Here is a 144,179-nt window from a genome sequence, read left to right as displayed (position 1 = left end):
CATATCTGTTCCTATCTGAAAAGGCACAGTTGTAGATGGGATACCTCTATGTGTTTTAAACCTCACACAGATGTTCAGTGTCCAGCATATTGTCTCTAGCTGTTACCTTAGAGGAGTTAAACATGGCTGCCTATTATCATTCTTTACCAGCATCACAGAGATGGTGGCTTGAACAAAGGGTGAGGAACTCATCAGATCACAGCAAATGTCCGTGGCACAAGCGTTACGACACTCTCTTGATTATAGTTGTGCTTTCTTGTGTGCCTGGCTCCCATGGACAGGACAGAAAGAGAAAGAATTGAATTAGCTAACCGCTTTTTCCAAGGCAATAAGGCTTTGCGCAGCGGTGCTGGAGAGTAATGATGAAAGGAAGCACTTTCCCTCAGGAAAATCACAGTGAGATCTCTTTAAATTCTCAGTTGTTTCTTTTACACTGCAGTGAGACTTTATGTAGATGAAATTGAGAATTTAGCTATATGCCTGATTGCTTAAGGGTACACTCACAGGAGATTTCTAGGATTTCTCACATTGGGTCTCAGCAATGTCCCATAGGTAGTAATTTGCATAATGTCCGCTTAAACCATCTGTAAAGAAAGGCTTTTACACAACCTCACCTATTGTAATTTATTCCTGTGATGGCAAAGCAGACTGTTCAGCAGTCATTATTACAGTCTTCAGTCTCACATGATCCTTCAGAAATCATACTAATATGCTGATTTGGTACTCATTATTTTATTATAATTAGCATCAAATCAGCGTCAGATTATTATCAGTGTAGAACAGGGATTTTCAACCTTTTAGGACATGCGTCAACCCCCCCCCCCACCGATTAAAGACCCCTCTCGGTTAAAAAAATTAATAATTTTTTAGTCGAAACTATATAATAAAACATGATGATTATTATATAAGTAAATACATTTTACACCTTTATAGATCACGTTTCCCAGGGCTATGGGAATAATAGCATAATATAATAGCATAGTGTAATCTATTAAGTAGCCTATGCATAAAACCCATCTTTTAACTTGTAGTAGATATGGGTGTCAGAATCCAGTGTGATTGGTTATAATGCGCAGCACTGTTAAAACGCATCTGGCTCTGCGCAAATATTTGAATTTGGCAGCTGATGCTGTGAACGTTGTAATCGTATCAAATATATTATTCAGCCATTTTTGGTCTTTTAGAAGCTGCATACAAAATCCACTTTGGTTAAAATCCTGAGGGGGCACGGTTGAAATTGCATTCCTGGAGGAGCAGAATTTCAGCTGAGCCCCCTCTGGTCTAGTGGGGTTCTAGACATTCCCGGTAGGCCCGTGCATTAATCCGTCCCGGCCCTTTTGTGAGCCTAAAGTAATATAAATGTGCAAACATCATTCCATATTATTTGCTGTGTATTGAGTGTGTTTTTGAACGCATTTTCCATTTCTGCTCCACATGTTAATTTCTAAATCTTTGAGCAGATCTCTTTGTATTGTGTTGAATTCTATATAGCTCGTGATTATAGTCAGTTTATGGTCTGTTTATGTTGCATGGAAGGTCAGTGCGCAGGAATAGTGGATTAACAGCTCATTAAAAATTCTGCATTTAATTCTTCTTTTGCCATTAAAAGTAATTGTAGAGCTAATTTTGATCCTCACAGGCCTCAGTCTGGCAATAATATGAGCCCAAACGGGTTTTTTTTGTTGCAAATTATACCATATATAATCAGACAGGAAGCATTTGGCTGAATTGAATTGAATGGAAAAACTATTAGCTACAGTTTCATAGATTAATGCCACGTTTTCATTTATTCCCTCCTGGAGGCTTAAACAGTTGTTATTTGGAACGATTCTTCAAAATAAAGGTGCTTCACGATGCCATAGAAGAACCTTTTTGTCTAAATGGTTCCATAAAGAACCTTTAACATCTGAAAACCTTTCTGTTTGACAAAAGGTTCTTTATGGTGAAAGAAGGTTCTTCAGATTACAAAAGGTAAGAAAGAGATTGTTCTTTATTAGGGGTGTCCATGGTTAACCGGTTAACCGATTAACCGTTAAAAATTGCGTAACCGAGTGAAACATTTTGCTCGGTTAAGTGACGTCAATGGCGTGCATTGAATTTAGTTGTAATACATTTTTGCACCACCAGAGACCGCCAGAGCGCTCCCAGACATTTGTAATGTCCACAAGAAGAAGTCATTTTTCTAATGAAGCGGGCAAAAAAAAGTACAGCGTTGGAGCACTTTAAAATTGAGAGTGACGGGGCAAAATGCAAGTATTGCAATACAGTGCTTAGATATACTTCAAGTACAACCTCGTTGTTGTAATCTCAACAGCCAACACCCGGGCATGGCGTGTCTGTTTTTAATTCGGCTCCCATGTTAACAGGTTAGAGCTTGCCGACTGCCTGCGTGAGACGCGCGGCTCGACGCGTGCATGCTAGAAATAGAACTGACGCCTTGTTGGAAGCGTTTCCAGGCAAAATATAATAGGAAAATATGTTTATATGTCATTTTGTACACAAATACATATTAGTTCATGACATTTTGATATTTGAAAGTCTATAGGTTGACATAAATTCAGATATAAATGTAATTAAAAAAAATAATTATCGATTTTCAAATATTGTACCTGTCAAACATATCATAGTCATAGCCTTAGCGAGGCGGCCGCGGAGCCTGCTTGTTACCTTCGCCTAAACACGGAAAGTTACATAACCATTACTAGAGCCTGTTCCTTTATAACATAGCCAAAGGTCGGTGTATATTTGCTTTATACATTTTAGGCTTATTCTCAAATACAGATTGTGTTAGTGGGCGGGATTATTAGGTAGTTTTAATAGGACAATTTGACCGGAGAGATTAAATTTTGTCGGACATTTCTTTTTTTTTTTTTTTTTGGCCAATGTCTGGAAATTACCGGACAACGGAAACCCTGGCGCACACTATGGTTAACCGATTATTAACCGCTAAGGGCCTCGGTTAACGGTTAATGAAAAACTTGAAAACGTGCAGCCCTATTCTTTATAGAACCTTTGACTGAATGGTTCTTTGTGGAAACAAAAATGGTTCTTCTATGGCATTGCTTGAAGAATCTTTTGAAGCTCCTTTATTTTTAAGTGTTCATTACTTCAACTAATATAATATTTGAGAAATAGAGATGTATTCATACTTCCACTCAATTTCAGTTCGCTTTTGCACTGAGATAGCGACCTCTCTCCTAGTTTTCCTCCAAACCAGCCAGTCAATCAACAAACAGAGGGCCGAGAGCCATGACGTAGACGCTAAGTGCCGTATTTAAGATTGTAGTTTAGGTTTGGGAAATCAAAAACGACAGCGGACAGGGAGACACGGGATGCTATTCCCTCTGTTGTGGAGAATATTCCGCCATTTCCCAACTGTTTGACCAATTAATGGCAAATGGGGATTGTTCAGGAACTAAATTGTTATTAAAAATTATAATCATTTGGTTTTGCTAAAGCTCTCATTGTGATATCTGATTTAAGAATTATCTATATGTTAAGGTATATAAGAGCAAACAAGTTTGCTGTAGTCCTGCAGCTGAAGGACTACCAAGCAGCTGCAAACTGCACTCTATGCCGGAAATGTGCCATTGACCCCTGGATACGCTGCAGTTCAGATGTGCCGATGTCACTATTAATGAAGGATGTTATGAAGACAAGGTAGTTTGCACCAAAGCAATCTCGGGTCAAAGGCCAGGCATCTGTTGTTTTATTCGTTAAATACTGCTAATTATTTACCATCAGTTATGAGGTAAATTAAGCCTCTGACATTTATAAGACAACAAAATTCTAGCTGAGAGATTGACCCCACAGCTACTCTTATGTAAGAATAAATCCATTGGAGGGTGTAATCACACATTGGGCCACTTGCTAACAGCGGACCTTAACAGCCAAACTGTAATCTTATGTAAGACAGGCTGGAGGTACAGGGCAGGCTTGAAAATGACAATGAATTCACTGTGTTATGAAGCTTGGCTTATTAATTAAAGACAGGTCAGTGCAGCTGTGAAGGGTGAGGCATGAGGCAGATGTTTTTCTGGCTGCTGCGGTGTTCTTGTTTGGCCAGGTTAAGGGCACACAATGTTCATTTGATTGCTTTACTCTATTGCTTTAAACTGGTTACACTGTACTGTAAATGCATTTCATTCTAGTGCTGTCAAACGATAAATCACAGTCAAAATAAAAGTTTGTTTACATTATGTATCTGTACTGTGTAAATTTATGATGTATATATAAAATACACAAACAGTATATGTTTTGAAAATATTTACATGCTTATACATCTATATATTCATATTCTTACATTTGATATTATATATATTTAATATATAAACATAACATATTTTTCTTAAACATATACATGCATGTGTTTGTATTTATATATAAATAATACATTTACAGAGTATACACATATATTATGTTAACAAAAACTTCAAGTTTGGGTGCGATCAATAAATTCCGAACCCTTGTGATTTTCTTTCTTCTGTGGAACACAAAATATAAATTTTGAATAATTGGATCCTTGCTCATTTCCATGTAGTTAAAATGAATGGGAACTGGAGCTTTCAATTTATAAAAAATGCAAAAGTTCCATAAAAGTGTAAAAAAAGTGATGCAGATGATTAATTGTACATTATATTTTTTTATATTTCTATAATGTATTTAAATATATATTAAATTATATATATATATATATATATATATATATATATATATATATATATATATATATATATATATATATATATATACACACATACATATATATTATACAGTAAGTCTCTTGAAGCCTAATTGTATTCAATTTGATTTGTTTCCTTCTCAGATTCAAAGGGAATCTTGTGAAGCTGTGTATAGCTGTGACCAGATCAGTTACATTTGTGAACAAATCTTTTGGACCTGTTTTAGACCAGTTTTAGATCAACATTTCATCCAAAGGTTTCAGACACAAAGGACCTATTCATTCACAAATTGGACTTGAATATGACGAGGAAAGCTAGGGCAGATACCAAGACTTTCATTAAAGGTACAGGTTGTAGGACCTGCGAGAGGACGCACTACCAAAACAATAACAATCGCGTGGTTTGATGACGCTAAGAAGGAGCGTGGAATGATGGGATGTGGGATAGCATACGTTTTCTGTAAAGATACGAATCAAATCAACTCACCTGTCGAGTAAAACACAAGCGAGATCGGCATCTCTTTCTAGTTGAAGTTTGTCGCGAAGCTACTTCTGCATTTGTCCATGACACTGTTGTCATGTAGTTTCTAAGTCAGTAAAGGAGGTAACAAAGGGGAACTAACGTCATTGACAAGCGACTGCACTGCCCCGTGTTACTGTTTAGAATGAGAATTTTCTCATGATTTACAAGTAGTTGAAAACATTAGAGATATTGTTAGCAATCAGCTGGACAAAATATGTAACACTCGCCTAGTGTTTTTTGGATATTTTACACCAAATATCTTACAAATTGTACCTTTAAATAATGTCTTCAATTTCAGTCTGTTTCATACACAAAACTGTGGTATGACTTCAGGAGACTTGGAAAATAGAGCATGAGATGTATGAACTAATTGTATGGTCTATTTTTTGTAATTTTGGTGCTTGACTTCCCTAGTTCTCATTCACTGTCGTTGTCGAGTGCCGTTTTGTGTTCACTGAGAAAATAAAGTCACAGGTTTTGAATGACTTGGGGGTAAGCACATTTTCTGTTTTGAGTGAACTGTCTGTTTAATGATCATGATAGTATTGTCACTATTGTAGTGCAAAAGTAAAATAACAATCATCCAAGTCCTGAAGCAGAGACTGAAATGCTTCCAAACCGAGTCCGACAAGCATTCAGACTTCCCCATTACCGAGTGCCAAAGACTTGTGCATGCTTTGCAACAATCTTTTTAGTACCTGATACTGTATTTTAGGCAGAGGGAACTGCATCTTCGCAGCATGCTGTTTGGGTTTCATGCGACTGCAACATGAATAAAGCATTCTTCTGGACTTGCTTGTCCTCAGCCAAGGCCAGATGAGAGATTCACTGCAGTGCTCATGCAGCGAACACAATTACATCAGAATACACTTCTTCGTATTGGTACAATTCCTTGTCAGAGGCAGTCAAGTGTGTTCAATGACAGAAAATGGAAGTGGATGGCATGAATTAAATATGTTTTTCTTTGTCCTCCACACATTCATTAGAAACACTTTTTATGTACAATAGCCAAGCCGAAGTTACAAGATTGTTAACTGCTCACAAAAGCAAGACACAGACTTGTGGAAGATTGAAGACGTACCCCTGGGTAGATGAAGGAACGGCACTGAGTGGCATTGTTCTCTCTCTGCAGAGCTCAGGCTATTAATGATATGGATGTTGAACCTGCTCTGGAGTCTGGAATAGGTCCACTTATTCAAAGAACACTCATATATACATAGTGTACTGAACCAAACCTATAGTGGCAATGCTAAATTGTTCATAGAGAACCATTCAATGTAACATTTCAAACTAGATAGGATGGCAGAGAATAAGCGTGGACAGAAAGCATTTCATTCCTGAGGCTGTTAAGCATCATAAACAAACCTTTTTCACATTGAGCTGCATATGCTCCAGGCACTAGAGGCTAAATTTAATAGAGGTTATCCGAACAGCATTATTGCAAATGTATTACAGAAGTGTGTACTTGAGGATTTTGATTTGATAATTGATTAACAGAGACTTGACACCTTAATCGATAGCAAGATATTGACCCATTTTGTGTTCAACGGGAGGTTCGCTGTGCTTAATAATTCTGAATTCACCATGGAATATATATGTACATAAAAAGGTCAGTTTGGGACAGTGACCATCATTGTGCGTAGGTCTTATTATTTTTTTCTCCTGAACCCATGATCTTTTCTAAAATTGTCTTATGCCTTGAGAGTAAACTAGTTTTTGTTCTACTTCTTCCCATGTTTCTTCATCCTCAATACGTGGACATGCCTTAAAATAGGTCCAAAGGTAGCAAAGATAAATGACAAAACAGCTGAGTTTTTCAGGGTCAGCTTTGACAAATGAGGCAGCGGACTTTCGGAGCTCCAGAGACTTCCACAGTTAGGTCGCTAATCTCAGGAGGTGAAGGGAAACGCATTTTTGTTATGCTGGAGGCAGCAGTCGAGGTCTTGAAATGGTGCTATTTGCTGATTTAAATGTACACAGCTGTACTTAGTTGTCAGGGATTTAGGGGATAAACATCTGAGTGTTGTTTAGATTCGATGAGATTCTTGTTTCTGAAACCTTGACTGGTTTTTGTGTGCATCAAAAACCAAAGGCTTTCAGCACGGGAGCATGAGCGAGTCGTGACAGCCCGCCTTAGAAAGGAAAGTGTAGAGGCGTTCTGGTTTATAAACTGGCCTTGATGATGTACGGAACATTGAGGGGAAATGTCAAAGAGTTTACTTCATCGGCAGAGTGACAGTGTTCGGCAATCTTAAGAAATATTGTATGATGCTACAGTATGCTGTGTGAAGAATGAATGGGAAAGAATTTGAAAGAAGCACCTTTTTAATTGTAGCTGAAAAGACTTAGAGATTTACCTCAATGTAGGTCAAATAACTGAAAAAATCCACTGTACATACAGCCTGGACTATGTATGTTCAAATGTTATAGATAGATATATTTGGACCACCCAGAAAAACAAAAAACAAAAAACGAATTATTCATTCTTAAGTCACCTTAGAGAAAACTAGATAAATAATAATAAACAAGACAAATATAAATCATTTTAAATGCTACAAATGAATTTAGGCATCACACATAGGGCTGGGCGATATAGCTAACGATATGATCATGCGCACCTAGTCAGTAAATCCGGTTCCGTGATTACCGCTAAATCGCCATCAGCTGCTTTTAAATGGAGCGGCATTTATTAGACAGAGCCGTAGATCACTGACAAGCTATGCAATGTCGCGTTCATTTATCCAAGATGAATTGCCTTCGATAATAAACGCGATATTGCGTAGGTGATGCCGATTTTGCTGTGATCACGGAACGGGATTTACTGACTAGGTGCACATGATCATATCATTAGATATATCGCCCAGCCCTAATCACACTATTATAATGCAGAGCATGAAAAACTGATATATTACATAATAAATATTACATTTAACAGTGTTACTAAATGATTTGTGTTTTCAAATTGATTTATTATTTAAATTATAATGTTTCACAAGAAAATAACTCATACAGGTTGAAGTGAGTAAATTATGACAGAATGTCATTTTTGATTAACTGTTATATCCTTTAATGATGTATATCCCCTATCAACATAATGTATATTCACATAATCTGTAAGAAAAAAATTATTAAAATGTCCATCAGTTTGCCCTCAGAAGTCATTTTAAACCATATTAAGAAAAACGTTTGGATGTCTGTGAGTCCTCAGTCTGTTCAGAAATACAATTAATGAAGCAAATCAAAAGGGTGGGTGTTGAGATGCTTTGAAAAGCCAAAATTACTTTAACTAGGTGGGGTATTATCAGCATCAGGCTGGCGGCAGTCCAGGCGCACCTGAGGACTTAACAAACACAGGTTCAAAACCAATTACCTTCCAAATACCAATTTTACTTAACCGTAAAATATCACATTTTCAGAGGAGATTTATTGGATTATGGGGGAAAGAGGCACTGTATGCCCCATTTTAAGTCTAAATTGAGATTCAAAATAGCAGATGTGCTGCAAAGATGACACAGTTTCTCTTGAAAGTGTGTGTGATTGTTGCCAGGATGGTGCATATTGAACTCCTCAGAAGTCCATTTGAAACATGTGTTTTGCCCCAAAGGGCTGAAGTCTTTACTGGAGTTTGGTGCATAGAAAGCAGGCCCAAGGGCAGAGCTGTGAAATCTTCTATGCCAGCTGAGTTCCACCCCATACAGGCAGCTGTCGGAGCTCAGTCGGACCGGCTTTGATCGGTATTTTGTGCACGTGTAGTGGAGAATCGTGGCAGAGTGGTGTCAGAGGTAAGTGCGTGTAAGGTTAATGGCGTCACTGCATCTCTGCCTATGGTAATGTGACTTAAGCTTTTTAATTAAAGTCCTTGTGACTTTCCCCTTAGCCAGGCAATAGCTGCTCGTCATGGCTAATCATGAGACACCTGTGTGTAAAGAGCTGTTCACAAGATCAGTGCAGCTAAACCTGAAAAATAAAAAAATATATATTTATACACAAACAATTTGCAATTCATCACAACTTTCTATATTTATAATAATAATAATAATGATAATAAATGTTTCTTGAGCACTTAATCAGCATATTAGAATGATTTCTGAAGCGTCATGTGAAGACTGGAGTAATGATGCTGGAAATTCAGCTTTACCAGATATAATGTATTCAAATAAAACATTTTGATTTGGAATTTTTCGCAACATTACTGTTTCACTGCATTTATGCTTAAATGCAGGCTTGGTGATTTATATATCAGCAAGGCTTAGTGTCAAGGCATTATGACATGTTATTAGCACATTCGGCAGCCTGTGAGTCATATGTGTGTCAGACATGAGGAAGATGTATGTGAGGACATGATGGAGCTCTGCTGGACTGGAATATAATAATTATGTGTATATAGAAAGTTTTTCAGTTAGATAAAACAAAACTATTCCAATCCAGCAGAGCTCCACCGTGACCTTGTCGTGATGACATGTTCTTACATACATCTCTCTCTTTCTATGCATGTCTGACACACATATGACTCACAGGCTGACGATGAAGCTCTCAAGGTTACAGCAAATGTGTTCATAATGCCTTCCTCATAGCCAGTCATGGCCTTGTGCCCGTGTGTCACAGGTTCATCATGCTGATGTCTCTGCGCTTACAGGGTGTAGGAATGTTCAGTGTGAAACACTGAATTATGAATACCCAGGATTAATTGTTAACCCAGTGTGAAACGTGCAACAAGATAACATAGGATTTGTTTAGATTGACCGAGGGCTTACTGTTTCAAGTTTAAAAAGCCCTAGTGTGTTTACTTCGAGCAATGCAACGTCTAAATTCAGTCCAGTTGAGTAGCTACTTTATGGAGGTCATCTGCTTTAATCTGAAAATCTGTCATCATCACATACTGAGCCTTCTGTTGCTTAATTATTTTGATGTTTGTCATACAAAACTATGAGGGATGTACAATATATCTGTTAATATTAAATTTTCCATGCCCCCCCTCCGCCCCCCTTTTACATTTAGAATATCTGTAATAATTTAATGCTCACTTAAGCTAATCTTTATTAACAGATAATTTTATACTGTAAATTGTAATGTTGTAATGCCAAATTTCAGTTTTAGCCTTAAAAATAATTGTTTTTATTCTATTTTATTTTTTGAGTTTTATTTATTGATGTTTTAGTTTTAATTAAAATTGATTTAGGCTAAAATGTAAAGACATTTAACAATAGCCATTTATCGGTTATTGGCCATAATGTGAAAATGATTATCAGCATATTGGCATAAGTCACCATTTTAATATTGGTGCTTTCCCAAAAGCTTTCATATGGTTTCAGAAGACTTGAAATATAGTGCATCAATTGTATATAATGATGCTTTTTTTTTTTTTTTTTTTTTTTTACAGAAATACCAAAATAAAAACAAAATTTATTTACTGAACACACACACAACACTCACAGAAAACTAGCTTATGAATATTTACATTGCACATATACACTATAAAGACTTTATAATTGTGAAATAGTTTCTACTCCAATTCCTTGGTGAAATATAAAAACATTTAAAATAAACACATTTATACAAACTTACACTGAAAAATGAAGACAACACGTTACGTAAGAATATTATGAATAATTAACGTAACTTTACATGATATAAATGTATATATGACATATATTTTCGGTTCAGTGGAATAAAAAAGAAAGTCAGGTGTGGAAATGACCAGAGGAGGGGTCCATGACAGAATTCCCTTAATGGCATTCTGTTACTTATTGTACACTTTAATTACACTGCTTCTGCATCGTAAATGATCAGTTTCACACATATCAAATTACTGTACACTGAACATCGATATATATTAGCTACATAATACAGAAAACAATAGTTTGTATTAGGCTGGCTCCCAATCCCTCATTGGTAAAAAAAAAACAGTAAGTGAATTCTCAGCTCCCCCGGTATCTCCATTCTCTCTGTCTGATTTTGTCAGATGTTCTCTTCCCCTGTGGCAGCTCATCGAGTTTCCCCCGGGGGACCCCCCTGTGCCTTTCAACATACTCTCTCTTATCTCTTTGTCCAACACACGGACCTGTTTGGATTCCTTAGCTCCTCACTGCCTCTAGCATGTCAATCACTCTCTGGCACCCTGCACTAGTGATCAGACCAGAGCATCCATCAACAATGACCAAAAAAGTAAAGGAAGCTTGGAAGAGGAGGAGGAGAGGAGGTTATATCTGGCAGGCCTACTCCTGTCATCACCTCTAACCTGCAGACATTACTGGATGAAAGTGGAATGAGGGGAACAACAGATCTAATGCTCAGGTTTGCATTTAGATTGTATGATGAGATTTGGAGTAATTGTTCTACGAAATCTGCTTAGTGATGTATTACGGCGGCCTGGTGTGTACTCCATCGCATGACCCCAATTAAGCGTTGATGAGGTCCCTCATTAGTGGGTCAAGTCGAAATGTCTCGGTGCCAGTTCTGATGTTCACTATTCCCAATGTTTCATAGTGGCTTTTTAAAGGATGTTTCGGCTTCTGGGTTAAGAGAGAAATGAACCACGGAGACTGTAAGACGTGATGTGACATCACCTCGTAGCGACCTGGTTGAAATAAAACAGTCCATCAAATAAATGTAATGTACGTTATCAGTTTAAAGAGCAATACAAAGTGAATTGCTAAGTCATTGTGTAGAAACAGCTTGATAGGTTTAGTCTAAAGACGTCTGTGGGAGGCTGTTCCGACCCTCTCTTTTGTCAAGCTCGCTGTGCCGCGCGCTCCTAAGCATTCGGCGTTTGTTCATTGACGACAGTTGCGTGGAGTTATCTGGAACGAGTGTCTCATTGTAAACAAAATGAAATGTGGTTTTTGTAGCTCTCCGAGGATTTCATTTGCTCCCATTACAGGCTGTAATCAGAAAGCTTGCTGCAAAGAATCGACTTACGGTCCCTTTGAAACTTTGCTGCATAATGCGCTCTGAAATGACTCAGCTTTGCAGCCTGGCTGAACTTATTGATAAAAGAGTACTAACATTTGCTGCCTCTCATTGAACAGAGGCTCATCGTTTATTTTTTTGCAATGTGAATTGGGGCATGTACGGACAGGCAGACTGGAGAATTCAGGGTTTTGATTGATGACCGTGGCTGCCTGAGTGTGTCTCTTGCACACATATGACAGAGGTAAGCGGTGTAACAACTGGGCAACATATCACATAACAGCAACCACACTAGCATCAAATGTTTTGGTGTCTAGCATGGCTAAAGGCGAAGGATTTTCTGTTTCAGACCAATATACACAAATGCTTATTTACAGCAGCAGTCAAATATTTAGACTTTTGTTTGTTTGTTTCTGTTCAAACTTTTTTTTTTTTATGTTTATGGGTAATGTGCCTGATTTTGCACCACTAGTGGCACCAAACAGAATTACAACCTATTTGTTTAAAACTCTGCAAATATTGCATTAAAAACTCAATTATTAATCAACTATTTTATCATTTATATTTAAATACATGTATTATTACTATAAATACATTTATTATTTATTTCAATTAATTTATTATCTATATACATTTTAAATGTTTTGATTTATCTGTATATTTAAATATATATTTAATAATCAATTTTAAAGTTTTATTTAGAAAGTTTATTTCCGTATGATTGATTGATTTCTTTGAAAAAAGCAATTTTCTGTTTCTGATTAAATTCTACATTTAAGATTTTTTTAAAACTTAATAGAAGCTGTAGCCCAGAAAAAGAGTGATTTTTAAGGATATCAAATATTCAAATTGTATTCCAAGAGCTGCCATTTACAGTCTAGAGTGTGTGGAATGGTGTGTTGTGATTGGTTGAGCAGATATACTGCATTCTGCAGGGAAGGGAGACTGGTGTTTGTCATGGTTTGGAAAGAAAGGGAGAAAACATGACAGAATAACTTGGCGGATATTACATTTTGTGAAAAATTGACTTTTAAATACCAACCACATACAGTACTGACTTTGGCAGATTTAAAATGGCGTTTAGAAACCAAACTCTTCATTTATATATATATATATATATATATATATATATATATATATATATATATATATGTGTGTGTGTGTGTGTGTGTGTGTGTGTGTGTGTGTTTAATGACTGCACAGATGTTCTAAAATGTAGAAAAAAGGAAATGATGAAAAAGTGATTAGTAGATGTGTTCAAACCTTTGGCTGATACTGTACATTCAACAGGGGCACTAGTATAATCAAACAAACATATTAAGGCAGACGCAGCGTTTCTATTCATTGTTTATGCAGTTTTGCTTTGACCGTACTGACCTGTTGGTCTGCTAGCATATGTGTGACCATCAAACATTTGGCATTTGAATGGTTTTGTCATGGTGACCAGACCAGGTATTGATCCAGTGCCACTAGGAAATCCATACTCCACAATTTAATTTGATCGTCATTATAAAGAAAAAGCACTGTTTGTGCTGGGAATATTGTTTTCATCAGCCGATAATTGAATTCAACAGATGTAACTACATCCATTAATGTTTTTTTTTTTTTTGTCCTGGCACGTCCTACGTGTGATTTTTGTTTGTCTTCGCCACTTTACCCTACCATGCGCCCTATAAGCAGTGCTCCCAAAATGGACCTGTTATGACTATCATCCAGCAGGAGATGTTTTTTTTCCAGCTGGATGGATCCAGTCACCTGAGCTCTGTTTCATCAGCTGTGAGTCATTATTCATCTTTTTCTCTTTTATTTCAAGTGCCTGATTGGCTCATTGTGGGTATGCTTCACTACTTGTTCAATGAGACAATGCGATTGCCTCCACTGATTGTGTGAGCGTCTCCCTCACGATTCCCCAGTGTTCCTGGCAGATTAATTATGAGCGAGGTCAACACACCTCCAGATGCATTTGATTCACTGGGAATAGATTGTTCTCAGTGTTCTGGAGGTGTCTGCCACCGTCGAATGCTCACAACTGAGTCACAAGTCATGCTCTGTTTTGGGTTTCTGTAAAAGACAAACTTTGTCTTTTGATGAAAGAGCTCCTTGATTCTGCCAGACCTCATGCAAGGAGAGCTTCAACCGCAGGAGGTCTATAAATACCTGGACATACCGTTTTCAATTAGCATTCTCTTTTATTTAATGACAAGCTTGGCTAGGATTTCTAGTAGTATGCATTTGGAAATCTGCCATCTTTGCTCATGGGCATCCATCTATAGACACAATTGTTTTTGAGCCAATTACCTGTCAAAAGCTGAAATAAAAATTTTCTATTTGAATATATTGTGAAATGCAATTTATTCCTGTGATGCAAAGCTGTATTTTCAGCATCATTACTTCAGTCTTCAGTGTCACATGATCCTTCAGAAATCACTCTTAAGAAATCACTCTTAAGAAACATTTCTTATTATTATCAGTGTTGAAAACAGTTGTGCTGGTTAGTATTTTTGTGGAAACCATGATACATTTCTTTCAAAGTTTATTTAAAAAATATAAATATTTTGTAACATTTTGAATATCTTTACTTTAATACCTCAGTGCATCCTTGCTGAATTAAAGTATTAATTTACTTAAAAAAATAAAATAAAATAATCTTACTGACCTGGGGCCCGTTCTTCATACGGTGCTTATTATATCGGAGATGAATTGTCACATCCAGGATGATGTCATTGCACTAATCAGGATCTGGCTAATTCTGCTCTTCAAGAACACCTGCTGTTGATGATTAGTATGGCTGGATTGAGTTATCTGAGATAATTGGGTTGAAATAAAACTACAAAAATGTTATAATAGATAAATGAAATGTTTTTATTTTATTATTTTATTATTCCCGATTATTAATTTTAGCTATTTATAATATTTGTACAGTCTTTAAATTTTTATTCAATTTAGTAATTAGCTATTTGTTTAATAGCAGGTTTAAGCTTACGGACCTGTTGCTATGACAGCAACTCCAGCAACTCCAATGAGCTTCGAAGAACCAAATGATCCAAGATCATGCCAAATCTTTAACAATCAAATCCAGCTAAAGAACTTGCCCCTGAAGATTTTGAAGAGTAGTTTATATATATATATATATATATATATATATATATATATATATATATATATATATATATACACACACACACATTATTTGCAAAATTTCTACATTTTTAATAATGTTAATTAAAAAGCTTTGATTATTTAACACTAATTCTTTACCATTCAGTGTTTTTTTAGTTTAACAATAAAGTATAAATTATCACACTACCTCATTAATTGCACTCATTCATTGTTTTAATTATTTTTAACACATCAAACAGTCCATATGAATTACAAGAATGAGTGATAATTAATTACTAATAATAATTAATAATAGTACTTAATTGTCACTAATTACTACTCATTTTTATTTGCAGCTCTGTTAGTTTTATTTAGTTAAAAAAACACAGCTGGATTTTGAATGGAGAAAGATGCTTGTGTCTAAACGGTGTATTTATGCCATTAACCAGCAGGGCCTATTAAACTGTGCTAGCCAGTCAAGCCTTGACCTCTTAGCAGTGATGCAGTAATCATCACTTGAAGAAAAATTTAAAGCTAATTGGCTATTTATTAAGGCTTGCAGAAGGTTTTGTATGCACAGTAAGCTCTGTATTGTTATTCTTCAGCGACACTGCCATTGAAAACTTTTCAAGGACGGGTCCTGCACTCTTGTATTCTGTCTTGCGTGTTCTTTACATTGCAGAAGACCTTAGCATTCAGCAAAGATTATGGGGGTGTTTGAAGCAAAGCAGCAGGTCTTTCAATCTTGTTTTTGCTTTTTATCGTGTTTCTTGCACTTATCTGCAGGTGGAAGTCAGTACGCCGACAGAGTCTGCCACTTGTTTTTTAGGAGGTGCAAATGACGAGAATGAGGTTTTCTTTCCTCTGGCCCTAAAAAAACATCACCTCTCCCATCCAGTAAAGTGTGCGGCCTCTGCTTGGCCTCTATGATGAATGGGAGAGACTCTATCTGTCGCTCGCAGGCTGCGAGACGGCATGTGTGTTTTGTGAGTTTGTGTGTGTATAAAGTGGAGCGCTGTGGTTATCTGTATGTATTTTGGAGTGTGTGTATGCCCTGTGGGCTCCTTTTCCCTCTTATACTGCCGCGTAATTATTAATGGATCTTGGACAGTGCCAGCTCCCCTCTCCTCTCTGGCTCTGAATATGGGCGGACCTTGGGCTCTTAAACTAGAGTGGTTGGTACTAGGGGCGTCTGGCAGGTAAAGCAGGTCATTTGCATGACAGTGAGTCTTCCTGTGTGTGTGTTGCCCAGTGTTTGCTTGTGTTTCTCTGCAGGGTTTAAAAGACGTTTAATGGCTCCATCAGGGAAACATAAACCTCTCTCTGATGGGGCTGGTGTGCTGTGTTGTGACACTTCACTGACTGACCCCCCTAAGGTTCAGAGAGGCTCATGTTTTTACCCCGGAGGGAGTTCATAGTCCTCCTCCAGTCCGTCAACCTAATGTCTCCTCAGCATCTGTCAACTGATCTGGTTACACACCCTTATTTTATTCATTAAAGGTATATTAAATTCTGTAATAATTTACTAACCTTCACATTGTTTCATACCTGTATTACAGAACTGATGGGGAGCTCTCAAGCTTCAAAAATAATCAAAGCACCTTAACAGCACCGTTAATGTACTTTTTGAATGAATCATCTTTATTACGCATTGCATTAAAAAGGTTTGAAGTCATTTTCTGAATGGAATTAATACTTTTATTCAGCTAGGATGCATTAAATTGATCAAGACTTTCATATTGTTACACTTAACTTTTTATTCACCAAACAATATAATGGTTTCCACAAAAATATTAAGCAGTGATTTAGAAGTGATTCTAGCACCAAACCAGTGTATTAGAATATTTGCATTAGTGTATTAGAATATGCACTTCTGTTAGAATATATAATTGTGTGGAAGTAGTTCTGAAGGACTTAAGTATTTACGTGACAAATTACTAAACTTTAAGTGCATGTAAACATTCTTATTGACTCTGGTCACAGTGGTTAAAAGCTCACTAGAGGGCTAGATTAATGGTGAATAATGATAGCTTTTTCCAAACCGAAATACTGAAAAAGCGAATAAATGATGACACAACTTTCATTTTTGAGTGAACTATTCTTAAGCGGCAAAAAAAATGTCTCACACACCACAACTCTTTCACCCATTCCCCTCCACTGAAATGTCACTACGCATGCCACCCTCTCTTTCTGGAAGACATGGAAGCCATACATAGACTTGCATCACCCGAGTCCGCCTGCAGGCTCTTTAGAAGCAGCTGTCTGTCTGATGTCCTCTGAGGGTTCGGGATAGTCAGAGGCCCACGTTATTCCTGAATCATTAGTCACTGCAGTAAAGTGCGCTAAGCCGGATGTCTCTGCACCTCCTCCTAGGTTCCCTCAATAAAAGCCAGTGATGATTGCTCTAAACTGGGGGCTTTGCCAGGGAAACCATGAGAATTAGAAAATCAATGATTCGCCAGAAGAGTCATTCAAGGGTGCCTGGCTGATTTTGCAGGCTTGCTCTACCGCTTCATTGAGATGGTGGCGTAGTCAAGATAAAGGCTGTGGTGTGTATGGGGAACAGAAGATAGAAATGAGGGGAGGGATTGTGGGAATTGAAGGATGGGTATGAATGACTGGAGAGCACAGATGAGAACTGAGTGGTGGACTCCTGCCCGGCGTTTCATTGACTGTTGTGGAAGCGTCCAGCCAATGCTGCTAAATGGAGCATTTAAAAGTTCTCTGCAGTATGACTTTCTTTCTTTGCCCTTTCATCTTTCGTCTGCTATTAAGAGGTTTGGTGCAGATTTGGTCCATGCCCTGGAGAGTCATTACTCCATCCCTTGCCTGGTATCGATTCTCTTTGTATTGTACCATACAGCCCCTGCTTGATGGGTTGGATGGTTGTTCATCGCTAAAGGATTTGTTCTTATATTCAAGGTTGTCTGGCGTCATGGTGGGGCCGGCCTTGTGAAAACAGCATGTCCATTACTTCTACTCTGACATCTCTGACAGAACTTGTTAGTCCAGGCTTCAGTCTACATAGCGGAAACTGCCAGCCCACCCAGATACCACCTACATCAGACCTCCTAAATCCACCAGGTCTATATGACTCACCTACACTAACTATTAGATTGTGGATCGATTCCCAATTCAGTTTGATTCGGACAACATTATACAGGAATGTGTTTTATATGAGTTACTCATCTTTTTGAACCATTTCAGAATTGTTTGAAGAATTATTTGTTTGTGAATCGTCCAACACTGATCACACAGTATGTTTTTGATTGCTTAAAAGAATGACATAATAAGAGTCATATATTGCGAATCTGGATACAATGCTTACACTGCTTGTTTTTGATTCACTTAAAAGAACTGGTTCGTAAGAATAATTAGTTGTGTGAATCCGGATACATTGATTGTGTTGTATGTTTTGATTCACTTGAAAGAACCAGCCAACAAAAATCCTTTGTTTGTGAATCAGACAACACTAATCGTGCTGTACGCTTTTGATTTTCTTAAAAGAACTGGCTCGTAACACATTTGTATTGTCATTTGAATTGGGATACATTGCTCACATTGTAAGTTTTTGATTCCCTAAAAGTGTAGTCAATTTTATCGTTCCTCTGCAAAATTATATGAGTGATTTCGTTTCTTTTACGAATCTATGCGACTGGGAGTTTTGTGTAAGGATGAAAAAGTTCCTCATGAAGATTTCACTCATTTTAAAGATGGTAATGCGAATGCTTGGTTTGAAAGTGACTTCTGCATGAGCTGTGCTTCATACATTTCTACACTATTGACAATAGAAAATGTACTATTTTTTGTGGCCGTGCCCAAAGAAGTACTAGCTCATAAGAGTCATTTCATTTCTGATTAGACCACACTGTTCTGTTTTTTTTTTTTTTTTGCCATTGTTTCTTAATTGACACATGACCCAAACAGTGTAGTTTTGAGTAATGAGCAGAGCTATACAAACAAAAGTTCAAGCAGCCACTGAACAAACACACTTGTGAAAAAACAGCCTTTGGATTTTGAGTTTCCATATTAAAATGACTTAAAACAATTGGGAAAATGGTTATTTTTACCCAGCCCTATAGACCCTTATTATGACATGTTCTGACATCCCTGTAAAGAGATGAACTGCAAATGCCAACACTCCTACCAGACCTCCTACTGCGAGACAGAATTGAATTATTAGAGTGATAGACTACATTCAGATAACCCCCTCTAGCTTTTTTAGGTCACCTTTAACCAGTCCTGAAACATTATTAGATGCGATATCGACACCGTTTGTTTTCACGATGGTAATGAAGAGATGGCCATTCATATATTCCCAGCCTCCAGGTCTTGTGACAGCAGCATTGATTAAAACAAGGCCATTCTGCAGAAGAGGTACAAAAGGTTGCTTGCTCTGAATGCTGATGGCGTTTTTTCGCACAGGATTCCGTTTATAATTAATCCACTTGTCTTCCAGAAAACCCTTTGACGATATGCCCGACAAGCAGGAAGCATCTGTGTACCGTAGGGACTGTTTTGGACACGTTTTTTTGGGGGGCCAGTGTAAATGGTGTTTAAAGGACGTCACCATCACTGTAAAACGCTGCCAGGGGACTCAGGTAATGGGCTCTGGGAATATAAATCATACCGTCCCTCATATTGACTTTTAACATTACGCTCACATCCGCTGCACAAGAGCAGCCAAATCGCTCTCATATATGCTGGGCTGTAAATAAATAAACAGAGCCCCGTATTTCTCTGAAGCCTCTGGAACATCTCCAGACAAGGAAATGTGGGACTTTGAGACTGACATGCCTCACTGCTGCACTTTGCCTGATTAATACAGCTATTTTTTTTTTCTTTCTGCTTCATAAACTGTCCAGTGCACTTTAATCTTAAGATGAACTGGGTCACATATTCCTCTCCTTTAAAACTAATTATAAGCCTGGCACTTTTAAATTATAAAAACGATCTTATCCATTCCTCTCACCATATCCGAGATGACAAGATTAGGAGGGGGGAAAAAGAGGGTTGTGCTGGAGGAAGATTTCTATCTGTGGAACATGTGACGTATAGACACGGTCCTTTAGGGGCGAACTGTTTGTATGAATCCTTTCTGTACCCACTAACCCTTTTTTTGCTGCTTATAGCTGACTTTAGCTGACTGTCTCTCTCTCTCTCTCTCTATACCCAATGAGGGAATAAAAATGTGTGAATTTACGATGGAGGAAAAGAAGCTGATGTGGCAGTAGGATCCGTAATCTCTTTCTGTTTTGTGCGTGTGACCGGGAGAGGGAGAATTGTGCGGTTGTGGCCCTGACTAAAAATAAGGAAAGACGCAGCTTATATGTTCATTCAAAGCTGTTTTTAGCCACGAGTGAAGGACTATTTGTAGTGCAGCGGGCTTAAACTACCACAGTGCGTCCTGGCGTTGCTGGATCTGTGTTAAAAGCCTTTGTTCATTTTATGGGTCCTCCTGCTGAAATAACTGAAGGGAGGCCCCAGTTCTTTTGATGTACTACTGTTCAACAATATTTTTGGTTGCACTTTATTTTACAGTACGTGTACTAACATGTACTTATAGTGTACTTACAGTGTATTTATCTAAGAAAGTTCTGGTAATACAAGGTAACTACATGGGGTAGGGTTAGGTTTATGGGTAGGTTCAGGGTTAGTACCTAGTTATTGCATAGTTATTGTAATTACTATAATAAGTACATAGTATGTACATGAGGAACAGGACTGTAAAATAAAGTGCTACCATATTTTTTCCCTACCCATACAATTCCTTTATTTTTGGTGTGTGTTTTTGAAAAATTTATTCTTGAGACATCAATTGCCTGCCATTCGTTTTTATTTAATAGTAGGAACGGAATATAATATTTCCAGATTATTCAAAGATGATCACGATAATGATCTTAATGCAAAATTTTATTTATAACTTTTTTTTAATAACCATTACATATAGTAATGGTCCGAGAAGGTTCAAAGTACTGTTATTGTTTACTGTCTATCTAATTATTTATCTATCTTTTTTGCGTAATGTTTTGATCAATGTGGAACGATGGGGAAAATGTAAGAAGCAGGAGATACCCAAACATATCTAAAAGAGTACAGACATATCTAAACATATATGAAGTATCTAAAAACTGTATTTTAAACCAAATAATTCCACGATAGAATATTTTTTCTTCAGTTTTGTAGCCCAGTACTCAAAATCACTTTAGCATTTCTCTTACTATAGCCCATTGTGCAGTCTTGTACAGTATCTGTTTCCAGATAGTCTTAGTGGAGAGAAATGTCATAGTCCCCAAGTGCTCATTGGTACTGTCTAAAAGACTTGTTCCATGTAGCTTTCCAGCCAATATGATGTGCAGGACAAGCAGAACCACTGCCAGCCTCCCTTCTCCTGTATCCAAATCACCATGTGCTCAAATTTGACTTTTCATTACATTCTTATAGCACAATCAGATGCAGACATCGCCAACAGGACCGCCCAGGGTGCAGTCAAGATCAGATGTAATCTTCACAAAATGAATTATTATTGCTGATCCATTGTGTTAAACTCTATATTCTGATAGAGACGACAGGGGTCATATTGCTCAGATCCTGCACGCTATTTGCACTCTTTGCTGATGTTTATTATTAATTTACCTGCAACTTGCCATACAAACTTCACCATCATACTTGCAAAAACCATCAATTCTTTAAAACATAATTTGAGCTCTCTGGCAGATCTATGATTTAGCAGCCCTTCTAAAATTTGGCATATTTTTGCAATTATACCCAAGGCCTTGGGTGGGAAGTCTCGGAATGAATATAGCATTACTCACGTTTTTTTTTTTTTTTAGTTAATAATTTTCATTCCAAAGTAGCTCTCACTTAATAAAAAGGGATGGTTGACCAAAAAAAAAAAATATTTTTTTTTTAAAACATTATTTATTCACATTTATGTTTTTGTATGATTTTCATTCTTTACTGGGAAAAGGTGAATTTTTTAATTCAAATTTCTGTATTATGAAAATTAATGAGAAGTGGGGATGTTAAGATTCATGATTTCATAAAGCACCATAATAGTTTTATAAAATTGGACAAAATGACTCATATGCTTTATTCCAATTCTTCTGAATCCACATTATTGATTTGTGTGAGGAGAAGACCGGAAAACTATTTTTTTCTTTAATTTCTTATAGCTACATTTTTACTGTTGAGTCACTATAAGTGCTTATGCAGTGTTATAGTGTCGTTAGCAAATAATTAGTGGTGTTAGATGATAACACAAACTTTTAAGCCAATTTTGAGAACAAAGTCACACATTCTTGAAGGTGAAAGTGTGAAACGTATCTCGCAAAAGCCCAGAGGCTGCCTACGTCACCCCTGACTTCCTTAAAATGGAGCAAGATGAAGAGCAGATTGTGCTCACTGCACCCAAAATATTCCATCCACCCTTTTTTAATAATCCCACCTTATAACTGTTAATGCAGTTAAACTCTTGCGGATATCTTCTGAGAGTATCTTCAAACACTGTATCCAACTCCATTTGTAGGAGACTATGGAGGGCATCAGTGGGTAGTTTGTCATTTTAAAGAGAATCAATGTAGGACCAAGGGGTAATTTATTTATCATCTAGGTGCTCTGTGGGAGAAATTTATTGGCAGGTTTTGGATTTAGTTAGCTGGCAGTCAGCATTCAGACAAATGTGCTGTAATATAGATAATGCTAAATCTTATATAAAGTCTTATAATATCTCATTAGACGCAGATGTTAGAGTTCATGCAGGTCAAAGAGAGTCATATCGCGGGGGTAATTGAATGTTGGTATGAGAGAATGCTGTGGGTTGATGAGGTGACCAGGCATGTTTGTGAACCCCTGCTTTGCTTGTATGTGTGTGTGTGTGTGAGATGTTCAGCGGGAGTGCTGTTGTGTAGCTGTTAATGAATGGGGAGAGAAACAAAGCTTAGTCAGTGCTAACAGCAGGAGTGTAAAATGCTGGCTAGACATGATGTCTGCTGGAACAGAGGGTGTGGTCATCTGAAGAGAAAGAGAAGGAAAAACTGTTGATTTTTCCCACAAGAATGGAAGTGGGCTTGTAAATGGTGATTTTCTTTTTTTTTTTTTTTTTTGTGAGTGAACTATGCCTTTAAATTTAACATGTGACACTGTTCACAGTTCATTTTACTTTCATAATCTGTCGTGTTTCTCAGTTAAACCATGCATTCAATCTCAAAAATGTAAATCGTGCCCTTTTAGGTATGGTGCATGCATTCATTTGTTTTTTTTATCTAGGCAGTGGTTTTGGAAGTATTTTTAATAAAGATTTCAAAAACCTTTTCAATTACATTTATGTTTATTAATTTAGTAATCACTTCAAATTCGTCAGTTAAGACTTTGAAGTCAAAAAACTATTCAAAACAAACAAACCAAACCAAACAAATCATAACTTTTTAAGACTTTTTACCCAGTTTATATTCATTGATTATAAATACAAGAACAATTTATTCTGTTGATTGAAAACTATGAATATACAAATATGAAAGTAATGAAAAAATTTGTGAGGAGACTGACTTACATCATTCACTATATGAATGGGTGGCTATTGTTGAGCTCTTGCTGTATTTTGTGTTTCTATGGTAAAAGTCTCCCGTTTATGAACTTTCTGTTTCCTTTTTTGGTCTTCCTGTTCTTGTTTTGGTTAAGTGATTGATCCCCACCTGTTTCCAGTTCCCTCATCACCTCCTGAGTGTTTAAATACCCGGTCTGTTCTGTTCTCCCTCGTCCGTGATTAATGTATTGTAGATGAGTAAATGTATTGGAACCTAACCTGAATGTTGATGTGTTGATATGTTAATGCTGAATGTAATCTTGTATATTGTCTGTATTCTCCTTCGTCATCAGTAAACTCCTTATTTGTTCCAGATCCTCATCTCGCACTTTGTTTTACGTTTAGCACTACCATAGTTTGTAACAAAAAGTTACTACTTCACTGGAAATTCTGCAAGTTTGAAACTTGAAATCTCTCTGAATTCAAAATCTGATTTCTACAGAATCTTATAGTATTAGATATACTGTATAACAGTAACAGACCTTTTGCTAGGTCTTGGAATTATACATTATTGTTAAAAAAAAAAGAAATTTATCAGAAAAAAATGAAATGGAATTCTACTTCCTGAATCCTACCGATGATTTGATAAAGAAAAATGGGAATGGAGCCAGATATTTTGAAAGAAAGGAGTTAGATTTTTGAGGTGACTCAAAAGGGAACAACCAAACTTCTTCTGTGGAACACAAAAAAAGATACTTTGAAAAATACCGACAGTCTTTGTCTAGTGAAAAACATTAAAAACAGTTTATTTTTAGGTGATCACTTATCACTTGGTGATCATCGTCTTAATAACAAAGTACGATATCTAAATCCTCTTATCTCATTCACTAATTAGCAGATGTGACCTTTGATGAATGATAACCTGTGCTGAACATGATGGACACGAAATTGGAGCTGGTCAAAAGTCATAAGAGTGACACTCAAATCCCATTAGTGTATATCTGTAGGGGGATTATCTCCGTTCGTTTGCTTTCAGTGTTATGTTAGAGTTGGCACAGAGGAGATGTATATGACGAAAAGGAACTTGAATGAGGAGGGAGATAGTACTTGTTGACAATGCCATACTGTCGTGCAGTTGATTAGCGCCGCACTCTGCAAAGTTTATCTCCGAAAGAGAATGCAAATGAAGACACCGTTAGAACAGTAACATCTAGAGATTCACCAAACCCCTGTGGAGGATTTTAACACGTTCCAGAACATGGACCTCATTCACACGGTACAACAAAGCCTCCTCCTCCAAGCTTTGATGCTTCTCACTGGCTCCCTGCACCAGCGGTGCTTTTATTCAGTGGGAGACAAACTGTTATTTATGCATGCAACACAGTTCAGCTGTAAAAGGAACATTGGGCTGTATTGTTGTTCTTAGAGCTTAATAAGTCACGTCTTGGGAGAATAGGCTCTGGGTCCCAGCTCTAGTTATGGCCAGGTGACTGATAAGTAGTATTGATCATTCTTTTTTTCCCCCATTACCCCTGTTGAGACGGATGGAGACCTGTGTTTCCTATGGGGAGCTGTTTTCAGGACCACGGACAGCTCCTGGCCACCCGCTGTTGCAGATTGCACTGCCACTGGGCTTTTATTATTTATGGACATGTGTATGCTTGCCCTTGAAATCAATGCTGTTATTGATTTATCTAGCCGATTTGTATCTGAGGGGATGTCTAAGAACATATATCAAACCTTACAGCAAATATATGCCTTATATATACCACAGAGTTGTGTTAAGGGGATAGTTCTACCAAAATAATATTTCTTTCACCATTTGCTCACGCTTTGTTTATTTCATTTGTAAATCATAATAGGATCAATTCTGTAAACCACGTTGATCCTAATTTTCCATGCGAATAGAGTGTATTGAAATGGTGGTTTTCCGTTTAAAAAATTAATGCAGAAGGATAATAAAAGTATGGTAAAATTATAATTTAAATCTTTCTGAAGACTTACTAAAGCTTTGTGTTGGAAACAGATTAGAAGTCAATATTCACTGTTAATATTCTCCTGTAGAGAGACGTTAACCGTCTCATTGAATCAGTGAGTCAAACTCAAAAAATGTATCAGTATTGGGTGCATTTTACCTCAGAGATATAACACGCTGCTTAGTGCATAGTGCAGTGCATTCATTAATTACATCACACAGATGATGGAGTAATTAATTCTGCTAATTAATAGATTCAAGATTGAATGATTGTCCGATTATTGTTGTACATACCAGATATTGCATCTAAAGACTACTTCACTACTTCAGTTTTGTTCTACTGTTTTGCATTATTTTCTGATGTTTGATTCAGTCAAAGTTTCTCTCTTACTGTACATCATACTTCAGAATTCTGGATCAAATTCACACATAAACAAAACAGTACTTGACTTATGAAATGACATAGATTTTAATGCATTTCTTATATATGAGCATAATCTTTTGAATTCCATGTCATGCTAACAAGAAACTATGCTTCTTTTCTTAAGTTGATACGAAAGCTATTTAAAAAAAATGGTCAAATAATAGAAAATGGGTTCAAACTCCATACTGATCGGTTCAGTTTCAATGCATCAAAATACATGTCATCAAGTGGAAACCTTTGTATAAAAATGTCCAGTTTCAATTGAAAAGTTTTTCTATCCAAATATATTCTATAAATATATTTCTAGTTTTGACTACACATATCCTGGGGGATTAAAGGGCAGATGTACACAAATAATTGACATAATCTCATTTTACGAGTATACTATTAAATATATCTGAAGTGATTGTATCAGATGAGATTATTTAGAGTTTTGTCTCTCTCAACACTAGTCAAGAAATAGATTTCTGCACTAGTCTATCCCTACTGCTGCATCTCCTGCTTCCCCATTCCCACATTCCCATGTCTAGTTGAATAACCTGAGCAGGGAGAAGTTGTATGCAGCTTGCTGCAGTGCAGTTACAGCCCGCCCCATCTCTCCCTGATCTCTATCTATCTCTCAGCTGTGCTTTTTAGACTGACTTTCCGTGTTTTGTTTTCCCACCACTGCTCTCGCTCATTATTTATTCTGTTCTTTTCTTTACCTGGTGTATTTATTAGGAAACAAAGCCAATGTTTTATTTCTCCCTGCACCTTTCTCTCTCCCTCTCTTCGCTTTCCTCATGTTCTGCGCAGCCCCTGATGATTTTGGAGCATTTATTAGTTGCTTCCACTGGCTGCTAATGTGAGAGAATAACCTTGATAATGTGTTTGTCAGGGGCTGATGCATGTGTGCATGCTTGTGCGTGTGAGTGATGGATCTCATCTGGGACTCAGTGCGGGGTGATAACCACTTCCAGCTGCTACTGTTCAACCATTATCAACACAGCTGGATCGGCCTCCACCTTCGACTGTCTTTCCTCTTTTTTCCATCATATTTTGCTCTCTCATGTGCTCACGCCATTCACATGCCGGTCAAATGTGTGCTCCGACACCAGCCATAGCGAAAGCTGGAGTGCCGTTTTGCTGACTTGCTTTATTTTGCAATTCTTGCCTGCTAAATAATTCAGCTCATACATATGTGGCTGCGCTCCCATTGAGAACAGTTGGAGTTTTGCTGCTTACTTACATGCACTACTCAAAGAAAGAGTCGAGGGATTGTATCACATCTGTGTAAACACGTGCGAGGGCTTTGATACTTCTGCACTTTTCAACTCGCAGCCATTTTTAGCATGTTTGCTGCATTGACGTTTGAACATGCTATAAAAAGATCCGTTTGAATGTCTGCAGACTGCTTGCTGAGCCTTTGGCGTCTGAACACTTTAATAACCGTCTCAATTATTCCTTTTTTTCGCTTTTCCTGGAGATGTCTGGGCCCTTTTAAAATGACACTCTTCATTTTAGTTTTCTGTGGTGGGCCGGAGTTCCTGAACTCTTTCCAAATGAAATTGCAGAAAGTGCAAGAGATATCTATTAGGACTCCCTACCATCAGGGGAACAAAAGTCCATCTCATTAAATTATGTTAAGTCCATTGATTTTTTTTTTATTTTGCTGCTGTTGCTTCCGTCTTTCCGACAGCATAAGCCAATCTCATCTCTGCCTCTGGGATAACTGTAACAGGAGGATTGGGTAAGGCAAACAAGACAGAACACCATGATCATTCAAGGGTTTCGCTTTTTTTACAGAAGCCACAACCTCTGAGCAGACAGTCATTCTAAAAGCTAACCAAAAGCTCATGAACCCAAACGGTTTCCTACATATGCTTTATGAATAAAAATGCTGTATATATTTTTGTGAATCATTTAAAAAACCTTAGAAATTTATTTATTTATTTGATTTCTTTAATGAATATAAAGTTCAAAATATCATCAGCATTCATCTGAAATACAATACTTGTAATATGATAAATGTATTTACTCTAACTTTTGATCAGTTTAATGCATCCGTGCTGCATAAAAGTATTTTCTTTAATATTTATTAAAAAGCTTTTTGTTTGTGTCCTTTTTTATGTTCTAATTTTCATCTTTCATACTGTAAATTATAATGTTGTGATGCCTATACTTGTAGCATTTTACAATTATTTGTTTTATTTTATTTTTATTTTAATATTAGTGTTTTCAAATGATTAGTTGCGATTAATTGCATCCAGAATAAACGTTTTTGTTTACATAATATGTGTGTGTACTGAGTATATGTATTATGTATATATATGTGGGGGGTGCACGTGAGGTGCCAGCGTAACACTTTTGGAGTAAGCTGTAATCCACAAAAGTGTTTACATTTATTTGTGCACTAACAATAAAAAACAGAAGATTTGTAAAATCTTGTAAAATAAAACAAGCAAACAAACAGAATGTGTGTCGTCATCGTTTCCGTGAACTTGTTTATATGGCTCTGTGACACTCTTCTGTTTTAAATCCATTATCTTAATTATCTAAGCTATTTTTTTTTTTTTTTTATGAAACACATGTTCTCTGCACAAGCCACACACAACCCAACATTAAATAGGTTAACCGACAATTGATAGCGTTAAAATCCCTTATATATACGCAATAAATATACACAGTACACACACATATATATTACGTAAAAACAAAACCTTTTATTTTGGATGCGATTAATCGCAATTAATATTTTGGCAGCACTATTTAATATTAATTTTACATTTCGTATGTTGTTAAGTTCCCTTTCAGTAGGTCACTCTCGATGTCATGTCGGTGATTGCCGATGAATTGAGATCCTAATTTGTTGGTCATCACCGATGTTTCCATTCCCTCCCTTAGGGAACGAGGGTTACATACGCAGCTGAGACGTTATTGGTCAAAATTCCAATATAAATATTAATCAGTATTGGCCAGAATTTGAATAATGTTTTATCGCTAATTGACCAATGTGACAGGTAACTGGATCAACAGCAGCGTCCATGCAAGTCATACATTTTGAACAGAATTAGCATTTCCTGGAAATCAAATCCAGAACCTTGTAATTGCTAGCACCATGCAGGTGGCACATGTTGCTAGTGATGCAGGTGTTGGCTGCCGGCTGTGTGCTGCTTGGAGTCCGCTCTGTGGCATGTGGGGAGTTCAGGGTTTTATGTTGTACTAATGATGTCCCTACAGGTCAAAGGAAACATTCTCCAGCTCTGCTGATATGTCCAGTATAAAGAAATGCTGATACTTAAAAGATAGGGGCTTCTCTCTTTCCTGTCCAAGTGGCTTCATTAATTGGCCAGTTTGAATTTAAAATAACTTGAATTAAACACTCTAGACTTGTTTCACCAGGGTTGCCACAGAAATGCTGGTCAGAGTCTCCTTTAGCTACCAATCCCAGCATGCCTGCATGTATGATCGCGTAAACCCTGACGACCCGAGCTGGGCAAGTTCAAGTGACTGAGAGAAGAACCTTGAAGTGAAGTAAAGTGAAGAACCCTAAGTTCCTTAGGATCTGGTGATCTGCAGTGTTTCAGATCAAGTTGGAGCTGTAGCCAAGTGGTCATGTGACCATGCAGAAGATGTGAGTTTAAGTCTATCATTTTTGTAATTTCTCTCCTGTCAGTGTTAGGAAAATGTCAGTAACCCCCCAAAAGGTGACAAACACAAGCTCCCAGCATTCCCTTCAAAAGTTGTGGTGGGTCTGCAACCTCCCTCAGCTCACAGGCTACTCTTGAGGAGAATGTTTCAATTACAAACGTCTGATTGATGTTCTCTCTGGTCATCTGGCATGCAGCGAGGCACAATAATCAGAGGATTGCTGTTACAGTGCAGCTGACACCACTGACATAAATGAGCAACAAATCCAATCAAATCCAATATGAGCAGAGCTCTATCAGTCCCCTGACGCTGGGAGGGAGATCTATAATCTTCTGATTTCAAGTCAATAGTTCTGGATATTGTCTGAAGAAAATGGCGCTCACTTTTAGACTTGAAAACAAATTAGGTTTAAAAAGGAACAAAGAGCTTTTGATTGAGACTGTTTAAGTGTATCTCATGGGAGCAGCTTTGCTACATAAGTGTAAAAATCCTCAAAGTATGTGTGTAGCGTTAGAATGCATGTTATGTAAGTTCTGACGTTAGATATATATATATATATATATATATATATATATATATATATATATATATATATATATATATATAATTTATGTGTAATATATTTCAATTTATCGGTTTATGTGTAATATATTTGTAATTTACAATTAACATTTTAATATTACATTATTTTAACATTAAATATTACATGTAATGTAATATTTTAATTATTTTAATATTTAATTTAATATACAATAAATTAAATAACCGATATTGTACTGATATGTTGTGCATATTTATATATAATTTTTTTTTTTTTTTTGCTGTAGTAGTAACACATCAGCAGCACTTATATTTGACCACCAGAGGGCCATGCTTTCTCTCTCTCATTCCCTCTCTCTCTCTCTCTCATTCCCTCTCTCTCTCTCTCTCTCTCTCTTTATCCTTGGTCCTGGTCTGTGTTTGGCTGGGCTCTGTGTGTGTATAAGAAAGACAATCAGCAGCCATAAGCGAGCGAGTCTGCCTCTGTTCAATGCAGTGTGTGTGAGTGTGAGAGAGTCAAAGCTATGCCGTCTGAATGCTGATGTCTTGCGCTGCAGCAGTGGCCCACTTATCCAAGTAACCTCGCGCAAGTCTGCCTCTTCCTCCTCTTTCATCACTCACTTTCCCTCTCTCTCGTTCTCTGACTGGATGCACGAGGAGGGGTGAATCAGCCCACAGGACTGAAATGAGGACGCCTTACTGCTGATGCACACACTTCTGCTCAAACAGCCCACAGCTCTGTGTGTGTTTGCATATTATTTGTGTTTGTGTTTTCCGTGCATTCCTCTGCACACATGCTCAAGGTAACGTCGCTGGATATTTGGAGCAGGTTGATCCCTGGCAGCTCACACCAGGCGGCATTGTGTGTGTGTGTATGTGTGTGTGTGTTTGTGTTAATGGTGACTGGCCTGGCACATTAGCTCAGAGAAGCGCTGGAGCTTGTGACAGCCGTGCCAAAGGCAGCCCACATATGTCCACCCCGGCATGGTGAGCGTGGAGGCAGCATCTGGGGTCCACAGTGTACTAAAATATCAAATACAAGCATTAAAACAAACCTCCCCTGCAAAGGACACAATCCCTGGGTCTACGGTTGTGGGATAAGACCTTGTCGGGTTGTGTGTGGTTCCCACGGTTATAGTTGAACACTGTACAACACATGCATTTCACACTTTACCACATAGAAATTGATTTGCAATACAACAAGAGAAGCCCCTGAAGCCTGTGAGATGGTATCTGAGAACAAAGGGAAGCTGTTGGTGTGATGAGCTTGTGATGCAGTAGATCAGCTCTTAAGGACCGCTTTTGTTATCAGGCCAGATTTGTTTCAGATAGCGGCAGTTTGTCTGAACATATGTTGCATATGTAGAAACAAAAAGGTTTGAGGAGAACACATTTAGAATGAGTTTTAGTGTTTGGCTTTGTATCTGCTCTGTCCCGCAGTTTGACTGATATAAAAAGATATTTCTTGTTTTTTCTTTCCTTTATGGCCATTTAACTGGGGTTAATAGAAAAAAGATAACGGTTATCCGATAAGACATCAGTGTAGTCATAAAAACAGCACAAATGGTTTTAAAAAGACGATACGTTTTTTGAAAAAGAAAATACTGCCTTACTAAAGCTTTTATGAATTACTTTAAATGGATAAGATGTCACTGATTCATTTTTATAGCGACTCTAAGAGGAGCTTTTCCAGTTGTGCGGTTGCAAGGAGGTTTTTATTACCTGGTGGGAACTATCCATTCATTTAGTTGCTTTTTGGAAGAAAAATAAAATACTCCTATATACTCAGAATCTGGAATCTGTGATATTTGAAATGTTTTTAAAAAGAAGAATATTTTGCTCCTCAAGGCTGCATTTTTTTAAATCAAAGATACTGTAAAAGCAGTGCTTTTGTTCAATATTATTACAGTTTAAAATAACCATTTCTATTTGAATATATTTTAAAATGTAATTTATTCCTGTGATGGCAAAGCTGAATTTTAAGCATCATTCCTCCAGTCTGCATCTTACAGAAATTGTATATGCTGATTTGATACTCAATACATATTTATTATTATTATTACTATTGTTGAAAAGAGTTCAAAAGTGTTAATTTGACATATACATTTTTTTGTAACATTTACAAATGTCTCTACTGTCACTTTAACTGTTAACTTAATGTATCTTTAACTTTGGGTACATATTTGTTCCATGGGTTGATTTCTTATTAAAAAAACAATAGCTTTTTATTTTATTTTATTTATTTACTTCATAAATATATTGATTGTTTTATTCTTTGTCCCCTTGTATTCTTAAAATATTAAAATAGGATTATCTACACAAAATCTGACATAATCACTAATTATTTTAATATTTATTTTGTGAAAATTACTAACAATTTTGTCACCATTACGATTTGATCAAGTGTACCTGGTTTCCAAAGCAATGTGTCCATGAAGAGCATGCTTGAAAAAATAATATGTATGAATAATAAAAACAAAAAGAATCTCATGATAAATATCATTTGAGAACATACTATTTCCAATCATTATGCTAAATGTGTAAAATATTTTATTTAGGATGCCTAAAATAATGATAACAATGACATTTAAATATATAAAAAATGTAATTTGTACCTTAAAATGCCATATAATCAAAATACATAATTTGTGAAGTGGAGCAGATTACACGGTGGTGGTCTTATTTCCAAAAGTCATAGGGCTAATATTACCTATAGTTTATGAAACACCCAGTTAAAGCCATCTTCCAGCAAGGACTAATGGGGCCACGCTAACCAGCCAGACCCATTGTATAAAAGTATTATAAATGCAGTGGTTTAATGTGTAATTTAGAGGACCACAATGCATTATTAATATCAGAATCCCCTTTCCGAATAGGCCAATTCATCACCACAGGACCTGAGCCATGGCTCTGTTGCATCTGATCCTTCGCCAGCCTTCACAGTTTGAACACCCCAGTCTTTTCTTCCTTTATTTAAAGAAATTCTTTCTGCACTTAGATTTTATTTCATGTACTTGTTTTATCCGATTCACAGCTAATATACAGAACATCAGTGATGACCTCTTCCCATTCAGAGGGGCTTCCTGGTGTGGCAGCGGTGGTTCAGTAATTATAGCCTCTGCAAACACATTTTCACCCACTTAGTGCAATTACAGCAGTTTTTTGCCCTTTCAGCGCTACTCGAGATGCGATACAGCAACAGGCAAGGTTAATGATTGCAGTACCTTGACCATAGAGGCCTCGGCATGCAGGGCCTCATCTTTATTAGCCATCACCAGACTAATTAATCACTGTATTTAGAAATGCATAACAGACAGCCCCAGATGCACATACACCAGCTCAGAGCAAGGAGAGTTTCCGAATCAGCTCTAAAGTAAGTGGTCATCTTCAGTGCCCTTGTCCTCCTTAAAGCAGGCACAAGACTGAGGGAGTCAGAAATAGCTATGAAGCAGAGAAAAAGGAGGAAAGGAAGTGAGAAAAGGAGGTCAGAAAGATTGAGCACACATTTATCTACAGGTAAAATCGGTCGAGCATTTTGCTTGATTGTGCCTTTTAGCTTCATTATATAGTGCATGTAACTTAGCTAGCTCTGTTTGCTAGAACTCTTCTCTTGTCCCCTCGTTCATGGCCCAGTTTGGAAGAAATTCTGAGCATGTCAAGTCAAAGGCATTCACCCTCAGTTTCTATAAATGCGCAGTAATGAGCTCGCCCCCTATCACCCCATGCTGCCCTGCCTGGGGGCCTAGGCTTCATTCCAATTAGCCTGTTGCAGTTAACGACCATGAAATGAGATTTGGTCACCCAGCCGATCAGTGGTCAGCGGCTACTCAATGGTGAGGATTAAGATCACACATAAATATTTAAGGAAACATTCCATATACATAGCACGAGCGCCTGTTCGCTCCAGAGGGACCGGTGGGTAATCTGCTCACGGGTGTGTCAATAAAAAAGGCTTGTTCATGAAAAATGCATTTAACAGTTGCTGTTCGAAGGGCTGGTGTGAGCATGAGCTGCGTTTACTGTGCATGCTACTGTACTCCGCGCATCTCTCGTGGTCGTAATGCAGTGGTGCCGAATAGATGTGTGACATCGATATCATCCAGTGTGTTGAGGAATCTCTTTTTGTGCTTCAACAACTCAATTATACTTGAAAATGAAAAATGCAAGTTTACTTAAAGTTTAAAAAACAATATCCATATTAAAATTTTAATATTATGATTAAATAATAATTTAAATATTATTATATTAATATTATTATATTAACATTAAAATCTTCTAGTGGTAAATATTTTTATTTTCAGCTAAAATGTTAAAATACAAGATTAACACATCCATTTAAAATGTATTTTTAACAACAACAACAACAATAATAATAATAATGATAATAATAATAATAATAATAAATATATATATATATATATATATATATATATATATATATATGATAAAAATAATAATAATAATAATAATAATTAATATTATTATTGTAAAAAATATTTTACATTCAGGTTGTAAATTATATATTTTTTGTTGTTGTTATTAAAGCAGTGTACTATTTAAAACTTTATTTCAATCAATTATATAAAGTGTCTACACCGGATGCAATCGGTGCGGCTCAAATTTTTTTTATAGAACTATAATCAGTGATGCGGCCTACACTGGATGCGGTGCAGCATGACAAATCCCAGACTGTAAACTATTGCCTTTATTCTCTTTATGATGTATTGATACAAATCGTTGGTCGCTTTGTCGTGTCAAAATCCTTTTAAGACAAATTATGTCACTCTGTGAACTCAAATATCTAAGATTTTTTCTATGTACACAAAAGGCCTTTTGTTCACAAATCTGTCTAAATCTGTGTTAGTGAGCACTTCTCCTTTGCCTCATGCAGTGCAACACATCTCCTTCACATAGAGTTGATCAAGTTGTTGATTGTGGCCTGTGGAATGTTGGTCCACTTCTCTTAAATGGCTGTGTGAAGTTGCTGGATATTGGCAGGAACTGGAACACACTGTCGTATACGCCGATCCAGAGTGTCCCAAACATGTTCAGTGGGTGACATGTCCTGTGAATATGCTGGCCATGCAAGAACTGAGATATTTTCAACTTCCAGGAATTGTGTACAGACCCTTGCAACATGGGGCCGTGCATTATCATGGCACAACAAAGGGTCTCAGGATCTCGTAACAATATCTTTGTGCATTCAAAAGGCCACCATGGGCCACTCGATCCACAACGTTGACATCAGCAAACCACTCTCCCATACGACACTATACGTCACTTCCCTGAGCTGGTTTCTGACAGTTTGAGCAGAATTTTTTTGGTTATGCAAACCGATTCTTGCAGCAGCTTTCCAATGGCTTGTCTCAGATGATCTTGGAGGTAAAGATGTTGGATGTGGAGGTCCTGGGCTGATGTGGTAACACGTGGTCTGTGGTTGTGACACCGGTTGGATGTATGGCCAAATTCTCTGAAATGCCTTTGGAGACAGCTTATGATAGAGAAATGAACGTTCAATTCATGGGCAACAGCTCTGGTGGACATTCCTGCAGTCAGCATGCCAGGCTCCCGCTTTTTTGGGATGAAAATTAAATACTAATGTGTACTTTAATGTACTTTACAAACGACATTGTCGCTACTTTATAAAGAATGAGCATACATTAATTCACAGAACTGATTATAAACAGTGACAGACAGCACTCATTTGAACTAAATATCAGAGTGAGTGACAGAGATACAGTAGAAACATTACGTGTGGTTTTGTATTAAATAATGACCCAGATCATGAAATACTTTTATTAGGCTTAGAATAAGGGAAGCTTGGGAAATGAGAGCATCCAAGGAGTGTGTGTGTGTGTTTATTTTTGGTATTTTTAATGTTCTTTAATGTTCTCCTTTTTAGGCTTTATTTAATTATTTATTTTTATAGAAGTATCGATTGAGGCACCGTTTAGGCACCGGTACCATTTTAAAAGTATCAAAATGGCACCGGTATCGTATAAAACCCAAACGATACCCAACCCTATAAACTACTATTGTCTACAGTCATATTTCTTCACAAATGTACTATTTTGTCAGGGAATCACTTTAAATCTATCGCCATGTTTTAAATGTAAGAATTTCTGTCTTTTTCTTTTTTTCTTTTTTTTTGTGAGGGCTGAGACCCAGTTGACCCTACTGTATGTCATTCAGAATGTGAGTGATTCAGCATGGCCTCACTGTGTGACTCATCAATAGCATCATCTAGGTGGCCTGTCAAAATCGCTATATGAATGCACTGTTATATCACATTTTCTTCCTGTCATCCTCAACACTACTTCTTGTTACCTCTCTTAATAAAGGGAAGGATCTGTGGGTGGACAAGTTTGCCTGATGTTGATTGTTCTCACAAGAGCAACTGTCGTATCTCATATGATGAGGTTAGCTCGATCTGAACAACTGACCTCCTTGTTTGAGCACACAGTGCCTGAGATGATAATGCTTGAGTGTCTCATCTTCATAACGTTGAGTTTTTTTTTCTGTTTACTGCAAGCAAAAAAAAAAAGGTAGGAAATGGAGGAACAGCTCATTAGCAACCAAGTTTTAGGAAATTATTAAGAGCCTGCAGGCTAAAATATTAGGCAGGCTGTAGTGCAGTCAGCCTCGCATTGCAAGGCAGCCTTGTGGAAGAATAGGAACCCAATGGCCTAGCAGAGAGACGGGCATGCTTTAGGGTGGGGGTGGGGGTGGGGTGATATGTATTGCATTCTTTGGATTCAGCAAACAGTCCACAAACAAACAGGATGTCAGGAACAGCACTGATGCTTTTTTCTGCTGAAACGTATTCTCTACAAGAATTTTAAATCTATGGTTCAACGGCTCCTTATCACAATTAATATAAACTTTGCGTAAGCGCTCTTTCTCCAGTGTCCTGATGGTGTTTGTGATCATGAAAGACTTCCTGAAATACTCACAGTCATGTGAGACCAGAGGGAGCTTTCAAGGAGATTTCTTTACCATAGTCTGGCGTTTCAAAGATGGCTTGTAATACACACAGAATGCAAATGTACGACATTCATTTGATCGTTTGACTATACTTAAGCATGCATGTCCCTGATGTATCTCTTATCTAGGCAGAATGTTCCATGGTGCGACCGAATATCTAGGCCAGAGTCAAAGGCATGCGTTCAGAAACCCTGTAGAGATGGGCCTGCTTCCTGGGCTGGATTGCTATGTTTCTGTCTCTCGTCTGTGATCGGTTTACCAGTGAGTTTAGTTTATGTGTCACTGACGATCTGTTGACAGCAATAGAGTGCTGCCAAATTCTAGAGAACTGTCCCTATTACTCAGCTTCGATGCAACTAAACAGCTGAAAATCATAGAATATTTCTCAAAAAGTCAAATATGAGGTGGGCAATATGGCCAAAAAACTATTAAGATAAAATGAGTAATTTTTCCTTAAAATAAATGTCTTAAAAGTAAAACGTTCTAATTTGTGATATTGTTTCAAATCATGAAACAGGTTTGTGTTGCCTGACTTTGAAGATGACTATTTTTAGCACAGGTTGCAGTGCAGGCTGCAATATTAATAATATTATCAGAGATTAAACGTTCGATCGCCCAGGGATCGGAATCTGCCGATTTTACTCACGATTGACCCGGATTGGTGACTGGCCGATTAGTCTCACTTCTTTCTGAGTTCGAGTCGATCCATTCTGTTACCATCGGCACAGGCAATAACATCACGTCAGCTGCAGATTCTCTCTCTCTTCTCTCTGATACACGTCTCATTCGCTCCAGTTAAATGGTGCTTGTATTGCACATTATTTTAGTCATTCCCACAGGTTTCGCGCTTATACCAAAAGCACATGCACCACCACTGATCTATATTAGTGGAGCGCACAAGCCATGCTCAGTCTCAAACAACTTGTGAGCCACAAATACCAAATTAGTGGCTCACTGCACTAAAACGTTTAAATGCATACAAAATTATGTCAAAATGCTCGTCTTGTCATGATGTGTCGTGTAAGAGTATGTTGGGTCCATGGATAAACTCTTTAAGGGATTCAGTTTTTACAATGAAGACTACAGAAATTAACTTTGACAAAAATTTACATTTGATTACTCTAATTTCTGTAGTATTTTATACCAGAGTATAAAAACTTAACCTGAAAAACTTAGTTTCATTGCTCATTTTTTTGTTCTCGTTTTATTACTGACTTAAAAAAAAAAAAAAAAAGTAAAAATTGTTACAAAGTTATATATTTGACTCTGGACCACAAAACCAGTCTTAAGTGTAAATTTTGTTGAAATTGAGATTTATACATCATCTGAAAGCTTTCCATAGGTGTATTGTTTGTTAGGATCAGACAATATTTGGCCAAGATACAACTAATTGAAAATCTAGAATCTGAGGGTGCAAAGAAGTTAAAATACTGAGAAAATGGCCTTTGAAATTATCCAAATGAACTCTTAGCAATGCATAGTACTAATCAAAATGTAATTTTTTAACTAAATTTACAAAATATCTCCATGGAACGTGCTTTTTACTTAATATCCTAATGATTTTTGGCAAAAAAATGTTTTTTTTGGCTATTGCAAAAAATATACCCCAGCAACTTAATACTGGTTTTGTGGTCCAGGGTTACACATGGTGAAACTAAATTAATCTGACTGAGTTTTTTTTTTCCCTTACATTAACCATTGGTCTTCCATAGCAGAAAACATTTAGATCGTGATAACCACAGTTAAAACCATACATATAACACCTCAATACCATGGAAAAAATATAACAATGTAACTGATTTCTAGGTATTTGTATGAAAAGACATTTAAATATAGTAAATGCACAAATGCTACAGCTTAAATCACAAAAAACAACTCAGGTAATTATTTTCCATTACTCCTTTAATACACTTTGGCTGTTTTGTAAGCTTGAGGAAGGTTTGACCAAAACATTGTTCATTAAATTATTTTTGATATATTTATATTGTGCTTTCATTCCATGCACCTATGGTTGATTTGGGTGTGTGAGGCATATTCATATTTTGAGTAAGAGAAAGAGTACGTCACGAGGGGCATGCAGCCCAGCTTAATGAAAAGATAAAGCGACATTGGCCTAGTGCGTGAACCAGGGGAGAGAGACAATGCAGTGGATGTGCGGTCTAGACCGGGACTCCCTTAGGGACTGATCTGTCAGTGGCAGAAGAGAGAGAGCTGTTTTTAGATCCTTGCTGGCAAAACTAAAATCGATTCTGGGTGATTGAATTTTCAGAGGGAGGTGAGCGAAGATAAATTAGGCATGCCATCACATGGGCATGTGAAGGGAGACGACTGGAAATAGAAATACATCAGATCAAACCCCCTGAAAGAGAACTGCAGACCTGCGGTGGGCTTAAAAGTTGCACCTGTTCACAATATTGGAGACAGAATTCAGCGACAGCTGTAAGAAGAATCATACGAGAATTAAAAAAGCAATGACGTTTGTTTTGATTGTTGTCGCCCTGTAATTACTTACGCTTCTCTGTACCTGAATATAGATACTTCATATGAACCCACTGAACGGTTTTATGCCTGTCGGAATGCGAATGTGATGAGTGACACTATTACTATTATTACTACAATTTAACATACGAGAATCATATAAATGAACACACCCACTCATTTTGTCACCATTGATCACAGATTGCACAGATTTGCCGAACTGTGAAATCAAATCTTGCTTAACCAACCATTATGGGCTGCTTGGAGGACTGTCAGAAAATCTGCTCATGCTACCCATGGGACGGACACAGGGAGGCCAGGTAAGCTGTAAACCCGATCTCAGCCGCACGCGACAGCTTTGTGCAATGACTCGTGCTTTATAGAGCATGGCACTCCAACGGTCCTGTGGGAATGGGATTACGGCTCCGCTACGACTCTTTCGCTCTCCTTCACTATTGATTTACACCATCGCAGGGGTGTGAACCCACGTGGCCATGGGCCACTAAAGGAAATTCTGCAGCCTACACTATCAAATTTAGTTTTTTCCAAGTTACCTAGAAAATATTTAGCATCTAAAATATTTTATATGACTGGACTGACCTGATTCTATTAGGTTTTATGAACAAAAGTCATTTTTAAGGGTTAGAATTTTTTTTTTTTTTTTTTTTACTTTTGGTACAATTAATAAAAAAATACTGTAGCCTTTCTGTAGCTCAAACCATAGATCACAGCATTGTTCCAGAACAGTTCAACCCAAATATTCAGACGTGTGCTGCACATTTTACGGAGAACTGTTTCCTGATACTGGGAGAGTAGACTTCAATGAAAGTATGTTTTCATATTTAAAGAATTTGCCACTGACGATTTATATGCAAATTTTAAGCAGTGTAGAGTAGCACTTGTTATCGTTTCTCCGATCACAAGTGCAGACATGCTTTTATGTTTATGCAGCACGATGCAACACAATGCGTAAAAACATTATTATAATCAGTTATTATGTCACAACTAGATGCAACAAATGCCTTGTTTGTATTGGGTTTTATTGGTTGTCTCATTGCACTGTGACACACAGCATCAAAGTATGTCAAGGGGCATAACATTTCCGTCACACACATGAGGTATGCAGCCATTTACAATGCACTGGATAGCTGGCCAATCAGAGCACACCTCGCTTTTCAGACTGATGAGCTTTGTAAGAGCATTTAAAGTAGAAATACCCCCAAAAATTTTTTTACAGTGCATGTTCGCGTGGACATAAACCGTAAAGTAACCTCTTAAGTCACTTTTTTATGTCCATTAAGTATTTAATTATCTTAATTTTGATAGGAAAATATTGATATATTAAATTAATTGGCATATGAGGTCATTTATTTAATCTGAAGCAATGGACAGCCATAGTTTTTACTTCTTAACAGTGTGAAGCTGCTGTCAGGCCTGGAAACTGATAGAGTAGGAAAAAAAACCAGCTTACAAGCGCACACACTCTTATCCACTTGCTGGACGAGGCTGATGAAAGCGATAATTTAATTGGATCAACATTGTCGTGATAAAGAGATCATATCCTTCACTGAGTAAACACAGTGTTGTGGCTTGAGCACTTTTCAATATGATGTGAATGCGCGTGCGGGGTATGGCTCTTCTTCAAAGCCAAGTCCTTTCCATCTTCCCAGAGGTCTTTGGTGCAAATGATCTGGCCCCAACTGCAGGGATCTTCTAGAGAGATCAAATCACACAGGGGTTTGCGGTGATCGCTGGGCTGAAACTGTAATTGGAAGATGCAGTGAGCTGTGCAGCATCGGCCGGATGCACAGTGAGATAAAGCCAGAAGAATAACTCCTTTCCAAGTCCAAACTTCTTCCGTACATGCTTCTCTCCAGAAAAAATAAAAAAAAAAATATCACACTGATCTTCAATTTACGGAGCCCCAAAATCCTTTCCTTCATTCTCATGCACACCCTCTGTAATCTCTTGTACCTCTTCAAAAATAATATACTGAAAGCATTTGTCACCTAAAAAAATAAAAAAAATAAAAAAAAATAAAAATAAAAAAAAAAGCAGTGCACACTGGCTACTTCCAGAGAAAAGAAGATACCTGTTGTGGAGTTTGAGTAATGTTGCTGCCAAGATTATTTATTTAAAAAATGGGTAAAAGTTGGTAAAGTGCTTTAATTTTCTAACCATTTCCCAATGGCTCTTACAAATACCTGAGTGAAAATGGAGCAGGTGTTCAGGAGAGTGTGATTCATTGCAGTAAAAAGCATCCAGACCCCTCAGAGAAAATCTCAGGTGGGGTGTTGAATCCAAAGCACTGTATCCATCTGGAAACGTGACTCATTTCCCGTTAGATTCATCTTACCAGCATTATTACTGTAAGTGCAAATCAATCTATACTGTATTAAGTGTGAATCTAAGTGCTTGTGAATGTTAGTACGGATGTGAATTATGAAGTTGAGTTGGAGTAGAATTGAGTCACTTTCATCATTTGTCAATATTAGACACTTTCCCTGGCTGTAAGCTGCTGTTTTATTGATCGATGTGTGTGTGCAGCCATTTTTGAAATCTTTCATAAGCTTCCACCTGGTAATTGCCCTGATCCCCAGTGTCTGTTTGTTTGTAAATCTCCGTTAGGAAGAGCAAGTCTCCTGAGCCGCCGCCTATAGTCCACTAAAACCTACTGGATCTAGTGTGTTCTTTTGTAATTGAATATTAAACCCTATCAGTTGAGTTAGTCTATTCAGGTTTCTCTAACACTCATACAGATTGCAAAATGGTTAATAATTTGGTAAATGGTTTAAGATAGTCAATAGCTGGTCTTAAATGGTCATTATCTGGGCCAGCTGCATGAGTTCAACCACGTTAAGACTATGTCTTAAAAACAAGTCTGACCATGTAACGGACACGTGATAAACTGGCCTAATTTGAATCCAGAAATATAAAACGGATTATGTTTTTGCATAATCAGTATTAAAAAAAAAAAAAAAAAAAAAAAGACTAACTTGCAAGACCAGTCTAAGATGTTTATGCCACTGGACCTGGTCCAAGATAGACATTAGCTGGTCTGTGATGGACATTGGCTGGTCTAAGATAAGATGACCAGACATGCCACTTCCCTGGGACACGTTCTGCCCAGGAGTTCAAAAAAGTTTTAAACTGCGAAGTACCACGAGAATGATTTGAAAGCAAGTACCTTGAGAGTAAGCCTATAGAGAGCAGAGCTGACGGCTCCTGACGGTTGTGGTGTGGACTCTGCTATTCTTTAATATGGAGAACGATTTTTAGAACTATATTTAATCGTTATCTTTATAGTTATCGTGCTTTGTGTGAACGGGCCTTAAGATGGACATTAGCTGATCTAAGCAGGTCATTAGCTTGACAAAGATGTCAATAACTTGTCTATCACAAGGGTGTCCACACCTGATCCCAAAGGACCAATGACCTACAGAGTTTAGCTTTAATTTGCACCAAAACGCCTGACTGGAATTTTCTAGCAAGTAACAACTTTGATTAGCTGAATCAGGTTTGTTTAATTGGTGTTAGGGTAAAACTCTGTAGTACCATGACTATCCAGAAACAGAATTAAACACCCCTAATTATTACCACATTAGGCTTTATAGAAACAAGCCATGTATGAAAACACAGCTACCAGCTTAGGCTAAAGCTACTCCTCTACAATAAAACAGCAATATGTATGCGGTAAGTGATGTCACAGTCTATACTTCTCTTCACAAATAATTTGACATATGACACAGTCCTGGAGAACGGAGGGCTCGTAGCCAACAGGCTTCTTTATTTAGTGCTGCTGTCTCAGAGCTGCGGCTCGGCCCATGTGAGGTACAGCTCCCCACTCTAATAATCAACCCGGTCTGGAACTACAGTCGGTTTGCTTTCCTGTATTATAGGAGGCCCTGTCAGTTACCATCACCTTACCCAGTCATACAGGATGCTGTGCTGTCAAATGAAAAGAATTCTTCAGGAAGAATCCACAGGAATTCCTGAGGAAACTCTTCTTTTGTGGCTTTTAAGCAAGTCTTGTTGATATCATCTTTATCATTTTTAAAAGGTTCAAACACTGGTAGAGTGTTTGAAAGGGTTCCAGTGAGAGCGTGTGGATGTGTGTGTTAGAAAGAGAGAAGGAACAGCATTTTGATAGCTTTACAAAAGGTCTGACTCAAGAAGAATTGCGCAGTTGAAGGAAAGGAGCATTTGGCAGAGTAAACAATATGCACTAATGAGGTCTATCCACAGGAACAGGTGGCGTAAGATTGACTGAAATATTGTGCGTGTCAAATCACTGACTGATTCATATTCTTTCTGTCTCCCTGAGCTTAAATCAGGTTGTATGCGAGTTGCATTGAGGGCTGGTTTTGATTGCTGTAGCTGACAAACACATGCACACGTTCACACATTTGACAGCACTGAAAGCAGGGGATTTGCTGAGGGGCAGGATAGAGTGCCCTAGAAGGCCTAGTCTATGTGCCAACCCAACACTTCTCATTGCCTCACATAATGGTCCTGTTTTCACCTACTGTATGACCACCTAACTTGTCAACCGTTAACCCTAATGAGCTGGTACATTCATTGCCTCAAATTAATTGTACCGTGTACATATAACCCTAATGTTCAAAGTAAAATGTGAATTACTCCATATTTAAAGCACAATAAACATGTGGTGTAGTACAAAATCTAAAATTCTACAAACTTAGAGTTTTTACATGATTTCATTTTGAGACGGACATCACTGGCAGTATTGATAACTTGCAATTCAGTAAATTATTGAATAATTACTTTGACAGATTCAATGAGTTTATTCAGTAAAAGATTAATCCGTCTGATTCAGTACCTTTTGTGTTTTTGTTTTGAATGATTCGTTAAACAGTCATTAAAAGGATTATTGATTGAAAATTGACTTCTTGAATCAGATTACTCTGGACAATGGAACTCTGCTGTTTCAACTATGACTTATCTGAACGCATCTGAATTCGCCATTGCATTCGTAAACTCAGCATAATCAAGTGTGATTGGTTTTAACGTGCAACACTAAAACACAGAAAAAGAAATGTAATGCAACAAATAAGCCCTGACATTAATTAGTATTACTATCTTGATGATAATAGTAATAATAATAAGCCACAGACGATATCTCTGACTATCGTCGATACACGATACTATCATCTATCAGCACAACTCTATTTTGTATAACGTAAATGTATCTTCATTAACACTGTCAGGAACATCTGTAAAAATTTTAAACTTTGTTATAAAGGGTAAAATGTAATATTTGTTGAAATTCTTACCGTGACGTGTGAAGCGTGACAAAGTTGAGGATCCAAATGCAGATTTATTTCACAAGAGTGGTCAAAACAGGCAAGGTCAAACAGCAAACAGGTACACTCCAGGGTGAGATAAAAAGAGTAATCCAATAAACAGTCCAAGGTCAACAAGCAAGAAGGCAAGACAACACAGATACTAAGAACAGAGTGCAGGCTAAACAACCTTTTATAGTGTGAGACTGATGAGGTGATGAGTGACAGGTGATTGCAATTGATGATGAGTCCTGGCAAAGGATTATGGGAAATGGAGTCCAGTGTTGAGTTGCAAGAGTGTGGAATGGAGTGCCCTCTAATGAAGCTCACAGGCACTCCAGCTAGAGATTGTGGCACTTACTGAGTTAGAACCATATTCTATTAAAATTTACCATTGGTCTTCCATATTATCATACATTTAGATCACGATAACTATGGGTAAAACCACACATGGCACCTCATTAACATGGTAAAAAGTAAAAATAAGGTTTCTATGGTATCAGGAATGGCTTTATAGTCTATAAACACATTTATTTAGTATTAAAGCCTTTTCTTCATTACCTTAAAGGGATAGTTCATCCAAAAATGAAAATTCTGCCATGAATTACTCGCCCACACGCTTGTTCCAAACTCTTTGTTCATCTTCAGAACACAAATCAAGATATTTTTGATAAAATCTGAAAGCTTTCTGACCCTCCATAGTCAACAATGCAACTACCATATTCAAGGCCCAGAAAGGTAGTCAGGAGATTATTAAAATAGTCAATGTGATATTGATTCAAATGGTTCAAATTTAATGTTATGAAGCTATGGAATACTTTTTGTGCGCTCAAGCTGTGCTGTCTTTTCGGCAGAGCTAACAATGGTCCGTGCGGTGCAGTTCAAGTGAATAGCAATCTTCCACTTGCATTTAATAACTCTCATGCGCAACAGAAATAGCATCACTTATCAGTAATGAAATTGTTGTCACTCAAGTTTTACTGCTACATCTGGCCTGAAATCCAGTGCTTTCATTGTGTTGACATTGTGGAACTGCATAATTTGTAAATTAAGCATAACGGGCCACAAATAATATATATATTTTTAGACAAGCTGCTGGCCATTTTAAATATAATCACGAGCCATAATTGGCCGTATTTTGGACACCCCCTATAAGGACTCTATTCTACACAATGTGGACTGTCTAAAGCATTCAACCAGATCCTCTATGTATATACAGATAGTTTGACCCCAAGAAACCTCAGTGTGTGAATGCTCCTGTAGCTATGAGATCTTAACTGATCCCTGATCTGTGTCATGTACACGGACACGCTCTGCTGACTGCATGGTGCCTGTGTGACTCACCACCCCCTCGGCCAATGTCTGATGCATTACATAGCAGAGCGCTGGACATGTCCCCTTAGAAGTTCACCTTTAATTGTGTGCTTTGTGTAGAGGTTTATGTCATGGAGTTGACGCAGGTTGAGCCATGTCTCCTGTTGCCGTGCCTGTTGTTGTGGATGTTGTTTCTGCCAGTTTGCATATGCCAGGACTGCTCAGCGAGACGGAAGCATCAACACCATTCCAAACTTCAGTTGTGAGGTCATGATGGGTCTCCATGGGTGTACTGCAAATTTGTACCTATCAACAAATGTTAGACGTGATTTTTAGATGCCAGTGGGCAGCAAAAGAGAAAGTAGAGAGCAGAAAAAAGTGGGGTAGATCTCCTCAGGCTGTTCTGGCTATAAATATCTGACTCTCATTTCTTTGATTTGCAAATTAGGAGATGTTTTTTTCTCTTTTTCCATCCCTCTCCTGCATCATGTTATCATTTAGGGCTGTGCCGAGCATCTGTGATAATCTCTCTGCTAACACAGCATTACAGGGAGCAGAGCGTGTAGCACAGGGCTGTGTCAGATCCTTTAGTCATGACAAGCAAATGTTGTCTGTTCGGCTCCGTCTGCCAGGCCCATCCAGTGACAATGTTCATTAGTGTACACGGACACACGTGTCTCACTCACTTTAGCTTTAACAACATGCCACTCACTCTTCTTTTCTCTGTGTCTCTTATACCCCCTGTCTCTGTTCCAAAACCTAGTGTGCTGCTTTGTTGCCCACTGCCTACATAAACAGCTGCCTTCAGAGGCAGCATTTTAGTGGATTATAGCTGATATTAATGTTAAATTGGAACATTTTTATGGGAAATGTTTTTTTTTTTTTTTTCATATGTGTCAGCATTGTCACTCATGTTGTCTGACTTTTCTGGATCTGTTCCAAAACCTTGTGTGCTGCCTCGATGCCTACATAAATAGCTGCCTTCTGATGAAGCATTCTAACCGAATGGTTCCATAATAGGCATGGTATACCTATTAAAGTGGCCAGTGAGTGTGTGTGTGTATATATATATATATATATATATATATTGAATATATTGAATCATTTATAGTAAATTTATACTAAATTTAATTCAGTATAGTTTAACATTAATCTTGCTTTATCTGCCATCTTGGATTAATTTTTTCTCTCATTGTAATGCATTATATACCATTACTCTCAATGGATTAAATGAGGTATCTTGAGAGGCAGCATAATTATGCTTCCTTCCTTTCAGAACAGCCTTTGCATCACAAGCATGTTTATGATGCCTTAAAGTGCTGCCTAAGGAGACAGCTCACTAGGTTTTGTGAAAGATTTTTTTCTCCATCTCCTTCCCAGGAGTGACAATAACCTGACTACAGATATTTATGTGTGTGTGTAAGTGTGGAGGGTGATTGGGAAATTGGGAGTTTTGGTGAGACCGGGCATCTGATCTCTGTCTGAGAGCAGGTGAGCACTCTCTGTGGAGCACAGCTCTTAAAGAACAGCTTGAGTCTGCCGCTCCTCCTCTGTTCCCATGCAGGGAGAGCTTTAGCAACATGCGGCTCCATGGCCCTCTCAAAAGGGAGATTGGAAACTTTGAAGGAGTGAAAGTAGGTCAGCAACTTTTGCTGTGTTCTCCTCAATTTTTTTTGATGTGAATTAAGCAAACGATAAAAAACATTAAATGGTAATAAAGCCATGTATTATTTGTCTTGCCATTTCAGCATAATGGTGACTTGTTTCTGTGTAATGTTAATTGGCTGTTTTCATTTTTTTTTTTTGTGCTAGAGCACTACGGTTAAAGAGGTGAGGTGCACTTTAGCCCCCAGTAATTGGGAGATGGCACACACGGAAAGCTTTTTGGCTTCACCTGTACATTGAAGTTGCACTGTCTCTCAGCCGCAAGCTAAAGCATGATAGAGGACAGGACGGGCGGCTGACCCAGTTACTTATGCCTCCTTCAGCAGTGCGGATCACAGATGGCTCACACTGCCTTATATAAGCACTTTAATTTACTGTTACTAAATGTTTATATTTCTCTGCTCATGCCCTCACATTGAATGCCAGAGGGGGCTGTTTGTAGCAGAACTTTGATTCGATGAATTTTTTGAGCGATGCAGAGATGTTAGATCGCTGTATTTCACAGACATCAGATGGATTTTCAGATGCATTTGCAAATGTTCATGGATTTACAGAAGTCTTATAATGTTAATAATATAGAGGCCTTTTTCATCTTTTTTAAAGGTCAGGCTATTTTTAATCTTGCATGGTATTGACTGTGTTGATTCTAGTCCAATTAGACTGTGGTAAAGCATCAGGCTGCAGTAAAAAAACATGATTTTATTAGGTTAATTATGAAGTAGGTCTGAAATGGGAGGCTTTACTTTTAGGCATGATAAATACAGTCTCTGAAACCAATGTACAATTTGCACATCATCAGGATCTGTTTAATGGATCCCAAATTATTGTTAAATGTTTCAGACTCATTGCTGACATTCTTCGATAGGACAATGAATAATACAATATCATACCAGACAGGGATGAACTACTCTTACGTACTGTAGCAACAAGCTTATTTGTAACATCTCATTATAAAAGCAGTTAGACAAGAGATTGTCTTATTATTGGGAGATATGAGGGTCTGTATTACCATTGGAAAAAGCCTAACAATCAACATGTGTCACGTGTGCTTTGAAAGCTAATCACATTACAGCCTTGACGCCATTGAATTATGGTCAGAAAGTTGTGCGACAATCAATTACTGTTTACAGATACAATAGAAATGAATGAGAAGTGCCATCAGCTGAATCTCACCAGTCGCAAAAAGTCTGTGACATTTTTATTCAATGCAAACTCACAAATTGGATTTTACGGACTATTTTCAAATGGAATTGCAAATTGTATTTTCATTTGCGTTTTCAAAATGTGGACGCATAAATTGTGACATAATCCAAATGCAATTGCAAATCTTGCATTACCGTTTGCATTTTCGCTTTCGAAAATGCAAATGAAAATACAATTTGCAAGTCCATTTGAAAATAGTCCGGAAAATCCTTCCATAGTTAAATCTGAAATGATTGTTTAGTGTAGAGATGAAACAACTAATCAATTTAATCGATTAAAATCGATTATTAAAATAGTTGTCAACTAATTTAGTCATCGATTAGTTGCTAAATAAATTTTATTTGCCGTAAGTGGCTCATTTCTTGCATATTTTAAATCTGCGGTGACCAAAGCGTGGCAGTAATGAGCCACCAGAGCTTTTACTCAGCCAGTTCAGCAGGAAAAGTAGCAAATAGCCAATAGCTGGCCTTGTTTAATGTCACGTGCTTGCCGCACAGTGTCTCTGCAGCATTCAGCAAGATTGCAGAGGCAGGCGGCAGTGGAATTAAGTCATTCAAAGTGTGGGAGCACTTTACTTTGAGCCTTCAAAAAAGAAGTCTAACCTGTAAACTCTGCACTACTGAACTGTTTACGACTTTTATTTGTGCAGATTTTGCAGTACAATTTTGTTTGCAAATGTTTAGTTGTAAAAGCTGATAACATTGCTTTTTAAAAATGAACATTTCAAACATGTTCTGTAATCAGTTTGTCGTTTACCAGTTCATAATTCAATCTTGCAGCCTAATTATGACTGAATGAGAGAGGTAAACGTTTAAATGTATTTGAAATTAGGGATGCACCGGTTGACTGGCCATAAATTGGAACCGGACGTTTTTTTTTTTTAAATACGCGATCGGCAATTGGCCGGTTTTTGGTCTTTTTTCGGCTGATTTTTCCGGAAGTGCGCCCGTGTGCACAGACTACATTGTAATCTTTCGCTATCATGTCATTTGTGTGAAAGAGTATTTTGAAATCTGTGCGCAGGACACGGGCAGCCGTACAGCACTGGAAGTGCAGAGCTACATGTCTGAGGCACAGATAGCAGGAAGCGAACAGACATTGGTGTACTGCCGCACAAATAAGAGTTCCTTTCCTGCGCGAGCATACTGTACCTGTCCCTACACAAGCGGAGACAGTGAAGCAATGTTCAGCTCAACTTCGTGCATGTTGGATGAAAAACGACAAAAAAACTGTGACAAAACTGAAATTTGTATTTATTCATTTATTTATTTTTATAAAGTAAAACTTTCATACACATTTGAAAAGCCAGAAGTAAACGTAAGTTCTGTATAGGATGATTATTTTCTATTTTACCTTAAAATTACATGGACTTAATTTGATTTAAAAATCACCTGCTGTAGTAAACTGAAAAAATGAGTTTCATTCATCCAATTAAAACATTTGAGGGTAATGATGCACATCTATATTTTTTAACTCAAGCCAATAGTTATTTATTTTTCATTGGCTCAAGTAAAAAAAAAAAAAAAGTATATATAATCTTTTAATTTAAGGCCTGTTCTATGTAGTTTAATCCCATCCCAAAAACAAAAGCTAAATGCTGATGTGTGTACCATCTATGTTTGTATTGAATGTAGGCTACTTACTGTGCAGTTACTGCTGTTAATTTCAGATGGTTACGGTTATTTTTTCAATAGCCAAAAGTCAGTTTGGCCAATTAAATACCAAATAAACATGTTATTTATGAATACTTTCCTTCTTTCTTGTTTGTTGCTTAAAAAGAAAAAACTTTTTCTTCTGGACAAGCTTCTGATGGATTTTACTTAAAATTTTACTTTAAAATGTGAGTTGCATTCAGGTTTCATGCCATTGGCACTTTATTTGAAGGACTGTTTACAATTTAACAGCATACGCTATAAAGCTGTTTCCCAGGTATAAGCTGTGTGTTTACAGGAAAAAATATATAATAACATGCAATTGACTGCAATTTTATTCTGTTTTATTCTTATTCTTCGTGAAAATATGTTCTGAAAGATTCCTTAATAAGCTTTGTTCAGGATGTTAAACTATTTTAGGAGCCCTAAGGACCGCCATGGTGAAAACATTATTTGAAATCTCCTTAAGAAATTTGCTGGAGTACGTATGGGTCAGTGTTTTGATTGCAGAAGAGTTGGACAAAGGATTACTCACACATAATAAAACACAAATCCAGATATGATTTTGATGAGGATATGACAATGCAAAATGGTTAAAATCTCTAAAAAGTCACTTTTTAGAGAAATTTATAGGTATTCAAATGAATCACGCAATGTCAGAAGAACACATTATCTGAATCCGAACATATCCTTATGCTAATTTTGCACAGCGCTTGGTAGATTGCTTTGGTCATTATAGAAATGAGATGTTGCGTCTTTGTTCTTTAATTTGTGCATTGTCAGTAAATCACCTGCAGAAATTTCCATACCCATCAGCGCTGTTTTGGAATTGCACTCTCTCACTAATTTGCTGTTTAGTAAATCTGGCCCTAAATGTTCAGCAGAAACTTTCAAATGTATTCCAGAATTTTTTTTTTTTTTACTTGTTCATTTACGTGACCTCCATTAATCATATTTCACAGTGCTTTACATACTGGTGAATGATAAAACATTCATGTTTTTTGTTCTGTGTTTGAAATCTAAAAATTGGGTAAAAATTCAATACTGTATATGAACGAGATGATACAGCATGCAGTACTTAGCATTTGATCAGCACGTCCCAAGCTGTTTTTTAGTCCCAGCATGTCTCTGACATCAGATCACCCTCAGGTGCTGTCTGATCAGACCAAACGTCTGCTCCGGCACAGATGCTGATTGGTCGAGAGTGAAGCAGACATCCTGTCAGTCAAGCTGATGAGTACACAGAGAGTGGGCAGCCGGCGGAAAATGAGCCACAAAGTCAATAGAGGGCTGGTCAATGGTGACACTTTGGTTGTTTATTCTTGTCCTTACTAAAGTTCACAAAAACTTTTGTCATGGCAACGGAGGGAGTGTGTCTGTGTGTGGCAGAGGAAATCTAATGGTGAACACATGGCTATATTAAGACAGATGTGGCAGGCTGAGTTGTTTACACAAAGCTGCTCCATCTCTGTTTTCGCCTGATTTGTCTGAACAATGCAAACTACATTTTCCCGTTTTTATTGTCTCGCTTCTTCAGAATTGAGTTTAAAGTCATAATATTTTTTCAATTTGTGTACACTCCAATAGAAAGAAATACGATTCTCGCACAATGACTGTCGAGGAGAGATTTGCGAGTCTCTGCAGCAGTTTCATTCGTCTGCCTTTTCTGTTTAGCCGTTCTCCTGACTATGATGATGAGATATAACGAGTGAGATTATTAGCGTCTTTTGTCAAGAGATTTTGAGAAAGTGGTGAAGCAGGAGAGTTACGCAAAAGGCTCTGTTTGCTCTCCGTTTCACTGCATAATTGAGTCTGAGTGGAGTTCTTATGTTCCTATGGAGTTCAGTGTATCAACTTGGTCGCAGATGTTTCTCCTAAAATACCTGAACAGAAATACAAATAGACTTAAACAGAGCGAAATATATTTGAATAGCACTGCTCACATAACTTTATCTAGTATGAACTGTTAAGAGAATTTCTTGAGTTTATATAGAAATTTTTTACACATGGTATAGTGTTAAATATGTACATGGCAGTGATGGGATCACATCTAAAACACTGGAGGAGACACGTGTGAAATCACCATGGTTTTTTCCTCAATTTCTCAATTTAATTCAGTGTTGTTATTGTAAACTAAAACTATCAAAAATAGTTTTTGTTAATTGGTATGAAGCTGAAATAAAAGTACTAAATTTACTAAAACGTTAAAGCTACATAAAGCTAATTAAAAACACTATGATAGTATAAATATAATAATACTAAAATAACAAATGATTTAATATATTTTTGTATCTTGGAGAAACTACTGAGATATTAAAGAGATTGCTGTGGTGTTTCTTTCATAAATCCTCTTAAAAGCTAATATCTGGGACATGATTTAGCACCTAATATTACCTTGTTGAGAAAAAAATGTAAACAGACCAATGACTATAAAATGCCTTTTCAAAAGGTAATGGAACAGAGAAATAAAACAAAGACTAAAGTAGTACATTTTACAATTCACGAGTTCACCCTTACATCTAATCTGAAGGCGAATAGTAGGCATATTTTGGCGTGCTGTCTTGGGGGAGGGGTCCGGGCCCAGAGCATAGCCAGAACCCAAATAACTCCCCCTATCCCTAATTTGGAATAATTAGATTAGAAGTGAGGAGTTGGGGTGGGGGAGGGATGCCAACAAACTGTGGTGGGACAGGAGGTAGGAAGACTGGATATATATACACGCTTGTGTGCTAGTTAAGATGATTAGCTAAACGAGGTGCACCTGTGCCAAATTGGTTGATTATCTGATCGTGCTCCTCCCCAACTTTGTTTATAAAACCACATTAAAATGCTATTTCAGTTTTTCTACTTCAAAATGTCACATTTATTTAAATGTTACGTGCCCATTCTATATAATTGTTTGTGAAATGTACTAACAATTTCTGTGTGAAAATTGTTTCTTAACCGATTTTTTTCTCAGTGTATGATGACTCTTTGCAATTGATGTGACTGCATTTTATTGGATCCTATCAATTCAAGAACTTCTTTACAAGTGTGTGTGTATTTGCTAGTTAAAGTCCACTTGACATTGTACATTATATGTGGTCTGCTGCTGAAGTGGAGCATTTTTAGTGTATTTCTGTGCGAATGTGAGTGTGTGTGAACAGTTGCATTCGGTGAGCTGCTTGGTTTCAGGTTGGTTTCATGCCTGATTGACATCTCCCAGGAGTGCCGTTTGTCTGCTGAAGTATAACAAGTGCCAGTTACTCACTACCGTTTGCTGGCAGCCAATCAAAATGAAATGGGAGCGCTTAACACGGGCTGGTTGCGTTCCCACAGCACCTGCCATGTGACAAAAGAGGGAACAGTGTTTTTCCTCATCCTGTTTGGCTTTTGTTTTGAAGTCCATTAAATATGGCATCTACTTTTGGTGGTTTTAAAAAGTTCGATGGTGACGTTTGCAGCTGAAGTTTTTCTGCAGTGGAAATGGACAAAAACCACAGGGCAGAACATCCATCCGTTCCAACACTCGGGCCGCTGTGCACATAATCTGATTTAGTTTAGATTTGTGTGTGTGTGTGTGTTCTCTGTCTGCTGAATAAATAAATGCAAGCTAAGGAAAAATGACAATTGATGTAAATTATTTGGCTCCTTTTGGAAATTATTAAATGCCAATCCCATAATGCAGAGCTACTCTCTTATTCTCTTTCTCTCTCGCACTGCTTTCTTTTGTACAATTGTATGGATTCCAAAAAATAAAAAGCACAATAAATCCATAATTAGTAATTTATATGACTCGTGCACTATTTTCCAAGACATTCTGAACAATATAATAGCTTTGTCGGATTACAAAAAACAATGGTTGCTATTGTTAACTAATTGAAATAAAAATGAAATAGAATAATATATTACATGAAACACTTCAATGGAATTAAGACTTGTTGGTTTGGCAACTTAAATAAAATAAGATTAATTACAAAAATTACTAAAACTGAAATAACATAAAGCACTTTAATAGTATGTAAATATTAAATTAACACTGGAACAGACTAAAATTGAAGTCATTACTAACAGAAAATTCACCATACACTTTCATTGTAAAGAAAAGAGCAGCATGCACGTTCTGCTGAACTTCTGCGTTCTGCTTTTATGTTCCATGGCAAAAGCAAACCTTTAGAAAGACTCTGAGGCCAGTAAATAATGACAGAATTTTTGTATGACTGCCTGCTGTGCTTCTTAAGTGCAATTGAACACAAATGAAATGAATCATTTACGAAAGCTCCATCGCGTCTATATTAAAAACAGCAGGGCAATTTGGAAGTTGCTGTTCTGCCATATAATGCTTTGTATTGAGTTGTCAGGTCATTTCAGAGAAAAAGACGCCTGCTCTCAGTTACATACCCTGCCACATCCGATGATTACCAGCCGTTGTGACACTGACCTCTGACCGCCTGTACGATTTGTGGATCATCATCTTCCTGTACAGGCTGCGTCACAGATCCTGACATGTAAAGATTGAACAAACAAGTCGAACAGAGTGCAAACACGCAGCTCTTCTCAGAATGACAGCACTTGTAATGTGATTAGTAATCTGATGATGTGAACATAAAGGACTCTGAAGGGAACGTCCTGAGGAATTCTCTGACAGGAGTGGGGCAGTGCCCACAGAGGGAGAGAGACCGAGACTATCTGTGCTTGGAGAAAGTTTATCTGCCTTTGTCAGCTTGCCCCTGTGGGGCTTTGGTGCTTGTTAAAAAGTCCTGACAGAAAAACAGCAGCAGTTACAAAAAGACGATTGTGAATGCAAGCTCAGTGAGCGTGTAGATGAACAAACTTGAGCCGTCTGCTATTTTTAAACTCTTATCTCACACCAAAGAGCACCTTTTACCTTTCGTTGCCTCACTCTACGAACATATCTGTCTCTGTTGAGACAGCTGCTGATTATCCATCTGATCTTAGCATGTTTCTTAATAATTGTATGTCGTATAAAACCACCTGCTTGGATTAATTGATTGCTAAAGTGCAGGCTCAACCTAAGTGTTATTTTAAAGTGCTTCAGGGGGTTTGCTGTAAGAGGAAGCCAGCGTGATCATTCATTCATTACCGTCGCTTGTTTGAGGTGAAATATAACCTCTGTTCTCTATTGATCTCCTGACAGTTTCCAACAAAGTTCAGGTCTTATTCAGAAGTGGGCATGGGAATTAATGAAGCATGAGCATGGAAGATTTATTATGATGGGTTAAAAATGTAGACCGTGTTCTGCCTTTTCTTTTCTTTAGTCCCTGTGCCTTAGTTCCCATTGGGTCCTAGTTACTGTGAGCCACAGAAATTCATATCAAATCAGCATAAAATATGATTCGCGTTTGGAGGTCGGAGGGGTTTACATGTTGCTTGAACACAGTCGTTGCCATTTAAAACAGTTTTTTTTTCTTTTTTTTCGTTGGTAATGTGGTTAGTAATCTGTGTTTCACTTGTAATGTGAGGTGAACACCTTATTGTCTAAGGCAGCTGTCAGTCACATGCCCCTAAGGCTGTGAGAGTGTTCTGCAAATCTGTTTTTGAGAAACTCATGACAGTTATGTAATGAACACTTCATGAAACAGTGGCAAAGTCTTTACTCAGAGCGCAGCATCATGGGGTTTATGGACCCTCTTCATTATACCTCCACCTATCTTCTCAACCCCCCCCCCCCCCCCCTTTTTTTAATTGAGAAGGAATTTCATTAAATATTCAAAAGAATCTGTTCCAACAGGATCATAAATAATGCTTCTCTCCCAGTTGTGACAGGCAAAGCGATTAAGCTTTTTATTGCAAGTTTTTCAGACGTGATCTTAAAGAGAATAATCACGTCTTTTGTTTGCAGGAGAGCTAATTGCACTTTGGTGAGTGGCATTTCACAGCAGTACTGTCGTTTTCTTTTTTCTGTTTCTCTTTCTCCACCCCCCTCCACCCCACCCAGATCGCTCTCTCTCTCTCTCTGTCACCAGCATGTCAGTATAATTGAATTTCTGCACACGTTCCCCTTTTTCATCAATCACACGTGCTGATAAGGTGTTTTTTTTTAGGAGGGACAATCATGCAGAGCCCAGAGAGAGAGAGGGGAGGTACTGAAAATAAAAAAAGAGAAGCAGACAGAAGCAAAAGGGAGATGAAAGGAGAGGATGAATAAGGAAAGAAAAAGGCACTGAATGAATGGAATGCAGAGAGAAAGACTGTGATGCTGTGGAGTTGTGTAACTAGTGACGCTGGTGCTGCAGTGCAGTGCTCTGTCTCTGGGTATGTTCACCTGGAAGTGCCCAGCAAAGTGGATTCGCAAGGAATTTAGTGAGATTCCAAATCATAGGAAGGGTTCATGTTCAGTCTGCAGGGCATTCGCTTCACAGGAAGTGGAGAATTTACCAACCAGTCATTGCTCACCTCATGATAAGTACATTGATTTAGACTAAAATAAACACAGGGAAAAGGAGATCATGCTTAATTTTTTATTTTTATTTTTTTTAGCTTCATTAATTTCTATTCAGCTCAAGTCGAACTGTGAATCAACATAAATCTAAATCTCATTTGAACTTCCAGTATCACCCACATCATTATGTGGAAAGTCTCTATAATGATGGAAATATAAATTTGAGTGCTTGAATTTTTTTGTTCTTAAGTACACCACAGATGTTTTTTTTTTTTAGCTTTAGTTTTTTTTTGTGATGAGTATACATACCATACTGCCAGTAAAATGTCTCTTTTTCAATGTATTAAATGTGGAAAAGTTATGGGGTCTCGAGATTTGAAACAAGACAAAATAAGCATTAAAATGAGCTAAAACAACTACAAATATAAATTATAATGCTCGTGAAATGCTCGTTTTCACTCAATATCCTGTTAATCTTGAGTACCTATAGAGTAGTACTGCATCCTTCATAACTCCAAAAAGTCTTTAGTTTTATTATATTCATAAGAGAAAGATGACCGGCTGGAGGCGTGACGTGTGGGCGGAGCTAAAGAATCACGAGCGCCAGTAGGCTTTTGCGTTGAGAGCATGTGGAAACTGTGACATTACCGTGAGGAAATAACCATCATCCAAAACAAACCATGGCTAACAGTCAGATTCAGCCATTTATTTATGATCCAGAATCAGATCCAGAGGCTGAAACTGAACGAAAGCAGCATCAGCAACGACTCGCTCCGAGCGGGGCTCGAACCCGGGTCTCTGGCATGGGAGGGGACGCACTAACAAGGAGGCAGAGATATTTGAAGCAGTTTTACTCACCGCATGTGGTTCCAACACACGATCGTGACCCTTTTTCATTGGGATTGCATCATCCTTAAGAAATAAACGATACGCAAATCTGTCGTCAAACTGGGCTTTGTTTGTAAAACAAGCATCTTCGAAATTGCAGGGAACAAACAAAAACACTTGCACAACTCCGTTGATGCTCTGTAAAAATAAACTCCATCCACTGGTCCCTTAATGCAGTCTTTTTCTGGTAATCTGTGCAGGGTTGTCTTGCCCTGGCAACCAAAAACACACTCCTTTTGTGACTTTTCGCGACGCTCTCGCTCTGATCAGCGAATGAATGTCTGTGCTCAGCCTCTCTGCTATACGGGAGCAGGCGCTCTTCCGGCAGAAGTGCCCTTAGGACCCATATAAGGAAATTCCACTCCATCTAACGTCACACAGAGCCATACTCGAAAAAAACTTTCCGAAACTTGTGACAAACCGGAAGGAGTATTTTGGGAACAAAAATACTCCTTCAAACATACAACTTAATTTTTGAAACTTTGTCCATGTTAAGCATGGGAATCCAACTCTTTAACAGTGTAAAAAACTCAGTATGCATGAAATAGCATTTCACCCCCCCCCCCCCCCCCCTTTAAATTAATGTAAATTAAAATAGTTAAAAAATAAAAATTGTAAAAAAATCTAAATACTTATCCAGTGAATCACAAATAACTGGAAAAGTCATGGGGCCTTTGCATATTGATGAGGGCCCTGGTGTCAAGAACAACTTGAGAACAACTGTAATACTGCATTTTTATTAAAATACTGTATTATTTTCCATCTTTCTAAATAGTTTCATGGTTTCCACTGTTATGGATATGGAATTTTAAAATAATGATTTTCAGATCCTAAAAGTTGTAAAAAAAGATATATAAATTAATGAGTTTATATACTGAATGTGAAATCCTCCACCAGGCAGAATTTTAACCTTTAGCCTTTTTCTATGGCTTTTGTAGACAAATAAATATATTTATGTGTTTTCATGCATGTATTGGGATTTGACATGCAGTAAAAACAAAAAGCCAACCAGATTTTTTTAGAAATTGATTTTAAATGTACTTATGCAATATACTATATATATATAATTGGCAGAACAAGTCACTGAAATTCTTTTTCGTCAAAAATGACGGAAACCCTGCAGTTTTATATTTGGGACAGAGTTTCTTCAGCACAGGACAGATGGTGAAGTTCAGTTCTGTCTCTTTGGCTGCAGTACTGCTGTGTGTATATCAGCCTTGCTCTTTTTCTCCCTATTTCTTCCTCTGGCTCCACTCATTTGCTTTATTTGTAAGAGCTCTGTGGCACACTAAAATAAGCTCATGAAGCAGCTCTTGAGACAGAGCCTTTGAAAAACGGTGCAAAGAATTGGCATTAACAGCAACATCATTATGCTGCTTGGTGGTGTACCACTCCATCAAAAGGAAACTGACAATTTATAGAGTTTACAAAGTCACAATTTAACGAAGTGCAGCCGGGCTGGGCGCTGTGATGGCATTAGCGCTGTGTGGCTCTTCTGTGTTGTGTTATTAGACTAACTGTGCCGTGTTTGCTCTGCTGCTGGGAATGACATGAGCTGTGGGGAAAACGCCGGCCACCCCTGAGGCGGCCCTCTGAAGCGCTTCAGAGTATCCACACGCTCACTCACATACAAAATGGCATACTTACTGTAGATTATGTACATGCACTCTCATTGCTCGCTCAGCTGACGATGCCAACCTATATTGGCGGATCAGACTGGAGGTTTAATCAGGCTAACAGCCATGATGGTCCATCAAACAGGGCTTTAGAGAAACTGTAGAGATCTTGCCGCTAGTTGCTTTGGTTTTAATATCTTAGTGATTGTTTTTGAACAGAGAGAGATCTAAATAGCTCTAATGTGTCTGAGAGCTCACGCTGTTGAGATGCCAAAAGGGCACCTCAGATGCTCTTAGCGGTTATTGATGTAATTCATTACATTTGGATTTCTCAGAAATAACACATTCTGTCTGTCAAGTTTGTTGGTTTTTGAGCTCAAACCGATGCAGTCTGTCAGGCTTATAATGTAAATGGGAATCACAGCTAAAACATACAATAAAACAAAAAAAAAAACCATACACAAACAAAACCAAATTAAACCCTGCGGCTCGTTATGATACATTGATGTGTAAAGACAGAAAACGATCGGTCTGTGCAAGAAAGTGAACACTATTTATATTGTTTTCTCCCTTCTGCTAGAACTCTCCTGAATGTGTCCTGTTGTGTGCATTCTCAACAGCAGTCGCGTGAGGCGTCTTCTTTTTCTTGCTTTATGGTGGATTACAGAATTACAAGTGTATTACCGACCGATCTCTGAAATGGACCATTGACACTTTACCTACAATCTCAATTAGGAGTGTCAGTGGTCTATTTGAGAGACAGGTGGTGATAATGCACTTATAAGTCTGCGATCCACCATAAAGCAAGAACAAGAAGATGCCTCATGTGCCTGCTTGAGAAGGCGCTCAGGAAGAGATTCTCAGGAGAGTTCTAACAGTTGGACATTGCGTGAATCAGAGGTAAAAACTGGTTCTTGCACTGACCAATCATTTTGTATCTTTACACATCAATGTAACGTCATGAGCCGCAAAGTTTAATTTGTTTTTGTTTGTGTATGTTTTTTTTTTAATTGTATGTTTTAGCTATGATACCCATCACTTACATTATAAGAGTGATAGACTTCAACAGTTTGACTTAAAAATCTCTGTTTGTGTTCTACTGAAGAAACAAAGTCACCTACCTCTTGGATGTCTTGGGGGTAAAATTTTCATTTTTGGGTGAACTATACCTTTAAAAGATGAAAGATGTGCAGAATGATTGATGTCAAACCATAAAGTAGTTCGACAGAGAACATCAGAAGGTCTGAAGATCTTAAGCAATGTCTTTTAAGAAATATCTCCGCTCCAAATCTTTTTTCTTTTCTTTTTTTCAGGTATGCTTCGAAATATGATACAGCATGTTTCCTTTTTCTGAGCAAACAATATAGCTTTATGGCCTCTGGCTGGTAATGGCATCCTGTTATATGAAGAAAATGGCATTGAGAAAGCTCAACAGCAGGCAAGGATGATGCAGATCCTCAGTAAAGCGGGTGGGAAATTAGAAACTAGTATTGCTACGCTCTAGTCAAATGCATACAAATCTTCTTTCACACCCCTGAAGCTGATTACACATGCCTTTCATGTCACACTCGGTGCTTGGATGTGAAATTACATTTAGGCAACAATGCAAAATCTTTATAAATGTACTTTATGAATCATTCTTTTCATGCTGCAGTTGTGGCTATAATGCATATTTAAATAATACAATTATATTATGCTAAGTATAATTTTTTATTTTACTCTGCAAATGAAAATAATTGCCAAATGAAGCCAAACCTGATGCTTTGTTTAAAATGAATCGATTAACTAAATGATTCAGTGAGTAATTCATAAAGACAGTCACTTGTTTAATTTCCAAATAAATCAGTGTTGTAGAACAGATTCAGTGACAAACTCATAAAGATTTAATGATGTAACCAGCAGAAAGAGTCATTGAAAAATCCTTACAACTAATGCACAGTGACAGTGTTTCTGGAACATACAGATAATATTTTCTTTCTTTTTCTTGCTTTCACTTTGCAATTATCTGTTTCATCCTTGTTGTAAAAAGGGAACACATTGTTTTTAACATGAAACAATTACATCCTCCCTCTCTTTCCATCAGCTCCTGAGTTCATCTGCAGAATGAGGAGCTCAACGAGTGCTCACTCCACACAATCTACATGTTCACCCCACACACAGCGACCCGTAGACACATTATTACGAGGGTCATATTTTCTTAACCCTGCACTTCAAGAGTTGATGGACAACTGTGGGGAGCAGGCAGCACAAGCTGATTAATCTTTATGCCATTATTCCATATATGTAATATAATCTGCTCCATTTTAGTTGACATCCCCAGATCTGAATGAAAAGAAATTGCCACTCAAAACTGTGCCACTTTTAGATAACGTCAACCTTTGAGGAATAATTAAAATCTTTCCAAGGTGAGGCAGTGAAAATAAATTAGGACTGTCTTGTCGTCCATCCATCATTTAAGTAAATGTGTCTAGTCTTACAGGGGCCACTTCACATTACAGTGTAACTGTTAAACAATCATATTTCATTGCAAAAGCCTTTGTTTCAAGTTGAATGGTAACATTTTAGAATAGGGAACACATTAACAATTAACTAAGAGTTTTGCATGAACAAACTGCTTATTTGCTTCTTATTAGTTATAATAAGTAAAGTAGTTGTTAAGTTAAGGTATAGGGTAGATTAAGCGATCCAAAATATGGTCATGCAGGCATTAATATGTGCATTTAAACTTTACTTAAAGCCTTTATGTATAATAAAGGGTATAATGCATTAGAATTATTCATAATGTATGTTGTAATGCATTTTATCTTGTCATAAATAAGTATAACCAAATTTAAAATGCATAGTGTAACAATGATTTAAGAAGTGTTATAATGTTTTAACTGTGGTTACATGTATTCAAGGCATAATTTATGCATTAAAACTACTTTTAAAATGCATTATACATAGAGGCTTTAAGTAAAGTATTATCATATGTGCTTATAAAAAAGTACTAATAAACAGCCAATATGCTAGTAGCATGCATGCAAAAAGCAAATAGTTAGTGAGAATTGGTCCTTAAAATAAAGTTTTACATAAAGTTTTAACTAGGTGCTAGATTCAAAGACACATTTTGTATTTAAATTTACCCTAGACTGCATAATGGGTGTGATAGTGTGATTCATAAACCTTGTATTTAAACCTCAGCAGTGTCATATGAATTTTCTGTGAACATTTGCTTCACCAAAGTATTTCTAGTTTTGCTATTATTATTAGTTCTGCCATTTACACTCACCGAACACTTTATTAGGTAAACGTGTTCAATTGCTTGGGAACACAAATTGCTAATCAGCCAATCACATTGCAGCAGCTCACTGCATTTAGACGTCTAGATGTTGTGAAGATGACTTGCTGAAGTTCAAACCGAGCATCAGAATGGGGAACAAAGAGGATTTAAATGACTTTGAACATGGAATGGTTGTTGGTGCCAGACGGGCTGGTCTGAGTATTTCAAAAACTGCTGATCTACCTTTGATTTTCACACATAACCATCTCTAGGGTTTACAGACAAGGTCTGAAAAAGAGAAACTATCCAGTGAGCGGCAGTTGTGTGGATGAAAACGCCTGGTTGATGTCAGAGGTGGACAGACTGGTTAGAGATGATAGAAAGGCAACAGTAACTCAAATAACCATTCGTTACAACCAAGGTATTCAGAACAGTTTCTGAACGCACAACACGTCGAGCCCTGAAGCAGATGGACTACAGCAGTAGAAGACCACACCAGGTCCGGCTTCTGTCAGCTAGGAAAATCATTAAAAAAAATGATCAAATCATCTCAGACTGGTTTCTTGAACATGACAATGAGTTTACGTTACTCAAATGTCCTCCACAGTCACCAGATGTGAGAGGGATGTGGCGGAACGGGAGATTCGAATCATGGATGTGCAGCCGACAAATCTGCAGCAACTGCATAATGCTATCATTTCATTATGGACCAAAATATATGAGGAATGTTTCCGACACCTTGTTGAATCTATACCACGAATAATTAAGGCAGTTCCGAAGGCAAAAGGGGGTCCAACCCGGTAATAGCAAAGTCTACCTAATAAAGTTGACATATATATATACTGTATAGTCTTTGACTATGGATTACTTAAAAATATGGTATGTGTAATTTCCTTTTTTTGTTGAAAAAGACTATTTCCATATGAATGCATTATTTATTGAATATAGGATTTGATTAAAACATTTCATACATTTTTGTAAAAAAATCTAAATTTGTTCTTATAATGACTGAAAAAGTGAAATGGTAAAATAACAACAAAATTAACAAGAATTATGCTAGTAGTGATGTGACATTCAGCCAAGTATGGTGATCCATGCTCAAGATTTGTGCTCTGCATTTAACCCATCCAAAGTGCACACACACACACAGCTGTGAACACACACCCGGAGCAGTGGGCAGCCATTTATGCTGCAGCACCCGGGGAGCAGTTTGGGGCTCAATGCCTTGCTCAATACATAAGTCACGGTATTGCCAGCCCGAGACTCAAACCCACAACCCTAGGGTTAGGAGTCCACCTCTAACCACTAGGCCACGACTTCCCTAAATATACTGCTACTACTATTATAGTTATAGTAAATCTTTCTGTTTTCTTTACCAAAAATACCAAAATTATCCAAATATTTCCATTCAGAGAAAAGACATGTTATTAAATCTTGCAGAAAAACTGGACACAGGTCCAGGAAAAGCTGTCATTGCCAGCCCATCGACTGACTAATAAACATTTATTGCAATGACCACTCAATCAAGTGTCTCCAGCATGAACCCTGTGTTTCATTAACTTTCCATCACATAAACAGAAGATAATCACTGCTGCTATCAGAAGCAGTTTTAATGAATGTCTTATATTTTGCTGGCACTGAATAAATAAAGGACGAGAAGGCCAACAAAAATCTGATGTGGTGTTTGAAGATACTGATGTGGGTGAGTGTCATCTGGGAGGCCAGATGGTTGGTCATGGAAAAGTAGCATAACGGATTTGGTCAAAGGAAATTTAAGTTATATCCACAGTTATCTTGTGTTTACTTTGCAGCACCAGTGTCTGTTTAGATTCCCCGGTGTGTGAAATTGGGAATGTCAAGCCAAGCTTCCTGAAAATAGCAACATATGCAGACTTTAACATGTTTCCTACAGGCATCTTTCACACATGCACACAAAGACAGATGCCTGATCTTACATCTGTATTCACTCATGGGCTACCTTTCATTTACCATTTATAAGGCTGCAGTAATAGGTTTACATTGAAATGGTGATGGGAAAAATAGTGTTAGCATGATTGAGAAGGTTAATGAAAGCATGGTGCGTTACTTACAAAGGCTTCTGCTCCTCTCATTCATAAAATGAGTAAAAAGTTTGAACTCAGAATATGAATCAAAAAATGATTGTGTCCTTTGTACATCAGAGGGCTCCTTAAAGCTGTGGAACTGTGGGATGCTGGAGGGAATAGTTCTAAAGGCACATGGGGATTGAATTTGCTCAGCCAGAAAGAACTGGCTCGGTGCATCATTATGATTAGACAATGAGTTCATCAAGGCCAGAGATGCATATATCAGATGGATCTCAGAGGAGTTAAAGAACCAGAAAAGCTCTTCTCTTTCCTTTTTGTCTTGTTATATTTTAATAAAGAGCCATATTAACTTTTGTTAACTCTGTCAGTCTGTAATATTGAGTTGAGAGCTCTTCCAAATATTTCAGTGGTTCCTCTATTCCATCTGTTCTGGTGTATTATGAATTCTTTTATTTTAACAGTTGTTGTGTTTTTATTTGAAGTCTATTACTGAAACACTAATATTACAATTCTACCTAACACAATAAGACAATTTTTTCCATGTTATGGCCAATAAACGCTAAAATAACTTGTTTTAAATGCTACAAGTGAATTTAGGCTTTAAAAATTATAATGTATGCTACGAAAAATGGATATTCATTTTGAGATTAAATGATTAAAAATGATTGCATTCAAAAAATATTACTATTATAAAGATTGGAGAAAATCACCTTCGAAGTTGTCCAAATGAAGTCCTTAGCTATGCATATTACTGATCAAAAATTACATTTTGATATATTTATGGTAGCAAATTTACAAAATATTTTCATGGAAAATGATCTGTACTTAATTTCCATATTACTTTTGGCATAAAAGTAACCGATAATTTTGACTCATACAATGTATTTTTGGGTATTGTTACAAATGTACCTGTGCTACATTTGACATGCAAAGGCAAAAGCCGGTAACTTCGATTTAAATTTAGTTAATGTCATTTTTGGGACATTCAAGACAGCCTTTATCATGTGTGTAAGTATCCTGAGTGAATTTCATTGTTTTTCTGAGAAAACAATGGGTCGTCTCAACCGTAACTTCGAAAAGCCCTGGAGAAACCCACTGTATAACACCAGTTACCGCTTTTTCACGTTGTTTGGAATGCTCAAATTGAGTTATGGCATTCTGACTTTGTTTAACCGCACATCAATATAAAGTTATAGTGTCAGTTTGGAGTTATATGGTGTTCTGCCTTTGTTTTACTGTCCATTAAAGTCTAGATAGATGTATCGTGATCTACCAAACTGTTCCATATTACAAAGCACTGTAAAGACTATATACCTTGGCACCAATATGTAGTCGTGAATAACTTTAAAATATTTTTTTCTTTTTGTAATGGAGATTATTCACCAGGCTGTCACTTCTAGGTGGGCGGGTGTGGAACTCGAATGCCGTAGCTAGCATGATCAATCATAAAATCAGTAGCCTACTGACAGTTCGCAATTAAATCCATATCCTACCTTTTCTTGTAACCCGATAAAATCAATCCATGGTGATGAACGTCAGTGGAGATGTTTAATCCACAAGCATTCTGAGCGTTGTTCCCACTTGTTGGCATTCACATCAATCCACAAGTCGTTCTTTTAGGTTTGGCTGTTTAATACAAGTCAATATAAAAGCAATTATGCTATGTCTAGCATTCTTTTATGTTACTGACGATTGCAAATAAATTGGTATCCACAGTATCTACTCATGTTTAACTTTTAGTCTGCTTGTTACGGTAAAAATAATAATATTAATACAGTCACATTATTATATGCAATAGCCTTTATGAGCCCATGATCACTAGATTTTATACAGGTGTTACAGGTGATCAGCATACAAATATTGACAATGTGGAAGTTACTGCCTTTTGCCTTGGTTTGATTTTTCACGTTTTGCAGACAGAGTACATTAACTTCAAAATACATTAACTTCCATTTTCAGTGTCCTATCTACAATTAATTTGGCTGGACTAGTAAAAAAACTTAAAGTCACTTTTCTCAGTTTCACACTCTAGCGAGTTAAGGTCTTTTGCCTTTGTAGGGCAGTATTTATGACTGGTTTTGTGCTCGGGGATCACATATTTGTTTGGTGTTATATGCTATATATACTGAGACAGTTCTTTTTGTCTTTCTTTGTTCAACAGGATGTAAAATCTACATTCTTCCAGTTCGGGGCCTCCATCCAGCAGGAGGCGCTGCTCATGCTCAACATCATGGAAGAGTATGACTGGCACATCTTCTCCATAGTGACAAGCAAGTTCCCGGGCTACCAGGATTTCATTGCCATCCTGAAGACCACAGTCGACAACAGCTTTGTCGGTTGGGACCTCCAGCACACAATCACCCTTGACGCCGTAGATGGGGACTCCAGGACCCTGATCCAGCTGAAGAAGGTGCAGTCTCCAGTCATCCTCTTGTACTGCTCCAAGGACGAGGCAGCTTACGTCTTAGAGGAGGCCCGATCACTGGGTTTGACTGGTTTCGGCTACATCTGGATTGTGCCCAGCTTGACCACGGGCAACCCAGACATAACTCCAGATACGTTCCCCTCTGGAATGATCTCTGTATCCTACGATGACTGGGACTATCCTCTTGAGGCACGGGTTCGAGATGGGCTTGGGATTATAACCACAGCAGCTGCAGCCATGCTGGAAGAGTTTGGGGACATCCCAGAGGCCAAAACTAGCTGCTATGGCCAAATGGAGAAAACCAAGCTGCCACCCAGCGCATTGCACAAGTGAGTGAAGAATGAGAGCTGGGTTTTTAATCTGTGTGTCTGTGGTAGGATATTGTTTTCTGTCAAAAGCCTGTCCATCCAGTTCCTGCACTTAAAGGGGGTTATTTATGTGGGAAAACACAGTTTTAGATCAGTCAAGTGGAAAAAGGAAAAGGTGGAAAAAACAACAACCGAAGAGGTCTTTGTTAAGCCCCTTTCACACTGAGATTCCGGATAATATACATGTAACGTGTCCCGTCAGTTGTTCCTTCATTTACACCGCCAGTGATTTCCCAGAATCTGTGTGTGCATTCACACACAACCCATAAAGGTACCGTAATGATACGTGACATCAGGATGTGACGTGTAATGTATGAGTCAAAAATGCTAGGCAAGTTATCTTTCACTTTTCTAACTTCAATAAGAAAACATATATATATATATATATATATACAGAGTGAAGAATATGCAGTATAGTTTGTCTTATTGCATGCAATTAGTTTCTTATTCTTATTTAATCACTGACTGTTTACTTCAGTAACTTCAGTACTTCAGTGAGCTTGTATGTAGATATAAATTGCTCAATCTAAGGTAAAAACATAACAGTTCATTAAGAAAGATCTTTACACACCTCTTAAAACATAGTTATTTATATTATATTTATTTATATTATATTGCATTTCTGTAAATAGATCTTTGTAAATGTCACATATTGCACCTTTAATTAAGTCTCAAAAGTGAGTGAGCGAGCAGAACCAGCTTATTGTGTGTGTCTCTGTTGGTTTTCCATCCATCTTGTTCAAGTGGAAACAAGAGGGCTATTTATTTGAGCAAATGCAGTTTTTGGTCAGTCAGGTGGAAAAAGGAAAATAAGGGGTGGAAAAAAGCAACCCAAGAGGTCTGTAAGAGACAGGCATGGGTCGGGCGTATGCAAAATTTATTGTTACATTCTGCTAATATATTTCTCAACGTGAGCTGCATTCCTGAGTAAGCTAATGGTTGAATATGCTCAGGGGCGGATGGGGAACACTAAGGGAGGTTTTTAGGTAGTTGCAGCGCCCAGAGGCGGGTACTGCTGCACTTCTCAAACTCTCCCGGGACGGCGCAGCATAGTGCAGCGCTCCCGTGCTTTTAATGAATAATGTTTTACACAGGGCAGAACAACATAGAGACCTTGCTAATGCATTTGGAGAGCTCTCCAAATCTAAAGTGCTCTTGATGAGCCCGGGTGCTTTTGTTCCTTTAGCTCCTGCGTTGGAGCCGACTGCGGCACCCCGCTTGCATACTGCCAGTCCTTAGTCTGTCTCACCCATATGCCTCTGTGGTACCTGCCAGTGCTGAGCAGACATGCTGAATTGTCCCATTTGCAGTGGAGCGGTGTTGCCTGAGATACATGTTCAGCCTGCTGTCTGGGGTACATTAATCCTGATAGTCTCAGCACAGATGGTCAAAGGCTTGGCCAGAGATGGGCTCTACTAGAGCCAGCAAAGAAGAGGACTTGTGCCCTGACTGCATGGGGTCTCTTCTGTATTCTACACTTTTTAGACATGTAGATAATCAGATAAAAGGTATGAGATTATTTGAAAATATGGCCTTGTTCTTGGATTGAATAATTCCTACAAAATAACCTAGTCAAAATCTTTCTGTAAATATTAGCTTTTCTATGCTGGATTTAGACTCACTGTTTCAACATTTTGAGCTACTTTGACTCAGAAACACATTTGGTGTTTTATGCACTAAATTTATAATGATACAATTACTATATTTAATGTTCTAATGAATTATGATATGAGAATTATGATAGAAGTAGAGAAGATAGAATTTCTTTATAGATAGAATTATATTGTTAAATTAAACTTTTACAAATAGACTGTCATAACACCTCTGAAGTAGGATTTGAAATATTCCCAAAAATTTTCACATTTTTGACAGAATTTGAACATACCTAAAACAATTAAGACATCAATAAAAAGTTATGTAATGCACCTACATGTACAAATAGAATATGGTGAATATAATATATAATTTAAAATATAAATATATATATATATATACTACTGTTCAGATTTTTTATGTTTTTGTAAGAAATCTCATGTTAAATATTGGACAATATTATTACAATTTAAAGTAACTGCTTTCTATTTGAATATATTTTAAGTGTCACATGATCCTTAAAAATCATTATATGGCCCAAGAAACATTACTGTTTAAAAATGTTTTACAAATGTAAGTCTTTTTTAATATTTTTGTAGAAATCATAATACATTTCCTATTTTTGTTAAATACATCCCTGCAGATTCTTTCTCAAATTCTTTATGAACAATTTATATTTTTATAATTTTTCTTATACTCTTTGTAACTTTTTTTATCATTTCTTATGATCTTTTTCTTATAACCTGCAAAAATCCTTTCGTTTTGCAGAAAATTATAGAAAATCCTATCTATATTTAAGCAGTGATGTATTTGGCACAGCTTTTTTCTTTAGGTTGGGGGGAAAAACTGGTAAGTGAACCTCTGTCTGCAGCTCATGCTCTTGTTAAAATTGAGTGTCAGAAGCCTGGGTGAAATATGCAGTCCCCAAGCAAAATTTTCCTTTATGACAGATTTAAGACTTTCATCTGAAGTGCTGTGAAAACCAGACCTTAGCAAAAATTTATCCTTCATATATCAGTGACGAATACTGAAATTACCTGTCAACAAGGGAGAGGCACGGCGAGTCCAGTGTGCCTCCGCCCCTCTGTTGGGGACCAAGGGTAGCTGTCAGCTGTGCTCTCTGGAGCCATACATTTCTGAAATAAAGGGCACTTTAAACACTCCCATTGAGACGGGAGCCAATCTAACCACCCCCAACAAAACACCATTTCACAGAGGGCAATGCCACAGGAGTCACTGCTATTACTTTGAACCTTCACAGGCAAAATTAAATATGACTTATGGAATTTATAATACTGGAATATGAGCTGAAGTGGAATAAGCATTTCCAAGCGGTGGCAACAGGTCATTATATCGTGGGACGGGTTAGAAGTGATGTCACTGGTGCTTTGGCCTTAAACGGCCTGAGCTGTATCCACTCATCAAGGCCTTGGTGACTTGGAGTGAAGGGAAATAGAAATAATACTTTTACATGGCCATCACAGTGCATTAAAGCGAGTTAAGTTGGCAGGCAGCAGCACAATGGGAAGCATTACGAAGTGCTGGGTTTATAAATAACTATCTTGAGCCTCTGCTGTCCTCCCTATAGTGAAGAAAGCAATGTTTCTGAAAGAGTCAAAGAGTGGCCCAGACCTCAGAAAACTAGTCAAAACTCTCTTTGGTCATTTCGATAAATCTCTCTGGTTCATGCGATAAATACCACCTCTTGTGTTCGTGCGTGTTTTTCTATCACTAATCTGTCTTAATGTACGACATAATGGTGTTAATGAAAAGACTATTGTAAAGAAATTAAGTGAACAACTCACACACTTAGATATAAACACTTTGTTACATCAAAATAAGTCTTAAAAATGGCATGAAAACATGATCCGTGGGACTTTTTAGTGAGTAATCAGCTTGGTGAAATTTAAAGTAAATCTCCGTGTCTGTGACCAATATTTACCGAGCTTTGATGACTGATGATCTAAAAATATAAATAAATCAATAGTTAAAAGTTAACTATTAAAAAGGAGTCAATTATTGAAATGTCTGGAATGTACAGTATGTATGTATATATATATATATATATATATATATATGTATGTATATTTAGTATACTTTCTAGATTTTTCTATTTAATAAAAAATCTATTCATATATATCTATACAAATTTTGCATCAAATCCACTTTTTATTCATATAAAACATAGGATTTATTTATTTAGTAATTTTCTAAGCACTTTGGCATTCCCTGGATCCCAGTTTGAAAACACTTGGCTTACATCAGCTTTACACACACACTAGTGAGATGGTTAATGGTTATTCTCTTACATCTGTTCTTGTGTCTACAGCAAAATAAAGGCACTCAGACAGAACACACAAACTGCTTCACTGAATGTGGTGGAATGATCTGGTCAAGGGGAGAGTATGCAGAGACAATCGACAAGAAGATGGTTTTTATCTTTGGTCTAAATCCATAAGGTCTAGAATCCATTTTTTTTACGCAAGCATAGCAATGGGTAGCATGTTCGTGTCAGGTTTTTAGTATAAAACCTTTGGCTGGAAGGACTTTAATTGACCTGAATGTGTCCTCAAGGGAGATGAGAGAGATCAAACACACACAGACCCACCAGTCACTCCCTTCTCCTTACACGTGCCATTAGGAGCATATTTTCTCCTTTTTGGCTTGCCGTGCCCCACTTTGTATCAGATGCACTTAGTAGCACAGGTTTACACATGCACTCATTCTGCCATTCCCTGGGTCTGTGTAACGTCTGCCTGAGCCCCAGGTGAAAAGACCTCCAGAGTCCCAGCTGCCCTGGTATTGTCCTACAGATGCGATACTCTCTTATGACATTGATTGAGCACTGCACAGATATCTGTGTCAGAAATATGATTGGATTTGTTTGTGCATCACATTCTGAGTTATTACTCAAGGGATAGTTGATTTGATTTACATGTTCCGTCATGCCAGTGGGTTCGGCTCGAGAAGTGCAGACTCCCCGCAAATGAACTAACTTCATGTAGGAACATTTTCTTGCTTCTCTAATGACTGAAAAAAATTCTATATGTCGCATAGGGAACATCGTGCCTGCCCTCATTAGTGTCAACCCCGTTACTATATATGCCTAACGAGGAACTGTTTTATTCAACCGCGCTCGGATGTTTGCAGTGCAGCTAACTACTTCAGTTTGACCACATATAAAGTACTGTGAACATTTTCACCCACCTATTTCAATCTGGAGGATCCCAGAGCAGCTGTGCGGCCCTTTCAGGACTTCACAATGAGCAAGCATGGGTCAGAGGTTTTCTATGTGCTTTAATTAGGGAGAAGTGAGCTGGGGCTCTTGTCCTTGAAGCACAGGTCTGCTGTGACATTGTGGAGATGGTCATGGAAGGTCTGTTGGGTTGGATCGGGTCAGGTCTAGTTGTTGTGCTGGTGTAGGGCAGAGCAGGACATTCAGGGGCATTATACGTTTTTTTTTTTAAATATATATATAATGCATTGGTTCTTTGCATTTGTTTCTTTTCTTTTTTTGTCTGAAAAATAGCATTTTTTGACACTTACATATCAACCCATTTTCTCATTTTGTGTTCCACAGGGGGAAAAAAAGATATTTACCTTAATTTGGGCAACATGAGGGTGTGTAAATGTGTTGGATTTAATTTAGATTTTTAAAGATTTACTTTATAGGTTAATATACTGTTGTATATTTAATAAATATTTTTAGAGATGCACTATTTCAGTTATCGGCTAATAAAATGTATTTATTTATTTATCTGTATCGGTTGATATTTGGGCCATATACTATATATGAACCAGTATTGGATATACAGTAATGACTGCTTATTTCCCATATTTTTAAAGATTAGATTACTTTGGCCATCATCTAACACTCAGAAAGAATTAAATGTAATCTTAAAAAAAAAAAAATAATCCCCCCCAAAAAACTAAAAAGAAACTTTAGTGACACTAATAATTAACAAATCTTAACATATCTCTGTACTTAATGGTGTGTTTTTCATTTATTTAAACAAAATAGCATATAATTATTATAGCATTTATTTATTTAAAAAAAAAGTGCTGTCAGTGTTGGCTAACATTTTAATATTGGTGCATACTTACATTATATAAAAGCTATATATATTTTGGATGTTGCACTACATGTCCACTTGATCCAAAACATTGTTTAAAAAAGGGAATCATGTCTAGAGGCAACTCAATATCAATGTTGACACATTTTCCATATGCAGATGTTCACGTATCTGTCTGTCACTGTGGTTCTTCCAGTCCTAACGCCACAAGTCTAGCAGTGACAGAACATACAGTACTAAGCTAATGAGCACAACTTTCACACCTCTGCAATCCGGCTGAGAACCTAAAGCTCTATTGACACACTGTGTCCAGTGTCTGCTTTCCTCAGTAATTGGTAAAAGGGGCTCTGCAGGTGTGACCAGTGTAGTGATCCACAGTTCATAGTCTTAGCAGTAGCAAAGGGAACTGGGTGAGGTGTAAAATATGAAAGGAGGTTTAAAATAAATAAGGGAGCACACTGTGAATGGAAACATGTCATGCAGTGGAGGAAAGCAGAGTTTATCGATTGTCTCCCTCTCCCACAGTCTGATGTAATTGGATTCAGCGATATATCTAGGGTGAGTGGGCCTTCGCTTCGCCCCCTAAATGGGACCCCAATCAATTCAAAAAGCTGCACTGCCATTCAGTCACTATACGCCCACTAAGACCCGTTTCATAAATCGATCATCGTGCCACACTCCTAATTCTGCTCACCTGGCAGTACTGCGGCAAGAAACTTACCTCCAGGCCGTACCCGTGCCGCAGGGATCGTTCAAATGGCTGGGTCATAATTACTGAGGAAGAGGGGCAGTCTGATGTGTTTGTGTCAGCTGGTGTTTTGCCACTCGGGTCTCTGAGGGAGGCCTGACGACATGGTGTGAAAAGTGGGAAAGCAACACAACATGTTCCTCGCTTTATCGCATTTAAACGGATATGACAGGAACACAGTGGAATTGTGAAAAGAGAAGAATCCAGACTATTCACTTGGGTTTTACTTTTCATAAAAAATGGCCAACACCATTTACGTTGTGAGGGAAAACAAACAAACAAACACACTAAAAAACATTTAGACCAGTGTTTAAAATAATAATAATAGTTTGCCAAGGACTTAAAAGTAGAAAATAAAGATGCTAAAAAAATTCTAGTATAAATAAATAAAAATACACTTAAATTGCCACCCCACCAAAAATGTTAATTTTATTTTTTTTAATTTTGAAGAATAATTTTCGTCAAAAAACAAAACAAATATGTAAAAACAATATAGTAAATACATTTAAATAAAAATAACCTTAAGATTTTTTTTTAATTGTTACTGATAAAAATTAGTCAATCATCATCATAAATTCCATCTTTAGAATAATAAATTAAATAGTATATTATGAGTTATGGCAAATGTAACCAAACAGAAAAGTTAACATTTTAACTTTCACAACCTAAAAAAATATGTTTATTAAAAAAACAAAATAAAAATCTCAAATTTTCTGTGTACCCACTAGCACCACCTTGTGTACCCCTGGGGTCAAATTATTGAAATTTCCCCAAAATATGAGCTATATTTTCCTGTTTTTCAGTATTCCAGAACACTGGCCCGGTTTACTCCTGCACTTTAACCAAAAAAAAGAAGCTGAGGAACCAGTCAGAAATAATTTCTGTAGTAATCTACATAATGCCACAAATGATATCAAAGACCTTGTGTTGAACCCATAATGTTTCCTAAGACTGGTCTCTTCTGTTTTACATCTACATACTCTCTCTTTCTATTTCTTTGAAGATGGAGACAGAAGAAAGAATAGTAGTGATTCATGTAGATTTCATTGGATACTAATAATAACTCGGACAGATTTTTCAACTTCGCTTAATGTGACGTCTGATTTAGGTCAGTCATTAGTCTTCAGATGGCTCATTAATTCCTCTTTTTGTCCGCTTGCATGTTGAAAATGACCTTCATATGTTATTTTGATCTTTTAGGTATAGAATGAACATCATTAGGACGAAAAGTTATTTTCGTGCCTACTGCAGCAGATAAGATTTGTGCCACCTGACTGCTCTATTTCTGAACCTGATGAGGTTTCTGCTTCCTCTAGGTACATGATGAACGTGACTTGGGATGGCAGAGATCTGTCCTTCACCGAGGACGGTTACCAGGTGCATCCCAAACTGGTTGTGATCGTGCTGAACAAGGACAGAGAGTGGGAAAAGGTAAGGATGCCCCGTGCCACTGTCGAAAACAACTGACCTTCTTAACTGTGCCATTATAATTTCATTATAATTCCTCCAAGCAAAGCGTCATTAACAACTGTTCACACAATATTAGTACCCATGAATCCGCCATCTTAATTACACCCTGGAACGGTGTAAAAGTGTGTCAGTGCGGTAATTACCTCAGACGTGCGCTGCCAGAGTCTGCAAATTTGGAGGTGTAATTAGGGCATGTTTTTTTCCTTCTAGACAGCAATCCAGTCCGAGACCAAACATGAACGGGAACACACACGTGTGCATAAGTGCAGTTATCTTGGATGAGCGTATACTTATTTTTTCTGTTTTAGTAGAGAATGTGGTTCAGTGAAACCAGAGCAGGAGGAATAATTGGAATGGCAAAACAATGGGAGAAATTGATTTGTGGAGTTCGCTCTGCAAATCAATCAATACTGGTTGGAGTCTAATTGACAGAATAAGGCTTGCACTGAGAGACGGATTCAGTTATGAATACACATCCATGCAGCAAACGACAGATTTTGCTCGGATCAGGTTTTGATCTCTTGTTGGGAGAGCGTGACGATCATCAATAGTATTAAAACATCATGTGTTATTTGGAGGGGAATCCGTATACTGGTGGTCTGTCTTTATATAACATCGTACGGCTCATTAAATGACTGTTGTTTTGCTGATATGATATTGTGTTTGTATTACAGTAGGATAAAACACACTAAATTAGATCCCCGAGGTGTTTAGGTCCTCATTATTCATCTGATGTTAAAGTGTTCTATTGGGCTCTATTACAGCAGCTCTGTATTATTTTTCATGCTGTTTCAACTGTCCATTAAACTTTTGGAGATTCATCAATCTGTTATAAAATCAGCTCATTGGGGACTAGTTCCTGTAGTAGTATTAGCATTTAAACATAATATAATAGGGGGCAGCAACATTCATTGTACAAATTCTCCTCAATGTCAAAAAAAGGAACATGTGGCCAAAAATTATGAACGGTTTGCCACGTTAGCGTTATTCTTCAAAACACTAGATGGCACTGTGGAAAAAATATTAGCCGAACCAATTTTTTCTCGCTATTATACACCATCAATACATTTTATAATGAACTCAAATTTAAACTCAGTCTAATAACATTAATAAAATGTTTGCACTGTATAAAATAAATTTGTATTTATGTGCTGATTGAATCATTTTCTGCATAAAATAAGCGTAAAGTCTGAAAGCAGTTTATCTCAGCGCGGTCAGAATTGATTCAATGAGATGCAGCACTGGATAAATGTGAAATGAACTGCACAAAAGAGATTGAAACTCATACCGCAGATTATATCTCTCTCAAATGGTCAGTTTCTCTCTCACTCGCAGTTTCAATCTCATTGCAATTATGATATTGTGCTGCGTCTCATTGAATCATGATGTGTAGTGCAATGTGTATTGTACAGTTACTGTTGTGTACTATGATACAGTATATACAGTACCATGGTACTGAAGGGTTGCTTTATTAAGATTTTTTATTGTTGAAAAGTTTAGGGGAAGTTTTTTTCTTTTCTTGAAAGATATTAATACTTTTATTTAGAAAAGATTCATTAAATTTATCTAAAGTGACAATAAGAGTATTTATGATGTTACAAAAAGTTCTGTTTATACAAAAAATATTTAACAGCAGAACTGTTTTCAGCATTGCTATTAATAAGAAATGTTTTTGAGCAGTAAATCAATGTGACACTGAAGACTGAAGTAATGAAAACTCAGTTTTGCCATCACAGGAATAAATTACATTCTAAAATATATTCAAATAAAAAATTATTTTAAATTGTAAAAGTATTTTGCAGTATTACTATTTTTACTGTATTTTGATCAAATAAGTGCAGCCTTAGTGAGCATAAGTATTAAAAAATTTTACTGACCCCAAACTTTTGATTGGTACCAAATCATGGTATTTACATGAAGCCAACCTGTCAAAAACATAAAAAAATGAAAAAGAGGATATTACAGTAATACTATTTTTGTTAAAGTAAATTTTTGTTAAAGGGGTCATATGATGCGATTAAAATTTTTATTTTCTCTTTGGAGTGTTACAAGCTCTTGGTGCACGAAGAAGATCTGTAAAGCTGCAAAGACTAAAGTCTTAAATCAAAAGAGATATCCTGTGAGAGTAACCTACAATGCCAGTGTCTGTTTCTAAAGTGAGGTTGTTCTAACTTTCCAAGGACAGTTTGGCTCTTCTGACTCACAGTCTGTAAGTACATTTACATATTTAAAAAATTTGCTACTGATGATTCAAACGCGAGTTTTAAGCATTGTAGATATCCGTTCACAAATGCAGACATGGTTTTATGTTTACGCTGCGCGATATGCAACGCAGTGCGTAAAAACACAGTATAAGTCATTATAATCCCCACTGAATGCAACAAATGCCTCATTTATAATGTTTTTTTTTTTTGTCTCGTCGCACCGGGACATGGCATCACAGTATGGTAAGGTTCATAACATTTCCGTTAAATATGCTAATAGAATTCGTCCAATCACAATGCACTGGATAGCTGGCCAATCAGAGCACAACTCGCTTTTCAGAACAATGAGCTTTGTAAAAATCAACACTTTTCATAAAGGAGCAACAATAATATACATTATGTGGATTACAGCAAATACACAAAATTTTTAGGAACATCATATGACCCCTTTAAGTTTTTGTAAGCGTAAGAGATACCAGGCTGTATCAGGTCTTTTTTTATCTCGCTTGGCCACTCCAGATTTCTGCATGTATGAGCTCTGACTCTTTTGTGATGGTACAACAAATGGCAGACGTCTTAGTTGTTGGGCCTCTGTCAATCTAAAAATAGCCATTGACACTTTGCACTCTACGCTTGCCAGTGGCCATGTACAAATGTAACGCGCTCCTCCCTCGTTTTATCAGGGAGCTGACAGCTGCAAAGATCAAGCTGCTATGGTGCCAAATTAAACCCACATGAAAGTAATTACATTAATTAATTCCATGTCAAGTTGCCTCTTGTTGATGTTGATTAAAGCGGATAAAATGTTGAACTGGTTGTCACTCTGGCTGTGTGCTGTCACATATTATTTTTCCCCTTTGGACAGAGTTTTGGAAACGGATGACAGAAAACACTGGACTACAAGTGTCAGGAAAATAATCATAACTTAATAAGAATAAACCGCACAAACCCATTACTGACTCATCAGTGAACCTTCTCAATTGGGTTTCATCTCAAAGGATGGCAGGAGCTTCATTGTGGAGAACAGCAGAAAGACTATAAAAATCATAAAGAGGAATAATTTGAAGACATGATCCTGTTACCACAGGTCTGCTCGGGTACAGGACGGTAGGGAGCTTTTAAAACGCTTTAGGAGGACAAACAGGGACAGGCTTAGTTACATGTCAAATGCGTAGCTCTAAGGAACATAACTGCAGTGTAATGCAGTTTGACATCAGATATTAATCTGACAAAGCCTATTCATCAGTGTGAACTGCTGGCAGAGCAAAGACAAAAGCATGGGACAGATTTACAGCCCTGTTGAACCAAAGCAATATCTCACACCTTGCCCTAACCACACATCCACGTGGCTGTTAGTGTGTAGCACGTCATAAAGCATATTGTGCTTTTGCAAAGGCTGCACTAATGGCAGTAACTGAGTACAGATGCTGGACAGAATGACATTGATCTTGCATCATTAATGCTTAGGCCTAGGTGCCCTAAACAGTCTGCGGTTGTCACTTCTGGAACTTTAGTGTGTATATGGCCATTGATTTTTGCCTATTATCCAAATTTTGCTCTGCACACAAAACATGCACACACTCCCTCTATGTAAATGCCAGTGTCTGTGTCTGAAACAATTATAGTTGATGATTTCTGGTGACATAAGCGACAACGACTGTCAGAGATGCGACAATTCAGTTTAAGTCATTTCAGTTTATGCAAATGACAAATATAGTGCAGACAGTATCTGGATTTCCATCTCTGTAATTTTATGCAGATTCCACGATTTTGTGCAAAAATGCAGTATACGTAGAATTTTTAAATGCACACAAACACCACCTTCTTGAGCGCATTTTCTGCCACCATGGTATTTGTGTTCATGTTTTGATATCAATACAGGCAAAATCTCAAGTAAGCATATTTTATCAGTTTTTTATAATGTACTGATTTTTTTTTTAGTCATTAGTGATTTGTTGTAGATGCGACTCATTAAGGATGAAACAAATCAGGGTTGTTCAAAATGAATAGCAATTAATTTTGTAATGATGCATAAAAATGCAGAATGGAAACAAAAATGTGTATATAATGTACCAAATTCTGAACTAATGATTCAGGAATAGATTTTTTAATTGAATAAATGAAAGGTCATTTGCCTAAAGTTGTAATGATTTTGCTGCATCGCCAATTTTTGCTGTCGTTTATGTCACCAAAAATCAACTGGAAATTAATGACATTCATTTGATTTGTCACTGCAAAAATCTTTATATACCTGTTTCAGTCAGGTGTAGCAGCAGTCAAGAAATTGTACATTTTTCACTAGAGCACTAGAAAATGTTTATAAACTTATTTCAGCTACGTTTTGAGCTACAGCTTGATATAAAAGATATAATACAATGCTTGGTTTTGGCTGTAAAAGCCAATGTCTAGGTGTGAAACAATGTTTATTAATGATATCACAACCTTGCAGGCTGCCATGAAAGCAGTTTACACAATTTTTGCCATTGTTTTCATTTACCAAGTATGTGATTGTGATTAGTCTGCAAGTTATGTCTGGGCAGCTCTGCCAAACACAAGCATCTGTTTGTTTCAGCTGATCCTATTGTGACTGGAACAGTTTATTTCTTAAGCTTTTTTATGTGCATTCATTAAAACACCAAAATAGATGCACAAATGAAGTGTACGCAAAGTGTTGATTTGCTGCTTTATTAGTACTGTACACACAGGGTGACTCTTTATTTTGACAACTGTGTGTGCTCTGTTAGAGTAGATTGCTGGAGTAATTGCTTCATTCTTCATCCAGACACAGTAAAAAGAAAGAAAAAAAGCACAGCCCTAACATGTTTGCAGTAGGTATGGTATACACTGGGGTTAAAGTGTTTTAAGCAGATTGTACACTAGTGTTGTAACCATTACCATTTAAGTTTCAAAGCATTTATAATCATACAAAGAAGTGCCTTCCCTGTGACTGACATTTCAGAGTAGATATAGGAACTATTATTTCAGGTCATATTTAACAAGTAAATATCACCATTGATCTGCTCACATCAAACCCTTTTCTGTCTGAGAAATAACAATAATTTTATAGGGGCTTTTTTATACTGCTTTTTGCTGTGCAGTGACTCCATTCATTCTCAGCATGGCAGTCCACATTGTCTGAAATGTCTTTATGCACCTCAATGATATAAAAAATATATATTAACATAAAAAATAAACAGATAGTAGCTTGCAGTACCATGATATGTCATTCCATGTGAGGTTATATATTGGAGTACCACGGTAAAATACTGTCAGATACCTGTACTGTGGTACTGCCACAAAGTGCTTTTTTTTTTTTTTTTTTTTTTTTTTTTTTTTGCATGATTGAGGATGCAAATCAAAGTTGTAAAGTAATATTAAGATAGGGGAAAAAAGGGGGTGGCTCACTGTTTTTTTTTTCAAGGCTTGATTGTGTTTATGGGGTGCAGTCTAACATGTGTTAAAGGGGGGGGTGAAATGCTAGTTTTCACTCAATCTCCTGTTAATCTTGAGTACCTATAGAGTAGTACTGCATCCTTCATAACTCCAAAAAGTCTTTATTTTTATTATATTTATAAGAGAAAGATAGTCTGTACCGATTTTTCCCGGAAAAACACGAGCGCCTAGAGGCGTGACGTGTGGGCGGAGCTAAAAAATCATAAGCGCGAGTAGGCTTTTGCGTTATGAGCGTTTGGAAGTTGTGACACACAATCCAGAGGCTGAAATTTAACAAGAGCAGCATCAGCAAAGGCGTCTCTATGTGGTATGTACTGAAACTGTATATATTTGCTTAGCGGTTTTGGAAAATGACTAAGTTCCACTTTATGTGGTCTTTTTTTTTTTTTTTTTTAAGCTGTACATGTGGAAAGTGCAGTTTGATGACAACATCGCATGTTGTTTACTTGATGTGCTTACACGCTGATAGCTAAGTTAACAACACAGAGATATTTGAAGCAGTTTTACTCACCGCATGCGGTTCCAACACACGATCGTGACCCTTTTTCGTTGGGACTGCATTATCCTTAAGAAATAAACAATGTGCAAATCCGGCGTCAAACTGGGCCTTGTTTGTAAAACAAGCATCTTCGAATTGCAGGGAACAAACAAACTCTTGCACAACTCCGTTGATGCTCTGTAAAAATAAACTCCATCCACTGGTCCCTTAATGCTGTTTCTCTTTTGGTAATCTGTGCAGGGTTGTCTTGCCCTGGCAACCAAAAACACACTTCTTTTGTGACTTTTCGCGAAGCTCTCGCGAATGCCGCGATTGTGAATGCCTGTGCTCAGCCTGTCAGTGCTCTGCTATACGGGAGCGCGCGCTCTTCCGGCAAACGTGCCCTCCGGACCCATATAAGGAAATTCCGCTCCATCTAACGTCACACAGAGCCATACTCGAAAAAAAACTTTCCGAAACTTGTGACAAACCGGAAGAGGTTTTTTTGGAACAAAAATACTCCTTCAAACGTACAACTTAATTTTTGAAACTTTGTCCATGTTTAGCATGGGAATCCAACTCTTTAACAGAGTAAAAAACTCAGTATGCATGAAATAGCATTTCACCCCCCCCCCCCTTGATGCTTTTTTTAAAAAAAACAAAAACTTTTTTTTTTCTTTTTTTCCACACCGCTTTGTCCCTTCTCCTATTAACATGCTGATAATTTCCAGCTTTTATGAAGCCTCTCCCTCAGAAATACCCTGATTGGTTAGCTAGTCCAGTGTGTTGTGATTGGCTAAACTGCCTCAAGTGCACATCTAAATGTCCCGCCCCTCAGTGGCATGTGCTCCTGGTTGTATCGTAAACAATGGCGTTGTCTATATTGCTTATCAATTTGAGCCCGATTGAGAAGCAGTGGATATTACTAAAGAGGATCATGCAGAACCTATGCAAGCACGGCTCTTAATCATATGTTTTTTTGTTTGTTGATGTCTAATACTTTTAGATACGCTGTTATTTGTAAATGCTACTGCTTCTGTTAGCTTTTCATGTACGGTTTTATCCAGATTAAAGCTTTAATACAGTACGGAAACCGCACGTACGATCATGTATAACGCTTCTCATTGCCATGTGAAATTAAGTGTATAAATGGAACAGTTCATTGTTTGAGCTGAACTGGTGATCTGAATGAGCGACTGAGAGAGAGAGGGAGATATGCAGAGGAGGGGATGCGAGGAACAGTATTAACACTTTGAGCGGTACAGTCGCACATATGGGATTTCTTTTTCCATGCCCCTGGGAGTACGGTCCCACATATGGGTTTAGATCGTTCGGTGACGTCACATAACTGCCAAATTTATACTGTGCTTTCTCGCTTTAGCTGGCACTGAACCAGAGAGAGACGTGCACTGCTCTTGTCATATTATCACAACTATGCAGTGTTCTTCACCACATAATGCATATTTTAGGTTTCAGACATTTAAATACACATGAGTACAAGTAATACAATACATTTAGAGTTTGAAAAATACACACGTCTATGGAAGCAACAATCATATACGCATAGTGTAAGTAACTACAAAGTTCACTCTTTTCCATCGCAGTTCACCGGCCAGTTATTTTTTGTATTTCGATAGAAACTGATGAATTCACGAGCTGTAAATCTGACAGACAGGACTCTGTGAACTGCAGTGTGAACAAACATGGCGGCAAGATCATTTAGAAAGGATTTTAAACGACAAAGCACCCTCATTTACACGTATTTGTGAATAGGAATATCAGATTGTTCATGACATGGTATGGAAGTTTGTGAATATTTTAAATACAAAAATTAAAAACGAAATAAAAGCGATCCATCTGGCATGCAGGGTTATTGCTTCCGCGGTGTGTCATGTGACAAGCAAGATACATCGCCATGGAAATGTTAAGGGTATATATATGTTAATATTAATATTTATGTCTTTTTTTTAATGAGGGTAAGCAACTTTTGATGTAAATGCTCCGGTCTACTTAAGGCAGTGTAACATGGAATGGACTAAAAAGGCTCTGTCTTACAAAACCACCAATCATTCTGCATTCAAGCCAAACAGGCAGCGCTGGCACGACCCTGCTCCAGCTGCTGTGTTGAGGGCTGGTCTGAATGCCAATTAGAGATGAAGGAGTGATGAAGAAGGCTCCAGAACCCGCGGCTTGATGAGGCCAGCGCGGCTCTATGGGCTGATTGTTTGGGGGCTGGTTGAGCTATGCTGTGTTTCTGTTGTGACGCCAAGCGGGAGAGAAGTGCTCTCATGGAGAGCCAGGAGGAAAACATGATTGGCTAATTAAAACAGATGAAGTCTGAGCATCTTGGCTGCTGATGGGCCTCTTCCATGCCTGGAAGTGACTGGTACAGTCAGGGGCCACATGGCCAGTCGCTCCGATCTTACAGGGGCAGTGGTGTGTGTGTGTTTGTGTGATAACAGTGTAAATCTCAGTGCGAATCATGAAACGCAGTCTGTGATGTGCAAAGCGCTGCTGAATCATACATAGGCAAGTTAGTAAATAATTAACATTATAATCTTTTTAAGATTTTGTACTTACATATTTATGAATTAACACTTTAGTCCACCATGCACGCTTGGTTCACAGTGTTCTGACATCTAATATCTAGTTATTTGCTTTATTTGGCTGTGGCCCTTGTCAGCGCTTAAAAAAATGTGCTTATTACCGCCCCTGAAGCAAACATCCGTAAGCTCGTCCCTGTGGCTCAAAGCGCAGGTTTTATTGCAGCCATTGGAACTTGGAAATCATCTGAACCTAGGAGTTAATCAAAATCTGATCCGCGGGATCTGCTGGACGACTGTGGCTCGCTGTAGTTTGCCCTCAGAATTTTACTTATTGACAGAGGGACAGATGGGGCCATGGCGCTGAACCTGTGGGCACCTAAGCCCAGATAGATATTTATCTGAGTGATCCTTCCATGACAGAGGATTGACCGCTAGATGGAGGAAAGATTTGAGACTCTGAGGGCCGTAATTTATGGTCCTTTATGTTAAAGTAACAGTCAACACACAGCTTTTCTTTCTTACTGTCTTTTTCTGTCATATACACACACAGAGCCACTAAGTTAGAGGTGGTGGGATACCCTCAGGACTTTCTTGCAACTGATTCTGTTGAAGGCAGTTGTTGTAAACTATGTCAGTGTGAAATGGATCTCTCTGCCATCTTTGCCTTCTCACAGTGGAAAATGATTGTGCCACATGGCCAGTTGCTGGGGATTGACTGCCCAATAGTACATAAGGAAGGAAAGGAAGACATATTTAGTTTTTTTGGTAACACTTTCTGTGAAGCCCATATTTATAATGCATTGTATGGGTATTCAAGGCATTATAATGAATCTCATGAATATTCATAAGAACGGTTTTAATATATTATAATATTTACTTATTTGTGGTTATAGCCTTTAAGAGTATGATGATTTATAACACAATGAACACACTGCATCCAATTTTACAATGGATTATTCTCCTCATATTTATTATGTATTATAAGTCTTATATCTTGCCACTTTTCTGATGCAACTTTACTTAAAGCAGTCAAAGATCACTTATAAGTAGTAATAATAATATCATAATAACACAGTTTTTTTTTTTTCAAAAATAGCCATAAGATCAGATATCAGATCAGATGAATGTGTAATATATGACACATTTGCTTTGAACTATTTTATCGTAATATCAGTTGGATTATTTTGATGGTACCCTTTAGACAGCTGTTGATAAGTAACTCTGCAACAACATGTCAACTAGCGGTCATTAAATATGTGCTAACACTTTATATTGATGGTCAACCAACAGATGAACTGACTATAAGTGTCTTTGCAAGTCGTAAACTTGTTCTACCATACTAGATTCAATCATTCTTGAGCATGCTAATACTCTAATGAGAGTTAGGTGGCATGTAGTTGCAAAGTTGCTTAAAGTCGACTGAGTAAGGGGACCATCAAAATAAAATGTAACCATATGAAACATTGCCTTTTTTGTCAGTTGGAGTATTAAGCTCACATCAATTAATTAACATCAGCTCCACAGGAAACACACAAATAACACTCCACATCTAACCACACACAAGCTGTAGTAAGATTTTGTGCAGATCTTAAATAAACAATGTTAAGATATGACACAGTCCATTATACTCAAAATGAAGTATATTCAATATGGTAATTATAAGGTTTTTTATTTATTTATAAAGCATTATGTATTCATTTCAATGCATAAAGAATACCCTTAAATATAAAAATATAAATATGGGCTTCATAGAAAGTGTTAAAGTGTCTATTTTTATAACTATAATAAATAATGTAATAAATACACCTTGTAACATTACACAAAAATAACATTTGTTTATACTGTAGTTAATTTCTAATTTTATTTTGTTTTATTTTATTTTAGTGTAATGACACACTGTTATTTGATTGATTGATTGATTTTTATTTATTTTATTTGTTGATATACATTGAAAAATAGGTGTAGAAATGTTGCTAGTATAAAATGCTAGTAAATTGAATTAAACAACTGAAATTGAATTATTCTTGTAAAACATACTGCATGAATCGTTGTTTTACAACTTTAGAAATATGTGTGAAAGAAAGAAAGAAAGAAAGAAAGAAAGAAAGAAAGAAAGAAAGAAAGAAAGAAAGGAGAGAAATAGAGGAAAGTCTAATTTAGAAAAAATACATAAAGTAACTAGCCTGAAAAAAATTAAAGATGAAAAAGTAAACAAATGAGAAGGAAAGAAAGATAGATAGATAGATAGATAGATAGATAGATAGATAGATAGATAGATAGATAGATAGATAGATAGATAGATAGATAGATAGATAGATAGATAGATAGATAGATAGATAGATAGATGAGAGAGAAAGAGGAAAGTCTTGGAAGTTTGTAAAAATAAATAAATAAACTATCTTGAAAATGCAAAGAAAAACAAATTGACAAAGTAAACAAGGAAGAAGTGAGAAAGAAAGAAAGAAAGAAAGGAAGAAAGAAAGAAAGAAATAACTTATGGGCAATTGAAAGAAAGAAAAAGGGAGAGAGGAGAGTAAAAGAGAAATAAAGAAAGAATTAAGCTAACAAAAGTAATGATCAAACTGAAAAGAAAGAAAGTGGGATACAAAAATTGAGAAAGAAAGAAAGAAAGAATAACAAAGAAAGAACAATCAAAAGAAAGAAAGAAAGAAAGAAGCAAAGAGCTAAATACAGACAGAAAATGTGAGGAAAAGTGCTAGAAAAGGAGGAGGTTGGGAGCCTAAGACAGAGCTGCACTGGCTTTGACTGATCCAGCAGAGATAAGGTGTAATTCTCTTTAGTAAGCCTGGTGTGCTTCTCTTCACCTCCGCTGTCCGTCATACTTACAGCCATCTCCACCCCTCACTACCCTGACAATCACAGCTCTGCCCTTCATAGCCACTGCGTTCTGCTGCAGAGATACTTGATGATCTGCTTGTCTGCTGCCTAATTTAATGCACTATCAAATCAACAGAGTTTGACTCATGTTGTCATGGTCAACAGTGAAGTGCTGTACTCGGTCTGATAGCAGAAACTCTCATTCCTCCAATCAGTGTTCACAGTGCCGTCTCAACACAGGAAAGATACATTTAGTGGAGGACAGCAACACAACAGATCCTTTAGCTGGGGCCAGCATTTTATTAAACATTTAACGGATACAGTTGGTCTAGAGTAAGCTGAAGTTAAATGGCGGCATGTCTGCCCCATCGTAAGAGCCCTACGGCCCACCTTACATTATAGAACTGCGTCTGCTACAGTGGAAATTGTCCTTTTGTTTTCAGCCCAAATCATTGACCACTACTTCACACCAACCCCAGGTTTGAAAAGAACAAATGTTTGGACTGATGCAGTCATTCGAGAAGATAGCTTTTTGGGTCATCTAGCCGTACCCATTCCCTTCATTAAATTTTATAGTGGTTTCTTTTGTTACCTGGAGACTAGAAAAAATGTGTGGCCTTCTTTCTCTCATGGTAGCATAATCTGACCATCTATAGTACTGCTGCCAAATATTGACACCTTTAATGTTATCTATTGAAAAATGTCATGTTATTTTATGTTTTGATTTTACTTTATCTTATGTAATGTCAGAGTGTTACAATGATTTGTTCTGGGTTTTTTAAACCGTTTTTCTGAATAATGAAAAAATTGTATTTATACAAAATGATGTAACAGTATGTTCTTTACATTTTTTTACTATTTTGTTGTATAATAAAATTACATTCTTCAAAATTGTATTTACCTTTTTGTCAGTAGACCTAATCTAGTTCTGTTGTTTTTTCTATGCTTTCTGTGTTGCAGAAATGGAGAGATGTTTTGATTATAGCTTAAGCAGTATCTCAAAATAAATGACACTACATACAGTAGTACATACATACACACACACATATTTGGCCGAGATACAACTGTTTGAAAATCTGGAATCTGGAAATACTGAGAAAATCGCCTGTAAAGTTGTCCAAATGAATTCTTAGCAATGCACATTGCTAATCAAAAAATAAGTTTTTATATATTAACATTAGGGCATTTACAAAATATCTTCATGGAACATGATCTTTACTGAATATCCTAATGATTTTTGGCATAAAAGAAAAATAGATCATTTTGACCCATGCATTTTGTTTTTTTTGCTATTGCTATTGCTAAAAATATACTATATATATATATATATATATATATATATATAATTTTACAGTACCAAGCATAAGTTTGGGGTCTCTTATGCTCACCAAGGCTGCATTTATTTGACAAAATATGGTAAAAACAGTAATAGTACTATATAATAAGTGTGAAATATTAAACATTTAAAAAATTTTATTCTATTTGAATTAAATTTAAATGTAATTTATTCCTGTGATGGCAAAGTAGAATTTTCTGCATCATTACTTCGGTGTCCGACAATCCTTCAGAAATCATTCAAATATGCTGATTTGTTTTAATCATCAACATTGAAAACAGCTGTGCTGCTTATTGTTTTTGTGGAAAAATAATTTATTTGAAATGAAAATCTTTTGTACTATTATTAAATGTCTCTACAGTCATTTTGATCTCATTACTGCACCCTTTAATGCAACACTTTAAGTTGATGAACAAATGTATTAATATTTTTTTAATCAATCAATCAACCAACCAACCAATCAATTTCTATGACTTCAAAACAATAAACAGTCTATGAAATGGAAAATCTCATCCTTCATGTTCCAAACCATTTTTTTTTTTTTTTTTCATTTATCATTCATTTTATTCAGGTTTAAGTAGGATGCAGTGGGCATTGCTTTTTTATGTGAATGCATCAGAATTTGAAGAAATGAAAGACATTTGAGCAAAAAGTATGCTCGCAGTTTTCCAGTACTCCGCTTTATCCGCAATAATGTCAAGCATGTGATCCTCTGGAGAGCTGAAACCTGATCCTAGTACGGCCTTTCCATACTGTGTAATTACTGGTGTCACCGTGAGCCCTCTGCCTCAGCAAACAAGCCTAGAAGAACGAGCGCAAACCTTTAGGCAGCATAGTGCAGGTGTGACCAGCCGTTTGACCACACAGCTGTCTGTCTGTATGTCTGTACGCAGAGAAGCCGCGTTCAAAATGAAGCCATCAGAATGCACTGCATGCATGAGTCCCCTAAGAAGAGATTTTCACTTAAACAAGACGTCTGCAGGATCAGGAATGAGAAAGCGGCCGTCTCGAGACTACAGCTTTCTTCTCGTGAATAATTGTTTGCACAAATGGCTTTTATTTTAGAGTGGAGGCGTTGAATCTTTTAAGAACGGTGCAGGGCATTAGGGGAGGGCAACAGAGGTGTTTTTGACTACTGATGAGCTGGAATGATGCACAAGTACCCTCCATCTCCCCGAACATTATGCAGAAAGCCTTTCCATTCTGTCTTTGTCTGTCATTTTTCTCTCTCCCCCTCACTCCCTTCGCTCCCAGCCTCAGCGGCCGTGTGGCAAATTGCTTGTGTTGTGTAATTTACTCGGGGACCAAAGCTTCCCGTCAGGAATCCCTTCTGGGGGGTCAACTCTGTCCTACTCATCTCTGCTCAGGGCGGCCTCTTGATATTGCCCATAAATCTGGGTATCGCTGATTATTTTGATACGATTGTCTGACAGAGTAATGGAATGTCGGCCCTCTTAAAGTAATCCTCCTATCTGCGTGACCTACCGGAGACCTGCGGTGAATTGGCCTGGGCGCTAAGCCATGGTCTATAGTCGCAAGAAATAAGCTGCTGTCCTGCTTCCATTCTTCTTCTCCTTCTTTTTCACTCAGAGAGAGAGAGAATACAAGCGCTGTACTATAGAATTCAAACTGTACTGCTGTCACCTTGAAAACCAGCCCTCATTTTTCACTGTTGTGTTCCTTTTCAATTTAGGCGGGCAAAAAAACACACAATTCCCCCAAGCCCTTCCCCCATTGTGCTTTTCATATTGTTCAGTCAGGGCTCATTAAAAAGTTGAGTCATCATTGAACTGTGCCAGGACTTTTATTCGCTGGGAGGATGGAGCGTTTAATGTGTGAACGCTCAGTGTATTAGGCACTGAGACTCATAGCTGCTGAGAGTTGAATCAAAAACTGAATCGGTGTGATTTGTGAACAGATCATTTCAGTGGGTTACAGGAATTGGACCATAGATTCATTGAAAAGATACAAATCAAACGAAGACTGAACATGCAGAGAAAAAGATATTGTGGATACAAATTGAGAACATGTTCCCTCAAGTTAATCATTCCCTTGTTTTTGTTAAATAGTGGCCATGATTTAAATAAATCTACGTAATACATTTGTAAAAAGTTATGTAACTTACACAAAGGAAAAAAAATATTTAACTGTAGTCGCAAAGTACTACACTGTAAAAAAAAAAAAAAAAGTATAATAAAGAAATGGGGCCCAATGTACTGTTTTAATTTTAAGCATCTTACTAATTTTGAATCATGGATTGCTTTGTGTTTTAGGGCTAAAGGAAATGTACGGAAACTTAACGGGTAATAAAGAAAACTGTTAGTAGATTATTTTTCCTTACAGTGTCAGTCATTAGAATGAACTCTTAATTCATGGTCACAGTGTAATTATTTTTTTTTCATCCACGTCATATGCTTTGAGAATGACATAATGGCATTTTTATTTTTGGTGGGCTATCCCTTTAAGTGCTATTTGAACTAGATCTGTAATCGGGCCTTAAAAGTTAGGCCCGACAGGACCTGAGCCCAACAGGTTTCGGCCCGAGCCCGACAAGTACATTTTAACTGACAGCTTTTTAAAAGCCCGAACCTGTTTACAGCCCGACATTATTCAAATGTGCTCACACACACAGCTCTTTTGCCTTTTGCCAAGATTGAGTCATTTAAACATGTTTTAACAATTTATTGATGACTAACGTAGGCTATAGGCCACTTGGAAGTTGGAATAAAGAAATTAAATAAGTCCTCTGTGATCTTAACATCTCAGCACTCTAAATTGGCCTAGGCTCATTTACCCTATAAATAGACCAACGCACCAATAAAAATGAGTCTTTCTTAAATTAAATTAAGATAAATTCTAAATTAAGATTGGTATTTGGCAATAACAAAATTAGGATAAAGGCTCTGCCGGATTTGCTTCACCACTAGCAGCTGAAATTTAATAAAAGAATAATGCCAACATTAGCCTATATACTCTGCCTAGCCTACATTAGCATTTAAGACTCAATGAATATTTAGTTATCATTTGAAAAACCTTTACTCACCAAGATTAGGCTAGGCCTACATGTTTTTGTGGAGGAAAATTATTGAATCCACTGTAGATGGCTTCAGCCACTGATCAGCTCACTGATGGCGCGTCCAGCAATATAACCCACTGGCTCATTATTCTCATTATAAACATGGTCAAAACTTTTCCACACCTCAGACTTTGCTTGAGTTGCTGGTGCAACCAAAATGTAATCGCCAGAGGCAAGCCTCCATTTCACCTGCTCAGCATAACCTCCATTTTCATATCTTTCTCGCGCTAATCGAAACACATCACATGACCGCTCAAGACAAAGGCGCAGTCAGTTTGCTGGATGTGATAACGTGAAGTCATGACAATGAGTCCAGCTATAGTATGCTTACGAGGGTCGATACACTCTTCGATTAACTTTTTCTCTTTCTTCTCAAACCGGAGCGCAAGCCCGAGCCCTATAAAATTATATAAATTAAGCCCGAACCCTGACCGAACCCGACGGGCCCCATCTGGTTTGGGCAAAGATCTTCAGCTCTACTTTGAACAGGATTTGTAACATATCTTTAACTAGGAATATAATTATTAAGATGAAGTGTGTTTGATTTGATGTAATGATAAGGACAGATTTGCTAAAAGGTCTAAATTCATAATGAAGGTGCACCAGAGTAACATCTCCTGGAATTTAGACTTTATTTTAAGGTCAACATAAATGAAGAGAAGCAATTAAAGAAATAATAATATACCATATTCACTTTTTTTTTAATCCAAATGGGATTCAGTTTCTAAGAGGACCTCCAAGATACTGAAAAACAGTAGTTAATTTGCTCTGTAATTTTCACCCGAGGTTGTATGAGAAAAACATAAACATGTTTGGTTCGGGCAGGATTAAAATCACAAAATACATCTATGAAACATAAATTTGCCTAAAATCCTTAGAGTAAAAACTGGTCGCGTCTGAATGGGCTTTAGACAGTGAGCTGGTTGGCGTCAGATGAAGCATAACCCCAATGGATCGGCCAGGTTCGAGTGTCAGTAAATAGACTCTGAAATGACGTCTGAAAGCGAGCAGGTCATTGTGCTGGCAGAATGGGTGACGCTGTGGTAAAACTGTGGCTGAGAGGCAGTTCATCAGACAGTGTGGCTGCTTTTAATTAAAGAGTGGGTCACTGTAAATCGTGAACAGAGGCTGTAATGAAAACGACTATGCAGCAGCACCTCATGACGCACATTAGAGCCCTGTTTCCTTTATTCCTCTGTTTACCCCCCCCCCCCCCCACACCTCATCCTAATGTCTCAGTCACGCAGAAATCCCATGCTACTCAATCCAGCTCTGCTCTACCACCATTGAACTATAAATACTCAACGCCTCATGCTAAAAAGCAAATCCACCCTTCTCAGAAGTTCGGAGGAGTTTGGTTTTCTGGAGAGCTAATTACAGCTTCAGCGTCCGTGATTAATCTCGGCCTCAGCTCTGATTGGCAGCCAGGGAATCTGTCGTCGTTTTCTCATGTTGGCTGAATGCTGGATCTTGGATCCACGTGGGACTTCAGCAAAAGAACAACTGCCGCCCACACAGAAAACCCAGACTTGACTTGACGCATGGGGTCCACAGTTTGACAAACAAAATATAATTGCTCCCTTAATGGGCTGAACAGTATTCATCACATAAACCTGTGAGTGTTTCCTCCCTCTCTTTAATTGCTGGCCATTCAGACAAGATAAAAGAATAGCTGACTCATAATGAACAATCTGTTGTCATTTACTCACACTCATGTTGTCCCTGTATGACTTTATTACTTCTGTGGAATACAAAATGATTATAATAATTTGGAAGAATGTGGTGGACTTATTTATTTCATGCAGTGTAAGTAAATAGAAACTAATGCTTTAAGCTTCAAAAAGAATTTGTATTTTTATTTTAAATGGTTTAATGAACACTTTTTAAGAATAACAAATATTTATACATTTTAATTAAATAATATTTATATTTTATTTCTAAATTATAGATATGTATCATTTTAATTTCAAATTTATATAATTAATTGATTAAAGTAATATTAAAGTAATATTAGTAATATAAGTAATTATGCTTATATTTTGTACTTGTTTTTTTTTTTTTTTTTTTATAAGAGATAGAGAGAAACAGTCCACTTTGCAAGAGTTTCTGCTAAATTATTATGATAAAGTAAAATATAAATTTAAAATATATGAATCGAAATCTAATGAAACAACACCACTGTCCATCTCTGTCAAAAATGGAAAAATATAGAAATATAGAAAAAAATAGAAGCTCTAGAGATTTTCTCCATTTCTGAACAAAGATCTGAATCCTTCCCTCAACTCAGTGCCTCTTTTTTTCCAGGGTCACAAGCTCAACAATTAAAGATCTCCAGAGTGAAACTGAGAGGGGATTCATATAATTTGTAATGTAACTTTAATGTAAACCCCTTCTTCATGTCGAGGAAAAATAAGTGGTAAATTTCTCCCCCAAAGCTATTATAATGGATTCAAAAGACTTGGAGTATTTTCTGAAAAGAACGAATAGCACATTTCTTTTTAAAATGTCTTCTTTTGTGTTCATGTGAAGACAAAAATGGAATGATATGAGAGAGTGTTTTCATTTTTAGTTAAACTGTGCCTTTAAGAAAGTTTGAGCAGTATGTTGTCCTGGGCATCTTGACCATCGCTGCACCAAGACCATGTCAATGAACAGTATTTCATTTTTGTCAGGTGCTTCACTGTCCTGCAGCAGTGATGTGAACAGTTAATCAACCCTCAGGGTATGACTCCACATCAGTACTCAGTACCCACATCATACTTCACTTAAGCGTCTTTTGGCCCTGGTAATAAATGATACTTGCACAAATATATAGAGTGCAGTATCCAAGGTCAATCCTCTGCAGCAAGCCGCAGCTCTACCAGTGTGGAATTTTGAGTGGGCAGCGGCAGACGTGTTGCTGAGTGTCAGCCACTTTCAAGCTATTTGGTTAGCGCTTAGTGTGAACAACCCCTCCCCTCTGCACAGGAGTCATTAATTATACCTCCTCAACCGAATTAGACATGGAGCGTTTTATCCTAATAGCTCTCTGCAAGCAAGCCTTCAGGATGGGCATTATACTGTTTTCATCTGGCGAAGGCGTTCTCATTCAATTCAGTTCCTCTCTGTCGCTTTTGAGGGCAGAGCATCTACGAAGGCTTGTCGCAAGCCTTTCCTCATCCTCCTGGGGCCTGAAGGTGAAGCCAGATACCTCTAATATTGTGCGACACTCATGTAATCGCTCCTGAAGGGGGAGACGTTGATTGGAATAGAAGCAGGTTGAGATCTACAAGCACAAAATCTATTTGCACCGTGACCATGGAAATGCACAGCGCGCAAACAATTAAAATGCTAATTTCCTATCCCTGTGGTAAAGTGCTAATGACTTTTCTAGCCATCCAGCACCTAATAAATACTTCCCACTGAAGGTTATAGGAAACATTGTGGAAACCAGTTGAGGTCAGATCTATTTCCCATGTTCAGATCATTCCATATGTGTTGCATGCACTGTTGGGTCAGTGCTGCAGCTCAATACATACAGTACACTGCGTCAATGCCATTTTATTTTATTAGCTTTTTGTTAAATAGGGTAAAATAAGTCTAAATAAACAATGTTAAAACAATTACTGTAGACATTCATAGTATATAGAAGATATATATTTTTTAATTGTCACAAAGTAATTATTTATTCAAAGAAATAGCTGTCAGGCAGTATGTGATTTTGTCTTCATGAGCGAAGACTTTGGGAGGAGACAGGGTTACATAAAAAAAAAAATATATATATATATATATATATTAGGGGTGTAACGGTTCACAAAATTCACGGTTCGGTTCGATACGATACACTGATGTCACGGTTCGGTTCGGTTCGGTTCGATACGTTTTAGATACAGCAAAATGTAAAAACATCTCAACTTTTCAGAATGCCGCAAGCGCACCGCGGGTCATGTGACAAGAACTAACCAATCAGCTTCATCCTTTCCCGTAACAACGTTGAGAGCTCAGCCAAGATGAAGGATCAGCTGATCATAGTTGTATATGGATTGCAATTTTGAAATAAATTTAGTAGCAGAGCTACTGCAAGCGATTTTTAGAGCTGCAAATCCATTTATCCTTCGCTGAAATTTCCGCGTCTCATGGAGAGAGCACGTCATTGTTGCTTAGCAAAGACAGACGCCTCATGAGCGCTTCTGCCCAAGCGCTTTGGAAAGGAGGAGAAAGACGCGCTTAGCGTTTTCCATGCGTTTTTAGGCACGATATGTGAACGGCCCCTAAGGCGCTCGCTCACTCAGCACGCGCTGAAGGCTCGTTGCAAAATGTCGAATGCCTTTAACAGACCAGAAATATAAGATCCTAAAATAACCAACAGGTCTGGTGTTTGGGTTGGATTCCCTGTAAGCTATAGTTTCTAAATGCTGCAGGGATAGTTTGCTGCGTGCATGTTTCTCCTTTTTTTCGTCTTTTCCCAGATAGTACTGACGCATATATCCCAGATATTCCCGCTGGTGTTTTTTTTTTTTTTTTTTTTATTCCCGCTGGTGTACCCTGTCATGTTGCAGATGCGACATACCGTTGTTTTTTTTATCCACCACTCTCTTGCCATCACCATTATAGCTTAAAGGGAATCCAAAGTGCACCCAAACACCAGACCTGTTGGTTACTGGAGGATCTTCTTTTTCTAGTCTGTTAAACGCATTGGCCATTTTGCAACGAGCCTTCAGCGCGTACTGAGTGAGCGAGCGCCTGACTGAGTAGCCTAACATAAACATATAAGATGGTGTTTTTTTCTTCTTCGGGAGTGTCAGGGGCGTTGCCTGTTACGTTGTTTGGGTTATTGGGCTACCTTGTTGAACGCATATCATTATATTTCTCTCTCTCTCTTTTTTTTTTTTTTTCAAATATAATTAATTACTCCAACGAACCGTTCGGTATACATAATGCGTACCGCGTACCGAACCGAAAGCGTCGTACCGAACGGTTCAATACGAATACGCGTATCGTTACACCCCTAATATATATATATATTAGTGCTGTCAATCGATTAAAAAAATTTAACTAATTAATCGCACAATTTTTTAAAATTAATCGTGATTAATCGCGATTAATCGCAATTAAAAGACTGAAACTTTTTGGATATGTAAATGTAAAATGTAAATAATTAATGTGAACTCAAGACAAAGAAACTATTTAAATTCAAAATATGATTGTTTATTGGAATTTTTGTTTAACTTGTAACACAGATTTTCTCATGTAAACAACATACCTGCAATAAACCATCAATATCCTCCAAATTAACTGTTGGCTTGAAAGCCATATTTATTACAGAAATAAAAACACAGGCATGTAAGTACCATTTGAATTTCAAAACAATCAATGCCAATAAAAAACAAAAATGATTTCCATGTTGAATTCTAAGTGGACTGCAAAAAAATTCCAAAGTATAGTCATTGCCAGTGCTTTAAGTGGGCCGGTATGCACCGGTACTCAGTACCGCCACTTCCAAATATAGCTCTTGAGCGTACCGCCACCTCTCCGTGCGCCCAGAACGTGCTTGTAGCGTACCGGTACGCTCATTTGGACATCTGTTTTAATAGAGGTTTTAATCTTTTACCTGCACTGCCGATTTTCAGAGCGCCCTTCACAATGCAAGCTACCTAATTCATCCCACCCAGATCAGAAACTACATTACCCATTCACCCTTAAGTTATACAAGTGAATAGCGCATGTGTCGCTTTTCCCACTGTTAAGTGTCAACAACTCAACGTGGCCGGAGAAGGTGTGTGAAACTCGTTGTGAGTGTACACAACGCTCGGTTCGGTTAAAAATCAAATACAGTTAACAACAACACTTACTATGTTTTCTTGGCTTCAGACTCTGAATACTGCAAGAACAAGACCAGAATAAGATGATTCGCTGACTGATACCTCACCAAATTCGAATTCTATCACTGCAGGTCAGACTGAAGCTAATGAAGTAATGCAGGTCTTTCAGGAAGGGTGACCAGACGTACCGAAAAATTCGGGACAGTCCCGAAATCTAAACTGTTGTCCCGACTCCCGAATCTGGCCCTAATTGTCCCGGAAGTTATACTAAAGCAAAATCTTGAGTATTTATTGTCTGATAAACATTAAAAACTGTCTGCGGAGGTTCAGTCGTCCTGCAGCCAGCCCCCGCTGGCTGTTCATTGGCTGCAGCATCTTTTTTTAAGTTCTAAAAAAATACCGTAGACGGCAAGGCACAAATTTAGATATTCATTTATCTAATTAATCTATAGCCTATGCACAAAGACAATATGATCTTTTTGTCCCCTTTTTGTTTTAAAGCTTGATGAAGAGAGAGAGCGCAAGTTGCTGCAGCTGCGAGGAGGACAGTGATGAACGCGTACAGGAGTGATTGACAGTTCGCGGCACTGTGTACAAAAAATACTCCGCTACACAATTATTTCGTTATTTTCGTTTAAGCTTATTAACGTTAGCGTTACAGAAAGGTCTGATTTACGCACTGTTACAGTCATTGTTTTTTTTTTTTTTTTTAAACAATGACATTTGAGTTCATGATTTTAATGTTGCTGTTTCTTGTGGCAGACTGAAGAGTAATCCGGCAGAGTTTTATACTGAAACTTTCCGTCTAAAAGTCCTTCCTTGGTCTTATCCATATTTCTTTGCACGTTGAACACACATAGGCCACAACTGGAAATAAAAAAAAACTGCAACCGCGTTAATTGCGTTATTTTTTTTTAACGCGTTAAATATTTCAAATTAATCGAATGCGTTAACGCGCTAATTTTGACAGCACTAATATATATATATATATATATATATATATATATATATATATATATATATATATATATATATATATAAACTATTTTATATATAAAACAAGTTTAATAATAATGTAATAAAACAATATATTTAAAAAAATAAAATATTTTAATATTTTTTATACATCTTTACAAAATACAATAGTTGAGAAATTTCTGAAGCCCTTCTCCTCACAAAACTAATATTTCTTGTGTGTGTTCCTATTGGTTGGAACTATAAACTATAAACACTGTCAGGGACCATCTTACCAGCAATGCCAGCACATTATCATAAATAACCATGTCTGTTTGAGTGATCAGGAAACTGATTGTTTTTACAAACGTTTGGTGATATGGCAGTTGTTCATTAGCTGTCAGATGCTCCGATATCTGACAGCAGCAAGTAGAAGAAACAGTGTGCCGTACCCTGTCTGACAGTAAGTAAAACAAAGTTCAATATATCAAACTGCTGCTTGGTGAATGAACGGCACTACATTCTCAAAAGATGCAATTTAGCATCATTCCCAACTTCAATACTGACATGGCCTACAGCGCTGGTTTAGTATCTTGCTCACGTTTCATCTAGATTATCTGTCAACAGCAGTGAGTTTACTGTCAGTATGACACTGTTACTCTCACTCAACTTCTTAATACATTTTGTCCATGTTCCTAGGAGTTTATCAGTTTCTCCTTTTTAATCTCCACTTAATTTAAACACTTAATAAAATAATATTATTGAATTAAACTGTCTTCACAATATCTGAACCATTTGGGCCCTTCAGATCAAATGGTCAGAGCCCCCCTTGGTTAGTTTGTGTCTGTATCCACCACAACCCCATTTCACCTTTATGATAAACACAACTGAAGTCGAATGAAATAAGAAAACAAACATACTTCTTCTCTATTAAAAAAAGCAGTAATACAATGAGGATGAAATTAAGCATCTTAATTTGGATTCTCTGCTCCATTGCTTCACGAAGCTCCCTTTTAATTATAATTATCTAATGAGGTCATTGAAATGCATAGGCACAGCCGGCTGGCTTTGCATAGTGGCGAAATGGGGCTGTTTTCATCACAGGCGCTACATTGCCTGTGTTGTTTGATTAGATTTTGAGTGGCTCAAACACTGTCATTACTTAACGTCTGGAGCACAAGTGCCTTTCTTCATCAATTTAGTTTATCCAATTTCTTTGTGTCTTTTTCTCTCTCTGCTTTACAAGTCTTTTGCAGTTTAAGTGTCTTCTTGGTTTATGGATGGTTGTTAGTATATTCACTCTCTTTGACTTTGTTCTTAAAAGCAAAGAAGTTTGAGACAATCAGAAAGTAGGTTTTCACAGTTAGATTGTAATGCCTCATGCATTGTTTTGATTTTTAAAACCTTACGCATTTATTACTTTATTCATGAGCAAAGACATTCGAAATGGTTTTCACAACGTATGGTGATTATAACTATGTTTACACATATATTAGTGGTGTGGGTTTCTGCAGGTTACATTGATATACCAGTAGGTGGCGACAAGTGATTGGCTGCATCCAAGCCAAAACGTAGACAGATTACGTAATATTTTTTCTTCCGAAGATTGAGATATTCTGTACTGTGCATCCGGTAGAGGGTTTGTGAATGGTTTTATGAAGTAAAGCGACACAACTGACAGAAAGGTGCAGAAAGCTTTTGGATTTCATCAAAAATATTCTAATTTGGGTTTCCGAAGATGAATGAAGGTCTTACGGGTTTGGAACGACATGGGGATAATTTTTGGGGTAAACTAACTCTTTATTAATGCCATTTAATTTGTTATGTAATTGGTTGTTGGGTAAAAGCAATATCACACTCCCACTCGTGTTCTTGGTCTGAATATTTTGAATATTTTGTTAATAATTAATAACAGCACTCTCGTTCATGTCATGCTGTTTATATTCAGTCTGAAAGACATCAGACGCTCAATGTCTGTGTATATTTACAATGTAAGTAAGTGTGTGCATTTGGAGTGAATTTATACTCTTAAGTTTCAAGGGCAACATAGTTTCAAAAACAAATGCTCGAACATTTCCAAATAATGGATGAAAGAGAGAGAGAGAGAGAGAGAGAGAGAGAGATTGCTGAGCCAGAGGCCAAAAGAGAGCAGAATGACAGCAAGAGATAGAGAAAGTTAGATAAGAGAGAAAAAAGGGACTAGAGCTAGGTTTAGCAATTTCTGGGTCCTGTTCCATTAAGAATTAATGGCTCTGTGCAGTTTCAACTCTAGGCAGTGCTTAGCGTTTACGCTCTGTTTTCATTGGCGAGCTCGCTGACGTCAGCCCACCCTTCCAAACCACACTGAATTATTCAACCGCTTGTGGCCTATCGCTCCATCATCAGCGCGTACCGCAACATATGTGTCCTGCCAGACATGCATAAGCATCGCTGTCAACATGCAAAGTGGGAATTGTGCCCAAGCATAATACAGCTTTACTCCAGCATTACTAAAATATTTGCACGCCTGCTCGGTAAATGACTGACAGTACAAGAGAAATGGTGTCCTTTTATTTTCAATAAAGTACGTTCTCTGAAAACATCAAATTCATAAATCATTCTTTTAGCATGGTAAGCCTGGAGTCGACAGAAACTGCAAGTAGTTACTTTTGTCTTCAGCTGAGACAGATAAGCTTGGTGAGCCATTTTTACCCACAGTGCTTGACAAAAGAAATTTGCCATCAAACCAAATGAGACAGATTAATGAAATGAATTTTTCACACATTAGAACAAGAAACGTTGGAGAAAGTTGGAGGGGAGAAACTCAAAAAGAAAGGTGCTTTGACTCTAATAAGGCTGCGGATGAATCGACGGCTGTGCTGCTGATAAAAGAAACTCTGGCAGTGTCGGAGATGTCCTCAGTCTCTTGTTCATCAGGGATAGGAGGAACGCGATTACGGCTTCCTCCTAAAGCATGCTGATTGGATTAACAGCATTAACCCAAATATCCTGTGACACTGGTTAGCAGCACTGCATCTAGCGAGATACCCCAGTCCCCCTGAACACTGCTCATCGCTCTCCAGTGCACTGACCTAGCACACTTAGGAAAGTTTGCTCATGACTGTCATGGCTGAACAGCTTTTTCTTAGTTTTAAGAAAAAGTTTTTGTTTTCTTGTTCATCAGAATGCCACTTTTCTGGATTTATCATCCTTTATGAATTGCTGGCCTATTTTTAATGAAGTATTCCAACATCATATTAATTTGACGATTAATATCAAACTATGTACACAAGTATGTGTGGCAGTATTTGATTATTGTATTTTAATTTTGTTTTATATTTTGTTTATTTATTTTTTGTTCCATTTTAATAAATGGCATACAGTTTTACCGGCATCTATATTTTATTTCATCTTTTTATTCTCAGTTCTTTATTTTTATGAATTGGGGCATAATCAGACACAAGGGCTGTATAAGACACTATTTGATTAAAATACTGTACTTATTAAATTTTTTAAATTTGTTTATTTATTACTTTTTATTTAATTAGTTTTTATCTTTTTCCTCACTTTTTAAAATGTTTATGTATTAATGCATTGTCAGACACAGGGACTGTGTTTTGTGGCAGTGTTTGATTAATTTACTTTTTTTTTCTTTTACTGTAAATTTTAAATCGTAACATTTATTATATTTTTATATCTTTTTCTGTCACTTACCCCTGTTTTTATTAGTTTATATTTATATATTAATTAATTAATTAATTCATTTATTTATTTAAAACTTTAAACTTTAAACTTTAAACTTTTTACTTTTTACTTTTTATTTTTAAGCAACATATACAGTAGACATTTACTTTTTTTTATCTTTTTCCTGTCACAACTTTATTTTTGTGTATTTTTTGCATATTCAGACACGGAGACTGTGATGTTATGTGGCTCTATTTGATGAATGTGTTTGCCAGGCCTCTGTTGATCTGATATGATTTGCTCTCAAGCATAGCTTTATTCTCACACCTTGCCCTCTGGGACTGAGAGAGAGACAGCAGAAGATACAAAGTAGAGATGGATCCTCTGCAAATACAGGCTTAGTGATCACAGTCTAGACATACAGTAGAAGACAGACACAGACAAACATGTCATCCAAAGGAAAACAAACCTATGCTCATTGTGAAACTGGCGAGGTTTGGACTGAGGCACACCTCTTATAAACTTGTGAAATAATTTTAAGAACTTATTTTTCTCTGTGTGTGTGTGTATGTGTTTTCTGTCACTGTTATTTTTGTGTGCATTGATATGTTGGCAATATTGTAATTAAAAGAATAACACCAGTAAGCTATAGAGCAAGAATGTGACACTCCTCTTTTCAATTCATTTCCAGATGGGCAAATGGGAAAACCAGAGTTTGTCTTTGAAATTTCCTGTGTGGCCTCGCTTCAACTCTTTTGGTGACGGAGAGACAGATGACAATCACCTGACCATTGTAACTCTAGAGGAGAAGCCTTTTGTCATTGTGGAGAACGTGGAGCGCCTCACAGGCACCTGCATGAGAAACTCTGTGCCCTGCCGCAAACACATCAAAGAGTAAGGCTGCTTTCCTCAATCTCCCCTTCTCTATCACTCACTCATTTACTGAAAGAATCACTTTCAAACTGATAGATGTTTTACACTGTGACCCTGGAGAGGTGCGCAGAGTGATGTAAGAGCACTCTTAAAGAGAGTATGATATATATTGAGAGTTGTTTATTACATGATATATCAATCAATACTGTAGTGTTACTGTCCACCTGGGGTTGGAAGACACTACATTTTATTTTTTGATGTGCTTATTGTTCAAGGGAAACTAACATGTTTTTTAATAAATACATTTTATAAAATTAAGAAAACCTTTTCTGAAGTTACAGTAAAAACAATAACATGATGCATCAGACATCATTCTAATATGCAGATTAAATATCAATCTATATCGGTTCGATATCGAATACATGTCTTTACTGCCAGATTAATGCAGAGTAAAATTGTCTTTCTTTAAATAGTACTGACTCCAAACTTTTAAACAGTAGTGTGCATGTTGGAGTTTGCATAAACAATTATTAAAAAGTCACAGTCATAAAAGTTGTTGTGATCTGTGAGCCATGATTAACACAGAGTGAAAACTGCCCATGTAAAGAAAAGCACAGTGGCTTTTATTGGATTTTTACGCTGCTAAATAGGGCGAAGAATATACGATCTCAAAGGATCACTATATCCTGCTCTGTATGCATGAAGATTAGTCTCCCTTAAAGAACTGAGCGTGCACACACAAGAGAATACATGGACGCCACACATGTCCAATTGCAAACAGGCCAGTGCTCTCTGTTGTGTTCCTCCAACGGCCCAATTCCCACTCAAGCATCCATTGTGCCCTTTTGGAGGAAGAGGAGGAGGTAGGAATTACTAAGGCATGCAAAGACACTGGCAGGATATAGTTCCGTCCTCTCTTGCTCTGTGTCTCTCCCTTATTGGTTCCTCATCTGCTTGGTTTAAACAGCAGAATTACTCAGTCAACTTAACTACTCAGCCATAATCACACAAACAAAAATTACTCTTTAAACTTACTTAATTTAATTATGGACAGTGGTTCCACACAACCAAATTGTGTTTTGATAACATTAATGGAATTACAAAATTACACAAAATAGCAGAAATATCAAACTACTCATTTTCTAATTGGCATTCATGGGTAACCAATCAAACCTTATTCCAGGAACAGGAACCGGCTCCAGAAATAACTTCTTCAGTATTACAAATGTGTACCTGACTTCAGGAGGGTTGCTCAAGTTCAGTCCATATATCAGTCCCAGCAATGGTTTTGAAGAACTTCCAACACTCCAACATCTGCTGGACTGTCTTCAATGACTGCAGCTTCAAATAGATTCCCACAAGTCTTCTGGATCATCTCCTGATTGCTCTCAACGTCTGTATCCTAGAAGTATTTAAAAAGTCATTTAAAAAGTACTCAAATCCTTGTGTATTAACTTTAACAAAGCATTTATTAAACTTAAAAAAAAAAAAATTCACCATATACTCCACACTGCTAGTGTCTTCATTTGGATACTTCAATTTCATTAGTCTGAAGATGAAAACAATTACATTTAGCATTGTTTTTCTCTCTAAAATTACAAGTAAAAGAAAAAAAAAATCCATTCAAACTTCATCTCCTTATGGGAAATACAGCCAAGCAGTCAAGATGGGATTCTAACAAACATTACAGTGGAAAATGCTACTGGGCCAGATCAGCACAGGAAGCCACTGTCCTGCAGAGTTTATCAATATTCCCAATTAAAGAGGTAGTTTACTCAAAAATGAAAATTATATTATTAACTCCTAAACCCACAAGATCTTCAGTAATCTTCAGAACACAAATTAAGATATTTTTGATGAAATCCGAGAGCTTTCTGACTCTGGTAAACAACACAACTGGAATGTTCCCAGACCAAAAATAGCAAGGACATCAGTAAAACAGTTCACGTGACATCAGTGGTTCAACCGTAATTTTACAAGAATACTACAAGAATACTTTTTTGAGCAAACAAAACAAAAATAGCGACTTCCACCATTATCAACAACACTTAAATCATGCATGTGCATGGTGCTGCTGACCTAGAACACGCATGCACTGAGCCTTGATTACATCCAGAGGAAAACGATGTTAAAGCCTCTTGTTACTCTCCATAATGGCGGAATGTGTGATTTGGAGAAGAATTGTTGAATAATGTCGCTATTTTTGTTTTCTTTGCACAAAAACGTATTCTTGTAGTTTGGTAAAAGTGTGGATGAGCCATTGATGTCACATGGACTGTTTTACTGATGTCCTTACTATGACTCTGTGTCTGGGAACATTTCAGTTGCATTGCAGCCTTTATGGAGGTTTAGAAAGCTCTCGCATTTTCATAAAAATATTAGGGATGCACCAGTTGACCAGCCATAAATCGTAACTGGCCGGTTTTTGCTTTAAATACACAATCAGCAATCAGCCAGTTTTTGGTATTTTTTTCTGCCGATTTTTCGGAAGATTTTTTTCATGTGCACAGACTACATTGTAATCACTCGCTATCAGAGTTAGGTATAACGCGTTACAAAGTAACGTTGTACTTTTCGTGACAACGCAGTAATGTAACTCATTACATTTAAAATAAATGTAACGGACAGCTCTGTACCCTTGCAGGACCGAAAGACATTTGCAAGGTATCTAGATAAATGCTATGCGGATATAGGGCTGTCACTTTTGTGTAAAAAGCATTTTCGATTTTTAAGACATAAGTGTTCATTGAATCGATTGTAAAATAGATTTTCCATGTCTAAAAAAAAGACGTTCACTTTTTCAACGCCACATATCGGACGAACGTAAAGAGAGCGCTTGGAAACGCACAAGTCAGCAATATTTATTATTTATTGGCATTAGAGTTGTAATCGGGACAGGACCCGAGCTCGACAGGTTTCGGCCCGAGCCCGAGAAGTACATTTTGATTGACAGGTTTTTAAAAGCCCGAACCCGTTTGCAGCCCGACATTCAGATGTGCGCATACACACAGCTCTTTTGCCTTTTGTCAACAATGAGTCATTTATACATGTTTTAACATAATTTATTAATAACTAACGTAGACTAGGCCACTTAAAAGTTGGAATAAAGAAATAAAATAAGTCCTCTAACATCGTAACATCTCAGCACTCTAAATATACATAGACTCATTTAGCCTATAACTAGACCAAGCACCAATAAAACGAGTCTTTTTTAACAGATTAAATTAAGATAAATTTTAAATTAAGATGGGTATTTGGCAATAACGAAATTAAGTTCAATGTGTTCCTGCGCTCACTGATGGTGATTATTCACTCATTAATCTCATTATAAACATGGTCAAAACTTTTCCACACCCCAGAACTTTGCTTTAGTTGCTGGTGCAACCAAAACGTATTTTTGCCGGAGGCAAGCCTCCGTTGCATCTACTCAGCATCCATTTCACATCTTTCTCGCGCTAATCGAAACACATCACATGACCGCTCATTTACCTCACAAACCGGAGCGCAAGCCTGAGCCCGCGTAAGATGATATAAATTAAGCCCAAACACGAGTGTTTTTACATCTTTATTTTTTTAATTGTTTAATTATTTTAAAATTAATAGTTTGGTCAAAATCGATTCCCTATTTTCATTTTCGAAACTTTTTTTGGTTGGTCCGATCGATTGTGCAATCGATTTTCGAACGAAAAGTGACAGCCCTATGCGGATATGGAGTATGAACTTAAAAAAACATTCGAGCGTTTGGAATATGTCTCCACAACCGCAGACATCTGGACTTGTAATAATAGAAGCTTCCTTGGAATGACAGCCCATATGTAGTTAAGACATACTGTAGATACATTTAAAAAGACTACAGTTTTCATTGTTAGGCAAGTTTATGCTAAGAATGTTAAGTTATAGAAATGCATTGGATCTTTAATTCAAGTTGCTGTTTTCATATTTCTGTAATATTTTTCAGTCAATATTAAATTACGGAAAGAACTGAATTTCACTTTATTTGTAGTTTTTGTCCTTGTAGGTTTAATAGGTTTTCAAAGTAACTTGAAAGTAAAGTAATTAGTAATCTGATTACTTTTTACATGCAGTAATCAGTAATGTAATCAAATTACAATTTTAGAGCAGTAATTAGTAATTTGTAGTGGATTACTTTTTTTGAGTAACTTACCCAACACTGCTCGCTATCATGTCATTTGTGTGGAAGTATTTACCTTAAAATTACATCGACTTAATTTGATTTAAAAATCACCTGCGGTAGTACACTGAAAAAAAGTTTTCATTCATCCAATTAAAATAAATTAGTGTAATGATTCACATCTATATTTTTTTACTTGAGCCAATAGTTATTTATTTTTCATTGGCTCAAGTTCATTACCCTAACTTTTTTATTTATTTATTTTTATTTATTGATTGAATGAAACACTTTGCATCTTTATTTTATTATCACCAACATTATTTGATTTTAACATTTTGGAATAATGTATTTATATAGCATACTTTTATTTAGTCTCACTCACTCATTTGTTTTTTTTATTTAAAACCAAATGTAAAAACTAAAACAAATACTGAATGCTTTGAGAAACCTCTTATTGAATGTGTGTTGATTGTGTTGTTTGGATTGTAGAACTATGCAGTTGTTGCTTTTAATTTGACATGGTTACGGTTAATCTTTTAATTTAAGGCCAGTTCTATGTAGTTTCAACCCAGTTCAAAAACAAAAGCTAAATGCTGATGTCTGTACCATCTATGTTTGTATTGAATGTAGGCTACTTATTGTGCAGTTACTGGTATTCAGCTTTTGCAATTAGTTACATATAAACATATTCTAACAAATAAAGGTAATTACATCCGTTTTTGAAAGTCGTTATGTATTACTAGTATACAATTAAGCAAATAGAGCAAATAAAATGTTCGTTTTTTTGAAAGCGCATCTGTCACTGATATATGCACAGTATTCATTTGGTGAAGCATTGAAAAAGGCAAAGTTCTTTCAGTACGTTACGATCCAAATATTTGGAGTCATTGTTTTCATGAAAAAAATTAGCTGTAATCAGCAAGGATGCACTAAATTGATCAAAAGTGCCAATAAATACTTTTACATTGTAAAAATTACATTTTATATAAATGCTGTAAATTTTTTATAAAAATTTATAGAAATTATGTAAATGCTAAACAATTTCCACAAAAAAATCAAGTGCCACAGGTAACAATAAAATAATCATAATAAAAATGATTCTTGAGCAGCAAATTAGCATATCAGAAAGATTTCATAAGGATCATGTGCCACTGAAGACTGGAGTAATGATGATGAAAATTCAGCTTTAGATCACAGGAATAAATTACATCTTTTTTTTTAAGTATGACATTTGAAAACTATTTCAAATTGTGACAATATTCCACAATATTGCAGTTTTTTAATCAAATAAATGCAGCCTTGAAGAGCATAAAATGCCCCTTTCAAAAATATAAAAAAATCTTACTGACTCTAAATTGCCATTATTTACTAAGCCTCATGCCTTCTCCAAACCTATACTGCATGAGAGCCTGGAGCACAAAACCAGTCGCTGGGGTATATTTGTAGCAATAGCCAACAATACATTGTGTGGGTCAAAATAATCGATTCTTCTTTAATGCAAAAAATTATTAGGATATTAAGTAAAGATCATGTTATTTTGATATTATTAAGATATTTTGTAAATTTCTGTGATCTTAATTTTTGATTAGTAATATGCATTCCTAAGGACTTAATTCGGACAGCTTTAAAGGTGATTTTCTCAATATTGTGATTTTTTTTGCACCCTCAGATTCCAGATTTTGAAGTAGTTGTATCTTGGCCATACGAAGCCCCGCACATGACATGCAAGAAAAAAATAGTAGGCTAAATCATGTGCACGATTTACTAATTCGTTCCCTCTATGTACTAAAACGTGCACATGATTACTATTGCGTTCCCTCGATTGACTGTTTCGTTCACTCGATTTATAAATAGTGCGCACAATTTACTAGTTTGTTCTCTCAAAGTACTAAAATGTGCAAACGATTACTATTGCGTTCCCTCGATTGACTGTCTCGTTCACTCGATTTATAAATAGTGCGCACTATTTAGCAATCGAGGGACCGCGATAGTGATTGTGTGCACGTCTTAGTACATTGAGGGAACAAATTAGTAAATCGTGCACATGATTTAGCCTACTATTTTTTTCTTGCATGTCATGTGTAGAGCTCCGTATGGCCAAATACTGTCCTATTATAAAAAATAAAAAAAACTAGACAAAAAATACCCTTATGAATGGTTTTGTGGTCAAGGGTCACATTTTGCATGACTTTAAAACAAAAGGTGAATTTTAGAAGTATGACTAAAAAGTATATGATATGATTACATTATATACGATCTTATTTAAGTAATGAAGTAGCAATGGCCAGTCTCAGTAGACTTCAGAAGACTCATTTTGACTGTTACTTTGTCTGCTTTTATGTGTTCGTGGTAGTTTTGTATTCTTTTTGGACCCTTAAAGCTCTCAGTCCCCATTCATTGTAATTGCAGAGAAAAGTGTGACCTCAAAATAAGTAGGTCTTCGAAATTTATCGTTTTTGTTTAATGAAAGAAGAAAGTCTGCAGGTCTGAAATGAATAAAGATAAGAAATTTTTTTTTGTCATTTTGATGATTGAACTAATACTTTAAGAGCAAAAATGTGAACTATTTATGTGAAGATTCACCCTTTTGACCCAGTCTGACAGACAATCAGTCTAACACTGACTGATCTTTGTCAGAGATAAATGCGGTATGATGATGTGGGAACGGCAGCTCATCTGGTATCCTCAGCTGTCGTTTTACCCTCTACTTCAGCTGCTGCTGAGGTCTGTAGATGCACAAACTGATCCAGTGCCAGCTTGAAAAGCCACAGACACAGAGGAGACATGCTTCAGTGATCAGATCACTCTGAGCCACTGAGATATTTCAAAGCAAATGTGAGAATTCAGATATCTATCAGCTCAGACTATCACCTCCAACGTTTACCTCTTAGGTTTAACTCACACATTTTCACACATTGTGTTGTCTTGGCAAGTGAAGAAACAAACATGGTGGAAAGTGTCTTCATAAGAATGTAATTGGTGTAGTAAAGGCAGTGAGGAAGTGGTCTGTTGATATAAGGGAGCCCCTCTTATTGCCGGTGGTTATCGAAATGTGAGGAAGACTCTGTAATAATATGGATTCTGCCTTGTGAGAGTTAGAATAGAGCCACTGCAGGAGCCGGGGGAATTCACCCTGTGCGTCATAGCCAGCGCAGAGGGGAAGAGATTGATTTTAAACTGGATTTTGCCTAGGCAGTCGAATGTGTGTCTCTCTCATTGTGGAGACATGAAAGTTTGTTCATTTCTGCAGTCAGAAGGCATACAGCCACTTCTTGCTGCCAAAAACACTCCTCTGCTATTATACGATCAGTGCTAGGCTGGATTTACAATAAGCTTTTCTTTTTTTTTTAACACGATAACAGGGAACAAAAATGGCATAGCTCAGCTCAGTCTTTTGCACTATCTGCATTGTAGAGTCATTTATTTTGTTCAGGTACTGGGTATAGAGCAGCTAGGACAATGAGGCAAGTGGTTTAAAGTGAAAATTCACTTCTTAAAAGTGTAGTAATGTTTATTTTAATGATAATTTTGATGAACAGAACACCTCATTTTATTTATTTATTTATTAATTCATTCAAACTTTCTCTGCCCTAATAACGAAGGCTTATGCAATGCACAATTTTTTAGCTGCAATACATTTTTTTTCTTTTAAATAAAATATTTGTATCAAATTTTTGATAAGCAGAGTCATTTTTCTTTGTTTCGTTTTGTTTTGTTTTGTTTCGTTCTACCTCTGGCATCTCCAGTAATGACTTTCACTTTCTCTGGGCAAACATAATGGAAGCATTTGCATTATTCTGAGGTCTCTGAAACAAATATTTATAGTCTTTGCATGCAGTCTACATTGGGGTCCACAAAGGGACTACATCCAATGCAAAAATAGTTTGCATTGAGAAGAAGGAAATGGTACGCATGGGAGCAATCTTTGGAGACAAAGTATACTCATAAGTGTTTTTTTTTCTAAGTGTTAATCTGTTTAAAGAACACAGAGAGCCGAGTCTTAATTAACTTCAATCTAAAAGTTAAATGAGGCTCCCAGGTGGCTTTACTAGTTTGAGTGTGAACTCTGTGGAGCAGTGGAGGTTCTCCACTCACAGATGGTGACATGATTACTAATGCAGCTCTGTCCTGTCTTCAACCCTGTCATTTTTTCTTCACTAAAGTACACTTTTCTCCACAAATTTAGCTACTTCGTACAACTGTCAGCTAATTGGAGTTTTCTACTGTATGTTCACTCCAGAAACTCATAATTATTTCCAGAACATGCCTCCCCCAGAATGCATGTTTTGCAAACTTGTAGTTAATGATCTGAGCTGTTAACCAAAAGGTTGTAGGTTTAAACCCAACAAGGGACAGTCCCTTAACCATTGTCGTTTTACCCTTGAGCAAAGCACTTAACCCCGGGCTTCCCCAGCGGGACTGGCCCTGCAATAAGTGTTCTGTAAACTGTCTTGGACGAAACCAAAAGTTTTGCACATTTCTGAGTCAGTATAAGGATGTCTGCGAATTAAAAAAAATATGCACAAATCTGAATAAATAAACAAATCACTTGCTGATTTGGCAAAAAAACAAAAAAACAAACAAAAAAAAACACCTTTTGATCTAATTCTGGTTTAAAATGTAAATGTAAAGATAAATCATTTTTAAATGCAGCTTCTACATTGCATTTGTTTGTGTTTTTGTCAAATGTTTCTCTTTTTATTCATTTAACACATGTAAAGTGATTTATTAATTTTAATGTAAAAAAAAAACTAATTAGTATAACCTAAATGTGTTCATTAAGTTGAATGAATCAAATATAGGTAAATAAATAGACATATTTAAAACTTTTTTTTAAATCTAAATCATGTTTAAAAATGTCATTAAATGTAACAAAGTTATTTGTTTATTTACCTTTTTACTCTTAAATTAATAAAATGGGCAATTAATTAAATATTAATTAATATTATTAATTTATTATTAATTAATATTAAATATTATTAATATTAATTAAATAAATATAATTAAATAAATCGTTAAAATTGATAACAAGCATTTTTGACATTCCTAGTACTTGACAGGTATAAACATGAATGTTTCTGACTAACCACTTGTGACTGGATTACCCATATTTTAATACCAAGTGTAAACATGGCTTTGTCTGGGTGAGGTAGTGCTCTAGGATGAATTCAGCAAAGAAAGTAATAAAAACTGAATGGGAGTATGAACACCAGATGGGCTGAAAGCTTTGGTAATGCAGGTTCTACTTTTACCCCTTTCTGACTGTGTCTAAAAACAGGACCTTCTCCCCCAGTCCAAATGAAATAATAATCTTAATTGCCCTGTAAATAGAATTGTCTTCCTCCTCGCTTGGGAAAACAGGAACCCCTCTGCAATTAAGTCAGCACAGATTGGCGTTGGACTTTACGAGGCATCAGAAATCTCCAGCTGACTGCATTTTTCACCAGAAGTTTGGCACTCCCTTGATGACTCCCTGAGAGGCTCTCAAGGGAAAGCCTACTATTCATTGTAATTAAGAAATTTCTCCACTGCCGGCAGTGAAAGGCCTTATCGTTCATGCTTCAGCACACTATACCTACTGTACTGTAATCCCAGCTAGCGAATGGTCTGCGCTAGCGGGCTGCTGTTAGACACAGTGCAGCTAAATACAATTGTGACTCCTCTTCTGAGTGCTTAATCCCACTCTGTTCAGATTGCTTATTGTGTAAAAGCAGTGGAAAATCATGTGAAGTTCACACATGCAGTATATAGGAACTGCACTAAAGGAGGTTAACAAAGATAACAACAATCATTTGTTATTTCATGTTTGTGATGAGATTAAAATGTATAAATATAATATATAATATAGTATATATAATGTCAGTATGTACTTTTTAAATCAGATTTGTGATGTGAAGTAACACTTTGATATACTGTAATGTGTGATATACATAGTCATGAAATAAAAGACAAGTGCTCAGATTAATTTCCCAAAAATTTAAACTGCGACAATTAAAATAAAATAGAATTTGTCAAATTCATACATTATGGTCCAGAGAGAGCACATTGTTTAAAAGCAAAAGGCTACTTTGTAAATTAAATTATTTTGAAATCATTTGTTGAAATTGTTATTAATTTCTTTCATCCCAAATGTTGAGGTCAGTATGATTTTTTTAATAGTTTGTGAAAGATGTCTTTTATAAGGCTGCATTTATGATTAAAAATGCAGTAAAAATAGTAATACTGTTACCTTTTATTACAATTTAAAGTAACTTTTTTTCTATTTAAATATACTTTAACTGTAATTTTGATGAAAATGCTGACGTTTCAGCATCATTACTCCATTCTTCAGTGTCACATGATCCTTCAGAAATAATTTTGTTATGAATTCTAATCGTTCTAATATTCTAACAGAATTCTGATTTGGTGCTCAAGTACCATTATTGTAGATGCTTAGAACAGTTTAAGTGCTTAATATTTTTGTGGGAAAAACTTAATTTTCTTAATTTCTTTCAGGATTTGATATAGAATAGATATAATAGATATAATATAGAACAGCATTTAGTATTTTTAACAATGTAAGGCTTGTTGACTTTTAATCAATTTAATGCATCATTGCTGAATGAAAAGTATGTCTTTATTAAAAAATAATAATATCTTATTAAAACGTCTAAAGACATCTCTCCCTATGCATGGAACAATCCAGAAAATGCATCAGTCAGCTAAGCTTGAAATGGTCCTGACATCATAAATCAGATTTTCTGCTTTAAGTTAAACTGTGATTAATGTGCTCTATCCATCAGCAACACCACCGTGGGAGGAGGAACGTACATTAAAAAGTGCTGCAAAGGCTTCTGCATCGACATCCTGAAGAAAATCGCTCGGAACGTGAAGTTCACCTATGACCTTTATCTGGTGACCAACGGGAAGCACGGCAAGAAGATCAACAATGTGTGGAACGGCATGGTGGGAGAGGTGAGTAGACTTCAATAGCCAAATCTACCGATGCGATTTGTTATTGAATGCTGCTTTTCCATTTACGGAGCTAAACAAAGGTTAGATTGAAGAAAGTTTTGTTCTCCCTCTCTCTCTCATGCTCTCCTATGGAAGTCATTGTATAACAGTCAAAGCCTGATAGCAATCAAATGTGAAATTGGGGAAAGGAACTACATATTTGTTCAATTTGGATCCAGAGAGAGCGAAACGCTGGAACACAAGTTTCATTTGGCTACAAAAATGAATCGAAATATCCCAGGTGTCCTGAATATAAACTCTGCAGCTTAACTAAACCCCTGTGTCATCTTGTCTCCTTCAACAGGTGGTGAACAAAAAAGCAGTCATGGCCGTGGGCTCCCTGACAATCAATGAGGAGCGCTCAGAGGTCATCGATTTCTCTGTCCCCTTCGTGGAAACGGGGATTAGTGTGATGGTATCCCGTAGCAACGGAACCGTCTCCCCATCAGCGTTTTTAGGTAACTATCTGCAGGGCACAGCAGCTGTTTTCCCAACGATCGTCTTATTTCCACCTGTCAAAATATTGAAGTCTTTCCGCCAATCAGACCCCAGATCCGATAGAGTTGCCCACAAATCGGCTGAAGTGGGCCTCTTTTAGATTCATAGCACCCTGAGTGCTCCTCTATGCTTGATGGCACTAGATCAGCAAGCCATTATTTAATTAGCATAAGGCCAATAATTACAGGGTCTGAGAAAGTTCCCCAATGGACACTTGCCAGTTTGGCATTTGCTTCCCACGGTAAAGCTCTTTAATCTCTTCAGCTTGTCTATAGTCACACATCAAGCAGAATGCCTGGATGATAGTCGCTGACTGTGATTTTTTTCCCCCGATCTACCTGTCTCTCGCTCCTTCTTCGCTGCAGAGCCCTTCAGCGCGTCTGTGTGGGTGATGATGTTTGTGATGCTGTTGCTGGTGACTGCGATGGCTGTCTTCATGTTTGAGTATATCAGCCCCCTGGGCTTCAACAGGAACCTAGCTCAGGGCAAAGGTACGTAACTAGCACTCTCAGCTACCTACTCACTCCCTCTCTCCCTCCACGGTTCATCCTCCGTTTCCCTGCAATGCAGTCGGTCTTTCAGTTTTAGACACACTAGTAAATCCTTGCCCTGCTCTGATAGCCCCTTGTTCTTTTGCAAAACATTAAGGCCTAATTTATACTTAATTTGGGTGCTGAGTGGTTTCGGGCTCGGAGTTAGTTCAATAAAGTTCAATTCATTTTCATTGGATTCAAGTGGATCAGATTTAATTCATGTAGCCTCATTTGGAGTGCCTTTGTGTTGTGGCACTAAAAAGCATTTCTTCTCTTGTTAGGCGACTCATTTAAAGCTTCGATTTTCAAAAGGGAGGCACGTCAAAGCAATCTAAAGATAAATCAGCTGTCTATTTCTACAGCCACCTTACAAAGGAATCGTTCTAGGCTTACTTCTGTGTATTTATCGTGATGTCTTGCATGCAGTTTCATTTATATGAAAACAAAAGGCCGGTGAACTGTTCGAGAATATGAAGATTAACAGCTGAGCAGCAGGGCGCTGTACTTTGGCTTTATTCTGTGCAAGTGCTCTAATGACCGTGAAGAGGGGAGATTATGTTATAACTGAGAAAGGCTTTGGCACGAATGAAGGATGTTAATGAAAACGCATCTTCTGCAGACCCCCACGGACCATCCTTCACCATGGGCAAAGCAGTCTGGCTGTTGTGGGGCCTGGTATTTAACAACTCCGTGCCCGTGCAAAACCCCAAAGGCACTACCAGTAAATTCATAGTGTCCATCTGGGCCTTCTTCGCTGTCATCTTCCTGGCCAGTTACACTGCCAACCTGGCTGCTTTCATGATCCAGGAGGAATTTGTGGACCAAGTGACAGGTCTAAGTGACAAAAAGGTAAAACAATATTTATACACACTAGTGTTCACGTTTTTGTTTGTTTATGTATTTATTTATTTATTAAGAAATTAAAAGTTTTATTCCGCAAGAATGCAATACCTTAATCAAAGGGAGAGCAAAATATTTTCATGTTCAGAAATATTTACTGAAATAAATGTCTGTTCATCAAGATTTATCATGATTTACACAAAAAAATATCAAGTAGCACAACTGTTTTCATCATTTAGAATAATACTAGGAAAGGCTTCTTGAGCTGCAAATTAGCATATTAAGATGATTTCTGAAGGATCGTGTGACATTGAAGAGTAGAATAATGGCTGCTTAAAATTTCAGCTTTAATATCAAAGGAATAAATTACATTTTGAAATATATGAAAATAGAAAATAATTATATTTAATTATAAAAATATTTCACAATATTAAAGTTCTTGCGTTTAGCTCATGTAAGGATATTTATTGATAGATTATGTGGTAAAGTGTGTGTGTGTGTGTGTCCTAAAGATCTAATGACAGCTTGGCCACTGATGGCAGCACAGTGGTTTCGATCCTGTGATAGTGCAACAAAGTGCTTTGACCTTTGGTAAGACGTTGCAGTCTCTGCTGGGTATTTACTGCAGTCTGCAGGGTTTACGTTGCAGGCTTGATGTTTTGTTCATGAGACTCGTATCCAAGACTAACAAGTGCTCCTCCTTTACATGAAAACAAAGTCTTCACAACTGATTAGTATTTATTTCAGAGAGAGAATGCACAAGAATCTTTCATGAGAATCCTTCACCACGCCAGCATGCTGCTGTGAGTGTTGAATGACAATAAGCTTGAGCCTTCTTTAAAATCATTTGGGTGCTTGGAAGGTTTAAAAAGGACTATGCATTGAGTTGCAGAACTAGTCTGTGAAGAGAAAAACAGAAGAATAAAGACTACAGATGGCCTATATAAAAGAATAGAATAGAATAGAATAATATTTTCAGGTATTACCGTTAATTAAAGGCCTGTTTAAGTAGTTGTGGTATTAGAGCTAGTCAAAAATTTTGAATAATAGTCAAAAATATGGCAAAACAAGTGACAATCTTAACTAGTAGCCAATCCTGGCAAGTGAAAAATATCCTGTTTGAAAATAATCTCTTCAATCACGAATAAAGCCTAAAGCTATTTCACATAGATTGTGAACTTTCTTATGTAGCGGTGAGCTCTATTAAAGCAGAATAATTTGTCTTGTTCAGCTGTCATGGGACTTTTTGTTGGTGTTTTACTGTAAGCTCAGCATTTGAGAATGGTGTGGTGTTGTGATGCACAATTTCATCCACAGAATCCGGAGAATTGTGCTTCTGTACAAGTCCAGATAAGGATATATGTATGACTGTGTATTCTTCCCGATTCCCCAATATATATATATATATATATATATATATATATATATATTTTTTTTTTTTGGCTATTCAGAGAAATATGGCTGCCCTGTGAAAATGAATAACCATGCTGAGTCAAGCACGTTGAAAGTGTACATTGGCAAGAGAGCAGCAGGTGTAGACTGGCTCGAGAAGAGCTCCTCAGCTACTTGTTCCAGACAAAAAGGTCACTGTTTGGCATGTACTGGAGAATAAATGGTATAATAAGACATGCAATGTCCGTTCTCTGAAATAGAAGTCAAAAGGAAAGTTGAATTCATGTATTATATGGACTTGAGGAAAAAGAAGATATGAAGAGCAAGAGGAAATAGCTTAAAATGAAGCCCGGGGCCTGCACTCAGAATAGAGCCACAACTCTGGTCAAGTAGTCAACACACAAACACATTCAAAAACATGCCCAGTCTACTGGCTAACTGCTTCTTTTCTAAAGCACATTGATCAAAAAAGCAAGCAGCTGTTAGAAATGCTTGCATTATGATTGGCAGGATTAGATTAACAAACTCCTCTCAAATATTGCTTTAATACTCCATTTAGTGTACAATGATCTCATACAAGATGTTTCACAATATTAAATCTGAAAAACTAGAGTTGTCTTTTTAGATATTTAAAATTTCGAATAGTAACTGTATAATATGGTTTCTGTACATACTATAGAGAATGACAAGTTCTATGTAAAATCAAAAGATTTGTGTTGTAAAACACTTTTGGTTCTTATTAGAAGCAGTAAATTAATGAGTGTGAGTGATAAAAGTTTTTTATCATTTGCATTTATAGCCATGGAAGCATTTTATTTCCTGCAGTGCTTTTATTAATCATTTTATTTCATTTTTTTAACTTTGCAGTTTCAGAGTCCCTACTCCTACTCCCCTCCTTTCCGCTTTGGAACGGTTCCTAACGGGAGCACAGAGAGAAACATTCGTAAGAACTACCCCGACATGCACCAGTACATGGTGAAGTACCATCAGTCGGGGGTGAACGACGCGCTGGTCAGCTTGAAGACGGGGTATGTATTTCACACCCTCCCACGCTGTGTTTATCTGGTCCGTCTGAGCAGAATGGGTCAATTAGTGAATGAAGTCATTGTTTTTGCTGCCATGTAAATAGCCCTAGTTCCTTTTTTTTTAAATTCAGCTTCGCATAATTGAAATACAGTTAATCCTGCCGTAATACTGAATATTATAAGGTACTGTTCAGTGAAAGAAGCGCAGCAGATCAGCACGAGTAATATTAAACAGCATTCATTATCTCTCTGAACTGCAGCAAGACTTTGTCTTTGTATATTGGCAGATGGGCACAGCACAATCACACTATTAAATTACCTTACAGTATATCAATAAAGCGTAGATTATTTCTTTTGCAAGTGCACAGCATCATTTCTCGCAGCTTGGCATGTCTCTATACACTGCAGATCCACCATCTCACCATCAAAATAATCATTGAGCAAATCTACTGGATGTCAGCGGGATCCCTGAGTTACATTTGACATTCTTGAAATGTCAGACAAGAAGACTAATGAGTCTTAGACAAAGGCTTTTTCAACAGAGAGATCCAGTTTGACAAGCAGCTCACCGTGGCTCAAAATAGTTTTTAGGTGGGGTCTAAAGTCGGGTGCACTGTTTGAGACAAATTTCAGAGATCGTACAAGATTTCTATCATGAGCTGGTCATATATGGCTGTCTAATAAAGAAGCACAAATTTCCTTATGTTGCAACTGAGGTTTTACAGTATCTACAGCTTAGCATGAAAAAAAATATATATATATTTTTTGCTTTCACCCATAATTCTCTTTTCAGTTGTGACCATAATGGGGGAGGTGCAGTTTAGTTTATAATATTACATTTCAGTCTTTTTCCAGATGTGTTACTGTCAACTGAAATCAAAACTATTCAAATTTGTTTTTATCAAATAAAATTAATTAAAACACTAAAATAAAATAAAAACCATAATATATTTATGTAGTTTATATATTTATATAGTTAATATTGTGCATATTGTGTTTCTACTTAATATGCAGATTTTTTTTAATTAAAATTTACTTCACTTCTCAGAACAAATATTATTCCAAAGAAGAGCCTCACAAGCACCAAAGAGAAAATTAAAGACAGAAATGGCGAGATGTAGGTTTATATAAACAAACTATTCTGTATATATATAAAAAAAAAAAAATTATCAACTTTTCTGCTCCATTTTGCAGACACCATTTTGACAACCCCTTGCATTAAACATTAGGCTGAAGTCAGTCAAATAGCTTTTATTGCTCTGTTTTTCACTCTCTGTTTGCTTCTGGTGTAATCACACCCAGTGCTGTCTCTCACCTTAAGCTTGTGACTGCGTCTGCATCATTGCTGTAAAGTTATGATTCATTGGAGGCTTTTGGTGACATGGCAGTGCTGTTAAGGCATGAGAATGACTCATAATATTTAACCTCCCTATTTGCATCTGAATAGTGTGTGTGCTCTTTCCCTTCACCAGGAAACTTGATGCCTTCATATATGACGCAGCTGTGCTGAACTACATGGCCGGAAGGGATGAGGGCTGTAAACTAGTGACCATTGGTAGTGGCTATATCTTTGCTACCACTGGCTATGGCATTGCGCTGCAGAAAGGGTCAGCCTGGAAGCGCTCGGTGGATCTGGCCATTTTGGCTATTATTGGAGATGGTAAGTGCTTGCATACCTGGCAGCAGTGCATTTTATAAATAACAAATTGTTTAACATTTCCAATCAAAAACTGTAGTAAAATTAAAATTTAAATGCTGTTTTTCCTAAATGCATTTAAACTTATGGGTAGGACACATGGGGTTGCATTTTCATTGTGATACCACATGATAATTGTAGCAAAATTCAGTGTGAATTCAGTGTGCATTCTGAGCCAAATGTGGAACAAAATGGTAGCAAAAATGGTGATTTAAATGTATTTTTCTTTTTTTATTCTATATTTGAATTTGGTTTGAATTGCTTTTTCATTAAATACCCAAATAAGTCAATGTGAATCTGAAAATGCATTCCGAGCCGATCAGGCCCTAAACTGTCAATCGTTATATGAAGGCGGGGCACAGCAACAAGACGCAAAATAGGTCAGTACACTTATTTGTTTGCCACCTTACAACATGGTTACACTGGATGCAACAGTTGTTGTGTCGCATCCCGACATAGACAGCATCGCTGATTGTTTCGTTTGCATCGTTTTATTTATTGTGCCGCTCGCATCTGATGTAGACAGGGTGTTACCTTCCTCTCTTCTAACCCATAATAGAGTGCACGTCCCTTGGAACCTAAGTTTCCCGGGTGCCTTAAGACCCCTCAGTCTGTTTACATTTCGATTGATGCCCATGACCTACAGAAAATGCTGCTTCTCCTGCCTGCCCCAGATGACACTTCACCAGACAGATCTAGACACAGCTGTCACAGAACATGCCACAACCAAAGGGAGATAACTTAATATTAGAAGTCAAGGGCATCAATCACTAGTATCCGGTGGCTGTAAACTGTGAGAGCTCTTGTGGCAGGCGCATGAAGTTTAGGTGCCACGCAACATGCACTACGTAGAATTTGCTTACGTTCATCACTCGATGTGCAGAGGGAGATGTGCGATGCCTGCAATGCTTAGGTGTTTGGGGACATGCGATGCATTATAGGAGAAGAATAAAGTATGGTAGTAAACAGGTAAACGTGTAGAATTGCACTGTCTGTTTGCTTCTGTGCATCAATTGGAGTGTAAAACAGTGAGAGATGTTGAGGCAGTGTTTGGTTAATGGGGAATATTGACCTATTGTGCATCTTGTTGCCGAGCACCGCTTTGATAAAATGATTGACAAGTTGGGAACATGATCACCTTGGAACGCATTATTGCATTTTCAAATCCACATTGACTTAAACTACATTATCAAGGGGTTATTTATTGAAAAGGCAATTGAAACGCCTTAAGTGTAGGTGTCATTAAAGTAAAATACATTTAAATCACCATTTTGCTACCCTTTTGCTGCACATTTGGCTCAGAATGCATGTTGAAAATCACACTGAATTTTGCTACAATTATCATGTGGTATCACAATGAAAATGCAATCCCATGTGTCCTACCCATAAGTCTAAATGCATTTAGGGAAAATGGCAAATGGAAATATATCATTTAATTTTGCACTAAATGTTGCACATATGTATACAGAAATACATTGCTATTTTACATATTGCATTGTGATTTTGCATGTTACATTTCAAAATGATTTTTTCTACCCATATGCTTTCATAGAATAATGAGTACATGTAGTTAATTAATATTACTATATTAGTATTATTATATCATGAAAGATGTGATAAATGGGACATCTACATCCATTTTCTTTTAAGAAAACATGGGCACATTATGTGTCTGACTTATATTCATACTTATGTGTGCCACTGTCTTTATGTTGAAAATATGTCTGTTCTTTATTTGTAAGTAACTTTAAAAGTGTCTGTTTAGTGACTAAATGTAAATGTCTACCCTAAAGATATTGTATGCTTGTATTAAAGCCAAAACTAGAATGCGTTGCGTTCATGCAGCAATGTCCATAATTTTAGTTCAGGGATCTTCCTTCATAGACGTCTGCAGTATTTCTCTCTCTGTCCATACTATAAGCTGTGCTTCAAAGAAGTGCTATACTCCGAGTATGAAAAATGACAGAATTATCCCCCCTAGCAGCTGTACCTTGTAGAGAAAGAGAAAAAAGTCTCAGATGGTGCTAACATATGGCTAAAACTTGAGTGTATAATTTTACTGATCCTCATTTTGACATGTTAGTGCGTGGGGACATCTGGAACAGGAGGATATGTCTGTGGACGGTAGTACTATGGCCCACTGATGTGTACATGAAATGGGAGATATCTGATTGATATCTGAGCTGATTGATGACGTGGACCTGGGCGTGTGCGTCTTTCTTCAGGTGAGATGGAGGAGTTGGAGGCTCAGTGGCTGACTGGGATCTGCCACAATGAGAAGAACGAGGTAATGAGCAGCCAGCTGGATGTGGACAACATGGCTGGAGTGTTCTACATGCTTGCGACCGCCATGGGTCTCAGCCTCATTACCTTTGTCTGGGAGCACCTGTTCTACTGGAGACTCAGATACTGCTTCACTGGTGTCTGCTCGGGCAAACCAGGCCTGCTCTTCACCATCAGCAGGGTAAGGCTTCCGTTAAGACAATCTTCCATACCTGGACATAAAATATCGGGAGGACTCCCTGTTACATGTATAAAATGTATTTAGTGCATCAGACCACCTAGAGGTTTGTGAATCCACTGTTGAAGACCCCTAGTTTTGGTGTTTGCTGAATTGGATCGCCCTAACAGTTATCAGTCCTCAGTCTTGACAGTAGGGACAGCCAAAATCACTCAACCTGGCTTCTGAGAGTGTCAGTGGTAATCCAGTTAGTGTTTGAGCTCAGTCTTTATCCTGACATGGGAAGTGTATGAAAGAAAAAGTTTTTCAAAAATGTGATTTTCGACCACCCTTTCCATGGCCAGGGAGCTTAAAATGACAGCGCAGCAGTCTGTTTTGACAGCCAGCATGATCTCTAGCACAGCCAAAAGCTCAGTATGTCTTAGTTTAGTTTTGATCCCCGATGGGTTTGTGTACGTGCTATCAGTGTGAGAATATGGTGCCTCTGATTAGCATCTTTAAGGTAATAAAATGCTGTTGTTGGAGAACTCAAGTGTTTACTGGTAAAAAAAAAAAAAGAGATTCACAGAGATAGTAAGAGGAGGGGATCATTTTTAAACAAAATATGCCTTTCAAAATAAACCCCTTGGCAATTTGTTCTTATATTTGACTGCATCTGTGTCACAGGCTTTATCTATGCCCTAATTAAAAACTTGTGCTTTTTGATATCACTGACTGGTACATTTGCAAGTCACAGACATCATAGTTAATGTATGAATATTGAGCTTGATTTTTTTTTCTTTTTCTGTAGGGTATATGGAGTTGCATTCATGGCGTTCACATCGACATGAAGAAAAAGTCATCCGATTTGGACTTCAGTCCACAGTCCAACATGCTCAAGCTTATCAAGTCCGCCAAGCAGATGACTAATATGACCAACCTCAGCGGCTCCAGGATCAACTCTCCTAAACGTGGCGGTGAGTTCATGCATTCGGCAAGCCCCATGATCATGGACATGATGGCAGAGAAAGGGAACTTTATCTACACTGACAACCGTAGCTATGCCCAAAAGGACATCTACGGAGACTCCAGCGACTTGCAGGCATATCTGGCCAACCGCCACAAGGACCATCTAAACAACTACATCTTCCAAGGTCAGCATCCCCTCACCCTCAATGAATCAAACCCTAATACCGTAGAGGTGGCGGTGAGCGCAGACACAGCCCAGACCAATGCAAAACCCCGAGCTCTGTGGAAGAAATCTGTGGATACTTTGCGTCAAACACAGGGGCCTGAAACCCTAGACCCCCGTTTGTCCATGAAGAGTCAGAGATACCTGCCAGAGGACACAGCACACTCGGATATCTCTGACTGCTCAAGCAGGGCCACCTCCTACAAGGATCCAGACAATAACAAGCACCTGAAGCCCAAGGATAACTTAAAAAAAAGATCGATGACGTCAAAATACCCTAGGGATTGCAGCGAAGTAGAGCTGTCCTACTTAAAAAATAAGCAGGGCGGAACGGGCCGGGAGAAAATCTACACCATAGACTCTGACCGGGAGCTGAGTCTGCACTCAGAGCCACAACATTACAGGGAAGGCAGAGGCCTAACAACTGACGATTTGGATTTCGGCGAAATTTATTCAGACCACAACGACAATTACAGGAAATGTGACCAGCCCATCATCCATCTCAACAGCAGCCCCCTCCATCAAGGCGACTCGGACCTTCTGCCGGACAATGTCTACAACAAACACTACAACATGAAAGAGAAGAACCTCAGTTCTCACGAAAGCAACGACCGGTTCAAACAGACTCATTGCCGGAGCTGTCTTTCGAAGGTGACCAACTACGGTACGGGGCCGTACGCCGGCCTACGCTCGCCGTATAACCGGTGTGAGGCATGCCTCCACATGGGCAACCTGTATGACATCAGTGAAGACCAGATGCTGCAGGAGGCCATGATCAGCCCTAGCATGCACCACGATGACATGTTTAGCCACTACTGGCCTCAGACGGATGGGCCACATGTGCAGAGGAGGAACAGACTGAGGCTTAGCCGTCAGCACTCCTTTGACAATATCATGCTTGAGAAGCCCAAAGAAATTGACCCGAACCGGCCGGCACGGAGCGTCAGCCTAAAAGAGAAGGACCGCTTCCTGGAGGACAGCCCTTATGCAAACATGTTTAACATTAAGGCTGACAAACTATTTGGCAGCAGGTCCATGCTCTTTAACCGAAACCTGGAGGAAAGCAAGCGTAGTAAGTCACTTTACCCCGATCACCCCTCGGACAACCCCTTCATGCAATCTGTACGGGATGACACTCGCTTGGTCCACGGCCGGAGCTCCTCTGACATTTACAAACAGTTGGCTCCCATCAAAGCTAGGAATGAGAACAATCTGAGGTCATCCGAGAAGTCCACCACTTCATACTGTTCCAGGGATGGTCGAATACCCAATGACATGTACATTTCAGAGCATGTAATGCCTTATGTAGCCAACAAAACTAGTGCATACTCAGCTCCCCGGGTTCTCAATTCTTCGCAGTTTAGCAATAGACGAGTGTATAAGAAAATTCCTAGTCTCGAGTCAGATGTTTAATGCTTTTTTTTGTAGTTGAACTATTTACTCACTTAGAATGCCACAGTCACCTACATCTAAAAAGTAACCGAGATATCGCTCCTCTTATACGAGAGCTTTCTAGAGGTTTTCAGCATTTTAAGATGACTTCTGGGCAGGAATCTGCAGAAAGACAGTTAGTCAAGTGTAAGCTAATAAAATGTGATCTGGCATGGAAGTTGTTCATTATCCCCAACACTTGGCCTAGCGCTAGTGTGTACTCGAAACGTTAAGTGCTAGGACAGATGTGCGGCTTAAAGTCTGACTTGAAGCAGATCCTATGGTGGGGTTTCAAGTATTTGGCCCCACATTGCATGTGACAAGCGCGTATATGTATCTGATGGACTGTGGCTGGAATAGTTCCTGATCTTAAGGCAAGCAAGGATATATCATCCATGGCACTCAGCGATTACATTTTTGCATTTATTACTATAGACTTGGGATTTTTGGCATTCTAATCCCTATTTAGAATTTAGACTCTTCTCTATCTTATTTGGTAGCACAATAATCATTAGTTAACCACCCACCTCTGCTTTATAAACAGAACTTCTATTTTACTGTCAGGAATAGATTTCTTTTGCATGTGTGTTTCTTTTATGGTCTTATTTCAGTTGAAGATATACTTCCATTAATGTGATTTCTTTCAACAGCTGAGGTGGTCATCTGTGCAATGAAAACTTGACCTGTAGGTTGTTTGACTGGGAATATTGTATTGATCCTCCATTTCCAGATTGTGGGGAAGTTTTTGCGATGGAAGTTTGTCTCACATTTATTTTGTTCGATACTTCCATCCTGTCACTGTACACTGTGAAACCGAATCATCATCCCTCGAAGACTGTTGTTTACTGTAGTTTAGCGGAGCCTCCCTTTGCTGTTGCGATCCACTCAGTAAGTGTAACGATGACCGCGTGTGAAGCTTGAAGTCTGAGCTAGAGCATTGGTTTCCTGTCGCAGTCCGTAACACGATCAACACGCTATTTGCATTGAGGACTACCATGCAAGACCTTTTGTTCTGCAGACCTATTACTAAACTTTATACTGTACAGACACACTCAATGAACTCCATGCAATGTGAATCAGAACACATAGCCAAATCATGTATTAGATCAAATACCTCAGGATGGTTCTGTATCATTTTGTGTAATATTTTCTGTACACCACATTAAGGCACATTCACATTGTATTTGGGCATGTTTTCCTCCACTCCGCTATGTTCGTCTGAGGACTTCCATTGCAGGTGTATTTAGAGAGAGGATCTTTCAGCCATCTTTGAAATGAGCTTTATGTTTACGACTCCAACATTTGTTGGAAAAAAGGATGCAGTGTCGATATGAACGTGTTGTACGACTGCTCTAGCATCTTCCCCTCTCATATTAGACTTGGTTTCTTTCAACTTCCCCAATAATGTGACATAATTCACCATACACTTATCTTGAATATGTCATCACTGTCATAATTATGAACATATTCATCATATGAAGTGCTGCTTTAAGAAGCTAATGTGCGTATGCACATGTAAAATATCAAGGTCTTGTAATCATATATGCCATACATAGTTTTTACACTTTACAACTTGTTTTTCAGTTATTTTTTCACCCTTGTAATAACCCCAGTCTTTAAGAAAAATGTATTTTGATTACATGAACATGAATTATAATAATGGCATGCAACTCAATTGTAACTTTTTCTATGTTTTTGTTATGGTGTTATGATCACAAATTATTTGTAACAGGGTGCAAATATATATATATATATATATATATATATATATATATATATATATATATATATATATATATATACACACACAGCAAACTATAATTCATATTGCAGAGCTGCTGTTTTGGGAAATAAGCAAGGTATTAGCCTCTAGTATTAATCACAGAGCCACATCTGCATTGATATTGTATCTTTTGTGAGGCGAGGTGAATATCCTTGCTGTTCCTCGAATGGTAGGTGAAAACATCACCAGCTGCGCTTTCTGTATCTTACCTGTCTCATATATGGCCAGACTTAACCTGTAAAGAGAGAGAGAGAAAAAGTCCTTTTCGGGTCTGCTATCCCTCCAAAGATATGACGTCTTCTTGATTTTTTTTCTCTGTTATCTATGGTTTGCTGTAAGATTAGAGCTTTTTTAATTCCTTAAAGACTTGGGAACTATTTTGAATATATGACACTTGTAAATTGCTTGTAAATTCATACTCAAATAATTCATGAACGTTATGAAGATACAGAGTAAACAATATTTTTTTTGTGTGGGTTTCACAGGTCTGTACAGGTAGCACTCATTTTCTGTAGCGTACGTACGAGAAAATGACATCACTCACAAGGTCTGCATTGAAATGTCACCTTCCGAGATCTCAAAGTCTCCATGCAGTTTGTTATCAGGGATTGTAGCCCTGCAGTTTTTTAAGCTTGAACATTTCGAGGCTGGGGTGGGGGTTGGGACTACAACTATTGCAGCAGATTTTTTCTAAGTAAATACTGTCAATCCACTTGAAGGTGAGCTTGGATCAAGCATGCCTACAGATCGATGTGAGGAGAACTGGCCTCTTTGGTTCACAGACATGAGCCGTTGTGAGACTGCAGGATACGAATCCATCCTACTTATGAACCAAAGCTCTGTGGCCACTATAGCGTGTTGTTTAGGCCGCCAAACTTCTGGGATTTTTACACAGAAACATCTTGAAAACCAAAATGTACTTTTTACTTCATCGTTCTGTATGTGTTGAAGGTTATCTGAGGCGGTCGGATGGAACAGTGCAGGTCAGGTATTTATTGCAGCTGGATACAGTTTGCGAACTGTGTGGGATTATTTTATGTAGCAGTTTTTGGCTAGGCAAAAGCCAACCATAGTTTATTAAAAATCTATTATATTATATTTTTGGTTTTATTTATCTCTCATAGAATAGTACACGAATGTGAATTTAATGTAGCTCAGATGCTGATTATTTCCATAAGACGAGATAGACTAGTACCGTAGTTCAGTTTTTAAACGTCAGTAAATGAGGATTTTTTAGTCACAGAAAAAAATAAGTACTTTCTCAATTACACCTTTAACACCAGTTAAGGGTTAATCCCTTTCGTCCGTCACGCTTGTTACGCTCCACTTCTTTTAGCAGAGACGTGTGTTTGTGTACGTTTATCTGTGGATCATGAAGCGAGGGAGTTTTGGATCAGCGGCTAACGGCGCTCAGTCCGTATGCTGAATATTTACACTTTAAAAGTCTTTTCAGATAACAGAGATGCCTCCATCGCCACGCGTTTGCCTTTTATAAAAACCCATCAGGCTAAAATATACATAAAGACCCAATTTTCTTTCCCTTTGAGTTTTATGACTGCGCGGGGCAGAATATCAAAAGCGAAGAATGGAAGCAGGGATGTGAGACGTTACTTAACATGACAACAGATCTCTTTCCAAGTCAATTCTGTATCCACCATTTGAAATCCGTTCTTTCCCAAACTGATATTTTGCCAAGTGCAGTGTAGTAAGAACAACAGGCCTCTTCGGCTGCCAGGCAAGCTGTTGTACTGTCACTGCATCATTGGCTCTGTTCGCAACGAGGTAGTTTCAAGGAGAAATCGCCTCAGCTCAAATTACATCTGCCAGAGCTGCACAAGGTACGGTTAAAAGGGGCAGGTGGCTAAAGACAGGAGCGAGAGTCCTCATGCATGACTGTGTTGACTGCAGCTCGCTCTCTTTCGTTCTCAGGCTGCTTTATAACCCTCAGGAAGACGTTTGCCGGGGAAAAATGGCAGCTTGAAAACAACACAGAAACTGTCAGTCATGCAGCTCTTTTAGCAATGCCATTTTTTTTTTTATCATTGAATGACTAAAATATGAGGATTATTCAGTCATCTTGAGTTTCAAAGACAAACTCAGCTCTTGAGTTTTGTAATGCATTTCCAGTGACGGATATTTTAAATGCTCAATTGTTTTAATAGGAAATCAAAATACAGTACAGACCTTGATTTAGTGAGTATCGACTCTAAAGGAAGCAAAAAGTAACTTTTTGAATTCTTTGTTTGGATGTTTGAGTTTGAGCTGCTTGGAAAACTCGCACTTAATAAAGGATAAAAGAACGCTGCCTTCCCTGTAAAAATGGACTCGCAATGGAAAGAAACATTTGTTTGAAAATTATCACTTGTGTTTCCTGTTTAACTAATCACTCTTGTGAGCTTTGCATTCATATTTTCTGTGGTTAAAAGTAGAAATTATTTTAGAACAGTGTTTTATACTAGGGCGGGTAGGGATTGTCATGTGACAACCTATTTATCACTGAAACCATGTGACCTGCTGCCTAAATGTTATTTTATAATGAAGCATTATCACATTATCGTACTGAAATGTCTTAAAAACTTTTTAATGTAAGTTAAAAATAATCGCTTACATAAAGCTAACACAAACTTGCATTGATGAAATAATTTCTGCTATTGGCAACTTGCATGAGAAAGTACTAATTCAGTGGGGCGGTTTGAACATATCTCCTGTTCTCTCTAAAGTACATTTCATTTGTAACATAGTATTGTGTTCGGGTTTTTTTTTTTTTTTTTCGTTCTCTGCTTTTCTATGTGTATGTAGATCATATTAAAGGAACAGGTCTGATATGTGACTTGTGAAATGTCAATATGATGTGGTTGCAGGACGTGTGCTGGGTTACAAGATGTAAAAACATGTATATAAGTCAAAGTTTCATTTTTCTAATAAAGGCTCTTTCTGCCAATTTCTATATGATCACTGTATCTGTTGCGGTATGTTTCTGAAGCCCGTGCTCCAGGTGAATGTTGCAGACACCTCGAAAGTTCATGAAGCGGGGGGTTGGGAGCTGACTGACAGCTCTGGTCATTTCAAGTGATCATCGGTACACGCTGTAATGGTGCTCAGGCCTCAAGTCTTCAGCCTGAACATGTGTGAAACAGGGGCTATGTCCCGAGTCAAAAAAGCAGCTTTGATATCAGCAGAAATGAGGCACCGTGTGTGCAGTGGAGATGCTCTGTCATTGACAGCGTTGAGAAGAGAAAGAGGGATTAATCTGTTTTTCTTAGTTTTGCATCTGTCTGTTCAATCTATTGAGACAACTCATGTTTTTTGGTGCAAGCAAGCAAGCATATGCAAGCAAGATTACAGTAGTTATCAGTATGATGTAGGGTTTCAGAGCGAACCGGACAAATTAAAGATTCAATCGAGAGCATGGTTGAAACATGAGGAACCAAATTACACAGAAAGGCTCAAGACACAGGATGTTGTAAATCAAATCCTAGCACAAAAAGTCGGAAGCACGTCCACTAACTAGCAGCTTGAACAGCTTTCAGCATTAGGACAAAAGAACAATTATTGATAATACAATTCGGAAAGGAGATTGTCAAATTTGAGGCAAGTAATCATGCACAGCCTGACCATCACATGTAAATCCATGATAGTAATCATAATCACAAGTTTGCTGGATTGAGTTTCCCCCACCTAGATTAAAAGAACCAGACTGAAATTGCTTGTCAAAGAATGGCACAGCAACGGTATTTTACAGATCTCAAAAAGATTTCTAAACGAATATCATTCTGTTGCTTAATTCCATATCATATATGTAACCTACACATTTCGTCCCCTTGGAATTATAAGGTTCTATCTGACATTTTTGTCAAAATTGAGTTATTCCCATATTCTTATTCTGTGACAATTTATTAACATTATGTGATGTTTTATTTTAAGTTGTGTACATTTTGGGATTTTTTATTGAAAAAACAAAACAAAAAGGTTCTATCTACAGAAGTCTATGGAACACAAAAACTTATATAAAAAAAAAAGCTCAATATCTCAAAACTACTCAGAACGCAGATAGATTAAGGGTTCATATTCATGTTTAGTATGTGTGTGTTTGAATCTTCTTGCTTGAAAAGTTTCAACCAATCAGTTATTTGTCAAATGTATTGTAAGCGAAACAGGTCAATTTAGCTCAAAGGGAATCATTTAAGATTTTAAAGGGAATTTGAACAGAATCACTGTTTCACGGCTGTTCAGTTCACGGAGATGCGCCTGCGGTTCAGTGAACGAGCCGTTTAACATCAAATCTGCGCTGGATACTAATATCCAAACTATAGTGAAAACACTATCAATTAGCACAGTAACAAGATCGGCAGTTTAAGACATTAACTTGTAAGCACAAAACACAAGATACTTCTCTTTTCAATATGAATAAGGCTTTATTAGATAAATCTAAGACATATAAACTAATCTAACACATAAACGTACGCACTCACACATTCATACAAGTTGCAGGAAGATCGAAAGTTAGGGAAAGATGAGTTTAAGAGAATGGAAATATGGAATCCCAAGTTCACAGCAATACTTAAATTGCATAAACATGAACAACCATCAATCACGTAATTAGCGCTCGCATTGAGTTCCTCAATGAGGTTAAAATTATATCAGATACACCAGTAAAGGTCACAGTATGGAGGTAAAGTTACTTGCATCTCCTGTGAAGAAGGAGCCTCGGTGAAAGGGGTATCCCGGTGTCGCTGATTGGCTGGAAGTTCATTAGTGAAGTGACGTCTTGGGAAGCCCGTGGTTGTTGGGCGTTGGCTGAAAGTGCAGAGTCGTGTGCGCTGGTCGAAGTTGAACGGGCATCCGAGGTCAGGCTTCGGAGACTCGACGTTACAAAACTTAACTCAGAACACGAAACTCTCAAACGGAAAAGAAAAGAAATAAAGTTTGACGAGACTAGGTTGTGTTCCTTCTCATCGTGGCATAGTAGCAGCAGGCAGGCACGCTGGAACCGCACTCAAAGAACAATGATGGCATGGCTAGATGCTACAAGCTAAAGCTAGGTAGCAAAGCTACAAGCTAAAAGCTAAGAGCAGGCATGACTAATAGCATGACTGATAGCACGAGCAAGGCCGGAACTAAAAGCAGACTAAAAGCAAAATTTCATGGTGTCCAAAGTATTTAAACTTCCTTGTGGGCCACCCCTCAAATGTTGCCTTGACCAATCAGATATGGTCTTGGCTCGGGGGATCATAAATCATTTGTTTATCTTACCAAGCATGTGGTTCCTGCCCAGTGTTGTGGGTAACGCGTTACAAAGTAACGCGTTAGAGTACTCTAATTACTTTTTTCCTGAAATTTGTAACTTAACGCGTTAGTTTCGTGCGTAAGTAATCAGTAACTTCGTTATTTTTTTAAAAAAAGTAATCCGTTATTTTAAGGAAAGGAAAATCCCGACTGCAGCCTGCTTTTTGTCAGACAGTATGCCTAGGTCTACTGTGCCACCTGCGGATGTATCAGCGGAGCCGAAGCTCTGTGATCGTAAAGTCAATGGCTGTGATGCGTCTGTGCCCTGCGCCTGACCGTGTGTGTGTGTGGGTTTTTTTTTTTTTTTTTCGAACTCCCGGCAAGATAGCAGAGAGGACAGCGTTTGGTTTATGGAAGTACGCACATTATTTTCAATTTGTCAACGAAAAAGAAAAGAACATAACGGTAAAATGCACACTCTGCTTTGGTGAAAAGCTTCTGTCGACCGCCAAAAATTCTACCTCAAATTTAACGCTACGTTTTAATCACTACTTTGAAGAGTAAATGTAAGAGGACTGTGTTAAAGCGACTGTGTTATTTAGGCTTGTGACTGTGATATTTAGGCTTGTGACTGTGAGTGACAATTTACTAATAATTAGTTCGGCTATTAAGCGATTTGTCATTTGCCTGTGTGGCAGTGAAGGATTTAATTCGGTTTGTTATCATTTTTGTTTGACAGGCAGCTGTTAATTTCTGTTAGATCGTTGGCTGGCTGGTTGTTCATCATTTTTAAATGGATTTAAATCTGCAAGCCTGTTTAAGGTTGTTTACAAGTAAGCATACTTGTACTTTGATAACTGCATTATTTAAAGTTAAAGAAAAATCAGGAGTTATCTTGTGGTGCTCATAATATACAGTAGCCTAGGCTACCCGGGCTGGGTAACGTTAGGTGCGAATTTTGATTAATAATATGTTCTGTGATAATAAATAAATAAAACGCCATGTGGAATAGCCGATTGCTGACTGTCTTTCCTGTTATTGTTATCCTGCAGTGTTAATTTAGTCGGATGACTGACGTTATTCATTGTCGGGAGTCACGACTTCTAGGTGCATTTAAAGGGGCCGGGGGCTGTGTCTGTCATGTGTGAGCCGCTGCAAACGGCTTTTAATTTTTGGTAACGCATGAGTACTCTAACGCGTTACTTTTATGAATAGGTAACGCTGTATCATAACTGATTACTTTTAATTGATGGTAACGTTGTAACCTAACTAACTACTTTCCAAAGTAACTATACCCAACACTGTTCCTGCCTCGCAGGATCTAATTTTGGACAAGATTCCTATAACACGATTATGATATATTTTACAAATAAATGATTGTCAGGACAATATCAAGCAAGAAAATTCGATTATATCAATACTAGACATGACTATGTATCCTATAGTTATCAAAAGACATACACAATAAGTGATTATACATGATAGTCAAATGTGTGGGTTACACATAAATGAATATGGAGTTAAGCAATGGAACGATTCATTTATAAGTCTTTTTGAGTTCATTCTGGTCCATATATAATGTATAAAAAGCAGTTTCTTTGCCATTCTCTGGCAAAGGGACTTTTCTGTGAAGACAAAGGTTTAAAGCCCTTCCCCCTTAGGAATTTCAGTCTGGCTCTGCTGGATGGGGGAAGTCAATGCAAGTATTTAACTTGATCTCCTGGGTTTACATGTGATGTCCAGCGTTGCATTTCAATCACGAACAATAAATTTGACAATCTCTTCTTCTAATTAAAATTGTTAATAATTGTTCTATTGGTGTTAATGTTGAAAGCTGTTGTGTGAACAAGTTGGTTGGTTGGTTATCTTGCTTGGTTCTTGTGGCACTAGAACTGATTTATGACTTCCTGAGGAGTTCGGCTCTCGTTTCAATGCACACAGCTCTGATAGACTCTTTAATTTGTCTGGTTCGACTCATTTCTGCTACAGTATCAAATTCTTGTTATAGGAATCATGTCCAAAATGTGATTGAACATATGATTTATGAACAGGGAGGAGAAATATACAGCGCCCCGAGCAAAGACAATATCTAATTGGTTAAGACATCATTTGGGAGGTGTCCCACAGCCCGGTTTAAATGCTCAGGACACCATTAAATTGTGCTTTTTGCTTTAGCTTTTAGTCATGCTTGTCCTTTTAGCTCTTTATCTTTTTGGTAATGGCTTGTAGCCATGATTTTAGCTTTTAGCTTTTTGTTTTTAGTTATCACTTTCACTCATGCTTTTTGTCATTACTTTTTGCGTTCTTTGAGTACAGTTCCAGCGTGCTTCGGCCTGCACGCCTGCTGCTACTTAGCCACGATGAGAAGAAACACCACCTAGTCGTGTCAAATTGCACTTCTATTCTTTTACTTTAGTTTCTATTCTTTTCCGTTGAGAGTTTCGTGTTCTGAGTTAAGTTTTGCCAAACACAGAGTGCCCATCTCAAAACTTCAGCCAGCCCACAACTCCTCATCGTCAGTCAACATCCAACCACGGGCTTCCCAAGACTCTCCTACAAGCGACCACAGAATTTCCAGCCAATCAGCAACCCCCGGGAAACCCCCTTTTCAGCAAGGAGGACAACAAAGGGAACCCCCTAAACAAGCAATGCAAGTACCTCCAGATTCTGAACTGGTGCATTTAATATAACTTTTATTCTCATTGAGGAACTCATTTCGAGGGTCAGTTAAGTGATTGATGGTTGTTCAGGTCAATGCAATTGCACATATTGTTATAAACTTGGGATTTCACATTTTCATTCTCTTTAACTCACTCTTTCCTCAGTTTCTCCCTGCAACTTGTATGAATGTGTGAATGCATGTGTTCATGTGTTAGATTAGTTTATATGTCTTAGATTTATCCAATAAAGCCTTATTTATATTTGAAAAGAGAAGTATATTGTGTTTTGTGCTTACAAGTTAATGTCTTAAAATAACAATCTTTTTGCTGTGCTAATTGATAGTGTTTTCACTGTATTTTGGATTTTAATATCCATTGCATAGTTGAATGTTACATGGCTCATTCTGTAAATTGCTGGCTATAAAACAGTGATTCTGTCCAAATTCCCTTTAAGATTTTAAATGATCCCATTTGAGCTAAACTGACCTGTTTCCCTACAGTGCTTAACAAATTTATTAGACCACCACTACCCAATGTAAAGTTTGTGCCTAAACTCACATTGGTGATTACCAAAATCACTTTTTATGTTTATGTAATGGTTAATCCACCAGTATGTGTGAACTCTTTAGTCATAACAGTGTTTCTAATGCATGTTGTTATCCATGCTCGCAAACTCGCAATTGTTAAGTTGAATCAAGTTATAAAGTCTGAACTAGGAGATATGCTTGAATTTGCAAGAAAAATATCTTAAATAAAATAGTGAAATAAAATAGTTAAATGTTATGTAAAATGTTATAAGCTTTAAAAGTATTTCATGCATGTATTTCAACTCTAACGCTAATTCAATATTTCCCCTATATGAATATTTTGTAGACCTATTGTTTAAATCAAATTTATGCTTTAAAAGTACGGAAAGCACAGCAGGTTTCATCCATAGTTTCTCCTTTTAAATGTCTGCGTTTAGCTTCAAATGACATATTAGTATTTTCTATTACAGTATAAAAAACATTATCATTCCGATTCTGGCATCCAAAGGTACAGCAATGCATTTTTTCTCTTATTCCATGGATTTTACCCGTTTCCCTCCACTTGTTCCCAGTGTTTTTATGCCACCACAATGCGCGCACAGCTGCAAGTGACGTAACTGTAATGTCTACTTTAAATTTGTCTATTAATAATGACAGAATAATGAATAAATAATGACAGAATTTTCATTTTTGGGTGAACTATCCTTTTAACTAATTTTTAACACCACCGGACATAACAAAGAGAAAATATAAATACTTTAGGAATCTGTCAAAAAGGTGTTTAAAACTAAAAAAAATTCATTGCCGTTTATTAAGCCAAAAAACAAACAAAACTAAAACAACAAAACAACTTTGGCCTTAATAACAGCTTGCATTCTTGCTGGCATTGTTTTCATATACTTTTCCACAGTCATCTGAATAAATATAATATAATGATGAAATACTATATAGATCCCCCCATGTTCTTTAAATATATCAATATTTATTACACAGCTCTCTGGAATATTTGACTCTGATTGGTCAGTCATGACATTCTGAGGTGTGTTATTATTTCCTGATAATAACCCAGGCTCATCTGGGTACTACGAGTCATCTTGACCATTAGTAATAATATGCTTATTGTGTCACTCCGCTGTCGCTGAACAATGTTTCATGTCTAATTATTTACTTTTGTGGCAATCAACCATGTAATAAGTGGGATAATGTACATCCAGCTGGTTATTATTGCAAAATAAAGCCCTTCAGTCTTATACAACAGCCCAACATGAATTGATAAGCCTGTCAGGCTTTATTCTGCAATAACAACTGTCTGGATGTATTATCCCTTACATATACAAGGAGGAATCTATATAGTATTTATTCATTATATATATGTTTTATATTTTTATTTAATGTTATATCAAATTATATATAACATACAATTTTATCAGCAAAACTTTAAAAAAAAAGGGCAAAGGTGCTTTATTGCTTTTTTTGATCAAGACACTAAATGACACACACACACAAAAGTGAATCATAAAAGGGAATGTTTTAAAAAATCTTTAAAAGTGACTGAAATGAGACTTAGAATTTTTTATCAACCACTGATGACTACAGTGACCGATTCTGACCTGATTAAAGACAACAACAGTGTTGATACAATAGTTTCAGTAAGTATGTCAGAAAGCATTTCAGGCCATTTTGCATCAGTTTCCTTCTTGCAGCAAAGGTTGTACTGTTCTAGAACTTGCAGCTAACCTGCGCAGCTCTGCCTTTGTTCTGAGGTAATGTAATATTGATCATATCGGGTATGAATGGGACAAAAACTCCTTCAATATCTAAATAGGTTTTGTGCTTTAGAGAAAAGAAGGCACTATCACTTATGTCTTTGCAATTTAATGGATCTTTAGGCTTCTGCTGTTCATGGTTGAATACACTCTTGAACAAAGCACAATAACTTCACCGTTGAAGACTCACAATGACTCCCTTTCACTGGGAGAAAGAAAACAATTGAAGATGTAATCTTTAGGAGAAAACCTGCTCAGAGTAAGTGAATTGGTTTAGCTGGAACTAAAGAATTTTTAATCATCTGCACAATGGTTAGGATGCTAACATGTGAACAAACACAATGTTACACGTCTAAAACAATCACTCAGCCATTGAATATTTTCTTGTTTTAATCTTAAGAGTAATCTCATAGTTTTTTTCTTTTTCCAGAAGAAAGAGAAATGATAAAAGAAGGGGGCCGGGCATCTGTGTGCTATGAGTTACTTGCATGCAAATTGACTTCAGCTGGAGATTCGCTTTTGTTACTCACTGAAGGGAAATGAATACATTTGCTCAGCTTTGCTCGTTTTCAAACACTGGCTAATGTGGGCTCCTGATCTCCCGGCTGTATCTTGTAAAGGGCTGCAATTAATCATCACAAGCGCGATGTGGACTGGCAGGACTGAACCTGTAATTAATTACTTTACAAACTAGCCAACAAAACCCACTTCCAGAGCATTTACTCTTTGTAGTTGACATGGGCTGACAAAATACAGCATTCTAGGCTAAACACTGTCCTTTTCCCTTCCTTTCTTCTGTTGTGATCCTTCTCTATTCAGCAGAACAAAATGAAACTCAATGCACGTGAATCCAAAAGACAAGTCAGATCATTTCACGACAAATATATTGTATGGTTAAAAATTAACACCTTGTGACTGCTAATGTGTTCAAGTCATGTCAGAAAGTATATTTAAAGGGGGGGTGAAATGCTCGTTTTCACTCAATCTCCTGTTAATCTTGAGTACCTATAGAGTAGTACTGCATCCTTCATAACTCCAAAAAGTCTTTAGTTTTATTATATTCATAAGAGAAAGATAGTCTGTACCGATTTTTCCTGGAAAAACACGAGCGCCTGGAGGCGTGACGTGTGGGCGGAGCTAAATAATCACGAGCGCGAGTAGGCTTTTGAGTTGAGAGCGTCTGGAAGCTGTGACACCGTGAGGACAAAACCAACCAAAACAAACCACAGCTAACAGTCAGATTCAGTCGTTTATTTATGATCCAGAATCAGATCCCGAGGCTGAAATTGAACAAGAGCAGCATCAGCAATCAGTCTCTATGTGGTATGTAACGTACTAAAACTGTATATATTTGCTTAGCGGTTTTGGAAAATGACTAAGTTCCACTTTGTCATCTTTTTTTTTTTAAGCTGTACATGTGGAAAGTGCAGTTTGATGACAACATCGCATGTTGTTTACTTGATGTGCTTACACGATGATAGCTAAGTTAACAACACAGAGATATTTGAAGCAGTTTTACTCACCGCATGCGGTTCCAACACACGATCGTGACCCTTTTTCGTTGGGACTGCATTATCCTTAAGAAATAAACGATACGCAAATCCGGCGTCAAACTGGGCCTTGTTTGTAAAACAAGCATCTTCGAAATGCAGGAAACAAACAAAAACACTTGCACAACTCCGTTGATGCTCTGTAAAAATAAACTCCATCCACTGGTCCCTTAATGCTGTTTCTCTTTTGGTAATCTGTGCAGGGTTGTCTTGCCCTGGCAACCAAAAACACACTCCTTTTGTGACATTTCGCGACGCTCTCGCTCTGATCAGTGAATGTCTGTTGTGCTCTCAGTGCTGTGCTATACGGGAGCAGGCGCTCTTCCGGCAGAAGTGCCCTTAGGACCCATATAAGGAAATTCCGCTCCATCTAACGTCACACAGAGCCATACTCGAAAAAAACTTTCCGAAACTTGTGACAAACCGGAAGGAGTATTTTTGGAACAGAAATACTCCTTCAAACATACAACTTAATTTTTGAAACTTTGCCCATGTTTAGCATGGGAATCCAACTCTGTAAAAAACTCAGTATGCATGAAATAGCATTTCACCCCCCCCCCCCCCCCCCCTTTAAGATTTGAATCCACATGAACGCTACTGCAATATCACGATTATGTGTGGGAAACTGGATTTTTTTAATTATTTTTTTTCAGGGATTGCAGCTTATCAGTGTGAAATCAAAAAAATGCTGCATGCAATAAATGCAGAATGCAGATGATGCTAGATTTGTCAAAATGTTTGAAATTTATAATTTTGTTTTACAAATAATTTCATTTACAAAAATAGCTAGTGTACAAAATGTGATCAGTATTTTACAATTACAATACGACATATAACTGAGTATAATAATGAAATTTTTTTTTTTAATAATAATAAAAAACATTTCTGAATCACATTTTTTATTCGTCATTTTGTAAAAAATTAAGTATTAAATATTTTTATTTATAAAAGGTATATTGACATCTTGTTTCAACCAAAGCGATCTGAATGCACCCGCTGTTTTAATTTTGTTGATCCCAATGAATTTAATTAATAAAATTATTTCTCTCCTCTATATTTCTTATGTGTAGAAACCGCATACTGTAGTGTGTAGTGTAGTAAAGTAACCACTAAGAAGATCATCAGTCAGCAATCCTTCTATCAATTTGAGAAGTGATTTTTATTCAGTATGGATATATTCAGATCACTGGGTCTTGTTGGCCTGAGGTACTGCTCCGATGTAATGGCTCATCTTTTTGGAGTCATAATGCAGGGGGCACAAGATTTATGTGATATTCAATAATACTCCGTGCTCTAAGATACCTTCTAGCATTATTAAAAGTCAAAAAGTTATCTGGGTTAGCAGTATGGATCCCCCAGCTGACTGCTTTGAATATGATTTCCAGCAATTGAGGCAGACTTATTTGGGTATCTAGGGCACATATTTAAATGCATGTGCTTCCAGCTTCATGTTGACTGCTTATCTGTGCAAGCTTATCCCACATGCTGCATGTCTGAGTCGATTGTCCTTTATCAGGTTATGACCACACATGTGAACTTCTCAGATCCCAGAGGAAAGTGATAGAGAATGTTTTATATCTTACATAATTCAATCAGTTTATCAAACTATGAAGATGGGAACAGTGATATTATCAGGGTTAGCAGCAGAGCCCTTTCAATTGCTTTGGTTCACTTGTAGAATGGTGCTTGCATTCTGGGTGGTTTATTATGTTGCATAAGTCATAATTAAGTATTATTTACATCTGAATGAGATAATATGTTGATGGGAGCCATAAAGCGACAGCTCATTGTCATAAACAAATCCTGCAGGTCTCTGAATGGCGGTTGTGCCTTTTATCCTGTAGGAAGCTGCACATAGAATTGAATGCTTTTACTGAGCGTCACTCTGACTAGAAAACACTCAAATCAGTGAGTCGTTGAACAGCTCTGTGATGATGGAGGATGTTATAACTATCAACTGCTTTTGCAGAAATCTAACCTCCATAATATAGCAAAGAACACTAAACATTTTCTACTTATATTTTTAGAGTGGTCAAATGGTAGTTTTAATGCATTAATTATGTCTTGTATGCTTATTATAATGCATTGCATGCAATCTCATGAATAATTGCAACCACAGTTAATACACTGATTATAACACTTTTCAATTAATTGTTATAAATATGCATTTTAAATTTGGTTATAATTATTTATGACAAGATATAATGTATTACAACACACATTATGAATAATTATGATGCAACATACCCTTTAATAACCCTTTATAAGGCATTATACATAAAGGCTTTAAGTAAAGTGTTAAGTTTATATATATATATATATATATATATATATATATATATATATATATATATATATATATATATATATATATATATATATGTTAAGTGATTGTAAGCTCAAGCTGGTTGGAAGAAATCAGTTGCTGGACTAATTTGAGCAAATTTCCCAATATTAAGGCTCAATAGTGCCAAATTAGGGCATTTGGTGGCAAAACTACGTAGCATGATAATGTCATTTTAGGTCACATAAATGGGTATTATTATACCAATAAAATGTCACCTCTGACTAGTAGCCCATCAGAAAGCAGCATATCAAGCTCAACCGAGGGAGTTCTCACAAGTGTTTGTGCCGAGAGGCTAATCCATGCAGAATGAACACATGATCATTGTGGATAAGCCCCAGTTGTTTTTCGGGTGAAAGGCTAGCGGTTGTTTGCTTGTGACGTTAAATCTTCAATGCAATCATGCAGATATTGGCCGTGGGGAGTTTCTGACAATTTAACATCTGAGGTATTAGCATTCGGATAGCCTCCGTTGACAATTTAATATAAAAACTTGCCATAGATATCTTATAAAGCGGCTCTTTTTTAACCTAATTATGTTTTGCTACTCAGAAATCATCTGAAATGCACAGACGACAACAATACGTGAGTAACACAGGCTCTCGGTGAGCCGAGGGCATGTATTTAGCTTCTAGGCTGGTTTAATGACAAGATGCAAGACAACCGGTGACTCATTGCTGTATGTAGCAAAGATGTTGAATATCTCTTTTAATATGCAGAGGAATGACTCATGTGGACTAAGTTTAGTTTGAAATCTTGATCTAACACTCTCTCATTTCAGCGAGGGCACAGACAGCGCTCATTGTTCAATGTCTTCTGTTATCTACACGCACTGACTTGATGCAGTCAGAGCTTTGGCTGTCCTTCACAACTCAGGCACTGATCTGAATTGCAGGCTAATTTAGTTAGCAGCGAGACTCTCTCCGGAGATTTCCGCTCCGTATCTGAACATATGGACAGTGTCTCAGTGGTAAGGCTCCATTTGGGGGAAAATCTCCAATTAGTCAGAGAGATGCTTCATGGCGGAGCTATTTTCTCCATCTTTATATTTAGATAATGAGTACTATCATATTTAGAACGTTTGGTCATCTGGAGGTAATTTAATTCATCACAGAGCTGACAAAGATAGCTCATTAACATTAATACTGTGAGTCAAAGACTGTGTCGAAACTGTAGTATCAAGTTTAGTTATCAGGATTGGCTTGGGGGTCCGTTCGTGGTAAAATTTGACAGAAGTGGATGGCGCTAATCCATGCGGCCGGCTCTGTTATTGAAGGGAGCCGCGATGCATGAAATTAAGAGTTGGCGTTGACCATCCCTCATCGTCCTCCTCTTCTCTAGGCTCGGCTAACTTTTGAGCTGCTCTCTGCACTGTAAGTTTAATTAGTACCAAAAACTGCTACCTTTGCTGGAAAGTCAAGAAAGAAACAGAGAAAGTCACAGCTCGGATCAATTCGTGTGCTCCTCCGGAGTTTCACTCTAAGACAGGGTGTCTAGTGTTGTGAATGCTAATGCTGGCGACTAGCGCACTGCTTCAAACCTCCACATCCGCCTTATCTCTGCGCAGGCACTTCACAGAACTGCAAATGACCCCAAAAAAACAAGTTTGAGAAAAGTTGCTGAAAATTCAAGGGCAGCTTAACAAGATAAAAAGGAAGCACTAAGCCATTTTAAGGTGGTTGTTTAATATATTATCTTTTAATGAATACAATGATGGGGAAAGCAGTTGAGACAGATTAAATTTGTCTGACAAGCTGGCTTATATTAGGCACTCATATTACCATAGAATTCTTATGAAGAAACATTTTGCTCTCTAAGGTAAAACGGAATTTGTTCTTCCATAAAAAAAAAATTAGAGGAGTTCACAAAGTTTGGTCCTTGCAAAATGTGTGTTTTAACGTGTTTTAATTAATGTAGCGTATCAACATAAACATTATAACATCAACATCGTTAATGCACAATTAATGTTACACATTTAAAAGAATAAAGAAGTTACTCTCAATCCAGTGATTTAGAGGCCCAGAGGTGGAATTCTTCCTCCTCGTATGCATCCCAAGTCTTATTACTTTGATAGCACGCATTCATCCAATGAAAGCAAGTACAACTGCCATTCTGTGCCAGTGGATGTATAATCATGTGTTTTATGAGCTCATCTATGTCAGTGAGCAGCTTGATAGCATTTGCATCTCGCATTGCTGAACACTGTGGGCTGTATATTAGAATCTCAGATGCACAGAGACATTAAACTTGCACGTCAGAAATCAACAATAAACCATGACAAAATATACAGTTAAATCACATATATATATTTATACAGTATAACACCATCTGAGAAGCCCTGGTTTAGCTGTATACTAATATTCTGCCAGTTTTCCACTACATTTCTCTTTTTAATTTAAATCTGTATATATAAAGGCAGTATATCATGCTCTGAGGATACAACAGAGCTCTCTTGATCACATTCCTCATTGCTAAAAAGTTAGTATGTGCTGCTATATCATATGCACAGATGCATTTGTCTTTAAATAGCTGCCTGTGCTTCATGTTTTTGTAATCATGTAAGTTTGAGCAGGATTCTGGGCTCCAGTTCTCTTTTGCACTGAAAGCACATGAATCATTGTGATAACTCTTTCTGCTAAGTGTTGCTTGTTTTTTTTTTTTCAAAATTTAAATTAAAACAGAAACAAATAATTAATGAAAAGCAGCTTTTAGCTGAAAGTGAATCATATTTATTGTGCATTAAAACGTCCTCCTTTACTTCTCAACTGAAGTCACGACAGGAGCCATTTCTTACTGAATGTGGAGGCCAGACATTTCAGTGGGAGCCTCAGTTTGGCCATATTTCATCGTTGTTCTCTCTGAGATATTTAAATAGATGATTCATAGCTCCTTCAATGACTCAGGGTATAAATTTTTCAGCAGTTCTAAATATAATTTATGAGGAGATATTGGTCTGTTCAGAATGTGACAAAAATGGCCTATAGACCATTTCCATTGTATCGCACAGATTCAGTTGTCAGTAGTAGACAGTGAGCATCTCTGCATGTCACACACCTCGGATCATTTTTATCTGATGCTTTTTACCCAAAGCAACTCTAGAGAACCCAATTTTAAGGATAGCAAGTCTCCCAAAA

The 144,179-nt window shown here is 37.3% G+C and overlaps 2 protein-coding genes and 1 long non-coding RNA gene across 3 annotated transcripts; 2 read left to right on the top strand and 1 right to left on the bottom strand.

Annotated features, from left to right (window-relative positions):
- Positions 1-10,596: 10,596 nt before the first annotated feature.
- On the bottom strand, positions 10,597-45,216 carry LOC127953946 (uncharacterized). The gene is made up of 2 exons (XR_008153380.1): positions 45,062-45,216; positions 10,597-11,781 (listed from the first exon to the last, which is right to left on the bottom strand). It is a non-coding gene; the product is annotated as an uncharacterized LOC127953946 (long non-coding RNA).
- A 19,886-nt stretch (positions 45,217-65,102) lies between these two features.
- On the top strand, positions 65,103-116,531 carry LOC127952285 (glutamate receptor ionotropic, NMDA 2A-like). Its single transcript, XM_052550674.1, has 9 exons — positions 65,103-65,129; positions 67,280-67,872; positions 75,642-75,756; positions 102,836-103,038; positions 113,932-114,103; positions 114,447-114,600; positions 115,006-115,131; positions 115,793-116,022; positions 116,526-116,531. Exons 1-9 carry the CDS (start codon positions 65,103-65,105, stop codon positions 116,529-116,531), a joined length of 1,626 nt encoding a protein of 541 aa, XP_052406634.1.
- Positions 116,532-118,287: 1,756 nt separating this feature from the next.
- LOC127953945 (glutamate receptor ionotropic, NMDA 2A-like) lies at positions 118,288-126,959 on the top strand. The gene is made up of 4 exons (XM_052553319.1): positions 118,288-118,433; positions 119,903-120,090; positions 122,352-122,590; positions 123,378-126,959. The coding sequence occupies exons 1-4, from the start codon at positions 118,366-118,368 to the stop codon at positions 125,169-125,171; spliced, it is 2,289 nt and encodes a 762-aa protein (XP_052409279.1). The 5' UTR covers positions 118,288-118,365; the 3' UTR covers positions 125,172-126,959.
- Positions 126,960-144,179: the final 17,220 nt, after the last annotated feature.

The sequence above is a fragment of the Carassius gibelio genome, chromosome B3 (genome assembly GCF_023724105.1).
Source record: "Carassius gibelio isolate Cgi1373 ecotype wild population from Czech Republic chromosome B3, carGib1.2-hapl.c, whole genome shotgun sequence".
Taxonomy (NCBI): Eukaryota; Metazoa; Chordata; class Actinopteri; order Cypriniformes; family Cyprinidae; genus Carassius; species Carassius gibelio.
This window is presented reverse-complemented; position numbering and strand designations above follow the sequence as displayed.

Bases quoted from the DNA above. Each gene is read 5' to 3' on its own strand.
- LOC127952285 (XM_052550674.1), top strand. From the start codon at position 65,103: ATGATTGAGAAGGTTAATGAAAGCATG. The intron at 67,873-75,641 runs GTGAGTGAAGAA...TGCTTCCTCTAG, and splicing joins CCACCCAGCGCATTGCACAA to GTACATGATGAACGTGACTT. The intron at 103,039-113,931 runs GTAAGGCTGCTT...TCTATCCATCAG, and splicing joins TGCCGCAAACACATCAAAGA to CAACACCACCGTGGGAGGAG.
- LOC127953945 (XM_052553319.1), top strand. From the start codon at position 118,366: ATGCACCAGTACATGGTGAAGTACCATCAGTCGGGGGTGAACGACGCG. The intron at 120,091-122,351 runs GTAAGTGCTTGC...GTCTTTCTTCAG, and splicing joins TTTGGCTATTATTGGAGATG to GTGAGATGGAGGAGTTGGAG. The intron at 122,591-123,377 runs GTAAGGCTTCCG...CTTTTTCTGTAG, and splicing joins TGCTCTTCACCATCAGCAGG to GGTATATGGAGTTGCATTCA.